This window comes from Aquarana catesbeiana, linkage group LG12 (genome assembly GCF_042186555.1).
Source record: "Aquarana catesbeiana isolate 2022-GZ linkage group LG12, ASM4218655v1, whole genome shotgun sequence".
Classification (NCBI taxonomy): Eukaryota; Metazoa; Chordata; class Amphibia; order Anura; family Ranidae; genus Aquarana; species Aquarana catesbeiana.
Window position 1 is genome coordinate 36,584,720 of NC_133335.1, and position 142,470 is coordinate 36,727,189.

At 43.8% G+C, this 142,470-nt stretch overlaps 2 protein-coding genes across 2 annotated transcripts in view; one reads left to right on the forward strand and one right to left on the reverse strand.

Moving 5' to 3' along the window:
* The first annotated feature begins 7,582 nt into the window (after positions 1–7,582).
* On the forward strand, positions 7,583–120,802 carry APCDD1L (APC down-regulated 1 like). Its single transcript, XM_073607574.1, has 4 exons — positions 7,583–8,400; positions 113,360–113,534; positions 115,047–115,578; positions 118,721–120,802. The coding sequence occupies exons 1-4, from the start codon at positions 8,361–8,363 to the stop codon at positions 119,477–119,479; spliced, it is 1,506 nt and encodes a 501-aa protein (XP_073463675.1). The 5' UTR covers positions 7,583–8,360; the 3' UTR covers positions 119,480–120,802.
* A 9,155-nt stretch (positions 120,803–129,957) lies between these two features.
* Positions 129,958–142,470, reverse strand: part of VAPB (VAMP associated protein B and C) — a 50,857-nt gene continuing 38,344 nt past the window's right edge. The window contains exons 3-6 of the mRNA XM_073607575.1: positions 139,916–140,019; positions 139,668–139,748; positions 137,548–137,724; positions 129,958–132,859 (exon numbers count right to left, since the gene is read on the reverse strand). Coding sequence (XP_073463676.1) covers positions 132,701–132,859; positions 137,548–137,724; positions 139,668–139,748; positions 139,916–140,019 — 521 coding nt within the window. The 3' untranslated portion in view covers positions 129,958–132,700. The remainder of the gene's footprint in view (positions 132,860–137,547; positions 137,725–139,667; positions 139,749–139,915; positions 140,020–142,470) is intronic.

A 142,470-nucleotide genomic window follows, 5' to 3' on the forward strand; every position in this document is an offset into this window, starting at 1 on the left:
TGGACGATCTTACTGCTTGATTATCGCAAGTGTGCACTGAGCTGTGGATACTGAGCTCTCCTATGGCCATTACAGAGCAAAGAAAAACCTTCATAAATGTCCACACAGCTCCAGTGACGGTAAGAAAAAAAATCATTAGGCTACAATATTAATTACTTTCACACACACATAATTCAGAGTTGCTAAATTTCTTTTAAAAAAAAAAAAGCAAAGATACTTTTCATAATTATTATATAATTACTCTGCCCAATTTTCCTGAAAATAACAAAAAGCAAGGGATGGAAGTGTGCCCGAGACACAAGACTGATGATATTTTAACAGGTTTCCTTCCTTTTTTTCTGTTACTCTAAAGCAGATTATAAATTGTGTGATCGATTTAAAATAGTATGTGTGCAATATGCTTTCTATTCAGGTAACGCTGATTTAAAGAAAATAAAAGCTCCATTTATACAAGCTAGGCATTCAATAAAGTATTCTAACTATAGTTAGAAATACCTAAATCTGTCACTATATTAGTATTATAATGTCATTCTCTGCTCAATGAGTATGTAATTAGTACGCACTGAGAGAGGGGAGGCCAGTACAACCGGAGATCGGCTCTCAAAGCACAGACTATTGAGTAGACTGACAGGCAGGGAGGGAGGGAGAGACTGACCACACAGCGGGATGACGGAGACACGTGAACTGACCACGGTATCAGGGATCAGCAGCCAAGATTACTGTGGTCAGCATATCTAGGGGGACACAGGAACAGGCAGGATCAACCAGGGTTTTTACAGCATCGACACCGCAGAAGGACTATGCAGTTTATGGATTTTATTATTATTATTATTAGTGCTACTACAGATGCAACTTTTATCAGCATATCCTTGCTTCCTTGTAGTGTACTGACTATACCAGACTTTCTCAACATGGGGACCCCTTAAAATACCAGGATATTTTTTATGTTTTAGGGTTACAACCGTTCTAACGTAAAGTATGCCTAAATCTAGGACAGACAGCAGGAGAGTTGTAAGTATAGTCTAGCTTTTCCCAACCAGGGTGCCGTGGAACCCTAGGGTTCCTTTAGATGTTGCTAAAGGTTCCTAAAGCAAAAAGCAATTTCTGCCTTTCAGATAAGTAACCAATGACACCAATGATCTTTTTAGCTATCTGTAAGGGGGGCATTATTCCCAATGACACAAATATAAGGAGCATTTTTCCCTTTGACCATCATGCTAATATACTGGGAGATCTAGATATAGTTGTAATTAGCAGGGGTTCTCCGAGACTGGAAAGTGAATTTAGGGGGTCCCCATGTTTAAGAGGTTGAGAAAGTCTGGTATATTTAGTACACTACAAGGGAGCAAGGCTATGCTGATAAAAGTTACAGCTGTAGTAGCAATAATAATAATATTAATAATAATAATAATAATAACAACTATAATTGTGTCTGCTGTCTTATAAGGTTTTAGTAGAGCAGAAACTCTGGGATCTTTAATTGCACTGGACATGCACTCTTTAAGTGATAGTAAAGGTTCTTTTTTTTAAATTAACAAACATGGTATACTTACCTGCTCTGTGCAATTGTTTTGCACAGAACAGCCCTGATCCTCCCCTTCTGGGGTCCCCGGCCGGCACTCTCTGCTCCTCCTCTTCTCCGTGTGTCACTATAGGAACCTGGTACCTATGATGGCACTCATACAGGCTCCATCCCAACCCGGGCTGTGTGTATCTATTGACACACACACACACAGTGCATCTTGGCCCTGCCCCCTGCTACCTCCTCAAGCTTTGACTGACAGCATCAGGAAACAATGGCTCCCATTGCTGCCTCAGTCCCTGTGAGGAGAGAGAGAGCAGAGCTGGTGCTCTCTGGCATAGCTCTGGATCGAGATCTGGCTCAGGTAAGTCTTTAGGGGGGGGGGGCTGAACATAACAGGTTTTTCACCTTAATGCAGAGAATGCATTAAGGTAAACCTTTAGCCTTTACAACCACTTTAATTTCAATCTGTAGCAGAAGTTCAGAGGCAATAGATCTGCACTGATAGGACAGCTAAGCAAATGCTTCTTAAACCTCATACACACGATCGGACTTTATACAAACGTTCCCGTGGATTTCTATACAAAGGGCGTTGGCCGTGAACTTGTTAAGCCTACACACGGCAGGACTTTTTAGGCAACAAACACGAACGTAATGACATTTCAACGTACTGACGACACTTCAAAAAGAGGACGTTCAATTCTCCGGCGCCACCCTTTGGTCAACTTCTGTATTCTTGTCTGATCTTTTGCATTGGTTCTGAGCATGCGTGTTTGTACTTTGTACTAAAGTCCGATGGTTTTGTGTACACGCAATTGGACTAGCCGACGTCGGACTTTTGGTGCCGCCAAGTTTGTCTGTTCGCACAGCCAACATTTGTCCGATGAAAACCGTAAAAAGTTTGTCCGATGGAGCGTACACATGGTCGGATGTTGCCTTAAAACAGCTCATTTGCATGTTTGTTGTCAAAAAGTCCGATAGCGTGTACGGGCCTTTACAATGACTAGTAATGATCCTGAGGTCCAGCTTCAGGCCTTCTATACTGGAAGCTTCACAGTTTAGTTTTCCGTAACAGCCGTCTAACTGGAGCCCCCCTCCTACTCCAGGCCACACAGCACCCAAGTGGATACCATAGCAGTTATGTTACTGAATCATGGGAATAGCTACACATAAAATTCACATATTTGAACTGCACTTTTTGCTGCTTCCCTGAAGTTTCAGGCTGGGTTCACAATATGGCGAATTGGATGTGGTTTTCCCCGCATCCAATTGGCATAGCAGGAGATTGTGACCAGCTCTCTGTGGAGCCGGTTCACACATCTCCGCAGCGGCTCCGGTGCGAATTGCACTGGAGCCCTGTGCGTCTTTTGGTCCCTTTCAGGTCCGAACCCAGCTCAAAATTCGGGCTGAAATCTGACCTGAACCGGTGAATGGAGACGCACCGGACTCCTGCTGTGAGCCGCTGCGCTCTCCAGCGTGAACCCAGCCTAAAGGAAATATAAAATAATAAATGAACATCTTTTTGCAGGTAAAGGAATATGCATCAACATCCACCAGCTTGTTTTTAAATTTACCCAAAATATCCTTATTCCTGTAAGAGTCATTAAAGATGCCCATTATGTCATCTGATGTCTATGTACACCTTTATTCTGCAGTTACTGTGTGGAATATTTACTCTGCATTGACCAAAATCTGTTACCATTGGCACCAAGCAGTCCTAAAACAAGCATGGGAAAAGTGTGTGTGGCTTGTCAAATCTTATATTAAAGGAGAAGTGTGGGAATAGAATAAACATTTCCTCCCACCTCTATGCTGCAGCATCGTTCTGATGCAGCAGCTGTCCCCCGTCGGCCCCAAGCCCAAGATCACATGACCACAGATTCTCAGTTCTCATTCTTCCCAGGGCAGAGAGGGGTGACTGTCAGTCGCCATTATTCTCTGCTCTGCTCAATGGAGCACCAGGCTGTGGAGGGGGTGGGAGCGGCTGGCTCAGGTTCTCAGCTGCATACTGAGAGGCTGAGCCAGCTGCTGATCAGGCATCTGGGTGGATCCTGACATTATTGTCAGGATCCTTCCAGAGCCTTGGGCAGCTCTGTGACCTCAGCTGACAGTGGGTTTTCAGAGAGTGGGTGAGACAGCCCAGAACCACTGTCGGCTGATTCTGGGTCACAGGAGAGCACAAGTAAATGCACCCCTGTTACCCAGAAGAGAAGTATGCCAGAAAAAAAGCTTTGGCCATACTTCTCTTTTAAGCCAATCAGAGAGAAACTTATCCTATCCCAATTTTAAATATCGAAAGGCTCTGTCTCCTCACTGTGGGAACTTTTTTTTTTGTGATACGTACTTATCTATGTGGATGCAGCATCAGACCGATGCTGCATCTGTCCCCCGCCGTCTCTGCACTGAGAACCAATCAACCGAACATCACTGATGGCTCCTTTTTTACAGATCCCGACAGGAGAGCTGCTGACTGTCAGTCAGCGTCTCTCCTCTCTGCTTCCCCACACTCACTGGAGCGCTGAGCTGTGGAGGGGCGGGGAAGAGGCCGTCTCACCAACTCGCTGAGACTTCCATCAATCAAGGCAGCTGGCGGATCCAGACTTGGGAAGTCCGGGATGACGCGGTGCCTCGACTGACGGCAGTGACGTCAGCGGAGAGCGGACTTCAGAGTGCAAAACGAATTGCACTCCTGTGACCCCTTAGGAGAAGCCCAGCCTAAAAAGCTCAGGCTGGACTTCTCCTTTAAAGCAAAAATGTAATATATTGCAGTTTACCATTTCTTACACTTGGTGGATCCATTCGTTTTCTTTTTTTTTTCTTTTTTAATTTATTTTCACCTGTTAATCTGGCCAGTAAATCTTTTATTTTTGAACTTTCTTTACCAGACAAAGCTGTCCAGCAAAATTGGAGGTTAAAGAGTTGAGAAAAACCATTTAACACTAAGAGGGGTGCTTGCAATGGTCAGCTTTTATTCATTTATGTAAACTTTTCATCCCAAAAGGAAAAAACTGTTGCTGTAGCGGCTTAAAAACTGTAAACTGGAGTTCCACTTTAATCTATTAATCAAGTCTATTTCAATTTGCTAGTGCATCTAAGGCAGGCAATAGAGTGTGCACATTTTGAAAGAAATTTGCACATTTCCCCCAGTGCAAAGTGTGTTTCAGGGCATCGCACGGCTTGTTTTTTTATTCAGTTATATTTGGAGAGTCATAGTGACACTTCATTGATTTCACTGCACAGCAGCGCAGTGTGTTACATTGTTGTGCAGTGACACCTGGAGCCATACAAGGCAGAGTGGAAAAATGCAAATGTGTTACATTACTGTACTGCACCACACATCACACCAGTACTGCAGTGTGAACAGGGCACATAGAGAACAGTTATTTTCTATGGGCCCTAGCAGTGACCTGCATTTATCCAGTGCATAATAATGCAAGTCACTGCAAATTGTGTGAATAAGATGTAAAGGGACCAACAGTACTTAGTACTTAAAGCTGGTACTGCCTATTCCTCGTCCATCAGCTAAAGGATGATAGTACATCATTGAATCAATAGCTGTCAGCTGTTTGCCCTCTAAAAGACAGAGAAAGCACCATAAAAAGTACTGAACTAAAAATCACCACAAAACACACATTAAATGGGAAGTGTGGACTTTAAAAAAAAAACCAACACACATAGTATACTCACCTCCGTGCTGCATCATTGGTGGGATGCTGCAGCTGTCCCATGTTGACATAAGCACTGATTGCTCAGCTCTTGGTCTGTTCAGAGCGGTAAGCAGTGACTGTCAGTGAGCTCTCTCTGCTCTGCCCCTCCAGTGCTCATTGAAGCACCGAACAGGGGAGGGGTTGAGAGCAACTGGCTCTCGGTGGTGCAGTGGGGCGTGGAAAAAGCTGCCGATCAGACAGGTGGATTCCGTCAATATTGTCAGGATCCTTCCAGAGCCTGGAATGGCTCTGCCACGTCAGCTGATTGCTGGCCATAACCCGCTATTAGCTGAATAAGTACACTCCTTTGACCCACAAGAGAAGCACGACAAAAAGCTTTGGCAATACTTCCCTTTTAAAGTATAGTTTATTTGCCATAATTGTGTATTTATTATTATTCATTATTATATTATATGTCTGCTCCTTGCACCTTGATGAGACTATGCACCTCTCTGGACTATGCTTTATACTTCATACCAAGGAAGGCCCCTATTCAGCACTTTTATTACAACCACAGTCATTTATTGGGGACGACATCCCTATTGATGCTTACTTCTTGTTTTCCGTTCACCGCAGCCGCAATCACTGCCACCTCAGTTTCCGGGGATGATGTTTCCCATAGTGCCTCCAGCTACTAACACTACCCATGTTTTTGAATACTGTAGCCTACTTATAGACATCCCTAGATTGCATTTGCTCCTGAAGAGTGGAATTTATCCACGAAACCTGCGTAGAGCTATATACTGATGTATTGTCACAGCTGCCATGCGTTTACTATGCGACTACCTTGAAGAACGGTGAATCAATTTTATATTATCATATGTGCAATCAATCATATTTATATGCAAGTTTGGGCTACATTTAAAAATATTTACTATCTTTTACTATTTAGGAACATTTATGTATCTGTATACATTTCTAACACTTATATGTGTGTGTACATTTCTATGTATTTATTATATTACTATATTATTATGTTATTTGCTACATGCTATTTACTGTCCCACATGCATCCATGTGCACCATTAAATAATAAATAGTATCTAGCAATTGATTCTGGTTTTGGTGTTGTGCTTCATATAAAGTCCCGCCATTCCCCTTTCTCCTCCTTTTTTCTATGATTCAGGGATAGACATGTGCTTTTAGTTTTGTATGAATCGTAAATTTGTACGAATTTCCGAAAATTCGTACATTCGTGAGGATCCAAAATACGAATTTTTGTGCATACGAATTTTGTACGAAATACGAAATTTCGTTTACGAACTTCGGATCCAAATTCTGTTACATCATAACGAACATTCGTTATTGTTAACGAAAAGTTAACAAACCTAAAAGTTAAAAACCCAGGAAGTCAGCACAGCACAGGGATGGTGGGAGCCCCTCGTAATGAGCACAGCACAGGGATGGTGGGAGCCCCTCATAAAGAGCACAGCACAGGGATGGTGGGAGCCCCTCATAAAGAGCACAGCACAGGGATGGTGGGAGCCCCTCATAAAGAGCACAGCACAGGGATGGTGGGAGCCCCTCATAATGAGCACAGCACAGGGATGGTGGGAGCCCCTCATAATGATAAATTCATCATAACGAACATTTGTAATTGTTACAAAAAGTTAACAAACCTAAAAGTTAAAAATCCAGGCCGTCAGCACAGGGATGGTGGGAGCCCCTCATAATGAGCACAGCACAGGGAGGGTGGGAGCCCCTCATAATGAGCACAGCACAGGGATGGTGGGAGCCCCTAATAATGAGCACAGCACAGGGATGGTGGGAGCCCCTCATAATGATAAATTCATCATAACGAACATTTGTAATTGTTACAAAAAGTTAACAAACCTAAAAGTTAAAAATCCAGGCAGTCAGCACAGGGATGGTGGGAGCCCCTCATAATGAGCACAGCACAGGGAGGGTGGGAGCCCCTCATAATGAGCACAGCACAGGGAGGGTGGGAGCTCCTCATAATGATAAATTCATCATAACGAACATTTGTAATTATTACAAAAATGTTAACGAACCTAATGAAAATTCGTATTTTGTACGAATCCAAATTGAATTTAGGATACGAAATACGAATTAATTCTAATATGAAACGGAACGAAACAAAACCAATTTATTGACGGCGCACATGTCTATTCAGGGATGGAGACATACAAACTCTGTAGCGGTCGTTGTCTCATACAAAGTCCCAACAATTTTATTCATGAAAAAATATATTCATTATTATGTGTTTATCTTAAAGCAGAACTATACTCCGGTGATGCGGTGTCCCCGAGTTCCCCGCCCGGCCGCTCACATCTTCAGGCGACCAGCTACCAGGTCTCAAACGCTGGCCTCTTTGATTGGCCGGGTGGGGATGACGTCACTCCCGTGCACGCTCAGGAGTTCATTCGGATTCAGCATTGCATTAAAATTCCTGCCTGTTCGCCCTTTTTTTAAAAAATTGGCCTCTTTAATGTAACTTTACACATTTTTTCCATGCTGAGTCACTGACCTACGACAAGCATACAGGTTAAAGAAAGAAAAAAAAAAAAAAAGTGAAGTTAAAGCTTCTGGTTTGCATATTTGTTGCAGGTCAGCGAAACGAATGAAGCCCTCGGATCAGCATGACAATCAGACAAGGAGAAGGAGAGGACAAGTACAACAGTTTTCATACTTCTTGAGTACAGCTTTCCCTTTACAAACATCTGTGCTTCACATCTACAAGGGGACAGCTGTGGAGGAAAAGGAGACAGAGGTACCTGGGACCCAAGGAGGGACTGTCTCTGAGAATGAGGGACATGTGGGTGTGAGTGCACATGGGTGAGTGCAGTATTTATGTAGTGAGTGGGTGAAAGAGTAGGATGAGGTGTACACTTTGGAAGTATGAATGAACAGCCAGCGTGCATTGTAATAGTCTGCAGGATCCTACAAGTCTCCACCTCTCCCTAAGTTTAACCTATAACTGCCAAGCTCCATTAAATCTAACAACACACTGTGGACAGGCTGCCTTCAGGAACACATTAGTATGTGATCAGACAGAGCACAGCGTTCCCCAGCAACAGCAGCCCCTGTGTTACACCAGCCAGGGAACAGACCCTTCTCATCACAGCTACAGGATCCAAAACTTGTCCTGATCCCCGACTTCTCCTGGAGGGATGGCTCATCCATGGTACTGCGCTCTGGGATGCTTTCTGGGTAAGCCATTTCTTTTATACTTTGTGCTTTGCATCACAATGTCAGCAACTCTGGTGATCTGTGCACCAAAATAATTGCAGCTGGTGATTACCATCTGTCTGTTGGTGCCACTGAAAGCTCTTTACATTGGCCACCTATCTGCCACATAGGGCTGACTGGCTCCTGGATGCTGCAGCTTGTCACCAGTCTCTGAATGGAATAACCTACACATTGGAAAAATCGTTTTCCAGGAACATCTTGCTCCTCAAGCTTCGTACCAAACCTACGAACCTTGTCCCATCCAGTCCACAACTTTTTATGTTCTAAAAAGCAATTTAAAAAAATGAATGAACTGAAGAAAGTTGAGATAACTGAACCCATATGCAAATGTGATGACTTGACTTTGTCATTGTACTTCTTCAGTTCACCTAAATGTCCTCATGCAGATTCGCTCCTCAAGCTTCGTACCAAACCTACGAACCTTGTCCCATCCAATCCACAACTTTTTATGTTCTAAAAAGAAATTAAAAAAATAAATGAATTAAAGAAAGTTGAGATAACTGAACCCATATGCAAATGTGATGACTTGACTTTGTCATTGTACTTCTTCAGTTCACCTAAATGTCCTCATGCAGATTCGCTCCTCAAGCTTCGTAACAAACCTACGAACCTTGTCCCATCCAATCCACAACTTTTTATGTTCTAAAAAGAAATTAAAAAAATGAATGAATTAAAGAAAGTTGAGATAACTGAACCCATATGCAAATGTGATGACTTGACTTTGTCATTGCACTTCTTCAGTTCACCTAAATGTCCTCATGCAGATTCGCTCCGTCCTTGCAATTTCTGCAGGTCATAAATCCACGCAATCGTAACTCACAAACTGCACGCAAATATTTAAAGTGGAATTAAACTCTTAAATGTGGCGGCTGCGTTTGCTTTCTTTTTTTTTAGGCTTATTTTACTCTTTCTTTTCACCTGGTGATCTGACCAGTAATGCCCCGTACACACGATCGGAAATTCGGCCAGCAAAAGACCGATGAGAGCTTTCGGTCGGAAAATGCGACTGTGTGTATGCTCCATCGGACTTTTGCTGGCGGAATTCGAGCCAGCAAAAGATTGAGAGCATGTTCTCAATTTTTCGGTTGGAAAAAGTTCAGAAATTCCGATAGTCTGTACCAATTCTGACACGCAAAATTCGGAATTTCGGAATTCTGATAGCATGCTCGGAAACAATTTGACTCATGCTCGGAAGCATTGAACTTAATTTTCTCGGCTCGTTGTAGTGTTGTACGTCACCGCGTTCTTGACGGTCAAAAGTTCAGCAAACTTTTGTGTGACCGTGTATATGCAAGGCAAGCTTGAGCGGAATTCCGTCAGAAAAAACATCCAAGATTTTTCCGACGGAAATTCCGCTCGTGTGTACGGGGCATAACACACTTCCTGTCGTATGGTGTTGTAGGGTGTCACCACTTTAGGACAGCAGCATTGTCACTCTGGGGAAAGGGTATTGTCAGATGCAATAGGAGATTTAGCCGCGGTTCACGTGACAAGTCGCACCCTATTAACGCAATGGACGCATTGTAATCGGTGCAACTCAAGTCACTCCGACTTAGAAAAAGGTTCCTGCACTACTTTGGGATAACTTCATCACAACTTGCATTGACTTCTGTTAAGGAAGTCGTATGCAAACCGCGATGAAGTCGCGCAGGGATGTCGGCTTTAAGGTCACGTGACTTTGAAGGTGCACTGATGCGAACCAGCACTTGGGGGTTCTTTTATGAGGTGCTGCTCCACTCCGTTCAAGGAGGGGATCTGCAAGCAGAACCCCCGGGGAATCGGAGATGAATGGGAAGGATGTCAGATTTGTGCCCATTCAATTTGTGTCCTCAAATTGACAGCCCACTATGGTGGACCTGTGATGGCTCTATAGGCAGGTGAATGTAAACGGACATCCGGCTACATCTGATCCATCACATGTAGGTCTGGAAAAACAGAAAAGCCACAGTCTATTACATCTACTAATTGGGAAATAGTGATGAGCTCAGGCATATTCCGATTCTACTCCTATTCACCAAAATCACCAGGATTCACAGGTAGCTGGTTTTGTCGCCATTCAGTAGACAGAGGGGTTGATTTACTAAAGGCAAATCCACTTTGCACTGGAAGTGCAGTCGCTGTTTGATCTGAAGGGAAGATCTGAAATGAGGGGAAGCTCTGCTGATTTTATCATCCAATCATGTACAAACTAAAATGCTGTTTTTTATTTTCCTTGCATGTCCCCCTCAGATCTACAGCCACTGCACTTCCAAGTGCACTTGCAGTGCAATTGTAGTGCAAAGTGGATTTGCCTTTAGTAAATAAACCCCAGAGTATAGATAATAGTACCTTATTTATCATTCCTCTTGTGATGATATAGAGCGTACCTTACCAATCTGATCTAGTATCAATGACTATAACACCTAATGTCCCATGAGTGCACGCAGGCTCTACTCACACTTCTGTACAAGCAGTAATACATGGTAGTGTGCTTTGTGCATGCATTTGTGTACAGTACTTGTATATACAGTAAAACCTTGCATTGCGAGCATAATTTGTTCTGGGAACATGCTTGCAATTGCAAAGTCCTTCAGTTTATAGTCCATATAAAAAGATTATAGCAATGTGACCAGGTTGTGTAACCATAAAATGTCCATCCACAAATGGAAGCCTCCACAAGGGGATTAGAAGCAAAATCCAGCAGGAGCTCCAGAGTATAAAAGAGAAGAGAGGCGCCTCTAAGTGTAGCAATATGGTTACATTTAATGAAGGTACAACATTTAGCAACTAACATGATTGATGATTAAGAGGCACATCTAAGTATATTGCCCTATGCTGCCTTAGTAGCCGCTTTATTTCTCAGGGTTCTCTCATCTGAGGTCTCCCCCATTTTTTCTTTTGGTCCAGTTTGCTTGGCTACGGCAGCAACACCTTATCTGGGTGAGTGGCATTGGGTCTGTATTAACTAACATATATGGTAGAGGTGCCATCAGTGGACCTGTCATCCTTTTGTATTTGTGCACATCTAAGTATGCCAGCATCTGGGGTAAAGATGTCCACATAGACCATTCCCCACACCACAGGCTCTCACCGCTGTCAGTCTGCAATCGTGACCGGGAAGACTACCCTGCAGTAGAGCGATTAAACCACCCGTGGAGCACAGAGTGGCACATAGAGGATGGTCTATGTGGACAGCTTTAATCATCAACCATATGAGCTGACAAATGTTGTACCTTCATTAAATGTAACCATATGGCTACACTTAGAGGCGCCTCTCTTCTCTTTTATACTCAGTTGTGACATGACACTACTCTTATATCAAGACATCGCTTGTATATCAAGTCAAAATGTATTTTAAAAGTTTGCTTGTCTTGCAAAACGCTCTCAAACCAAGGTTTTACTGTATTTTTATGTATGTACATACATAAAATTCCTAACAGAGTGGTAGGCATTAAAACCGCACAAAATGGACGGACAATTTGGTTGGTTACCATTCTTTTCTACGCCAAGAATCAACACCACCACACAAAACTAATGCCGCGTACACACGGTCGGACTTTTCGTCTACAAAAGTCCGACAGCCTGTCCGACATACTTCCGACGTACCTTCGGCGGACTTGCGGCAGACTTTCTTACGAACGGACTTGCCTACACACGACCACACAAAAGTCCGACGGATTCGTACGTGATGACGTACACCGGACTAAAATAAGGAAGTTCATAGCCAGTAGCCAATAGCTGCCCTAGCATGGGTTTTTGTCCGTCGGACTAGCACACAGACGAGCGGATTTCGGGGTCCGTCGTACTTACGACGTAAAGATTTGAAGCATGTTTCAAATCTAAAGTCCGTCGGATTTGAGGCTAAAAAAGTCAGTTGAAAGTCCGGAGAAGCCCACACATGATCGGATTACCAGCCAGCTTTAGTCCGTCAGCGTCCGTTGGACTTTTGTAGACGAAAAGTCCGACCGTGTGTACGCGGCATTACTGTGAGCCTGTGTTGGTGCAATGCAATGAACTAGACTGGCTCCATTTAAGATAATGTTTTGGAATACCGGCAGGTTTCCAGAATGAAAATGCTTTATACCATGAATCACCACGGAGATATGGTGCCCTTCACCAGTTTAAAAGAGCTGCAGTAGTATAAGAAATCCGTATTTTTTTTCAGTGTTGAAAAATCAGCAGTGTATTGGATAATATATATGGCTGAAAACCAGTTGGGACTCAAATTTTGTTTGTAAATTGCCTAACACTGCAAAGGCAGGCCATACATTAGGCAATTCACTTTCCTTAAACCACGCGTGGAAGGAAAGACAAATTCTTGATTCCCCCATCAACACAGTCAGGGCGGATGGGAGAATCCCTCCCGCTCACTATTGTGTTCTGCTGGCGGAGAGCCTTCCCCACCGTCAGAATAAAATGATCACTGCTATCGGTTATAGCTGCCGGCCACAAGACCCTGACAAGCTCATTGTACTGATAATCAATAGAACATCTTCAGTACAACCAGCCTGCCAATAGATGGATCAAAATTCAACTGATTGCTGCTGGACATGACAAATTTCGATCCATCTATGGCCAGTTTTACATACTAATGTTGCGTACACGCGATCGGAATTTCGGCCGGCAAAAGACTGATGAGAGTTTTTCATCGGAAAATGCGACCGTGTCTATGCTCCATCGGTCTTTTGCTGGCGGAATTCCAGCCAGCAAAAGATTGAAAGCATTCTCTCAATTTTTCAGTCGGGAAAAGTTCCTATTCGAAAATGCGATCGTCTGTGGCAATTCCGACGCGCAAAATTCCTACGCATGCTCAGAAACAATTTGGCGCATGCTCGGAAGCATTGAACTTCATTTTCTCGGCTCGTCGTAGTGTTGTACATCACCGCGTTCTTGACGGTCGTACGTTCAGCGAACTTTTGCGTGACCGTGTGTATGCAAGGCAAACTTGAGCGGAATCCCGTCGGAAAAGCCGTCATATCTTTTTCCGACGAGAAATCCGATCGCGTGTACGCGGGATTACAGTGTGCTTCCCCTTCGCTGTCTAGTCAGTAGGTGAGGAGTGGGTTCCTTCACAAACTATATTGCTTAAAGTAGTTCTAAAGACATTCTCTGCATTTACATACCTCCCAACATTTTGAGATGGGAATGAGGGACACCTACTGGCAAACGTATGTAGGCATAGGACACGCCCCCTGTCACACCCCCTTAAAGGAGAATTAACCAAAAAAAAAGTTAATGAAATCCACAAGGGCTTTTTTTTACCGCTACTATTCCTTTATATTGGCTTTTAAAATATACAAATGCAGCAATTTAGAAATTAGATGAAAGCTTTAGCACTGGGAAACACTTTTTGAAAGATAAAAAGTGAATTTTATATACAACTATATAGATCAGAGCAAAATGAGGCACAATTGAGGAGGAATGAGGGACAGAGGGACATTGCTCCAAATCAGGGACAGTCCCTCGAAATCAGGGACAGTTGGGAGCTATGCATTAGGGTAAAAAACCTTCCAATGTATGAGCCCCCCACCAGCCACCCCTAAACACTTACCTGAGTCCTCTCTCAGAGAAGAAGAGGAGCCGAGAGCGCTAGCGCGGACACCAGAAGAGAAGGTAAGTATAACGTGTTTATTTTATAAGTAAAAACAAACTGAAGGTTTAGAATCACCTTAACTTAAAGTGGAACTAAATGCAACTAAATGAGACATGCAATGTCTCCTCTGCCATAAAATAAACCAGCCTGCCTGCTCGCAGTCTTCTGTGGCATGTACACTGAGCTGTAAATGTGCAACCCAGTTTAAATCGTTGGCATGGTCCCTGTGTGCCAGTATGACCGATTCCTGCACCTGGGTTACGTCATCTTGTCCCAGCCAATCAAGATGGCCAAAGACCAGCACCCCAAAAAAAAAGCCAGGGAGAAGATGCCGGTGCTGGTGAGGGACCATTGGAGAGAAGGTACGTATCATGACTTTCATTCTGCTTTAACTGGAGGTCAAGAAAGGGACTGTGTATCTGGAAGTGGTGCCTAAATCACAAGACTATCAAAACAGAATTACATATCTTTTGGCAGGTAAGACAGTTCAAACACATGCAGTTTAACTCTGCATTCAGCTGTTTGCCTGCAGACTATATTTAAAGCTGAACTCCAAGATCAAATATGCCTTGCAATGGGGCTCCCCCCCCCCCCCCCCCCCCCTCACAGTGCAAGGGAAAAATGCTTGTTTATGCCTAGGATACCAGGGCTTTTTTTCAGCTGGAACTTGGTGGAACTCAGTTCCACCACCTCTGGCTCAGGCCCTCTAACCCCTCCTCACCACTATCACTTGTAAACACAAAAGTCCAACTTCTGCGTTTACAAGTGACAGCTTGTCTCCCAACAGGTCTCACAGATCTGATCTCCAATGCAGATGCCATCACCCCTACTGGATGATCTCCCCGCAAGTCAGAGAGGAAGAGCCAACTACAGTGTGCAGAGAGGTACTAGAGCCGACTGGGTGCTTCAGCCTAATACACCAACCAAAAGGTTACAATATATATAAAAAAAGTCTCAGTTTTCAGTAACAGCATACTGTTCTTCAGGATAAAGGTCTCAATGAGAAGGCTAATAGTGTTACTTTAATAATATTCAGGGATTGGAAGCCTGGTCCCCAGCCAGGTCTTACCAAAAAGAATAAGGAGCAAATGGACCATCTTGGTACAGTACAATAAGGATAAATTCAAAATTATGAACAATTGTATAAAATAGTACAAAAGTTTATTGATACATAACACGACAGAAAATATCAATAGTGAATTAAAAACATAGGTGACAGTCCAACTAGTTTCGTGGACTAGGCCGCTTCATCAGGGAGGTATCTGCAATTTGATTAGCACATGATCTATAACAATGTGATTAATCACGTGCAACAAAACAATATTTAAAGCAATATATCAATTAAGCTTTACTGGTGACGCCCTGTGTCTGGTGTGTACCGGGATTCGGGTAAGCAGTCTTGCATCTGCCCCTATGTAACATTTGAATATTGCTTAATTGCTCTTAATTTTGTTTTATTGTATGTGATTAATTACCGTATATACTCAAGTATAAGTCGTTCCGAGTATAAGTCGAGGCCCTAATTTACCACAAAAAAAAATGGGAAAAACTTATTGACCCGAGTATAAGACGAGGGTGAGAAATGCACAGCTACTGTAAGTGGAAAAGAGGGTCAACAATGCCCATTTGCAGCCTCACTGTGCCCATTTGCAGCCATAGGTCCCCCGAACTTCAAACTCGGTAGTTAAGTGTTCCTAGATGCCCCCTAGCTGCAGCCAAAATTTGGGGTCTCTGAACCCAAAGTGTCCCGAAATGACATTGCTGCAGATGGACACAGTTGACCGACTTTGGGTCCCCATATCTCGGGGCCACTTAGTGCTAGGAACCCCACATTTGGTGTGCAAACCCAGTGGAACTAGCAACATAAAATATCCAAAGCTGGGATTTCTAGCTCCAAGTGGCCCCGAGATACAGGGCCCCAAAAATCGGTTCAGAAAATGTCAAGCACTTTTCTGCAGCAGAGAATGACATTTTCCGAACCTATTTTGGGGCCCTGTATCTCGGGGCCACTTGGTGCTAGGAACCCCAGCTTTGGATATGTTATGGTACCAGGTCCACTGGGTTTGCACACCAAATTTGGGGTTCCTAGCACCAAGCGGCCTTGAGATACGGGGCCCCAAATTCGGTTCAGAAAATGTCACGCACTTTTCTGCAGCAGAGAATGACATTTTCCGAACCGATTTTGGGGCCCCGTATCTCAGGGCCACTTGGTGATAGGACCTCCAGCTTAGAGATACGGGGCCCCAAAGTCGGTTCGGAAAATGAAATTTTTTGCTGCAGAAAAGTGCTTGACTCGAGTATAAGTCGAGGGGGGCACTTTCAGCACAAAAAAATGTGCTGAAAATTTCGACTTATACTCGAGTATATACGGTACATTGTTATTGATCATGTGCTAATCAAATTGCAGATACTTGGACTGTCACCTATGTTTTTCATTTACTATTGATATTTTCTGTCGTGTTATGTATCAATAAACTTTTGTACTATTTTATACGATTGTTCATATATTTGAATTTATCCTTATTGTACTGTGCCGAGATAGTCCATTTGCCCCTTATTCTTTTTGGTGAGACCTGGCTGGGGACCAGGCTTCCAATCCCTGAATATTATTGCAGTAACACTATTAGCCTTCTCATTGAGACCTTTATCCTGAAGAACAGTATGCTGTTACTGAAAACTGAGACTTTTTTTATATATATATTGTAACCTTTTGGTTAGGATGACTTAAACAATTTTGAAGTGAAAGAAAAAAAATAATAATACGAGGAAAATGAAATTTTATCCAAATAATAGAAATGTGCTCAATTCAATAAATGTAGACAAGTAAGCAACTTAGTCAGATTTTCTGCATGTACAGATCTGTAGACAACATTTCCTGAAGGCATCATGCATGTACAGTCACCCAACAACTGAAACATGTGGCTAGTGGAACTCCATCAAATTTTTGCTCGTTTTTATTCAATACAGGAAAGGCGGGGGGGGGGGGGGCACTGAATTATTTATTCAGTGTTGATAATATAAAACTAACTCATGCTTTAGGAAAAAACATAGAAATCCAAAGCCTCGCTGTGGTAAATATAGAAAAGAGCAGTTCTTGCTGCAGTACTCACCTTGTAGTTTAGTTCTAAGGTTAGAACAACTTTAGGATCGTTACCACTGGCTTGGTCTCAGTTAGGGAGATTTCATCTTGCTTCCTATCACAGTGTCACTAGGAAACTAGGAAAGGAATCTCCCTAAGGGGGACGCAGACAACTTAAAAACCTGACAGGGGTTCTAATCTGTATTCAATATATTTTCAAAAAATCATAAAAAAGTGTGCCCCCCCCCTTCCTTTTTTTTTTTTTCTCTCTCTCTCTTCTACCCCTTTTCTCTGTTTATTATTATTATTATACAGGATTTATATAGCGCCAACAGTTTGCACAGTGCTTTACAACATGGGGGCAGACAGGACACTTACAATACAAATCAATACAGGAAGGATCAGAGGGCCCTGCTCATTAGAGCTTACAATCTCTCCTCTTGCCTTCCATTCCTCTGCTCATTACCATCTCTGGGCTTACGTTTGCCCATGTCACTTCCTATCCACAGCATGCCCCTAAGTCCTCGGACTTAGGTCGCTTCTGCTACCATGCAGCTAGTGCCGCAAGATCACAATCTTTACTGTTATCTTTTTATTACCATCCCTCCCTGACCCCCCACCACGTGGGTTGCAAGTTGATTTGCCCTCCCCTTTAGGCCCCCAGGCTTAGGCGACCTACATGGACCTTTGGCTCATTTTGTTAGGTTGCACAGTGGACATTTTGCACACTGGTTGAACATGCCTTAGCCCATGTCTTTATGCTATGCACTGTGCAATGTACCTCCTGCGTGGGTGATCGGTTGTCATGTTACCTTATTTTCTACAATTAAAAATATTGTACCAGAAAAAAGTGCGTTACCATTGGAGAGATCTCAAATTTCAATGATCATCATTTCTGGGACAGAAGGTGACCCAAATTGTCTCCAGTGGGGACACAGACAAAAATACTGGAGATCCAACCCTACTCCACTCTGTCCAAAATAAAAAAAGGTTTCAGCTGCTGGAGGTGCCAGGAGGGAACAGGAACACTTCTACATATTTTTTGGTGCTGCCCTAAAATTGAAAAATTCTGGAAGGAGGTGAGGAGGACCACTCAGGAGTTCACTGACTTTGAGATCCCAGACGACCCGGCCTTCTTTCTGTTGCATGTGTCGTCCATCCCAGAGAAAATATACAAAAAGTCCATAATACGTCACCGGTTAAATGCCGCCAAATCCTGCATACCTTTGAATTGGAAAAACCCTCATCCCCCTACTATAGGCTGTTGGATTCAAAAGGTAGAAGAAATTAACAAAATGGAAGATTTGATATTAACAGCACAACACAAACAGGAAAAATATTCCAAAACTTGGAGACTTTGGAATATGTTCATTTTCTCTGATGAAGGGAAAGCCCTGCTGGGCCCATAACCGGCCCAAAACCAGTTACCACTGGCATACTGTCTTTATGGGGAGCCACGGAACTCCTCGGGCTCCCCAATATCCCCTCTCCTGACCCCATCATACCCCCCTTCTTTTTTTTCTCTCTCTCTCCCCTCCTCTCTTTCTTTCTTAACTGTTCTATTTCCCAACTCTATCCCAATCTTGTGTATCATTAAAAAATAGGGAAAAGGTAGTTCTATGCCCCATTCATAGGACTGTTTTCATGTACATACCCACCTGTAGATACAAGAGTGAATTGCGGAATTAATATCAGTGATGTTTTAATGACGTGTCTGACTCTCAGTCTGCCTTACATATGTACCTTTCATGTTTATGTAAACACAAGACTTTTTTTCAGGGGGAACTTGGTGGAACTCAGTTCTACCACCTCTGGCTCAGTCCCTTGGGGGGGCCTGTTCACCACAATCACTTGTAAACAAAGAAGTCTGGTTTCTGTGTTTACAAGTGACAGCTCTGCACTCTGTGTGTAACCCCCCTGAACTCTACACTCTGTATGTAATGCAATCCTGGTATTTAATGCCCCTTTAAGACCCTCATACTGTTTGTGAAATTTGACTGACCACACCCACTATTTGATGTCATTTGGAGGGTGTGTGTGGGTGGAGGGGTTTTGGGGGGCCGTGGTTGAGTTCCAGCACCTATTGTTTGAGAAAAAAAGCCCTGTGTAAACAATTGTACAAAATAGTAATGAAATGATGGACCTGCCTTTTCCTGATTCCTATAAATTAAAAAAAAAAAGGTTTCAGATGGAGTTTACTCCACCAAACATAACCGCAGTTTGTTTTCTTACAAAGTACACAGATCAGTCACATCAATCCTATCCCCGGCCCATACAACCTTAACACAATACATTACAACACAGTAAAGCCAGTTTTGGAGGAAGCCCATTGGCCTACTGGTATCTTTTTGGGTTTGGTGTGGGAAACCATGCCTGTGCAGGGAGACAATATAAAACTCCATTTTTGATTTGCTAGTAGAAAGTAAACCCAGGACCCCAGCGTTTCGAGGATTCAGTGCTACCCAATGTAGCATTTTTCTGCTCTCATTTAGCAGATTTTCTTAGCATCATTTTTGCTGGAAATGCACCAATACTTCAGCTTTTTGTACTGCGTTTTAGATGTCCGAATCCCCTATACAGTATACAGAGTGTTTATATAGGAGTTATAAAAAACACTCTCTGCAAACTGACAATCGCAACCAGGAAAGGAAAGCCAACATCTTTCATGACCCTTCTCGCAGCGTGCGATGTGCTGTCAATCAGCATCAAATGCTAGAAAGGCACCGGAACATTCTATCAAAATGATAGGCGGCTGAGAATCTGCCAATTAGCTGCTGTCTTTTTCTCCTTGTCAAAAAGGTTTATTGATTGCACAATAAAATGAAAGTCCATTGGTTACATGTACAAGGATGTATAAACATAAGCTCTTTGTTAAACAATAAAACAAATTATACATATATAGGTAACATTGTATGGTATTGTTTGCATTAAACTTCATCACATACATTTAATTAATTAATTAATTAATTAATTAACTGCTCTATGTTACTTTATCTGATAAGTTTGAAAGTTGTAACTATAAATATCTAACAAAAGATATCTTAAAAAAACTTAGTACATATATCGGTCTAGTATGTATTAATATAGAGCAGATATGGATGAACAAATATGGTACCATAACATAAAATGAGATAAAAAAAAAAAAGAGGAGTAAGAGAAAAGGAAGGAGAAGAAAGAATAGATAAAGAGTAAGTTCACAAGGTCGGTCCAGGTACCAGAGCATGGTTCTGCGGCTGCTGTCTTTTTCTAAGGCAAGGAAGGAACCATGATAAATAGTTACATTCAGTCATGTAAATTGATCATTTTACGTAAAATATCTGTCTGTTCCATTGTCCTTTGTGTAAAATGTACGGAATGTTCGGTGTGTTGGAGGGCCATCACATATCTCCCAACTTTCCGAGGTGGGCTGGATTACAAAAATTATGGTATAAAATCCACTGATCCTTTTTTTTTTTTTGTTATGCCGCGTACATGCGGTCGGATTTTCCGAGGGGAAATGTTCGATGTGAGCTTGTTGTTGGAAATTCCGACCGTGTGTAGGCTCCATCGGACATTTTCCGTCGGAATTTCCGACAAACAAAATTTGAGATCTGGTTCTCAAATTTTCCGACAACAAAATCTGTTGTCAGAAATTCCGATCGTGTGTACACAATTTCGACGCACAAAGTTCCACGCATGCTCAGAATCAAGCAGAAGAGCCGCACTGGCTATTGAACTTCATTTTTCTCGGCTCGTCGTACGTCACCGCGTTCTTGGCGTTCGGAATTTCCGACAACATTTGTGCGACCGTGTGTATGCAAGACAAGTTTCAGCCAACATTCGTCGGAAATAAATCCACAGTTTTGTTGTCGGAAAATCCTATCGTGTGTACATAGCATTATGCCCTGTACACACGATCGGACTTTCAGACGGAAAATGTGCGATCGGAGCTTGTTGTCGGAAATTCCGACCGTGTGTGGGCTCCATCGGATTTTTTCCATCGGAATTTCCGACACACAAAGTTTGAGAGCTGGATCTAAAATCTTCCGACAACAAAATCCTTTCGCGTAAATTCCGATCGTGTGTAGACAATTCCGACTCACAAAGCGCCAGGCATGCTCAGAATCAAGCAGAAGAGCCACACTGGCTATTGATCTTCATTTTTCACGGCTCTTTGTACGTGTTGTACATCACCGCGTTGGCGTTCGGAATTTCCGACCAACTTTGTGTGACCGTGTGTATGCAAGACAAGTTTGAGCCAACATCCGTCTGAAAAAATCAGATGGATTTTGTTGTCAGAATGTGCGATTGTGTGTACGCGGTAATAGGATTCCTTACTAGAGGGTGGGGGAGAAATTTGGTGTAAAATAACCAGTTGGTAGTTAAACAACACAGTTCTGTATAGAGGTCCATACATCAGATCAAGAGGGACAATGGAGAAGGAGAGACAGACACAAGGATCTGCTTCCAAAAAAGAGACAGGAGCGTAGGGTTTCTGCAGGCCGATAATTCAAATCATATGAAACAGGCCATTACAATACCTGAAAGAATCTGCAATCACACTGACCATTGCGCATGCATTTTATCAGGAATGATTTTAAAGTAGAACTCCAGCCAAATCCATTCCCCTCATTGCTTTTCCAGTGACAAGACAGGTAGTGAGGGGAAATCCTCCCAATGGGGTCATAGAAAGCAATAAAAGTCTAAACCGGAAAACAAAAAACTAAACTAGAAAAGAAAACTAAAGAGAAAAATAAAGTTTTGAGTGGAGTTGCACTTTCAGAGCCACAGAAAAGGAATTATTAGTGACAAGAAGTAATATGTATTTAAAGAAAGGTACTAGGAGAATGTATATCGATCGGTGAGCTTTATTCCGTCTAGTACTTTGTACTTTAGTAACACACACCTAGGTATTTGCACAATATCACAATGTATGTTTTATTCTAAAGCTTTAAATTGATTTTTTTTTTTGTTTGTTCCAGATAGAATAGGGAAAGGTTAGATTCGGTCAAGTTTTTATTGCTGTAACCATATCAGGGAAAATAGTCCTCATTTCCAGTGCGATTACAAGAACAGGAGGTTTAACCACTTCAATACAGGGCAGTTATACCCCCTTCCTGCCCAGACTTCAGCGCTCTCACACTTTGAATGCCAATTACTCAGTCATGCGACGCTGTACCCAAACAAAATTTTTATCATTTTTTTTCACACAAATGGAGCTTTCTTTTGGTGGTATTTAATCACCACTGGGTTTTTTATTTTTTGCGACATAAGTGAAAAAAGAGTGAAAATTTTGAAAAAAAAAACAACTGTTTTTTTTTTTTAGTTTCTATGATAATATTTTGCAAAAAAGTCATTTTTGTTGGCCCAAATCTATACTGCTACATATCTTTGGTAAAAATAACCCAAATAAGTGTATATTATTTGGTCTGTGTGAAAGTAAAGGCCCATACGCACGATACGAAAATCGGATGGAAAAATTCATATGAAGAGCTGTCTGCCGATTTTCGGATCGTTAGTACGGTGCTTTTGACAGCCGATGTCGCTTTTTTGTCAGATAAAAGCTGGATGTGCAGACTATAACATTTTTGTCGGATGTGAACTCAACGTCCCATTTTAATTTCATCAGTACGGTTTTGGTACAAAAAAAATCGTAAGCGCAAGACTATTGCATGCTCAGAAACGAAAGAATACATCCAAAACTATTCAACACGATACGTCACTTCTGACATTGTATTCTGTCGTACGAACATTTTCGCATTGTGAGTAACCTCTTCACTTTCGACATGAGACTAGCATGCCACAAAAAACGGACGTTCGACCGTCTTAAAATCTAATCATGTGTACGAGGCTTTAGAGTCTACAAGCTATGGTGCCAATCATTGAAAAGCGCCGTGCACGAAGACAGTGCACGAAGACAGTGCATGTGACCGGCTGTGATTGGACACAGCCGGTCACGTGGTAAAGAGTTATTTTTATTGGCTCTTTCCACTGATCTGGGATGGGCTGTGTCCCAAGAGGCACACCCCACCCCCGATCGCTGTCCCCGGGGGCCCGCAGGAGCGGCGAGAACGGTAGGACGTCATATGACATCCACCCGGGATGGGAGAGTGTTCCTGCCGGCGTCATTTTACTATGGCCCGGTATGGAGCTGGTTAAGATGTTCCCTTTTTTATCCAAAGCTAAAGTATACAATTTTTTTAGGTTTAAAGAATATGTAAACCAAACATTATTATAGTCCTGATATGCGACTGCTGTCCCATGTACTTGTATGAGAAAGTATCCTGTTCTCTTTGTATTGCTTCCTTTATGTGAAATCACTGGTAATTCTGCCAGTCCCTCCGCTTTCATATTAAAAACTGTCCACACTAGGCATGAGAGCACCGCATAGGCAGTTCTCTAGCTATGTTGGTAACTCAGCCTGCTCTCCTCCAAAGAGTTGTGCTGGCAGGTTGTCCCCTCTGCCCAGCCATTCATTGGGAAGATCAGTGTGTTGCTGCTTCTCCCCCAGCTCTCTGGGCTCCCTATGCAGCTGAGAACAGAGGGAATGTGATCCCTTATAAAAAAGGGAGAAAATATATTTATAATGTTTTAAATATACACAAATGTTTTCATTTCTATTTTAAACTAAATAGTTTTTTGTTTTGTTTTTACAAGGTGAGGGTTTAAGTTTAGATAAATAAATAAATAAAAAAGTGATATTTTATTTTTATGGTGAAATTTGGTTGGCTTGGTTACTGACTGGTTTCTAATATCTTGGGGTGAGATCTCTCTGCTCCTCCTTAGTCTTATTACTTCTGCTACAGAAAGATGCATGGAGATCCTTGCACCTCTTGTTGTATTCCTTATAATGTAAAACAAATGACACAATGTCATCACCAATCTTGGAAGTACAGGAATGTAACCAACAGGGTTCCTAAAAAGGCAAATAAACTGTCATTTACTATAATGCCGCGTACACACGAGCGGGCTTTTCAACCGAACTGGTCCGACGGTCTATCTGACGGACTTTCGGCAGACTTCCGATGGACTTTCCCAACGAACGGACTTGGCTACACATGATCACACCAAAGTCTGACAGATTCGTACGTGATGACATACGACCGGACTAAAAAAAGGAAGTTGATAGCCAGTAGCCAATAGCTGCCCTAGCGTGGGTTTTCGTCCGCCGGACTAGCATACAGACGAGCGGACTTTTCGACCGGACTCGAGTCCGTTGGAAAGATTTGAAACATGTTCCAAATCTAATGTCCGTCAGATTTTCGACTGAAAAAGTCTGCTGCAGGTCCGATGAAGCCCACACACGGTCGAATTGCCCGCCAGACTCGGCCCGTCGGACCAGTCCGGTCGAAAAGTCCGCCCGTGTGTACAGGGCATTACTCTCCAGAACCTACCAAAAGCTGAAATATCAGTTTATGTGGTTCATCACTTTAAACAGTAATTGTCATATTTTGCCATTATTCTCTGCATGCCCAATGATGTTTACAACCCAGGTGATAATGATTTATCTTGTAATGAATTGGAGACAAGGAAGAGAGTATGAGTGACTTCCACCTTTAATTGTAAAAAACTGTTGTAGAGTCTAAGCTGGTAAACCTAGGTTATAAAACCCACCACATTTAGAAAAGAGGTCAAGTTTGGTCCCCCCCCTGCCCCAAGCCTAATGGTCATTGAGGCTGTCCATTGCATTCATGGTCCAACAGTGAGGTGCCAGAGATGGGAGAGGGTGGAGAAAGACTTTCAGAGATTTGGGGCTATCAGCTCTCCCCAGCAGATGTAGAAAGCAACGTACACTCATAATTGTAGTTGAATTTTGATATCACAACAGGTTTACTTTAAAGTGTAATATTTCTCTAAGTTTTTTTCAGGACGGGGTGAAGGTAGTAGATGAGTTTAGGCAGAACATGGAATTTAAGCAGGAGAAACTATTTTAGGATAAGAGAATATGGTTTGGCTCTTTACACTAAAGAAGCCAGGTTGACTGCTAGATGAAATAGATGCTAATCAAGGAATGGCTGAAGAAACAAAGCATTCCACTCAGACCTATCACAGGTAATAAATGTGCACAATCAGTTAAAATTCAGATAATGTGGCCTTCATCTGAATAACCCCTTCACGGCAATATTCATTCGTGGCTTGAAGGGGTTATACCCGGGTGATGCCTGCAGCTGCAGGCATCATCCCCGGTACCGTTTTTAGAGCCAGCCAGGGTGGATAAAAATCAATGATTTTTTTTTTTTAAAAATCAGATTTTTTAAAATTTAAATCAGATTTTTTTTTTATCTAAATCTGATTTTTTTTTTTAATCAAATTTATTTTAATAAAATGCTTTTAGAGTAAAAATCTATCTAAAGATAGTTTTCTATTTAAGACGTTAATAATTTAGTTTATTCAGCATGAAATGGAGCTTATTTATGTAGCCTGAGGCTGGATATTCTGCAACATTTACATTTTTGGTAAACTCATTCAATGAATTCAAGCTTTGCAAGCAGAGATAACATGCACTGCATTGATGCATTCACACAATTGCACAGTAACCATGAGATAAAACAGAGTTCAGGAATATTCCTTTATCCTATTGTTTTGCAAATCTACATACACTGGAAACTGTATGATTGAATCGGTTCTGATATCGCTGTTTTACTAAGCTGACAGCTTCTTATTCTAAATCGGAAAAATTCATTTTGTTTGCAAATATTAGAGATTCTAACTACCAGCAAGAATAAGTCCTTACATTTAAAGAGTCATTTCAGATCCATCGTGGCAGTGCCTGTTAGCGGCATCCCCTCACCTGCTGCCTCCATGTCCCTCCCCTTATTGTGCCGCATCACCAGCCGTCCCATTAAAGTGAATGGAACTGTCGCTGAGTCAACAGCGGGTCAGAGGAGGAGCCAACAGCGGGTCAGAGGAGGAGCTGCTGCGGGACAGAGATGACAGTTGCTCTTTAAAAATTATGACTTCAATTAAATTGAGTTGATTTAAATCAAGCCTTTTTACTAGGGATTTAAATCATGATTTAAATCGACTTGATTTAAGTCAAATCCACCCTGGAACCAGCGGTTGGCTTTTTAGTGATAACAACCGATGCGGTTAAAAGCCACTCAAGTGTTATCCTAAAGTAACAGGAGGGGACGCCCCCCCTTCCCGCCACCTTCCGCTGCTCTTCCCGGGCCTCCCGTTCCACCGGAAGACCTGAGCCACCATTCAGCGCGTCTGCCGCCTAGACTGAGACGCGTATGAAGCTGAATTCGGCTCTCCGATGTAAAATCCCGGAAGCGACGTCACAATGTCACTTCCAGTTTACTCGGCTGCCAATGGCGCCATTTTAAAAATAAAATTACAGTATTTAGAATTGCAGATTTTGGCAATCTGAATACTTTTAAGTGCAAAGGAGGGATTTGGGGTCTTTAAGACCCCCGATCCCTCCATAAAGAGTACCTGTCACCACCTATTACTCTCACAAGGGATGTTTATATTCCCTGTGACAGCAATAAAAGTGATCAGATTTTTTTTTAAAAAGGGACAATGTTAAAAAAATAAAATAAAATAAAATAAAATAAATAAGAAAAAATATTACAATTTTTTTTAAAGCACCCCCGTCCCCACCAGCTCGCGCAGCAAAGAAAACACATACGCAAGTCGCACCCACAAATGTAAACGATGTTCAAATCACACATGTGAGGTATCGCCGCGATCGTCAGAGTGGGAGCAATAATTCTGAGGGGAAATCCCTTCAAACTGAGGGAATCCAGGTGTGTCAACAGGGCCACCAGAACTAGTGTCCACATTGGAAGATTTCCCCTCTATTAGCGTTCTAATGTCAACCCAAAATTTGGCATTTTCTTTTACTTTCACGTTTGATGATAAGGGTAAACAGGACAAATAGAGAGGGTGAATCTCCCTAAAGGGGACACAGACAGCAATAAAAGCCTAACAGGGGTTCTAATCCCTCTCCACTCCATCCAAAACTAATGTAAAAGTTACACTTTAATTACTAAGATACCATAGATACTAAGATACTATAGGTACTTTTCTAAAGGGTTAAATGCCAAACGGTTTTTCCCAAGTCTGATAAAATTTGGAATAAGTGCAGACATGTACTGGCCATCGGGACTACCGGGAGTTTCCCTGTGGGCCGATGGCTCAGTGGACCGGTTTCAGTGACAGCCTCAGCCTGTCAAAGTAATGGCTCCGCGGCTTCTGCCGCACCGAACATCCTCAGCTGTTCCCTGTGACCTCCTTTTCCGTGTCCTCCTCCTCTGCCCCCAGTGTGCTCCGGCCGCTCCTCCGGTCCCCTGTCCTCCTACGCCCATGTGCTCCGGCCACTCCTCCAGCCTCCTGTCCTTCTCCTCCACCCCCGTGTGCTCTGGTACCTCCTCCGGTGCCCTGTCCTTCTCCTCTGCCCTGTGTGCACGGGCCACTCCTCCGGTCCCCTGTCCTTCTCCTCCGCCCTGTGTGCTCCAGATGCTCCTCCGGTCCCCTGTCCTTCTCCTCCGCCCCTGTGCGCTCCAGTCAATCTTCCAGTCCCCAGTCCCCTATCCTGTCCCTGTCCTTATCCTCCGCCACTGTGTGCTCCGGCCGCTCCTCCGGTCCCCTGTCCTTCTCCTCCGCCCCTGTGTGCTCCAGTCGCTCCTCCAGTCTCCTGTCCTTCTTCTTTGCCCCCGCGTGCTCTGGCCGCTCCTCCGGTCCCCTGTCCTTCTCCTCCGCCCCCCTCGTCCCCCGCATCCGGCTTCCCTCTTCTCCTCTCCCGCCGGCTGCTGGGGAGAAGTGTCAGGATGCAGAGAGGAGAAAGGGGCCAGTAAATATATAATTTACCTGCCCCTTCCTTTTCTCAATTGGACACAGTGAGCAATCACTTCTGTGTCTTTTGATAACTGAGCAGAGTAAACTCTGTATCAGTTTATGAATAAACGGGAGCCTCTGTCTCCCGTCCATTCTCCTCCGCTCCCATGTGCTCCAGGCGCTCCTCTGGTCCCGTGTCCTTCTCCTCTGCCCCTGTGTGCTCCACCACTCCTCCGGGCCCCCTGTCCTTCTCCTCCACCCCCGTGTGCTCCGGTACCTCCTCCGGTCCCCTGTCCTTCTCCTCCGCCCTGTGTGCTCGGGCCACTCCTCTGGTCCCCTGTCCTTCTCCTCCACCCCGTGTGCTCCAGATGCTCCTCCGGTCCCCTGTCCTTCTCCTCTGCCCCGTGTGCTCCAGCCGCTCCTCCGGTCCCCTGTCCTTCTCCTCTGCCCCGTGTGCTCCGGTCACTCCTCCGGTCCCCTGTCCTTCTCCTCCGCCCCGTGTGCTTACGGCCGCTCCTCCGGTCCCCTGTCCTTCTCCTCCACCCCTGTGTGCTCCGGCTGCTCCTCCGGTCCCCTGTCCTTCTCCTCCGCCCCGTGTGCTCCGGCCGCTCCTCTGGTCCCCTGTCCTTCTCCTCCACCCCTGTGTGCTCCGGCCGCTCCTCCGGTCCCCTGTCCTTCTCCTCCTCCCCCCTCATCCCCCACATCCGGCTTCCCTCCTCTCCTCTCCTGCCGGATGCTGAGGAGAAGTGTCAGGATGCAGAGTGGAGGAAGGGGCCGGTAAATATATGATTTACCGGCCCCTTCCTTTTCTCAAATGGACACAGTGAGCGATCACTCCTGTGTCTTTTGATAACTGAGCAGAGTAAACTCTGTATCAGTTTATGAATGAATGGGAGCCGTTGTCTCCTGTCCATTCATCTTCAATGCTTAGACAGCAGACTGGGGAATCTGTGTCCTCAGTCCCTTTCTCTGTCTCAAAGGGTAGATGTCAGGGGTCTGTTTAGACCCCCGATATCTCACCAAAGCCCACCAACAGGGCTGATAGAAAAAAAAATAATTGCAATTAATATTAAAAAATTTTAAAAAATATATATAAAAAAAAAAAAATTGGAAAAAATATACAAAATAATAAACTACTGACACCACTACCCCTCCCCCCCCCCCCCCTACCGACACTGTCCACTGCCTCAACCCCCCCCCCCCCCCAAAAAAAAAGCATTGTAATTTTTTTTAAAACAAATAAAAAATTGTAAAAAAAAATAAATAAAAATAAAAAACTACTGACACTATTCACTGCCCTATACCCTACCCCCTTCCCCAGAAGCACTGTGGGAAAAAAATATTTAAATTTATTTTAAAAAGTAATAAATAACAAAATTGTCAAGAATAAAATATAAAATAATAAAAACAAAAAACTACTGACACCGTCCACTGCCCTACTGACATTGACAATTGTAAAAAATTATTTAAAAAATAATGATGTTAGTCCTCCCACTTTACGCAGTGATGTGAGAAGGAGCGGAGGAGAAAAATACAGAGGAGAATAAGTGAAATAATAAAAGAGGTGAGTTGTGCGTGTTTGCAAAATTAAAGTGGACCGGTCTGGATGAAGTCCAGGGCAAAATTTTTGTCCCAGTCCAGCCCTGAATAAGTGTATTCATGCTGTATTGATCTGCTCTTAACTCTAATGCCTTGTACACACGGTCGGATTGTCTGACGGAAAATGAGCGATCGGAGCTTGTTGTCGGAAATTCTAATCGTGTGTGGGCTCCATCTGAATTTCCGACACACAAAGTTTGAGAGCAGGCTATAAAATTTTCCGACAACAAAATCTGATCGGTTAAATTCCGATCGTGTGTACACAAATCCGACGCACAAAGTGCCACGCATGCTCAGAATAAATTAAGAGACGAAAGCTATTGGCTACTGCCCCATTTAAAGTCCCAATGTACGTGTTTTACGTCACCGCGTTCAGAACGATCGGATTTTCTGACAACTTTGTGTGACCGTGTGTATGCAAGACAAGTTTGAGCCAACATCCGTCAGAAAAAATACATGGATTTTGTTGTCGGAATGTCCGATCAATGTCCGACCGTGTGTACGGGGCATAACTGTCAGCACAGATGACAGTCTCTAATATACAGGAATTAGACTTTTAACTGCATTTAGGGAAAATGGGATTGGAGACTTTGATAGCTACTAATAGACTCCGTGTGAAGTGGAATAGCAGGGTCCATGGATTTCGATCCAGAATACAGCCTGCTATGTCATTAATCATTTCTAATATATGGCTCCAATAAGAAAATCACACTTCTTTAGGGCTACAAAGGATACAAATGTTGGGGTACCAAACATAAATAAAAAGTGAAAATAAAACAACCATTAAAAGTGTTGGGGACTGTATATGATAAAGATAAATAAAAGAGGTGCACCTGAAGGTCAGTTGATAAAATGAAAGTGGTTGAGCTCTTAAAGTGGCTGTAAAGCCTGAAGCATTTTCACCTTAATGCATTCTGTTTTCATCCGATTCCATCCGATCCGCTGAACGGATGGCGAACGTATCGCCTGTTTTCAGCAGATCTTGACGGATCGGCTGGCTGGCGGGTGTCAGCGGACGCATCTCCGCTGACATCCGCCTGCCCATACAAGTCAATGGGTTGCCCGCTCAGATCCGCCTGAAAAACAAACAGGCGGATCTTTGCAGGCCGATCGTGTGAAAGGGACCTTAATGTTTCTTTTGATAGTTAGAGCTTCCAAGACTATGGCTATGGTGATAGGAGATTAAATTTGGCAAGATATAACACATTTGTAACTTCATAAAAGGATCAGTCATTTTATTCATGTGCCTGTAATTTTCAACTGTCATCGATAAAAATATTGTTATGGTAAAGAACATTGCCTGGTTGGTCATAGGCTGAACATACAACAAAGCAATTTGGACCAGAAGGAATGGAGCAGATGAGTCAGTGAACAGTAGGGACCCAAGCAGGGGCAGACTGACAACTCATGAGGCCCCCGGGCAATAGGAGATTATGCAGCCAACGGGCAATAAGAGAAGATTTTGGGGCCCCTGGGCAATAGGAGATTATGGGGCCCCTGGGCAATAGGAGATTATGGGGCCCCCAGGCAATAGAAAATGGGGCCACACAGTATACACACACAGACACACAATATACACACACAGTATACACACAGAGAATACACATACACACACTGAAAAGGTATGGCGGGGCAGCTATAATCTTGGGATTTTTAAAAAAACACAGATTTTTACATGCTGTCCCTGGTTTTATTGAGGCTGGCAACCCTGATTGGGCCCCTTAGTGGCATGGGGCCCTCAGGCAGTGCCTGAGTGCCCGAATGGTCAGTCTGCCCCTGGACCCAAGTTCCTCTCGAATGCACAAACCTCATTTATGAAAATATTGGTTTGGTCACAAAATAGCTAATGCAAGTGAAATGCAAAAGCAAATCAGCTAAAGACCAAGCAACAGTGCTGAACGATCCCAATATATGGTATAAGTCATTATTACGGCCTTTATAAAAAGTTTTTACGTTGTCAGTGAATGAATAGGCCTCATTTGTGTGACTGGTGATGCAGTTAAAAAAAAAATGGCCGCCCCCACAGCGAAGAGGCGAATACATCCATGGTCATGTAACAAAGCTGTTTGTTATTGTGTATTGTGGATAATTAATTGCTCGGAAGAGATGGAAGATTCATTAAGGGAGATTAGAGGTCTCTCAGTGAAAAGTAGCAGCTGTTCAGAACATTTGCTCATATTTTGGCACCGTGGTGTGTTTTTGTGGTTTATAGCAGAAATAAACACAAATTGATGAATCCGCCGATAGGATTTACGGGGCATATTTCTTACTTGATTAATCTTGCATTGTTTTTGCAATTTCAGTCTGTCATTCCAGAAGCTTGACTCGGTGTTACGTGTAACGTAAATAACTACAAATAGTCTGTGATCTAAATAAAGTGTTACTATTCTGGCACTTAAGAATGGGATTAAAAAGTTAAATATACAAAGGCAGAAACACAAATTACCATAGAAATCCCACACTATAATGTATACTGTGCTATTGGCACGAGTAATACAACAGTCATTTATAAGGGACCTTTCACTTTTTAGCTGACATAAGGCACCAAAAGAGGGGGAATAGCGGGAGAGCTATGGGAGGGGCTCTGCAAATTAGGTCTTTAACTACTTTATTTGTACAAGCTTTGCTAGGAGGTCATCAGCTCTCTTCATGGTATATTAGTATCTTCTTGAGGTTTGTTATCTTCACTCTACTTATTACACAGATGTAAGATTAAACAGCATGTAAATGCTACCTACGAATACAAAACCCCCTGAAGAAGACATCATTGGTCGAAACACGTCAGGGTATTCATGTGGATGTCAATTAAATTTTTGTTGTATTAAATGTATTGTATTGCCATATATTGATGAAATATTCTTTGAGACATGCCCGTAACCAGAGTATATATTCTTTTGTACAATTGATGAATAATCTGGATGTTGCCGTTTGTATCAATAAATGATTTTAATATACCTTCACTATATGATCCATATATTATTATGCCGCTAAAAAAAAAAATCCGGGGGAATTTTCCAATTCTTTTTTCACAAAGACCTACTTTAACCACTTAGGGACCGGAAAGATTTACCCCCTTAATGACCAGGCCATTTTTTGTGATATGGCACTTTGTCGCTTTAACTGACAATTGTGCGGACGTGCGACGCTGTACCCAAACAAAATTTATGGTTTTTTTCCTCCACAAATAGAGCTTTCTTTTGGTGGTATTTGATCACTTCTGTGGTTTTCATTTTTTGCACTATAAACAAAAAAACAGCGACACTTTTGAAAAAAAAAAAAACAATTATAAGTATCCAAAAAAGTAAAAATTCTCAAAATTCTACAAGCAATACCCCATAATGACAACGTGAAAGAAGCTGGTTTGAAATCTTTGCAAATTTATTAAAAATACAATGAAAAAAATCCCATTTACATAAGTATTCACAGCCTTTGCTCCATACTTTGTTGAAGCAACTTTGGCACCAATTACAGCCTCAAGTCTTTTTGAGTATGATGCTACAAGCTTCTCACACCCATTTTTGGGCAGTTTCTCCCATTATTCTTTGCAGGACCTCTCAAGCTCCATCAGGTTGGATGGGGAGCGTCGGTGCACAGCCATTTTCCGATCTCTCCAGAGATGTTCTTTTTTTTAAAAGGTATTCTCCAGAGATGTTCAATTGAGTTGAAGTCTGGGTTCTGGCTGGGCCACTCAAGGACATTCACAGAGTTGTCCTGTAGCCACTCCTTTGTTATCTTGGCTGTGTGCTTAGGGTCGTTGTCCTATTGGAAGATGAACCTTCGCCCCAGTCTGAGGTCCAGAGCGCTCTGAAGCAGGTTTTCATCAAGAACGTCTCTGTACATTGCTGCATTCATCTTTTCCTCGATTCTTACTAGTCTCCCAGTTTCTGCCACTGAAAAACGTCCCCACAGAATGATGCTGCCACCACCATGCTTCACTGTAGCGATGGTATTGGCCAGATGATAAGCGGTTTCCTCCAGACATGACGCTTGCCATTCAGGCCAAATAAGTCAATCTTTTTTTCATCAGACCAGAGAATTTTGTTTCTCATGGTCTGAGAGTGCTTCAGTTGCCTTTTGGCAAACTTCAGGCAGGCTGTCATGGGCCTTTTACTGAGCAGTGGCTTCCGTCTGGCCACTCTACCATACAGGCCTGATTGAGATGGTTGTTCTCCTGGAAGGTTCTCCTCTCTTCACAGAGAAACGCTGGAGCTCTGTCAGAGTGACCATCAGGTTCTTGGTCACCTCCCCGACTAAGACCCTTCTCCCCTGATCGCTCAGTTTGGCCGGGTGGCCCGCTCTAAGAAGAGTTCTGGTGGTTCCAAACTTCTTCCATTTACCGATGAAGGAGGCCACTGTGCTCATTGGGACCTTCAATGCTGTAGAATTTTTCTGTACCCTTCCCCAGATCTGTGCCTCAATACACTCATGTCTCGGAGGTCTACAGACAATTCCTTGGAATTCATGGCTTGGTTTGTGCTCTGACATGCACTGTTAACTGTGGGACCTTATATAGACAGGTGTGTGCCTTTCCAAATCATGTCCAATCAACTGAATTTACCACAGGTGGACTCCAGTCAAGTTGTAGAAACATCTCAAGGATGATCAGTGGACACAGGATGCACCTGAGCTCAATTTTGAGTCTCATGGCAAAGGCTGTGTACTTATGTACATGGGATTTTTTCGTTTTTTTTTTTTTAATGTGCAAAGATTTCAAACAAACTTCTTTCACATTATCATTATGGGGTATTGTTTGTAGAATTTTGAGGAAAATAATGAATTTAATCCATTTTGGATTAAGGCTGTAACATAACAAAATGTGGAAAAAGTGAAGCGCTGTGAATACTTTCCGGATGCACTGTATGTAAAAACTGATCAGTTCTGAGCAGTTCACTTCTGATTTTTGCTTTCTATTCACTTACTGTTTATTTACTTACTATTACTGCTTACCTGTGTGAACCTTGTTGACAGAAATGGGCAAATGGGCCTTTTTTTGCTGTCCGTATCTTATATGCATGTAATGATTGTATAACATTTACATTTACAGGTATTTAGCAGTACAGTGTACATGGACCATGTTGACTACCAACATCAATTTGTTTTGTTGCATACTATCCACAGTCCTCTGCTGCCTTGCTTCCTAGATTGCTAAAATGCAGGCAAAAACCCCCTGTCAGTTGACTGGCTGTAGGCTGCACTGGATTACTGCACAGATCTGGAAGAAGTACACAAAACACACTAAGAATCAAATAAGAATACACATGACTCTTAGAGCCCTTGCACACTGGGGCGGTTTGCAGGCGCTATTGCGCTAATAATAGCGCCTGCAAACCGCCCCGAAAGTGCTGCTGCTGTCATCCCAGTGTGCAAGCCCCGAGGGCTTGCACACTGGAGCGATGCGCTGGCAGGACGGTAAAAAAAGTCCTGCCAGCAGCATCTTCGGAGCGGTGAAGGAGCGGTGTGTATACCGCTCCTTTACCGCTCCTGCCCATTGAAATCAATGGGACGGCGCGGCTATACCGCCAGCAATGCGCCTCTGCAGAGGCGCTTTGCGGTGGTATTTAACCCTTTCTCGGCCGCTAGCGGGGGGTAAAACCGCCCCGCTATCGGCCGCATACCGACGGTAAAACGCCGCTAATAATAGCGGCGTTTTACCGCCGACGCCGCCCCCGCCCCAGTGTGCAAGGGCTCTTATGTTTAGACAATATTAGCTTAGTTCAGTTTAGTTTTGAAGCATAGGATTTTGGAGCTCTGAGCTTCAGGGACCTTTCACACTGATGCAGCGCAATGTAACTGCACCTCGAGTGTAGCAAAGTGTACTCGCAACTTTGGTGTGGGTTAGCTCAACTTTACTATAGAGTTCTATTATGTTTCACATTTTTTGCGCACCAAAATTCCTGCATGCAATTTGTTTGACCCAAACGAGTTTTAAAGCTGGCCCCACAGTTTACAATATCTTTTGCTTATAAGTTTTTGTTTTTTTTTGTTGTGTTATGCAAACCAAATTTGGATGGTTGTACAAATTGGAGTGTGTTTTCAGCTTAAGGCTCGATTCACACCTATGCATTTTTGGTGCTTTTTGCATATTGCAGATTTGCACTACAGTTGATTTAATATAGTTTCCTATGGAACACGTTCTGTAGTGTAAATCTGTAAAATGCAAAAAGCACTCAAAATGCATAGGTGTGAATCCAGCCTAAGGCTCTATTCGCACTAATGCGTTTTTTGATGCATTTTACATTTTGCAGAAATGCATGGGAATTTTTTAACATGGGTTCCTATGGAACATGTTCACATCAATGCATTTTTGTGCCTCTGCGTTTTTGGAAAGGACCTGGGACTTTTTTTCATGCAAAATGCAGTGTTTTGCATGTAATAGAATTCAATGGACCCGCATCCAAAACGCAAGTACCGCGTTTTTACCGCATTTTTGCCGCGTTTTGCGTTTTTTTTTCTTTCTTTTTTTTTACACTGTATACAGTATAAAAAAAAACACTGTAAAAAAAAACGCAAAAACGCGGCAAAAACACATGTTCAAAAACGTGGCAAGCACCGCAAAAAGCACTGCAGAGACGCTCAAAAGCAACATGCATAGATATGAATCCAGCAGCTGGATCTATGCATGTTGCTTTTGAGCGTCTCTGCAGTGCTTTTTGCGGTGCTTGCCACGTTTTTGAACATGCGTTTTTGCCGCGTTTTGCGTTTTTTTTTTTTTACAGTGTTTTTTTTTTAACACTGTGGTTGATTAGCAACCAGCTATATACAGTGTAAAAAAAAAAAGAAATAAAAAAAAACGCAAAACGCAAATCACGGCAAAAACGTGCAAAAAACGTGGTACTTGCATTTTGGATGTGGGTCCATTGAATTCTATTACATGCAAAACGCTGCATTTTGCATGAAAAAAAGTCCCTCACCCTTTCCAAAAACGCAGAGGCACAAAAATGCATTGATGTGAACATGTTCCATAGGAACCCATGTTAAAAAATTCCCATGCATTTCTGCAAAATGCAAAATGCATCAAAAAATGCATAGATGTGAATCGAGCCTAAGGCTCGATTCACATCTATGCATGTTGCTTTTGAGCGTTTCTGCAGTGCTTTTTGCGATGCTTGCCACGTTTTTGAACATGCGTTTTTGTGGCGTTTTTTCCGCGTTTTGCGCTTTTTTTTTACAGTGTTTTTTTTATACTGTATACAGCGTAAAAAAAAAAAAGAAAGAAAAAAACGCAAAATGCGGCAAAAACGCGGTAAAAATGCGGTACTTGCGTTTTGGATGCGGGTCCATTGAATTCTATTACATGCAAAACGCTGCATTTTGCATGAAAAAAAGTCCCCGACCCTTTCCAAAAACGCAGAGGCACAAAAATGCATTGATGTGAACATGTTCCATAGGAACCCATGTTAAAAAATTCCCATGCATTTCTGCAAAATGCAAAATGCAACCAAAAACGCATTAGTGCGAATAGAGCCTTATGGTTAGTGATGCAGCGAAATTTCGGCCGGCAAAAATTATCGGTCCAAAATAGGGTTTTCAGCATCGTGCCAAAAGAAAAAAAAAAGTGCCAATAATGGCTGCCAAAATTACCCACGATTTTGCTGTGATTTTACCGTGCTTATGGTGTTTTTTCCGTTGGACATGTGATTTAAAAAATGCATCAAAAACGCATTTTTGATGTGTTCTTGCTGCATTTTTAATGCATTTCAATGGGGAGGTGTATTTTTGGTGCGTTTTTTTTTTAACTGACCATATATGCACCAAAATTGCAGCAAGCGGGATTTTTAACAATGCTTCAAAAAGGTGCTGATAATGTCCGACAATAAATTCATATTTATTTAAAGTCATGATATTAATTAAAAAGTCAATATAATATAATATAATCATTCATAAAAATATATATAATTTTCTTTAAACCGTCAATTTCAGTTTCGACCAAATGTATCCTGAGTTTTCGGTTTCGGCACAAGAATTTTCATTTCAGTGCACCACTAATTATGGTGCGCTATGAAAAAATGCATCGAAACTATCCAATGTAATAGAAGTCTATGGCAAAGTGCATGTAACCAACACCAAATCCGCAGGTACACTGCGCTGCACTCGCGCTGTGGGAAAACCACACTGTATCAGTGTGAAAGCACCTTTAAGGTGGGCGTTCCTGTGTGTTTGTGCCGTGTTCCCGTGCAGTTCTGTTTTGCCGCCCATTCATTTGAATGGAATTTGGTGTAAACCAGCCCTTAATGGGCGAACATCTATCAGCATTACAGAATTCCCAGAACATGCAAAAGGTATTCTGGTAAACAGGCAATGTCCCTCACATTTTTATCAGAGATCTGCACATCCCTGCTCATTACTATCACTAAGGAGAATTCATTGATCACATTTTATTAGGAGGGGGAGAAAACTTCAGGCTGTACAGTCATGGCCAAAAATATTGGCACCCCTGCATTTCTGTCAGATAATGCACCACATAGGAACAGTAAGATCTCTGGAGATGGACTTGTAACCTTGAGATTGTCCATGCTTTTCCACAATTTTTGTTCTCAAATTAGACAATTCTTTGCTGCTCTTTCTCTTCTCCATGCACACAGAGACACACAACAGAAAGGTTGAGTCAATTTTTCCAGCATTTTAACTGGTTGCCGATGTGATTTCTATATTGTCAGAACCTGTTAATTGATAGAGGTGAGCTTAATTACAAATTACAGGAGCATCGCAAACTTGGAATGCAATTTTGAGAAGGTGCCAATAATTGTGTCAAATCAATTTTTGGAGTTTTGCGTGGAATATATCAGATTTGAATTTTTGGTTCTTCACTTTTTTTGTGTCATACCAATACAAACAAAAGAAATACACATGGGAATGCCTAAATATTTGTAATTGCAACAGTTTTCTGGGCGAAGTGGTGCATTATCTGACAGAAATGCAGGGGTGCCAATATTTTTCATCTTTTATCTGAACTGTATGCAGGAGGCAACACGGCTCTCAGCAATATAGAGGGAGCTAGTAAAAATTCATGGTTTTATTCTATGTCACATTGCAAAACATTTGGCAAGAACATTTTTTTTTAATCCAAAAACCCTAATTATATATCTGATGTTATTATGCAACCTGAAGCAGAAACATCAGATGTAATCTGACTGGGTACTGAGGACAATACAGATGTGTTCTTTTCACTATAATTAAACTTTCAGTGACTTGTGCCAAAATCCTGGAGATAAAGGGCCCTCTGATTCCTCTTGTATTGAATTGTATTGCAACTGTACTATTTGCCCTAACGTTGCAAAGCGCTGCACAAATTGTTGGCGCTATACAAATCCTGTATAATAATAATAATTATTCAAAATGGCAACATTCACAGATAATCTAGCAGCACTGATTGTGTTAAAGTACATAGAACTTTTTTTAGCTTTTAGATGTGTTATAGTGTTCTCATTACGCCCCGGTTCACATACAGTCAGGTTCATAAATATTGGGACATCGACACAATTCTAATCTTTTTGGCTCTATACACCACCACAATGGATTTGAAATGAAACGAACAAGATATGCTTTAACTGCAGACTTTCAGCTTTAATTTGAGGGTATTTACATCCAAATCAGGTGAACGGTGTAGGATTTACAACAGTTTGTATATGTGCCTCCCACTTTTTAAGGGATCAAAAGTAATGGGACAGATTAACAATCATCCATGAAACTTTCACTTTTTAATAATTGGTTGCAAATCCTTTGCAGTCAATTACAGCCTGAAGTCTGGAACGCATAGACATCACCAGACTCTGGGTTTCATCCCTGGTGATGCTCTGCCAGGCCTCTACTGCAACTGTCTTCAGTTCCTGCTTGTTCTTGGGGCATTTTCCCTTCAGTTTTGTCTTCAGCAAGTGAAATGCATGCTCAATCGGATTCAGGTCAGGTGATTGACTTGGCCATTGCATAACATTCCACTTCTTTCCCTTAAAAAACTCTTTGGTTGCTTTTGCAGTATGCTTCGGGTCATTGTCCATCTGCACTGTGAAGCGCCGTCCAATGAGTTCTGAAGCATTTTGCTGAATATGAGCAGATAATATTGCCCGAAACACTTCAGAATTCATCCTGCTGCTTTTGTCAGCAGTCACATCATCAATAAATACAAGAGAACCAGTTCCATTGGCAGCCATACATGCCCACGCCATGACACTACCACCACCATGCTTTACTGATGAGGTGGTATGCTTTGGATCATGAGCAGTTCCTTTCCTTCTCCATACTCTTCTCTTCCCATCATTCTGGTACAAGTTGATCTTGGTCTCATCTGTCCATAGGATGTTGTTCTAGAACTGTGAAGGCTTTTTTAGATGTTGTTTGGCAAACTCTAATCTGGCCTTCCTGTTTTTGAGGCTCACCAATGGTTTAGGTCTTGTGGTGAACCCTCTGTATTCACTCTGGTGAAGTCTTCTCTTGATTGTTGACTTTGACACACATACACCTACCTCCTGGAGAGTGTTCTTGATCTGGCCAACTGTTGTGAAGGGTGTTTTCTTCACCAGGGAAAGAATTCTTCAGTCATCCACCACAGTTGTTCTCCATGGTCTTCCGGGTCTTTTGGTGTTGCTGAGCTCACCGGTGCGTTCTTTCTTTTTGAGGATGTTCCAAACAGTTGATTTGGCCACACCTAATGTTTTTGCTATCTCTCTGATGGGTTTGTTTTGTTTTTTCAGCCTAATGATGGCTTGCTTCACTGATAGTGACAGCTCTTTGGATCTCATATTGAGAGTTGACAGCAACAGATTCTAAGTGCGAATAGCAAACTTGAAATGAACTCTGGACCTTTTATCTGCTCCTTGTAAATGTGATAATGAGGGAATAACACACACCTGGCCATGGAACAGCTGAGCAGCCAATTGTCCCATTACTTTTGGTCCCTTAAAAAGTGGGAGGCACATATACAAACTGTTGTAATTCCTACACCGTTCACCTGATTTGGATGTAAAACCCTCAAATTAAAGCTGAAAGTCTGCAGTTAAAGCACATCTTTCATTTCAAATCCATTGTGGTGGTGTATAGAGCCAAAAAGATTAGAATTGTGTCGATGTCCCAATATTTATGGACCTGACTATAGATGTGGTGCAGGAAACGCAGAGAATCCTGAACGTTTTCCACACCGCACTGAAATCACACTCTGTTCATGCGATCTGTCACCATTATCAGTATTAAATTAATGACACTCCCCAAAACAGGTTGCAAAATGTAGTGCGATTGCAAGAATCGGATTGCATGGGTATTCACATCCATGCGATCCGATTCCGGTGTGCACCTTTTTTTGTGCAGTGTGGTGCAAATTGAGCCCATACAAAATGAATGGAAAATTAATAGAAATGCAGTGTGATTCCTGTCTGAATCACATGCAGTGTCCAGCACTGCACAAGTGTGATCCCAGGCTGAAAGGTCTCTCTTCACCACTTGTTCTGGTGACTTTGATGAATACATTCTCAGATCCCACCACTGTCTGTGACCTGAATGTGACATATTACACACTCAGATTAAGATTTTTTTGGTATTACACAATCTGAGCACCAGCAGGCAGAGTCACTGGGGCACATTAACTGAGCAGTTAATCTCTTCATATACAAACACAGAAGCTAGCAGCACATGTTTTAACAGAAACACAGGTTATGGCATCTATGGTTGCAATTCTGACCTTAAAGTAGAACTATAGGCAAAACATTTATTTTTATTTTTTTGGCTATAGTAAGGGAGGGTTATAAACCTTGTCAGTTTTTTCCGCCATCTGTGTTCCTTTGCAGAGATTTCCCTTCACTTCCTGTCCCATAGCCAATCAAGAAGTGAGGGGAAATCCCTGCAAATTATAGGGATTCCTTGGGAACCCCCAAGTCCTCATTGGAAGATTTCCCCTCTGTTACTTTTCTGAGGACAACCCAAAATTTGGGATTTTCTTTTACTTTCCCTTTTAATGATAATGGCAAACAGGACAAAAAGAGAGGGGGAATCTCCTTAACAGGAGCACAGACAGCAATAAAAACTGGCAGGGGCTCTAATCCCTCTACACTCTATTCAAAACTGAAAAAAAGTTTTGCCTTTACTTATACTTTAAAAGAAAACACCTTTATTATTGACACTCCCAGACAGCAATGTAACAGAGTTTACAATAATGTAGCTTCCTATAGAAGTAAAGACTTGCATTTCTTATTAGAGCATTCGGAGATTCAGCTTATCAATTTTTAAATATCATTTTAATAAAAAGAAGAGAAAAAAGGGTGCAAGAATTTTTTACAGAAATTTTTTTTTCTTCTACAAAACAGACAATAAGCAATAGTAAAATAAATGTGATAGAAAGTGGAAGATACTTAAAGTAGTACTAAAGCCTAGCATATTTAATCAGAAACACATCAAAGGTGCACACTGGGGCCGCGTTCCGTAACTTGCTTCCTCAAGACACTGGCTCCTGCTGCCATGGAGTCCATCAGGAAAAGAAAATTATGGTAAGTATTTGATAGAAAATTTTCCATTTTCCTGACCGACTCCATGGCAGCATACGTATGGGAACTAACTTACCATACAACCAATGAGCGGGCAATGCTGACCCAAGAGGCTTTAATTTGTACCATCAACAGACAGGATCTGCAAGAAAAAATAAACAGAGGATAAGGAAGCAGACTCTACACAATAATGAGCCATAAACGTATTGATTGAGGACCACCAGGCCACCCTACAGACTACTTTGGGAACTGCGAAGCTGCCCAAGATGTAGACCCACTCTTGGTCGAATGAGCAGACATTACCTCAAAAGGAGCAAAGCCCTTGGATCTGTGAGCCTGTGGGATGGCCTAGGCAATCCATGCCACAATCATCCAAGCTGAGGCATGTTCCTCTGCCATGGAATATGTAATATAACACGGCATGAACACAGATCTGCAATTCAATCCTGCTTTGACGATCAAACTGGACCAGGTAGGCTGATCACAGCGTACTTGGGGCAGATAGGGCCACACGCTAATAGCTGGGCTATCTAGCCATTGCTCCGCCTGCTCGCAAATGGCCAGGCTTCAGCTATTCTAACACCTCTTCCGTTTGCCCATTCCATACCCTGTTAATAGCCAAGGCTTATCAGAGTATCGACACCTGTCTTCTCAGTGTTCGCCGTTGGCCGATCTTGATCACGGAGAGGAAAAACTTCAGGTAGTTGCACACCAAACCGGTCCTTAGGAGGAAGACAAAAAAAGGAACGCGGCTTCTGGCTCAGAGCAAAGATTTTTGGGAGTGGGGTCCTATAGCGGAGGAGTGGAGGCGGGGTTAACCCATAGGTATGCTGCCATGGAGTCGGACAGGAAATATTATTTTCAGCACAGCGCAGATTAGTTTATTTTTATGATTTTGCATCCCCTACTTCAAAGTTCAACAGCCTATTACCTTTATTAAATCGATTCCTAAGCATCTAATATAAATGTAGACCTCCTCTGCTGACATGTTGGAAAAAAGGGGCTCTTAGTGTATATCCCTTTAGCCGATTGCGCCCATTTCCGGGTGCATACAGCTGCCCGCCTGCTCCCCTGTGACTCCCAATCCCAGTGAGAGTTCGTCAACAGATCCCAGCCAATGATCCATGGCCGGGACCTGCTGATCAGCTGTGTCCAATCACAGCATAGAGCACTGTGTTGATTAACAACACAGGGCTTTATACACAGGGAACGACCTCTTTGGTTCCTTTCTCTGAAGAGCAAAGAAAATAAACAAATCGATGTGTAGTAAAAAGCAGCACGCAGTACACACATTAATACATTGTTAGACACACCATTAACTCCTTGATTGCTCCTGGATGTTAACCTCTTCCCAGCCAGTGTCATTAGTACAGTGACAGTGTATATTATTAGCACTGATCACTGTATTAGTGTCACTGGAGTGGCAGTTAGTCAGTTCCCACAAAGTGTCAGTTAGTGTTATATTGGCCGCCGCACTGTCCCACTATAAGTCGATGATTGCCGCCATTACTAGTATAAAAATAAATAAATAACTAAATAAATAAAAATTACAGAATATATCCTACAGTTTGTAACTGCTATAACTTTCACGCAGACCAATTAATATACACTTATTGGGATTTTTTTTACCAAGGATATGTAGAAGAATACATATTGGCCTAAATTTATGAAGAAATTTGTTTTTTACAATTTTATTTTAAATTTACATTTTTTTATTGGATGTGTTTTAGAGCAGAAAGTAAAGAATATTGTTGTTTTTTTTTTTTTTTGTTTATATAATAAAAAAGAAAAAACCCAGCGGTGATCAAATACCACCAAAAGAAAGTTCTATTTGTGTGAAAAAAAAAAATGATACAAACTTTGGGTACAGCGTTGCATGACCGCACAACTGTCATTTAAAGTAGCGCAGTGCTGAACAGCAAAATATGGCCTGGGCAAGGGGGTAAAAGTGGTTAAAGCAGGACTGAAGTCAAAAATACTTAGCTCTGTTTCAACAGTTTGATGCCCACCATGTCCCTTGCCAGTTCCGGCATCTTCTCCTTGGTTTCTTCCAGATGCTGGTCTTCATCCGTCCAGATTCGCTGGCACGAGATGTCGTCACTCCTATACACAGGAGTCACTCACCTGGGCACACTGGCACTGTGCCACAAATTTAACCCGAGGGCACATGTGCAAATGCTCAGATTTTCCAGGAAAGGTTTCCCTAAACACAAAAGTAATATTTCCTATATGGGATAGATAGACTGATGTTACTTGGTTGACCTTTCACATCTTTACACATAATGATGAATAGTGGATGATCTGTCTGTTGCACAGTGGAATAATACCCTGTAAAGGTTAGTGATACGACATTCTACCCAGCAGATTCCTCAAGAATCAGGCCTTTTTTCTATGTTAGCAACAAATGTTTCTTTATCAAACACAAAATAATAAGCTTTAAACTGTTTAATGAAAATCTATCTCCATGTGTTTTAATGGAGGAAAAAAGAAACACTTTTTTTTTTATATAATTACATTTTTTTTTGTATATTTTATTCCAGAAAAAAACAGTGACCTGTTTTTGTACCCGAACTGATGCCAATGTGGTCTGGACCGCAAAGTCTTTTAAACTGCTGGGACATGTAATAGAAGCTTTTTGTGAAAATCTATCATCAACATTTTGGATAATCATATTTATGTTTAAACAAAGTCTTGAAGCCGTAACATTCTATACATTTCACTGTATCATCATCTTTGAAATAATGATCTCCACATGGTCATTTCACAAGTCCTATTTTCTGTCAGTAAACACACATACACGTATATATATATATATATATATATATATATATATATATATATATATATATATATATATATATATACAGTGGGGAAAGCAATTATTTGATCCCGTGCAGATTTTGTAAGTTTGCCCACTTACAAAGAAATGAAGGGTCTATATTTTTTTAACATAGGTGCATTTTAAATGACAGAATATCAACCAAAAATCCAGAAAAAACACATAAAACAAATGCTATAAATTGAGTTGCAGGTCAGTGACTAAAATAATTACCGTATTTATCGGCGCACTTAAAATCAGGGGAAAATCGCGGGTGCGTGTTATATGCCGATCCCCTGCGATCCCCCGCTGACTGTGAGCGGAGAGATCGCCGGCCGCCGATATACAGATAGCCGAGTTTGAAAATGGTGCCGCTGGCGCCGAAATACATAGCCGTGACTTGCTACGGCTCTCGGCCACTTTCAGCTCCACTCGTAGTCCTGCCGGGGATGGGCGTGACTGTGAGCGGAGCGAGCGCCGCCCATATACAGATAGCCGAGTGTACTCGGCTAGGTTCGGCTAGCTCCACTCACAGTCACGCCCAGTCCCGCCCTATGATGGACACAGGGACTGGGCGTGACTGTGAGCGGAGCTAGCCGAACCTAGCCGAGTACACTCGGCTATCTGTATATGGGCGGCGCTCGCTCCACTCACAGTCACACCAATCCCGGGCGGGACTACGAGTGGAGCCGAAAGTGGCCGAGAGCCTCCGCAAGTCACGGCTATGTATTTCAGCGCCGGCGGCGCCATTTTCAAACTGCAGTGACACTGACAAGTCACTGCAGTTTAACTGCAGCCTGGGCAAGGCTGCAAATGGACACAGACAAAGCTGCAGATGGGCACTGACAAAGCTGCAAGGCTGCAAATGGATACTGATAAGGCTGCAAATGACACCAAGGCTGCAAATGACACTGGACAAGCATGCAGATGGACGCTGTGCAAGGCTGCATTGATGGGCATTTAAATGTAAGTTTTTTACTTAAAATTCCCTCCTAAACTTGGGGTGCGTGTTATACGCCGATAAATACGGTATTTGATCCCCAAGCAAAACATGACTTAGTACTTGGTGGAAAAACCCTTGTTGGCAATCACAGAGGTAAGACGTTTCTTGTAGTTGGTGACCAGGTTTGCACACATTTTGGTCCACTCTTCTTTACAGATCCTCTCTAAATCCTTAAGGTTTTTTGGCTGTCTCTTGGCCACTCAAAGTTTCAGCTCCCTCCATAAATTTTCTATAGGATTAAGGTCTGGAGACTGGCTAGGTCACTCCATGGCCTTAATGTGTTTTTTCTTGAGCCACTCCTTTGTTGCCTTGGCGGTATGTTTGGGTCATTGTCATGCTGGAAGACCCATCCATGACCCATCTTCAGTGTTCTGGCTAAGGGAGGAAGGTTATCATGCAAGATTTTACAATACATGGCCTCGCCCATTGGCCCCTTAATGCAGCAAAGTCAGCCTGTACCTTTAGCAGAGAAATCATCATGTTTCCACCTCCGTGCTTGACTGTAAGGATGGTGTTCTTAGGGTCATAGTTAGTATTCTTCTTCCTCCGAACACGGCGAGTCGATTTAATGCCAAAGAGCTACATTTTGGTCTCATCTGACCACAGCATTTTCTCCCAATCCTTCTCTGAATAATTTAGTTGTTCATTTTCATGACTGTACATGTGCCTTTTTGAGGAGGGGGACTCGCCATGTTTGGAGGAAGAAAAATGCTGACTATGACCCTAAAAACACCATATCTACAGTCAAGCATGGAGATGGAAACATGATGCTTTGGGGCTGTTTCTCTGCTAAAGGTACAGACAGACTTTGCCGCATTGAGGGGCCAATCTTGGATGAGAACGTTCCTCCCTTAGCCAGAACACTGAAGATGGGTCGTGGATGGGTCTTTCAGCATGACAATGACCCAAAACATACCGCCAAGGCAACAAAGGAGTGGCTCAAGAAGAAGCACATTAAGGTCATGGAGTGGCCTAGCCAGTCTCCAGACCTTAAACCTATAGAAAATGTATGGAGGGAGCTGAAACTTCGAGTTGCCAAGCCAAGGTGACAGCCAAGAAACCTTAAAGCGGAGTTGAACTTTCTCTATATTCCATCTCCTTAGCTCATCCTTTTCAATTTGGCATTTTTAATACATTTTTACTGCTTAGAAATACCTTTTTTATTTAATTTCTTCTTGACTTCCGCCCCTATTCGCCTAGGCGATTATGTCAGTAGGCGATTTGCAAGGGTTCCTGGGGTAGTGGCGTCAGGTATCCCAGGAGTCCTTGCGAATCGCCTACTGTTGAAATCTTGCGTTATTTGCAGATGACGCGAATGGGTGAGAGAACCGCTCTCTCTTCTTTGATGACAGGAGAAAGGGAGGAGGGGAGCGAGCGGAGGAAACATTCTGACAGCCCGCAGCTCGCCCCCCCCCCCCCCTCACACCGCCGCTGCCTGAGTTGTGCTGAGCGGCAGCCCGCTGGCCCTGTCACCACTTCACTGATGGGGGGGCGGAGGGAGCTTGACAGCACCCACTACAACAGGCCGACGCCGACATTGCTATAGCAACCGGTCAGTAAGAAGGACGGTCTCGCTGAGGCATTACTGCGCATGCACAGAAGTCCAGGAAATGAACACAGGTGGACTTCAGATGCCCACAGCCAAAATGGAACCTGCCTGCTTCCGAGATCTGTGAGTAACAAACTATTTTTCAAGAAATTAAAAGTGCAATAAATATGACATGTTAGAAATGTTCATTTACAAGTTTTGACAATTACAGAGCAGTCTTTAAAAAAAAAAAAAAAGTTTGGGGGACTGGAACTCCGCTTTAAGGATTTAGAGAAGATTTGTAAAGAAGAGTGGACCAAAATCCCTCCTCAGATGTGTGCAAACCTGGTTACCAACTACAAGAAACGTCTTACCTCTGTGCTTGCCAAGAAGGGTTTCTCCACCAAGTACTAAGTCATGTTTTGCTTGGGGATCAAATACTTATTTTACTCACTTAACTTCAACTCAATTTATAACATTTGTATCATGTGTTTTTTTCTGGATTTTTGGTTGATATTCTGTCTCTGTCATTTAAAATACACATATTATTATTATGATTTAAGGCTTTATGATTTATATAGCACTGTCAATTTACGCAGCGCTTTACATATACATTGTAAATTCACATCAGTCCCTACCCTCAAGAAGCTTACAATCTAATGTCCCTAACACACATTCATATACTAGGGCCAATTTAGACAGAATTCAATTAACCTACCAGCATGTCTTTGGAGTGTGGGAGGAAACCGGAGTAACCGGAGGAAACCCACGCAGACACAGGGAGAACATGCAAACTCCAGGCAGGTAGTTGGGATTCGAACCAGCGACCCTTTTTACTGCTAGGTGAGAGTGCTACCCACTACACCACTGTGCCACCCATGATAAAAAATATAGACCCTTCATTTCTTTGTAAGTGGGCAAACCTACAAAATCTGAAGGGGGTCAAATAATTATTTTTCCCCACTGTCTATATATATTTTTTATTTTTGTCTCGCCTGTATATATTTTTTTACTAGCCCATGCAGTACTTAATCTATGTTTGCATTCCAAACTGACATTTTATACATATCCTAAACATTTTTTTTCTTTTTGGATAGAGCTTGGAGAGCTTAGAACCTCTATCGAGTTTATATTGCAGTCTGTGTCTGTGAAATTCACACTCTATTTGTTTTACACTGGCCATACACTAATAATCACTTTTTTAATTAGCCCGTCAGCTGAATCAAAAAAATCTTACAGGTTTTTCCATCAACGCTATACTCTGAGGCTCGGTTCACACAGGGGCAACACGACTCTGGCCGCGACTTTGCGAGGCGACCTGGACACGACCTGAGGGCGACACCACAGCGCGACTTGGAGCGACTTGGGGCGACTTACAAGGCGACTTCAAGTCGCCTCCAGGACAGGCGACTTTCCAGTGGCCAATCAAACTACAATCCGCTCTGGGGGAGGGAGGGGTTTGCTTGAAAAAAACATCTTCTCTTCCTGTGAAGTCGCTTCAGTATAGATCACGATCCGACTTGTAGGCGACTTACATTGAAATCAATGGGTACAAGTCGCCTACAAGTCGCCTTGAAGTAGTACAGGGACCTTTTCTGAAGTCGGAGCGACTTCAGTAGCGTACATATAGACGGCTCTCATTCACTTACATGGACTTTCAGATGTCAAGCGACTTGGGGCGACTTGAGGTCTGACAAGTCGGATCCCAAGTCGCGGTAGTGTGAACCGGCACTCAGGATGAATGCATCTCCCGCTAACATTATTGTATACAGACAGCCAGCGATGGCGGCTGTCAGAATGCAATGGGGGCTGCCAAACAGTGACTGCATTTTATTGGCTGAAATCACTGTTCTGCTTGGAGTTATCTTAGATTTTCCGGCTGGGTTCACACTAATGCGATCCCAGACATTGCATTGCTGTGCAAATCACATGCGATGTCTATGCAATGCGAATACAGCCATACTTTGTATGGCTGAGATCGCATCGCATCGCATTCGCACCAAACTGGTGCAGGACCCTTTTTTTGGTCCGCACTGGAATGGGATCACATGGGTGTTCAGACCAATGCAATCTGATTTCACAGTTCGCACTGCGTTCTGCGAACCGATTTGGGGTTGCCATTAACTTTACATTGACACCCGCAGTGTGAACTGCCTGCGAGTCACATGCGATGTGGGAACCCGCACAGGAATCGCGCTGGTTCCCGCATCGTACTAGTGTGACTCATATCAAGGAATGACAGGCTGTAGTGAGCCAACAGGGCCACCTGCTGCTTAAATTTTAGCCGGTTCATCAGAAACTGTCTGAAATTCAATCAGTGGATGTCCAGCTTGACCTCTGGAAGGTTTTACCCCCTTAATGACCGGGGCATTTTTTGCTATTCAACACTGCGCTACTTTAACTGGCAAATTGCACGGTCATGCAACACTGTACCCATAATTTTTGTCACACAAAATAGAGCTTTCTATTAGAGGTATTTGATGACCACTGTTTTTTTTTTTATTATATACAGTAAACGAAAAAATACCAAAAGATTTGAAAAAAAAACACTGTATTTTCTCGTGGTGCATCAAATGGAGATTTTGGTGCCGAAACCAAAAATTCAGGATGCACTTGGCCGAAACCGAGAATGACAGCTTTGAAAAAAAAAAAATTTTTTATATATAATTTTATTATATTCAACTTTTTAATTAATATCATGAATTTAAATAAATATGAATTTATTGGCGGCCATTATCAGCACCTTTAGTGCGAGAAAAGCTAAAAAAAAAAAATGCATCCCTTTAAATTCTATGTATGTCTTCACACTGGTCCGTTGCACTTCCGTTGTGGTGTTAAAAATCTTGCTTGCTGCATGTTTGGTCAGCTAAAAAAAATCACACCATTAAAAACGTTTTATTGAAAATGCAGCAAGAACGCATTATTAGGGCACCCGTGTTAAATTTTGACCTATGACCTATGAAAAACACCCCATAATCACAGTAAAATCACAGCAAAATCGTGTGCGTTTTCGGCGCCATTATCTGCACCTTTTTCTCAATCGCCACCATTTTCGTTATGTTTTCTAACGTATCTCTAGTATTTTCTACTTTCTATTAAAAAACATATCTAAGAAAAAAAATCAAAAGATCTAATTTCTTCATACATTTAGGCCAAAATGTATTCTGCTACATGCCTTTGGTAAAAACAGATCCCAATAAGTGTATATTGATTGGTTTGTGTGAAAGTTATAGCGTCTACAAACTATGGTATATATACTGGAATTTACGCTATAGTGTGACTGTGATAGTGTGGCGAGCAATCTGGAGCTAACAGACACTATCTGGCAGGGACACTAACTGACTGACACTGATGCCGGGGCGTAACTGACTAACTGCTACTGACATCACTAGTGACACTAATACAGTGATCAGTGATAATACTGTACACTGTCACTGTACTAATGACACTGGTTGGGAAGGGGTTAACATCTAGGGGTAATCATGGGGTTAAAGTGTTTGTTAACCCCCCAAAAAAATGACAGATCCTGGTCCTTTAACGCAGATTACACAGCACAGTGCTTGTGCTGTGTAATCTACCCCCCTCTAAACTGTAAAAAAAACCTGGCTGAACCTGTCACTTCCTGTATGCCCCTCTCTAAACTGACCACGATAAGCAGGGCTGCTCCGCCCTGATCACCGTGGTCAAAGTGTGTCCCTCCGTCATAGGCTGCCCTGCTCTGCTCTCCTCTCTCTCCCCTCACCCCCCTCCTTCCTCCCTGTCTCCGCCCCGCCCCTCCTCCGAGCAGTGTAAATAGCTATTTAGAGCTGTCTTCAGGCCGGTCACGTGACTTGCGGCTGCTTTACAGCTACTGCAGGAGGAGCCGAGCAGCCACGTGATCTCCCCGGCTGACATCAGAGGGAGATCACGGTCCCTCCTGCAGTAGCCGTGTATCGGAGTTAAAAAGCGACCGCGAGTCACGTGACCGGCCTGAAGACAGCTCTAAATAGCTATTTACACTGCTCGTTTTCAGTGCTGTATGCCAGCCTCTAATAGAGCGGCTGGAGGTTTTAAAAAAAAAAAAGCTTAACAAACGCTTTAACTATGTGCCTAACAATGTATAATGTGTGCTGCTTTTACTTCACTGTCTGGATGTTTTTTTCTCCCTGCTTTTCAGGGAGAAAAAACAGCCAGATCGCTGTTCACAATACACGGAGTTTGTGTGTTTGTAAACACAGAACTCTGTGTGTGATTGGACACAGCTGATTTGTATGCCAATCACAGCAAGGGTCAGCAAGGGGCGCGCGCATGCCTGGAAGAAGGCCGATGGGCACATGTATTTACTGTGAGCGGATCGGCAGGTGGTTAAGTAAGCATTGTAACCAAAACAAAACACGAGAAAAAAAAAAAAATCGAAATTTTGAGTTGTTACCAGAACTGAAATAGAGGATGTGATCCAAAGGGAACAATTTTTCCAGTCACACTTATCTAAGAGAGGATATTCCTCACTTTGCAATGATTTCCTCTTGCTTCCTGTTGTTTCAATGGGATACAAACTGAGGGCAAATCTCCCTAATACCCCTTTCACACCTGAGCGTAGCATTTTTAGGCAGAAATTTGCGGGATTTTACCGCAATTTTGCGACGGTTTTTACCGCGATTTTGCAGCGTTTTTTTTACCGCGATTTCCCACGATTTTGTGCAGGGCAAAAGGTCACCAATGTAAAAAGCAGAAAAACGCCCCTAATTTGCCTTAAAAAAAAGGTTCCAGAACTTGTTTGAGCTTCAGGCGTTTTTTAGCTTCTGGCTTCAGGCGTTTTGTAGTGGAGATGTGAACCATCTCCATAGAGAATAAATGATTTTTTTTCCCCTCCAGTGTTTTGTAGCTTCAGGCTTCAAGTTACAAAACGCTCAGATGTGAATAGGGCCTTAAGGGACACAGCTGACAAAAACACAGGGTTTTAACCATTTCCTAATCTACCCAAATATTACAAGAATAAAGTTTGGGTATTCCTGGATTAGTTTACAGAAGCAGGAAACATTGTGTGTGCTTTCAGTTCATTTCACAGGAAGTGACAAGGACACTGCATTTCTGGCAGGATCAAGAGGGAATTTCTGTACTTGCTAAAAATGTTTTTGAAAAATGAAAACTAATGCAGTCACTGCATGTGAGGACTAGTAGACTGCAATACACTATATTTCTGTAAATGGGTGCTTAACCTCTGGCCCTCCAGCTGTTGCGGAACTACAAGTCCCATCATGCTTCTGCCTTTGAGAGTCATGCTTGTAACAGTCAGCCTTGCAATGCCTCATGGGAGTTGTAGTTCTGCAACAGCTGAAGGTCCACAGGTGGAGCACCCATGGGTTTAGGTATCTTCCAAAGCTTCTAATGTGGAGGTAGTTAGTCTAATTTCTTGTTGTGAAAATACACTTTTCCTATTGTGCTGATCCAGCACAGATCCATCTGCAATACCCTAAAGCAACTCCCTTTTCAAATGTCTACAGAAACTGCAGGCAAAAAGGAACAATTGAACAATCTTACATCTCCGTCACCATACAAAAGATGAAATCGGGCTGTAAATCACAAGCCTTACATCAATGACACTTCTGTTCTTCCTGTGACAGTCATGTGTCACGCTCTATATATGTTAGCAGTAGGGGTGCCACCTGTCCGGGATTCACCCAGACAGTCCGGATTTTAAATCCTGTGTCTGGGTTTCAGTCCACCTGAAACCCAGACACATTAGTGGCAGCCCTGCAGCACCAGTCCTCCTATCCTGCTCTCCTCTCCCTTCGTCTTCCAGTGCTTTTAATTACATTGGTAGGGAGGACACTTTAACTGGGCTACAGACTAACATGGGGGGATGATACTGGGGGACAGACTGATGTAGGTGGATGATACTGGGGGACAGACTGACCTGGGGGGGATTATACTGGGGGACAGACTGACCTGGGGGGGATTATACTGAGGGACAGACTGACCTGGGGGGGATTATACTGGGGGACAGACTGACCTGGGGGTGATTATACTGGGGGACAGACTGACCTGGGGGTGATTATACTGGGGGACAGACTGACCTGGGGGGGATTATACTGGGGGACAGACTGACCTAGGGGTGATTATACTGGGGGACAGACTGACCTGGGGGTGATTATACTGGGGGACAGACTGACCTGGGGGGGGATTATACTGGGGGACAGACTGACCTGGGGGGGATTATACTGGGGGACAGTCTGAACTGGGGGGATGTCCTGGGGAACAGACTGACCAGGAAGGGATTATACTGGAGGACAGACTGACCTGGGGGGGATTATACTGGGGGACAGACTGACCTGGGGGTTATTATACTGGGGGACAGACTGACCTGGGGGGGATTATACTGGGGGACAGACTGACCTGGGGGGATTATACTGGGGGACAGACTGACCTGGGGGTGATTATACTGGGGGACAGACTGACCTGGGGGGGATTATACTGGGGGACAGACTGACCTGGGGAGGATTATACTGGGGGACAGACTGACCTGGGGGTGATTATACTGGGGGACAGACTGACCTGGGGGTGATTATACTGGAGGACAGACTGACCTGGGGGGTGATTATACTGGGGGACAGACTGACCTGGGGGTGATTATACTGGGGGACAGACTGACCTGGGGGGGATTATACTGGGGGACAGTCTGAACTGGGGGGATGTCCTGGGGAACAGACTGACCAGGAAGGGATTATACTGGAGGACAGACTGACCTGGGGGGGATTATACTGGAGTACAGACTGACCTGGAGGGGGGTTCACTGGGGGTCAAACTAATCTTGCTTGATTTAACTACGCTCCTTAAGCTTCTCCCATTATTAACACAATTTGGCCACACCCACTGTCCGTCACGGGACGCTACATGCGCCACAATCCAACTCAACGTTGTCCCAGGTCTTTTGCAATCCTAAAGAGTATACTGCAAAAAAAAAATTAAATTGTCCTGCGCTGGTAAAGTGTTCGGGTTTGGCTTGATGAAAAGGTGGCAACCCTAGTTAGCAGCCAAACAGGCATGATTAGAAATCAGGGCTGAGCTCTTGACTAAGACCCCATACACACTATTAGATTTTCTGCAGATTTTTGTCTTTAGATTTACCAAAACCATGTAATATGAGGTCAAACCTTAAGAGTTTCAATTTGTATGCAATCAGGCAAGGCCCTCGCACTACATGGTTTTGGTAAATCTGAAGACAAAAATCTTCAGAAAATCTAATAGCGTGTATGGGGCTTTAGGCTGGCCATTGAAGTGCAGTTTTTTTTTAACAGATTCCTCTATCCACACAAGCAAGGTGGATGGAGGAATCCCTTTCGCTGGGACATCACCGGGACCCTGAGCTGTCAGAATATACTGAGGCGGCTGTTACTGAACAGGATAAAATATGATCCGTCTATGGCCAATTTTAGGATGCACATTTTAGAAAGTGAAATAGTATTTGAAACAGCTAATGGAGAGGTTATATAAAGGTATCATTATGTTCGAGAAATGGAAAGGTTCACTTTACAGTGACTGACGGGGTTCAACTATGCAGATTAGGCACTACTCTGACCTGTAAAATCTGCATGCTTGTTCTGGGTCGGTGACAACCTAACATTTACAGAGAGGAATCAGCAATAGCATATTTTTTTTTTTTTTTTAGTCCTTAATAAAGAAAACCCAAAGTGAAATCATTCAGTTTAGTGCTAATGCTGTGAAGGAGACATTAGATCTGTGCAAAACGTCCAGCCAATTTACTGTTTATCTGAGTTTTATTTGGTGCATTGCTTCCAGACTTAGCAATCTTTCCACAGTATGCCAGGCAGGAATGGACCTAAAGTCTTAAATAAACATCACCCTTTCACAGCACCCTCGCTGTTCTCTAACCTAAATGAATAAAAAAAACATTTTGCAGCTTCAGGTCCCTGTAAGTATTGGTGTCAGATCCACGAACAGGTAGATTTCTGAGTACTAAGGCCTCCCTATGAGCCTATATGACTTTGCTGTAGGTGCGGTCCACCCTCACTATTTACAGATGGAAGCAGGATAAGAACAGGCCAGGGCATGCTTCTATCCTGACAGTTTCTCTTTAACCATCTCTGTCCCTCCGTATTGTAAGAAAACAGTGGGGAGATAGACGGGAATTTCTGGAGTGCCATTTATAAATGACGCTTGAGAAAAAATTCGGACGGCCAGTGCACCTGTGATCTTATCTGTCATTGGACATTACTGATGTACATCAGAGTGGCTCTGTACCTTGTGATCACTGTGAACCAATCACAGGGCAATAACTTCTCCGCAGAAACCTTGCAAAAAGATCTGAACAAATGAATGGGGTGGGCAACTACATGGCAACTGAGGTTCAATGTAGAAAAATGTAAAATAATGCATTTGGGTGGCAAAAATATGAATGCAATCTATACACAGGGGGGAGAACCTCTGGGGGAATCTAGGATGGAAAAGGACCTGGGGGTCCTAGTAGATGATAGGCTTAGCAATGCATGCAATGCCAAGCTGCTGCTAACAAAGCAAACAAAATATTGGCATGCATTAAAAAGGGGATCAACTCCAGAGATAAAATGATAATTCTCCCGCTCTACGAGACTCTGGTCCGGCCGCACCTGGAATATGCTGTCAAGCTCTGGGCACCAGTCCTCAGGAAGGATGCACTGAAAATGGAGCGAGTACAAAAGAAAGGCAACAAACCTAATAAAGGGTTCTTAGTTATGAGGAAAGGTTGCGAGCACTGAACTTATTCTCTCTGGAGAAGAGACGCTTGAGAGGGGATATGATTTCAATATACAAATACCATACTGGTGACTCCACAATAGAAATAAAACTTTTTAGCAGAAGAGAGTGGCCACACATTAAAATTAGAAGAAAAGAGGTTTAACCTTAAACTACATAGAGGGTTCTTTACTGTAAGAGCAGCAAGGATGTGGAATTCCCTTCCACTGGCGGTGGTCTCAGCGGGGAGCATCGATAGCTTCAAGAAACTATTAGATAAGCACCTGAATGACCGCAACATACAGGGATATATAATGCAAAACTGACATATAATCACACACATAGGTTGGACTTGATGGACTTGTGTCTTTTTTCGACCTCACCTACTATGTAACTATGTAAATGTAAACACAATAATTCAGCCAATTCACAACAGAAGGCGCTACCCTTCCTCCATTGTTGATATACTGAATGTTTGTATACAGCGCACAGGAGGATCATCAGATCAGAACCAATCACAGCTATCACAAGTGTAAACACTACTGGTGTTTACAAACATTCAGTCCATACACAACAGAAGCAGCTACCCTTCCTCCACTAGTATTTTAGTCGACTACAATATGACTAAAAAAATTCAGATGACCAAAATACAACTAAAACTAAAATGGCATTTTAATCAAAAGACTATGACTAAAAAAAATCGAAATCAGTACATTTTAGTCGACTAAAATTAAATGAGTTTAATTAAATTGTAACTATTTAGGCATTTCTCTAGAATTTCCAAACTCATTATATTCTCCTGAAGTAAAAAATCTAATAACATGTTATTATTTAAAGCCGAGTTCCAGGCAAAAATTGAACTCTGTTTGAAACAAAAGAACACTACCCCCACCCCCACCCAGCGTTTTTAGATTTTTTTTTTTTTTTTCATACCTTTTTGGTATGTTTTCTTCAGGACTTCCGTCCCATGTCAGCTCAGTGAAGTACGTCACTTCCCTGGTTTTATTGCGCCCTCTTCCTTTCCCCCGTTGCCTTCCGTGTGTGTGTCCCAGAAGACAACGGGACCAGTCAGAAAGCTCAGCGCGACTCGCACATGCACAGTAGGAAACCGGCTTAGAAGGCTGAAGGCTTCACTACCAGTTTCCCTTACTTGCAATGCCAGTGTTTGCACCTGAAGCCGATGGACAGATCGGCTTGGGGTGCCAACAATGATGGCCCCCTGGACAGGTGAGTGTCCTTATATTAAAAGTCAGCAGCTGCAGTATTTGTAGCTGCTGACCTAATTTTTTTTTTTTCCCCACTGGAACTCCACTTTTAACTTATAGGGGTTTTAACTTATATATCACAACGGCTAAATCTGTGTCTGTAGTGCATGTTCAAACCTTAATACCAGAAATAATAACGTTATTAGATTTCTACTCCAGGAGTAAATAATGAGTTTGGAAATTCTAGAGAAATGCTTAAATAATTTGTTGCCTCACAACCTGGAATTAACATGGATTGTTTGAGGATTTCCATCATTTAATTTACAGAACATGCCCACAACTTTGGAGATGTTTTTTTTTTTTTATTGTGAAGCAAACAACAAATAGGACAAAATAACAGAAAAAGTCAATGTGCATAACTATTCACCCCCCTAAAGTCAATACTTTGTAGAGCCACCTTTTGCAGCTATCACAGCTCCAAGTCGCTTTGGACAAGTCTCTATGAGCTTGCCACATCTTACCACTGGGATTTTTGCCCATTCTACCTTCCAAAACTGCTCCAGCTCCTTCAGGTTGGATGGTTTGCGCTTGTGAACAGCAATCTTTAAGTCTGACCACAGATTTTCTATTGGATTGAGGTCTGTCCCCCAGCATAACCCCCTCACATCAGTCTGTCCCCCAGCATAACCCCCTCACATCAGTCTGTCCCCCAATATAACCCCCCAGATCAGTCTGTCCCCCAGTATAATCCCCCCATGTTAGTCTGTAGCCCAGTTAAAGTGTCCTCCCTACCAATATAATTAAAAGGACTGGAAGCCGAAGGGAGGGGAGAAAGGGATAGGAGGACTGGTGCTGCAAGGCTGCCACTAATGTGTCCAGGTTTCAGGTGGACTGAAACCCAGACACAGGATTTAAAACCTGGACTGTCCGGGTGAATCCCGGACAGGTGGCAACCCTAAGTGACCACCAATGATGATGGGACACATTTTTTTTAAATAAAGATGGGTGGTTTAAAGTACCTCTGACCACCAATTATTGTGACTTGTTTTTTATGGGTGTGTGTGTTTGGGGGGTTTAAAGTAACACTGACCACCAATGATTGTGGGTTAATTTAAACATATTAAAGGTAACTGTAAGGTAACCCAAATTGTTGGTCTTTAGAAAGCATCGTCTGTCTCAAAAATTAAATCTTTTTTGGCTACACTGTAGCATGTCTAAGTAATTGTCAGTCAAACTATCACAACACTAAATACTGAAAAAATGGCTTGGTAATGAAGGGGTATATACAGCCTATTACTCAAATGGTTAAAGGATGACTTTCAAACAAAGCACACTTATCCTTTGTGCCCTCCACTCCCCAGACGCCTCAGGAGGTAGCCCCACGGATTGCTGTGGGAAGCTACTTTGTAATCCCCAGAGGCACAACTGAAATCGAAATATTCATCTGGGAGAGGGTAGGGGGAAATGTTAGCACAGTGTTGGTGCTGGGAAGCAAAAAAATTATATGAATATTTTAAAAGTGTACTTATCCTTTTTAACTCAATTTCCCTGGAAGCAAGGTATAGGTATACCCCCTGCAAGATATAGTTTTGTAATATGATCGCACAGGATTTTGGTAGGGTTATAAACCCATTTTCCACAATATATCCCCTGGTGACCCACAGACACTTGTAAATATGTAACCCCATATAGCAACACAAAGGCTAGATACAGCTCGTTGGACATTAATAAACTATGTGGGATGGGAGACATAGCTTTCATTTTTGCTGGGAGACTTAATACAGCTGCCGATCCGTATCTCTGGGCCGAGTCTCAGATCTTCCATGTCAAAATAAATGATGTGCTCATCTGGGATTGCTCTTCACACATTTACTCCAAGCAAAATACTGTAGAAGCAAAACATAGGGTGGAGAATCCATGCATGTGCACTTTTTATGGAGCGTGAACCCAATAATTCCACTGTGTCCAGCGACAGCTGGAATGGAGCCCCCCTCCTGTCACATGACCCGGATACATCAATACTGAGGCCCAGGAGCATATAGTGGCTGGTGATTGGTCTGTTGATTGTTCGCTGCTGATCTGACTCCAAATGCCCATCACATCTTTCACTGTAGTACCCTGTGCATGCGGGTGTGATTGGCATTGGGAGTTTCCTATGTCTCAATGTGAAATCCAGCTCTCATTAACAACCACACCCTTTACAATATGCCAATTTCTTTCTCGAACATCACGGGACACAGAGCCACAGTAATTACTGATGGGTTATATAGGTATCACTGGTGATTGGACACTGGCACACCCTATCAGGAAGTTCAACCCCCTATATAATCCCTCCCCCTTGCAGGGATACCTCAGTTTTTACGCCAGTGTCTTAGGTGTTGGACGTGTAAAGATGTCCTGTGCTGAGCTCCAAAGGGAATATCCTAAGATCCTATACTGGGGCAAGCCAGGCGAACCGGATCCATTCAAAGTGTCTTTTCATGGCCGAATTGAATGGTACCCGGGCCTCGTGTCCGAAGAAACGAGGTTTTACCCGTAATGCTTCTCTTTTTAGAGAGCTGGACCCCGCAGATCAGAAAATGGCTTTAAACTTCCTAATTTCTGGCGAGGTGCTTTACGGTCCCAGAACTGTTGGATCCCCCTACTGATGGGGGCCCCAGTCTCTGACGGTTTTTTCAAACGGAGCCCACCGTGAGAGGTGAAGATTGGGTCTGTGTAAATGGCACCCTGCGGCTGGATAAGGTAAGAGGAGATTCCACAGAATTTTTGAGTTCTAGTGGCTTTTCTCCTTTAAGGTAAATGCATGCTATGCCTATTGTGACCACCGGGGGCTGCCAAGAGCACAAACCTACACATGCTGAATGTCTGTCTCAGGTGTTGTAATCGCTGTGTATGTCCCAGCGTATCAAGCAGGCTGCAAGCAGGTAAGGTGGATGGGGGGATTTCTCATGTTTGAATGTTCCCCCCCAGGCTAGAGAGGGGCCACAGGGGTCTAGAAAGTGGTTCTACCACCCGGGCTCTGTGGCCTAATGGCCACCATCTCTGAAGATAGCCGTTCAGGCAAATCTTGTTACCAGTCTCCCTCCTTCCCCCCCCCCCATCCCCAGCCTTTTCTCCAGAGCATGACAGGAGAGTCGGCAGTGTGGGAAGCGCTCGTTTTTTTCAAAACTCGAGGGGGGGGCGGTAGAGGAGGGGGCGGGATGTCAGCACAGAGTGTTTAGACTCCCACTCAGGCCAGCTGCAGGCTATTAAAGGCACTCTGTACAGGTGCACTCAGCCTTCTGAGAGACACAGAGCTGACGGTCGCATGTAAGGTGGGACACAGGCATCCTCCTAGGCAGCATTTACTGAAGTAACACCAGACTGAGCATTGGGTAGCAAGGCTTTTAGCCAGACTACATCGCTCAGCGGACAGTGTTCATTTGTATACCTCACACCTTGTTGCTTTGCACTATGGGTAGAAGAGGTTCAAGCACCCCAGGAACCAGAGACACTAGGGGATCTCGTTCAGGTTCTGAGGGCCCCCTGTCGGCAGCATCCTTCCCCCCTAAAGATGGGCCAGGGACGGCTAGCCAGGGAGAGCCATCGGGGTCAGGGGCTACACCTGCTTCTGGCACTTCAGCCCCTGTATATATTACACAAGAGGTTTTTTCCTCAACCATTAATGGTCTAGAGGAAAGATTAATGGCCGTGATTACGTCTTCACTCAGTGGAAGAAAACGCACTAGGCTTTCCTCTGTTCCCCAAGACCCTCAGACAGAGGAGCTCTGGGATAAAGGAGATGAATCCCTTTCAGAGGATCGGGATGGGATGGATGATTCCTCTTCGGAGGATTCAGGTGGAGAGGGACCCTCTGCGACTTCCCAAGAGGAGAAAGTCTTAGTGCAGATCCTCACTGGATTGGTCCGCTCCACATTTAAGTTGCCCATACCTGAAACTGCTAAAGAATCCTCTTCTGCTTTGGGGTCACTGAAATCTTTCCAAGCAGCACATGCTTTTCCTGTTCATACTTTACTTGAAAAGCTTATTTATTCTGAGTGGGATCACCCAGACAAACGTTTTTTTCCGCCGAGAAAGTTTTCAACACTTTATCCGATGGAAGAAAAGTTTATTAAAATGTGGGGAATTCCGGCTATTGATGCCGCCATTTCCTCAATAAATAATAGCCTGACTTGTCCTGTAGACAATGCTCAGATGCTCAGGGATCCTGTAGATAAAAGGATGGAATCCCTATTGAAGGATGTTTTCTCCTTAGCAGGATCAGTGGCCCAACCTGCAATAGCAGCGACTGGAGTCTGTCAATACTTAAGAGACCATGTTAAGCAGGTCATCAAAGTATTACCTGAACAGCAGGCCCAGGGGTTTGCTAACCTTCCAGCGGCCTTATGCTTTGTGGTTGACGCCATTAGAGATTCTATCGTGCAAACCTCCCGTCTTTCACTGGGGTTGGTGCATATACGTAGAATCCTATGGTTGAAAAATTGGTCAGCCGAAGCACCATGTAAGAAGCTACTGGCTGGGTTTCCATTTTGTGGTGCAAGGTTGTTTGGAGAGGACTTGGATAACTATATCAAGAGAATCTCTTGTGGGAAAAGCACTCTCTTACCTGTCAAGAAGAAGAGTAAGCGTCCCTCTTTCAAACGGACTCTTTCCCCAGCGCCGGGGGCTTCAGCCTCCAGGCAGTCTCGACGGCCGCCTCCATCGGGGTCCAGAGACAAGAGTCAACCCCAGGGACAAAAGAAGTCCTGGGGAAAGAAGCCTACTAGGCAAAACACTAAGACCTCTGCATGAGGGGGCGCCCCCGCTCACTCGAGTGGGGGGAAGACTGCGACAATTCTCAGAGCTCTGGCAGGAGGACTTCCAGGACAGATGGGTAGTCTCCACGGTAACCTTAGGGTACAAGCTGGAGTTTCAGGAATTCCCTTCTCCTCGGTTCCTCAGATCAAATGTTCCCAGAGACCCAGAGAAGAAGCAGTCGCTCCTTCTAGCGTTAGAGCGACTTTTGTCGCAGGAGGTCATTATGATAGTTCCTGCAAAGGACCAGGGATTGGGCTTCTATTCCAACCTTTTTACGGTCCAAAAGCCAAATGGGGATGTCAGGCCCATTTTGGACTTAAGGGATCTGAACCGATTCCTAAGGATTCAATCCTTCCGCATGGAATCAATTCGAACAGTAGTTCCCACCCTGCAGGGAGGAGAATTTCTGGCATCAATAGACATCAGAGATGCATATCTGCATGTGCCCATTTTTCCTGCTCATCAGAAGTTTCTGCGCTTCGAGGTAGGAGGGCGCCATTTCCAGTTTATGGCTCTGCCCTTTGGGATAGCCACTGCACCTCGAGTGTTCACAAAGATCTTGGCTCCTCCTCTGGCCAGATTAAGGGCTCAGGGTATAGCTGTCATAGCATACCTAGACGACCTGCTCTTGATAGACCGGTCGGTAGCCTCTTTGAATGGAAACTTGAGGACCACGGTCAGGTATCTAGAACACCTGGGTTGGATCCTCAACTTAGAAAAGTCTTTCCTAAAACCAGTAAGAAGACTGGAATATTTAGGTCTGATTATACATACAAGCCAGGAGAAAATATTTCTACCCCAGGCAAAGATCACTGCTTTGAGAGAGCTGATTCTGACAGTAAGGACCAAGAAGGGTCCCTCAGTCCGCCTTTGTATGAGGCTACTAGGGAAGATGGTGTCTTCATTCGAAGCAGTTCCCTATGCTCAGTTTCACTCAAGAATGCTGCAACACAGTATTCTGTCGACCTGGAACAAGAAGGTTCAGGCATTAGACTTTCCGATGCACCTGTCGCATGCGGTGCGTCAGAGCCTCAATTGGTGGCTCATACCCGAAAACCTGCAGAAGGGGAAATCCTTTCTACCGGTTACCTGGACGGTGGTAACAACAGATGCCAGTCTGTCAGGTTGGGGAGCAGTTCTGGAACAGGCTGTGGTCCAAGGAGTATGGTCCAAGACAGAGAGGACCTTACCCATCAACATTCTGGAGATCCGGGCGATACATCTAGCTCTAAAAGCCTGGACTATCAGGCTACAGGGTTGTCCGGTCAGGATCCAGTCCGACAATGCCACAGCAGTGGCTTATGTCAATCATCAGGGAGGCACCCGGAGCCGAGCTGCTCAAAAAGAGGTGAACCAGATCTTAGTCTGGGCAGAGATGCATGTGCCATGCATATCGGCAGTTTTCATCCCGGGAATAGAGAATTGGCAGGCGGACTATCTAAGTCGCCAGCAGTTACTTCCAGGGGAATGGTCTCTGCATCCCGACGTCTTTTGGGCCATATGCCAAAGATGGGGGGTTCCAGATGTAGATCTCTTTGCATCCCGATTCAACAAAAAGATAGACAGATTTGTGGCAAGGACAAAAGATCCTCTTGCATGCGGGACGGATGCGTTGGTGATTCCGTGGCATCGGTTCTCACTGATTTACGCATTCCCGCCTATTCTGCTACTACCACGACTCCTTCGCAGGATCAGGCAGGAAAGGAAGTCGGTACTTCTGGTGGCCCCCGCTTGGCCCAGAAGGACTTGGTATGCAGAAATAGTAAGGATGACGGTAGGTTCCCCGTGGACACTACCGGAACGCCCAGACCTGTTATCTCAAGGTCCAGTGTTCCATCCTGCCTTACAAACGATAAATTTGACGGTTTGGCTATTGAGACCCACGTTCTGAAGAGTCGTGGGCTCTCAGGTCCTGTCATATCTACCTTGATTAATGCAAGGAAGCCAGCTTCCAGGATGATTTATCATAGAGTCTGGAAAGCTTATATAACCTGGTGTGAATCCAGAGGTTGGCATCCCAGGAAATATGTCATAGGTAGAATCCTTGATTTTCTACAGATGGGATTAGAGATGAAGCTGGCCTTGAGTACCATCAAGGGCCAGGTCTCTGCTTTATCAGTATTATTTCAGCGGCCACTTGCTTCGCATTCTTTGGTCCGAAACTTTATGCAGGGGGTGATGCGTCTTAATCCTCCGGTTAAAGCGCCCCTAAACCCCTGGGACTTGAATTTGGTCCTGGCTGTGTTACAGAAACGGCCTTTTGAACCAATAAGTCAGATTCCTTTGGTCTTGTTGACAAGGAAATTAATTTTTCTGGTGGCCATCTCTTCTGCTAGAAGAGTATCAGAATTAGCAGCTCTTTCCTGTAAGGAGCCTTATTTGATTATACACAAGGATAGAGTGGTACTACGCCCTCATCCTAGTTTTTTACCGAAGGTGGTTTCTGATTTTCATTTAAACCAAGACATTGTTCTACCTTCCTTTTTTCCAGATCCCTGTTCTCCGGAAGAGAGATCTCTACATTCGTTGGATGTAGTAAGAGCAGTTAAGGCCTATCTAGGGGCAACTACTCAGATCCGCAAGACGGATGTTTTGTTTGTGCTGCCAGAGGGTCCCAATAGAGGACAGGCAGCGTCAAAAGCTACCATTTCTAAATGGATTCGACAGTTGATCATTCAAGCTTACGGTTTGAAACAGAAGATTCCTCTGTTTCAGATCAGGGCACATTCCACAAGGGCTATTGGTGCTTCTTGGGCAGTGCATCACCGGGCCTCTATGGCTCAAATCTGCAAGGCCGCAACCTGGTCTTCAGTTCATACATTCACCAGATTCTATCAGGTGGATGTGAGAAGGCATGAGGATATCGCCTTTGGGCGTAGTGTGCTGCAGGCAGCAGTACAGGGTCCTCAGGTCTGATTGCACCCTACTTGGTCGTGGTTCCCCCCCCCTCAGGTAGCATTGCTCTGGGACATCCCATCAGTAATTACTGTGGCTCTGTGTCCCGTGATGTTCGAGAAAGAAAATAGGATTTTTTAAAACAGCTTACCTGTAAAATCCTTTTCTTTCGAAGGACATCACGGGACACAGAGGTCCCACCCCTCTTCTAATACACTATATTGCTTGGCTACAAAACTGAGGTATCCCTGCAAGGGGGAGGGATTATATAGGGGGTTGAACTTCCTGATAGGGTGTGCCAGTGTCCAATCACCAGTGATACCTATATAACCCATCAGTAATTACTGTGGCTCTGTGTCCCGTGATGTCCTTCGAAAGAAAAGGATTTTACAGGTAAGCTGTTTTAAAAAATCCTATTGTTACAGGCACGCCTTACCAACGGTTCTGAAAATGTCAAAGTATTGATTTTATAGATAATTAGTAGGGCTGTGGAAATTAAAGATTAATTCCTCGATTAATCGTTAATTTTTTTGATTGATCAACATTTTTTTGATCGGTAGGCTGCCTGCCCTGGGGCCGCTTTGGGCAAAGCTGTAGCTGCAGCGCAGCGCTCCGCTCCCTCCTCCTCCTCCACTATATGTCATACACAGTCTGCGGGCATCTCCCGCTGTGTGTCTCCGAGCTGAGTGTGAAAACTTTGGCCGCGCTGTGAGAAAAGTCCCGCCCTCCTCCTAGATCAGCTCATGTGATAGACGCAGTGTTCTGTCTATAGACGCAGTGTTCTGTCTATCACACGAGCTGATCTAGGAGGAGGGCGGGACTTTTCTCACAGCGCGGCCAAAGTTTTCACACTCAGCTCCAAGACACACAGCGGGAGATGCCCGCAGACTGTGTAATCCAGGCACAGGCCCTTACTACAGTGAGGCTGCGATTATGGGCACGGTGAGACTGCATTATGGGCACGATGAGGCTGTGATTATAGGCACGGCGAGGCTGCAATTATGGGCACGGTGAGACAGCATTATGGGCACGGTGAGGCTGCGATTATGGGCACGGTGAGACTGCATTATGGGCACGGTGAGGCTGCAATTATGGGCACGGTGAGACAGCATTATGGGCACGGTGAGGCTGCGATTATGGGCACGGTGAGACTGCATTATGGGCAAGGTGAGGCTGCCATTATAGGCACGGCGAGGCTGTGATTATGGGCACGGTGAGACAGCATTATGGGCACGGTGAGGCTGCGATTATAGGCACTGCGAGGCTGCGATTATGGGCACGGTGAGACAGCATTATGGGCACGGTGAGACTGCATTATGAGCATGTTAAGACTGCGATTATGGGCACGGTGAGGCTGTGATTATGGCCACGGTGAGGCTGAGTTTATGACGTGTGACATCCCAGCCATGCCCCGCTATGTCCGGCTTCGGCCGTTGCCATAACAACGGTGCTAAATCAGCTAAAAGTAGTTGGATCTGTATGTGCATTATAATTAATCGAAATTAGTCGATTAAAAAAAAATTGATTAATCAAACACGAAAATTTTAATCAGTAACAGCCCTAATAATTAGCCAGTGATTCCTTAAGAGGATCAGTTATATACACACAATGCATGCTTAGTTTGTGCAAATTACATTTTTAAACTAAAAATCCTCAATTTGCTCTTTTAGTGTCCACAATATATCCCTGTTTTTTAACTATTTTTTAGAGCTGGCGATCGGCTTTCCAGGGATAACAACTGATGCGGCTAAAAGCCGCTCGGCTTTTATACCGGAGGAGCGGGAGGGGACATCCCACCGCCTCCCGCCGCTCTTACCGGAGGCCCGATCAACAATTCGCCGCCTCCGGCGGCTTGGGTCAGACTCCTAATAGTAAACACGGAAGCGACGTCATGACGTCACTTCCCGTTTACTCGGCTGCCAATGGCGCCGGTCCAAAAAAATATATACAGTATTCAGAATCGCGGAAAATGGCGATCTGAATACTTTGAAGTCCCTCCATAAAGAGTACCTGTCACAACCTATTACTGTCACAAGGGATGTTTACATTCCTTGTGACAGCAATAAAAGTGATCAAAAATTATTTTTTTTTTAAAACACAATTTATTAATATAAAAATAAATAAAATAAATAAGAAAAAAAATTTTAATTTTTAAAGCGTCCCCGTGAGCTTGCGCAGCAAAGAAAACACATAAGGAAGTCGCGCCCACATATGTAAACGGTGTTCAAATCACACATGTGAGGTATCGCCGTGATCATCAGAGTGAGAGCAATAATTCTAGCACTAGACCTCCTCTGTAACTCTAACCTGGTAACCATAAAAAAAATGTAAAGTGTCGCCTATGGAGATTTTTAGGTAACGTAGTTTGTCGCCATTCCACGAGTGCGTGCAATTATAAAACGTGACATGTTTGGTATCTATTTACTCGGCGTAACATCATCTTTCACATTATACAAAAAAAATTGGGCTAACTTTACTGTTTGGTTTATTTAAAATTCATGAAAGTGTCCCTTTTCCCAAAAAGTTGCGTTTAAAACACCGCTGCACAAATACCGTGTGACATAAAATATTGCAACAATCGCCATTTTATTCTCTAGGGTCTCTGCTAAAAAATATATATATATAATGTTTGGGGGCTCTAAGTAATTTTCTAGCAAAAAATACAGATTTTAACTTGTAAACACCAAATGTCAAAAATAGGCTTAATCATGAAAGGGATAATCACTAAATACTTTTGGTTATTTATAAACAATGAATTATTTGGAAACATTTGTGCACAGCTCAGGTATGAGGGGTCCTAGAGCCTGGATAACAAGGGGTGGCTTTCATGAAGCAAAAAATGCAATCCTTTGCAGCCAACTGAGAAATATTTGTAGAAGATGAGACAAATTTTCACTGCAAGCAAATGCCAAATGAATGCCTCGTACACACGATCAGATAATCGTATGACTTATCGTTCGCATTTTGTTGCATAATACTAATATCGAAATCAACAGTGCATTTTGCGCTCTACGAAATGTACGATTTTTTTTCATCCGATTCTGGAAAACCTTCCTGTTTGCATAGCTACGTATCGGAAATGATGTCACATCCGTGTGACCCCCGTGTCTGCCACGCCTTTTGGCTATTTACGTTCGTATTGTAGAGGCATATTCGTGGACATTGTGAAAGGCTGCAAACTATTTTCTGTTCCTATGTTGGGGCATTTTTGCGGTACGAACATGGTTTACGTTCTCCCATCTCCGTCCGGGTTATTTTCGTGTTTCCGATCATATGTGGTGTTTGTCTATCGATTTTTAGCGGGCGCATACAGTACTGATTAAAACGATTGTCGTTCGCTGGGCAATCGTCCGAGCAAAGTTTATGTGTTTGTCCCTTTGAATATTGTTGGGGCGAACTGTCGTGATCGGCTGTCGAAAACTAACGATCAGACTATCGTGTGATCAATCCGAAAGCAATTTTTTTTCATCCGATTATCTGGTCGTCTGTACGACGCATTAGAAGTAGTCAGTGGCAGGTTTATTTCTGTTGCAGTTCTACTTTAAAGCAGCAGAGGGAGTAATTTATTAATCAAACAGCTCTTATAGTAATATATTATTTATTATGATTAGTAACATATCTATGTCATTGCTCTTGTTAGCATTGCCTTTTTGTGCAGTAGATCTGATAGATACCCTCCACTGTGTCACAGATGTGCATTGTTTTCTGTTCTCTGTGTTGGAATATTGCCTGTCTCCTGAACATCATGTTACATGTATGACTTCCATTGGCACTTACATGGATCAGCCATAACTTTATGACCACTGACAGGTTAAGTGAATATCATTGATCATCTTGTTACAATGTCACCTGAAAGTCACTGGGTTATATTAGGAAGTTAGTAAACATGGTGTCCCTGAAGTTGATTTGTTGAAAGCAGAAAAAATGGGCATCACAGTTTGTTGTGTATGCGGTTGTGTAGCCGTAGACTGGTCAGGGTCCGTCCACAGCCAAAAGCGCCTACAATGGGCACGTGAGCATCAGAACTGGACCACGGAGCAATGGAAGAAGGTGGCCTGGTCTGATGAATCACATTTTCTTTTACATCATGTGGATGGCCGGATGTGTGTGAGCGTCACTTACCTGGGGAAGAGATGGCACCAGGGTGCAGTATGGGAAGAAGGCAAGCTGGCGGAGGCAGTGTTCTGCCAGGAAACCTTGGGTCCTGTGCCATTCATGTGGATGTTGCTTGACATGTACCACCTACCTAACATTGTTGCTGACCAATATCATCTCTTCATGAAAACCGTATTCCCAGATGGCAGTGGCCTCTTTCAGCAAGAAAATGCGTCCTGCCACATTGCAAACATGGTCTGAGGAACACAACAGCGAGTTCGAAGTGTTGACTTAGCCACCAAATTCTCCAGGTCTCAATCCAATCAAGCATGGATGGGATGTGCTGTAAATGGAGGACCCACCTCGCTACCTACAGAACTTAAAGGGGTTGTAGACCTTCGTGTCAGTGTCACCTGTCAGTGATCGCCCCCCCCCCCGTTTTACTTACCTGAACCCTCGAACTTGACCCGGCGGGGACGCGCTGTCTCTCTGCCAGGGGTTCTCGGCTCTTGATTGGATAGATTTATAGCAGCGCAGCCATTGGCTCTTGCTGCTGTCAATCCAATCCAATGACGCGAGCGCCAGGGACGCCGAATGCTGGACTCAGGAGCGTGCCTGCAAGGTAACCCTCTCGGGGAAGCGCTTCTCCGAGTGGGTTATCTGATGTGGGGAGGAGCCGCGAGAGCCACCGGGGGACCCCAGAAGACCAGGTTCGGGGCCACTCTGTGCCAAATGAGCTGCACAGTGGAGGTAAGTATGATATGTTTGTTATTTAAAAAAAAAAAAAAAATACCTTTACAATCACTTTAAAGGATCTGCTACTGACGGCTTGGTGCCAGATACCACTGTGTACCTTTAGAGGTCTAGTGGAGTCCATGCCTCAATGGCTCTGGGTTGTTTTAGTTGCAAAAGGGGAACCTACTCAGTATTAGGTGGGTGGTCATAAAGCTATGGCTGATTGGTGTATACAATACACATCTTCCTTCTGTGACGCAGACACACCTTCCGCTTTGCACTTAGTATCACAAACACTCTTTCCTCCTGCATATGCTTTTTCACAGACACTCTCACCATCTTCATAACTCATATCTTCCGCCTGTAGTTTATGGCACCTTTTTCCTGCACTCTTTGCCACACACTATTCTTCCTACTGCCCTTTGTCACAGACACTCTGCCCCCCTGCCCTGTGTCACAGACACTCTGCCCCCCTGCCCTGTGTCACAGACAATCTGCCCCCCTGTCCTGTGTCACAGACAATTTGTCCCCCTGCCCTATGTCACAGACACTCTGCCCCCCTGCCCTGTGTCACAGACACTCTTCCCCCCTGCCCTGTGTCACAGACACTCTGCCCCCCTGCCCTGTGTCACAGACAATCTGCCCCCCTGTCCTGTGTCACAGAGAATTTGTCCCCCTGCCCTGTGTCACAGACACTCTGCCCCCCTGCCCTGTGTCACAGACACTCTGCCCCCCTGCCCTGTGTCACAGACACTCTGCCCCCCTGCCCTGTGTCACAGACAATCTGCCCCCCTGCCCTGTGTCACAGACAATTTGTCCCCCTGCCCTGTGTCACAGACACTCTGCCCCCCTGCCTTGTGTCACAGACACTCTGCCCCCCTGCCCTGTGTCACAGACACTCTGCCCCCCTGCCCTGTGTCACAGACAATTTGTCCCCCTGCCCTGTGTCACAGAAACTCTGCCCCCCTGCCCTGTGTCACAGACAATCTGCCCCCCTGCCCTGTGTCACAGACAATCTGACCCCCTGCCCTGTGTCACAGACAATTTGCCCCCTGCCCTGTGTCACAGACAATTTGCCCTCCTGCCCTGTGTCACAGACCCTCTGCCCCCCTGCCCTGTGTCACAGACAATCTGCCCCCCTGCCCTGTGTCACAGACAATCTGTCCCCCTGCCCTGTGTCACAGAACCTCTGCCCCCCTGCCCTGTGTCACAGACACTCTGCCCCCCTGCCCTGTGTCACAGACACTCTGCCCCCCTGCCCTGTGTCACAGACACTCTGCCCCCCTGCCCTGTGTCACAGACAATCTGCCCCCCTGCCCTGTGTCACAGACAATTTGTCCCCCTGCCCTGTGTCACAGACACTCTGCCCCCCTGCCCTGTGTCACAGACACTCTGCCCCCCTGCCTTGTGTCACAGACAATTTGTCCCCCTGCCCTGTGTCACAGAAACTCTGCCCCCCTGCCCTGTGTCACAGACAATCTGCCCCCCTGCCCTGTGTCACAGACAATCTGACCCCCTGCCCTGTGTCACAGACAATTTGCCCCCTGCCCTGTGTCACAGACAATTTGCCCTCCTGCCCTGTGTCACAGACCCTCTGCCCCCCTGCCCTGTGTCACAGACAATCTGCCCCCCTGCCCTGTGTCACAGACAATCTGTCCCCCTGCCCTGTGTCACAGAACCTCTGCCCCCCTGCCCTGTGTCACAGACACTCTGCCCCCCTGCCCTGTGTCACAGACACTCTGTCCCCCTGCCCTGTGTCACAGACAATCTGCCCCCCTGCCTTGTGTCACAGACACTCTGCCCCTCTGCCCTGTGTCACAGAGAATTTGCCCCCCTGCCCTGTGTCACAGACACTCTGCCCCCTGCACTGTCATAGATGACCCTTCCCCCTACCCTGTGTCACAGTCAGCTCCTTCTCTTGCATAGACCACCCTTGGGTTCCTGCCTCCTGAACCTTCCCTTTGCAGTGTTCACTTCATAGAATAAGACCGCATTGCAGGGTCCCCGATTCACTACCAGCGGTCTGCTTGGGCCCCATTTAGCTACATGACTCCGAGACAGTAAGCACCCCCTAAATACGCGGTCACATCACCACAGCCCGGCACATCCAGTAACATACGTCGTATTCTCTTCCTTCCGCAACTGAGCAAGACTGGAAATATGTGATCTGAAATATGAATTTTACACAATCCTAAACCCACAGAACTTGCCTGAATGAAAAAGAAAACAAAAACAGGCAGAACTTAGAAGGGGCCCCGTGGGGCCAGACCGGACTGTTTTGCTAAGCTCAGCTCTGTTATGTTTTCGATTAATTCCCTGGGAAGGAAGGCATTAGGTTCTGTCTGGCGATGATCTCCTAACCTCATTCCGGGGATGATAGTGTTTGACTTCGGGATATGATCTCATGTTTTGCCAGTTCGCTGCAAATGAGATTTATATTCATGTTCATATATTAGAATTGCACTCTACGATTAGGGATCTTTTTTTTTTTTTTTTTTTTTTTTCTTTCCATGTTCGTGACATGAGCCAGAAGGTTTCAGAACTACAAATAAGTCGGGGCCCCTGGTTTCCAAACCGGTAACATAGATAAACATTCTGAGTTATAACATAGTATCTGTAGCATGGATTGATAATGTTATCTCTGCATCAGAGGGCTTTATGAAAAGGTTTAGGTGAAGTTTCTCTCTGGACTATATTAAATGTTTGATAACAGTACAGCATTTAAAGGGGGTTTCCACTTTTTTTGGTGAAAACTGGGCCTGGATGTTAGATTTCTCAGTGTAAAAACACCCCTTTTTCCACGTCAAAGCAACTGAAGGGTGCTTTTCAATCCGTTGTGTACATTGAAACACGTGAATAAATAAGTGCGTTAGATAATGCGTAAAATGACTCACCGGACACAAGTCCTAACCCACAATTCTCTAGGCCCCAGCCATCACCAGAAGTGAACCCGCTCATCTCACACTGGACTAAGGAGTGTTCTGGGACATACTGTACATGCCAATGTTTCCAAACTCGCTGGAAGAATTTCCATCATTTCTAGGGAGTCTCCAGTACTTGGAAATCTGCTCATTAGCGGTGAAGGGAAATGACATTACCTCTGCTTCATAATATAATGCCATCCAAAGGTTGTGCAGGAGCGTCCTCCCACCCGCTGGCACTAAATACAGTGCCACTTTTACATCTGAAAATGATGTGAAAAAGATAGTAAACAACAGCGAGATAGCATCTGCAAACTTAAAGTGATTGTAAAGTCTTGTTTTTTTTCCTATAAAAATAACTTACCTGCTTTGTTGTAGTGGTTTTGCACAGAGCAGCTCGGATCCTCCTCTTCTTGGGTCCCTCTTCTGTGATCCTGGCCCCTCCCTCCTGTTGAGTGCCCCCACAGCAAGCAGCTTGCTATGGGGGGGCTCCCAAGCCAAATCACAGCCCTGTGTGTCCATTCAGACACGGAGCACCGACCCGGCCCCGCCCCCTCTCTCCCCTGATTGGCTAGCTGACTTTGATTGCTCCTGTGTCTCAGCCAATCAGGAGGAAGAATCTCAGATGGCTGAGACACTCGTGGACAGAGAGGGACCTCAGGTAAGTGTGAGGGGGGTTGCTGCACACAGAAGGCTTTCTATCTTAATGCATAGAATGCATCAAGTTAAAAAACCTTCTGACTTTACAACCACTTTAATTCCTACTACTTGAGTAGCTTACACCATACGTAGCCTTTGTTCCAACTGTATAGCAATCATGCTACTTAACGTGATTCTAAAGGTTGTAATTAAAAAAAAAAAACATGTTACACTTGCCTGCTCTGTGCAATAGTTTTGCACAGAGCATCCCCAATCTTCTGCTTTTTTGGTCCCCGTTGGCAGTCCGGGCTCCTTCCCCCAGCCGAGTGCCCCCAATAGCAAGGCTCCCGTGCCGCGTTCCTGTGAATGGACACACACACAGGGATCGATCGGCCCCACCCTCCGCTCTCTCCTTGTTGGCTCACTGGCTGTGATTGCTCCTGCTGCTGTGTGAGCCAATGAGGAGAGACAAAAAGAAGAACCCGCTCCAGGTGTCTGCTTCCTAATGATCTCACCCCTCTCCAGGCCTGGGTGCGGCTCAGTATGCAACCATATGCAAAAATTTAACAAAAAAGTCTATACAGCAAGGATAAAATACTGACGCGTTTCACACCGTTACAGCAGGTGCTTATTCATAGCTATGAATAAGCACCTGCTGTGACGATGTGAAACACGTCCTTGCTGTATGGATTTATTATAACAATAAAGAAATTGTTTTTAATTGGAGTGCGGCCAATTGGACCTTTTTGTTTAATGAGGAGAGAGACCCGGGAGAGCTGCTACTCTCATGCACATCGCTGGATCAAGATGGGGCTCAGGTAAGTATACAGTATATAGCTATGAATAAGCACCTGCTGTAACGGTGTGAAACACGTCAGTGGTTTTATCCTTGCTGTATGGATTTATTATAACAATAAAGAAATCGTTTTTCATTGGAGTGCGGCCAATCGGACCTTTTTGTTTAATGAGGAGAGAGACCCGGAAGAGCTGCTACTCTCATGCACATTGCAGGATCAAGATGGGGCTCAGGTAAGTATACGGGGGGGCTACACCCAGAAAGTTGTTTACCTTAATTCATAGAACGCATTAAGGTAAAAAAAACCTTCTTTACAATCACCTGTGTAGCTCTCACCCTTTTTGACAAGCCAGACTGATGTTGCAATCATAGGCAAGCCATGTCCCCTTTATCACAGCTTGCTGAACTGGTAATCAGCTTTGCTTGTTCGGTCAAATGCAACCTTTCCTGCCATCATCAACTTTTCAACCCTTATTATCGTAACTTTTTTGATGACTAAAATTTGGTGAAGAGCTGGCACCCCTGCTCACTGATATCTGTAGGTGAGGACTGTGGTATAAAAGATTCCATTAAACAATTATATAGATTAGCCTTAACCTTTTCAATACAGAGGAACCCTTGAAATAGTTCCCTGGTCTCGGGGAACCGCTGCTAAAAATTTGAAATCTACAACTCATCATGATACATTAGTGTGATGGTCAGTGGGAAGAATGGTCCCTACACATGTGGTCATTGGGAAGAATGGTCCCTACACATGTGGTCATTGGGAAGAATGGTCCCTACACTTGTGGTCATTGGGAAGAATTACCTCCTTACAGATAGCTAAAAAGATCAATGGTGTGAGTGGGAACTTATCTGAGAGGTAGAAATTGCCCAATGCTGAAGGAACCCCTAGCAACTTCTGGAGGAACCCTGGGGTTCCACGGAACCGTGGTTGAGAATCACTGATATAGATATTTGTGAGGCTAACTTTACAGCACCTTCACAAATTTTCCCTCAGATAAACACAGCTTGCTTTTTTCCCTCCTGTCAGTATATACAGCTCAGTAACGCCATGCCATGAGAACAGATGTTTTACTTTGTAGTGTCCCTTCTGGTTCTGTTTACTGACGTCAAAAAAGCTTTACATCAATATTAAAAAAAAAAAACAGCTGGAGTGCAGGCAGTGGAAAATCAGAGACATTCTGTCATTTACAGCAAAGGGTGGTCTCAGCATTGTAAAGCATATTCTGTGTAACCTGGTGAAGTTCAATAAATAAATATAAATGCTATTTTTAATAATAAAGCAGCTAAGATGGTTGCTGGGCCACTTCACGTTACTAAGCGTGCCTCCAAAACAGTCAAATTTAACGGGTCGCCCCACCCAGTGCCGGTGTTCTGCATTTGGTCTAAATCACCAGCTGACCTCTCTTCTTTTGCTGGAACACCCTAGTTATTCCTTTACCTCAGCTCTAGCCATGAAGTATCATTCCTCTCGCAGCACTAAGCAAGAGTATGATCAGTGCTGCAATCCTCCTGCGATCTCCATTCTGTGATGGAACACAACAAGGACAAGTATTCACACACCAACTTGAAATGGCCAGGTCAGGCTGTTGATGCTGGCACCTCAGATCTCAACAGCAAAAAGTCAAGAATAAACATATCAATTGGAAGGATGACTCCACCTGCCATGAGCTATGCACTTTATGGTAAAGGGATTATTTACTGTAAAATAAGATCAAATACCACTATCCGCTCTCTATTGAAAATTGAAAAGTTACTCCACACTGTGGCCTGCATTTTATGTTTCTTTTCTTCATGAATTGCAGCCCATGGTAACTAGCCTGTGGTGCTTTTCAAACTTTACTTTGCTTATGTCATGTTCAGGGGTCTGGCTCGGAGACCAGTAGCTATAGCAGTCAAGAGACTCCTACCAATCAGCTGGATAAGTACAGAAGCAGGTCACCCTGGTGGATGACGTGGGCTCACCTGAGGTGCGGGGTCCAAGTACTAACTGGTATTCACCAGAGCTCATTATGGTGGAGATGGATATTGCTGCATGTTAGTATCAGGTCGCGGTGCTCAGGATGGCCCCACCAGGAGCTGAGCAAGTTGGGGTCCAGTAGCAGATCTAGCAGGTAGGCATAGCTCCCAACTGCCCCTGATTTTGAGGGACTGTCCCTGATTTGGAACAAAGTCCCTCTGTCCCTCTTTCCTCCTCATTTGTCCCTCATTTTGGTCTGATCTGTATTGTTGTATATAAAATGCACTTTTTATCTTTCAAATACTGTTTCCCATTGCTAAACCTTTCTGCCAATTTCTAAATTGCTGCATTTGTAAATTTCAAAAGCCAATATAAAGGAGTAGTGGTAAAAAAAAGCACTTGTGGGTTTAACCAATCATATTTTGTTTTTGTTTAATTCACCTTTAAGGTGGCATGGCAGGGGGTGTGTCCTATGCCTACATACTTTTGTTATTAGGTGTCCCTCATTCCCATCTCAAAAAGTTTGGAGGTATGGGTAGGGATCAAGCAGAAGCGTAGTCAGTAAACAAGCCAAAGGTCGGTAACAAGTGGTTGCAGGTTGGGATCAAACAGAAGCGTAGTCAGTGAACAAGCCAAAGGTAGGTAACAAGTGGTTCCAGGTTGGGATCAAGCAGAAGCATAGTCATGTAAACAAGCCAAAGGTCGGTAACAAGTGGTTGCAGGTTGGGATCAAGCAGAAACGTAGTCAAGGAATAAGCCAAAGGTTGGTAAGATACTGCCTGGAGAAAACACAATAATCTGGCAAACAGTAAGCGTAAAGGTGTGGCTTAAATAGGAAGTTCATGGGAGGAGCAAAGAGTTCATGGTTCAAGTCAAAATCATTCAAAGAATTGTCCAAGGAGTTGTCCAGCATCCCAGGTGTCTCAGCAAGAAGAGCCATCCCCTAACACAGCAGAGGTTGTAGGTGCTGACACCTTAATTTTGCACACAGAATTTCATGATTGGAGGAGTTGCCTGTCACATGTCTTTAACAGATCACATGACACTCTTCCCAGCTTTTTTAATCCATTACATTTTTCAACATTCCCTTTGCTTTGGAGTCCTGAAGCAACACTACACTACAAGTATAATTGTAAAGCACATCACTTTTAGCAATGGTCTACAACCTGTGACCCATGGCCCGAATTTGGCCCTTTGCTTGCCTTTACCTGGCCCTTAGGGCACTATTTCTTCCACTGACACCAACAATGAGACAGCACCCCTTCCACTGACCCCAACAATAGGTCATTTTTGCTTGCTCTGACACCAATGATGGAGCACTATTCCTCCCACTAATACCACCGATGGGGGCTATTCCTCCCACTAATACCACTTATGGGGGCTATTGCTCCCACTAATACCACTGATTGGGGGCCATTCCTCCCACTAATACCACTGATGTGGGCTATTTCTCCAACTAATACTACTGATGGGGGCTATTCCTCCCACTAATACGACACTATTCCTCCTACTGACACCAACGATAGGGCACTCTTCCCCCCACTCACACAATCAATGTGGCATTAGTCCTCCCACTAATACCAAACAACAATGGGGCACTATTTCTCCTACTGACCACAGGTACAGTGTTTTTTTTTCTTTACTCCCATTGACCATTAAGTCTGGGCATTAACTACTCCTTTAACATTGGGGCGATTGCTAACCCCATTGGCCACAGTCTGGCCCTCCTGAAGTCCAAACAAAAGTAAACTGGCCCTTTGTTTAGAAAGTCTGGTAACCTCCTGGCTTATAGCCCCAGTAAAACCATACCACTGCATTATAATCAGGGCCCTTAGTGTTGATACACAGTAAGGCAGTGCAAAACAGGATCAGTAATACGGGTTCCTAGAGTTACCTCAACTGGACTGTAATCACCAGTCATACACATTGCAGCCCAGAGGAAAGAATATGTTTCTTCCGCACATCAAATTTAAAAGAGAAAATACAAATACTGAGTATATATTGTGCTTTTTTAGCATCACAGCCATGTGTCTAAGATAAGCAGTGTGGTTGCTCAGTGATTGCGAAGAGAATAACAAATTATTAGGTTATGGCTTATGACAATAAAGGTGCCAACCAGAACCATCAGAGACATTAAGTTGAATTGCTGTACTCCATGCCATCATGAAGAATAGCAGAACAATACAGGACTCTTAATGCTGTATTGACTGAGCTGAATTATAAAAGATTTTTTTTTTATGACTTTAAAATAAGAACAGATGGTAACTGTATATAACAGCCCCAGATACTGACATTTTTTTGTGTGTATTCTCAACATTGCAAGCTTTTTTTATGGACCCGTCATTTATGCTGTTTAATGATTTGAAGACCAGGCAGCAGATTGCTAATGTTTTATTTCACTGAATTTATGCATGATAATTTCTCCTATCCACATAAAATTATGACTGACTGCATTCCTAAAATACATAATTGTTTGCATATCCAGGAGACCGACATTTAAATGTTTAAAAGAATTAAAAAAAAAAAACTCTTAATCAGCAACTCTCTCAAAGCAAGGTTCCACCCAAAAGTGGAACTTCTGCTTTAAGCACTGCTCACCCCCTTACATGCCACATTTGGGATGTCATTGTTTTTGGAGGGGGGGGAGCAGGTACCTAGTTTTGACAGGTACCCAGCTCACACTTTCGCTTGGAGCGCCGCGGAACCACGTGCGGAAGTTCTCTACCCTCCCTCCCTGCAATCTTCTGGGACATGTCACAGGTCCCAGAAGATTGCCCGGCCACTGAGAAGGCGCGGCGTGACTCGCGCATGCGCAGTACGCACCCGACTGTGAAGCCGCAAGCTGTCGCAGATGAGTGCCCACACTAGTGATGCCAGCACTGTGCAGAGAAGGGGGAGAGGAGCGAGGCATTGGGCGGCCGCATCGCTGGACCGTGGGACAGGTGAGTGTCTGTTTAATAAAAGTCAGCAGCTACACTTTTTGTAGCTGCTGACTTTTAATAAACACAGAAACAGCTGGAACTCCGCTTTAACCTCTTAAGCTCTGGAAGCTTTTACCCTCTTTTACCAGGCCATTTTTTTCTATTCAGCCCTGCGCTACTTTAACTGGTAATTGGACGGTTATGCAACACTGTACACAAATTAATTTTTTTTTTCTCATACAAATAGAGATGTCTTTTGGTGGTATTTGATCACCACTGGGTTTTTTTTTATAATTTTGTGATATAAACAAAGACCAAAAACTTTAAATAAAAAATATTTCTACTTTCTGCTATAAAACATATCCAGTAAAAAAGATCAAAAGAATCAAATTTCTTCATAAATTTAGGCAAAAAATGTATTCTGCTACGTCCTTGGTAAATAAAATTCCAATAAGTGTATATTAATTGATTTGCGTGAAAGTTATAGCATCGACAAACTATGATATTTATATATTCTGAAATTTAAGCAGCCTTATGCCCCGTAAACACGATCAGACTTTCCACCAACAAAACCATGGATTTTTGTTCGAGGATGTTGGCTCCAACTTGTCTTGCATACACACAATCACACAAATGTTGGCCAACAATTACGAACGTGGGAATGCGGTGACGTACAAGACGTACGACGAGCCGAGAAAAGAGAAGATCAATAGCCAGTGCGGCTCCTTCTGCTTGATTCCGGGCATATAGAACAATTCGTGGAAACCACAAAGACACTCTTCCATGAGGACAAGTCGGTGATGAAGGTATACATTTTTATTAACAACTATCCAAAAGATTGAAAATACTACATTTTTAATATATAGATATCACTAAACAACCCTATTTCCCAATTAACATTAAAAAGACCTAATGTCTGGAGAAGGTATAGGTGGCCACCAATTTCTAAATAAAGCTCATGCAAACACTCATTCTCACATACACACACACTGGGAGTGTGTGTGTATGTGAGAATGAGTGTTTGCATGAGCTTTACTTAGAAATTGTTTAGTGATATCTATATATTAAAAATGTAGTATTTTCAATCCTTTGGATAGTTGTTAATAAAAATTTATACCTTCATCACCGACTTGTCCTCATGGAAGAGTGTCTTTGTGGTTTCCTCGAATTGTTCTATATGATTACATATAACTCAGAGGACAACTAAGTCCTGGTGTCTCTGATTTTTATTCATAATCTGAGATACCGAACTTTGACGGTGTGACTGTCTGTTTTAAAAAATCCCCATTGAAAGGTTCAGGCCAAGGTACGGCCATTACATTTCCTGGAGGGACTACAGGCATTGGTATTTAGGAGTAGTTGAGATTTCCTTTTGGCATTTTGCCTTTTCTTTTTTTGCTTTGTTGATTCCGGGCATGCGTGAACTTTTGTGAGACGGACTTGTGTAAACACAATCGGACTTTCCGACAACAAAGTTTTGTTGGCGGAAAATTTGAGAACCTGCTGTCAAACATTTGTTGGCGGAAAGTCCGACAGCAAATGTTCGATGGAGCACACACACGGTCGGACCTTCCGACAACAAGCTCACATCCAACATTTCCCATTGGAAAATCCAACCGTGTGTACACAGCATTAGACTCTATACTGTAATGGCAGTGATCAGCGACTTATAGTGAGACTGTGATAGGGTGGTGGTCAATCAGGAACTAACTGACACTGGCTGGGAGATACACTAACTGGCTAACTGACCTCAATAGCGAAACTAATACAGTGATCGGTGCTAATACTGTAGCATGGCACTGTACTAATGACACTGGCTGGGAAGGGGTTAACATCTAGGGGCAATCAAAGGGTTAACAGTTTGCTTTTACTTTTCTATCTGGTTGTTTTTTCTCCCCAATTTTCAGGGAGGAGAAACAGCCAGATCGCTGTTCACAGTACATGGAGTTAGGTGTTTTTGGGTGATTGGCCACAGCCAATCAGCTGACTTTAGTCAAAATCATTGGCTAAAATCAGCTGCCAAACTTGTGCTCTGTCCAATCAGGAAGAAAGGCTGTGATGTACCAGTACATTGCCTGGCCTGCAGCTGCTGCACGTTCGCAGTACAACTACTATGGGCGGGCAACAAGTGATTCATTTGAACATCCCTAATGCAAAATTGCATCCCATTAACTTCAATGCAAAATTGCATTCCATTGACTTCAATGCAAAATCGCATTCCTATGACATCCCCATGACTAAGCTCGGGGGGTGGAGTTGGGGGCGTGGCCTTGTCGGGTTACAGGCTGAGGTTGCCACTCATTGCCATTCATCGTAGTAGGACATCATAGATGTGCGACTTCCAGGGGTTACCTTTCTTTCCTTGAACTCTTGCAGGAGCCAGGCTTCATCCCCTGTCAGCACTGTAGCAGCAGCTGCGGATGCACTACTCCCCCCCCCCCCCCCCTATCGAGCCTGAGCGGCACACACACTTTTCCCAGGTCACAGTACTGTGGGCGGGCGCAAGTGATTCATTTGAACATTCCTAATGCAAAATTGCATCCCATTGACTTCAATGCAAAATTGCCTCCTATTGACTTTAATACAAAAAGCCATCCCATTGACTTTAATGCAAAAATGCCAGCCACATTAATTTTTTTTTTTTTTTTAAACTGTCCATTTTGGTTTCGGGCCAAATGCATCCTTAATTTTAATTTTCAGTTCAAAGTTGTCATTTCGGTGCACAACTATTTATAGGGGGGGGGGGGGGTCACATCAAACCAACATTACGTTTATATTCCATCTTAGAACGGCTACTTTATGCTAGCTATACACATGTAGTTATCAATCAATTCCCTCATCATCTCCACTGCCAGTTATTGTATTCAGACAGCCAGCACCCGCAGCTGTCTGAGGACCCAACAGGGACTGCAGGATTGCAATCAATGCTCAGCTGATCATTCTCCACCCGGCCCAGTACATTTTTATAGTTAAATATACGTTTGTTGTTTCAAAATGTACAATGTACTGTACTTTCCGCAAACTTTTTCTTCAGTAATATATGAAACAAAGAAAGAAGCCATAACCATATCATAGTATGTTACATGATATTAATCTCAACAATTGTAGGATAATATAATTATGATGTCCCAGTGGTTCTGCGGGTGCTGACTGTAACAAAGACGATAGCTCTCGTAATCATAGGGTGTCAGCAAGAGAACGAATATGGAAAAGAGGAGAAGGGAAGAATGAGAGTGGATTCTGGAGACAAAGAGAAGCCTTGATCTGTCCGGTATAATTGTGAAAAGAGAAATGTCTCATTGGGGATTAGCTAAGTTGTGTGAGTTAGCAGTTTTAATTATTGGTTATGGGGAGGTTATATATAAAGAGAAGCTACAGCCTGTTTTTTAGGGATTCAGAAGAAGAGGAACTGACCCATATTGGCCAATGGGCAGTGAATTTGTCCTGGGTCCAGATCATTTTTCAATCAACTTTTTTTTAAGTCAGGTGGTGCTGGGAGGTCAGAGGGAATTGGCTACCATTCTTTAGGCCGGGTTCACACTGGTATGACACGACTGTCGATCTGACTTCGCCCTGCAACGTCAGTCCTACATCGGTCCTACTTCCATCCGACTTGAATGAACAGGATACGATTTTGCTCCGACTTTGAGATAGTCCGACTTGTCCTTTGACCAATCAAAACAATCCCAACGTGACATAAATTCCTTTTCCTGCTTCTGTAATCACCATGTCGGATGTCACAAGTCGGATGGTTAGGACAAGGATGCGACTTCAATGATATTCAATGGGCTGAAAACGGACAAAAGTCAGACCAAAGTAGTGCAGGAACCTCTTTCAGGCCTGATTCACACTGGTGCGACACGACACTCGTCTTACTTTGGATCCGACTTTGCCCTGCGACTTGAAGCAGACGTCCAACTTTCAATGAACGGGGATCCGACTTGGATCCCCGCCAATACCAGGCACTGTGTTTGGTATGAATCTTGAGGGGGAACTCCACGCCAAATTTTAAATAAAAAACTGGCATGGGTTCCACCTCCAGGGGCATACCAGGCCCTTCAGTCTGGTATGGATTTTGGGGGGACCCCCACGCCGTTTTTTAGGCATAGGGGGTTCCCCTTAAAATCCATACCAGACCGAAGGGCCTGGTATGCTCTTGGAGGGGGAACCCATTCCGTTTTATTTTATTTAAAACTGTGACTTGGTGTACCCCGTGGCGCACCTCCATCCCTATTGAACATACAAATACAGAATTTTTTGCCCTTGGAACTTTAAATGAGGTGTGAAATAAAAAACAAAAGGTTTATTGGTTCACACAAGATCTACAGTAGCCACAAACAGATGTCAAGTATATGAACAGATAGGTAATGCTGTACACATAATATTGCAGTAAAATACGATTTTCCATGATAAAGGTCCAAGATAAGTACAAGAATGCATCCTAGTGATCCGACGCGTTTCGTGAACACCTGTTCACTTCCTCAGGGCTTGATGTAAACTTGATACATATAAGAGAAAAACTGTATAAGTATAACAGAGAAGGTAAAAGAATTGTATAGGGTCAAAGCGTTAAAGGACCGCCTATCGCAGAGGCAACGCAGAGCGGCTGGAGCAGTGAGTTGCTTCAGCTGCTCTGCGATTTCACAGAGGGGCAGTGTGAATTGGCCCTTACTAAAGTTTGTTCTCGGTTGTTCTGAATCACAGCATGCAGGTTACAAAAAGCTTCAAGTAAAATGTATTCATTCATTGAAATGTTATTTATTAATTTATAAATCAATCTTCTGCTCTGTGAATATTTGTAAAATATGCATTATGGTCCTTGTACTGCAAAGTTTGGATTAGCATTTCATCCTCCCATTTCATTAATTCCTCATCTAAGATGTACATTCATATAAAAGAAGATGTGGCCTTTCTTCATTTGCTGCTGGCAGAGAAAAGTCTGTTGTGGTGAAGCGTCTGATTTTGTGATGAAGTCTGCTGAAAACCCAGCCCTTCCAGGAGTGTCAGATGACCGGTCCCTCTCGCTGTGCTCAGTGGTTCCTCCTGCCAAACCCACGTCAGTACAGGACACAGACGGGAGAAACCACGGAGCGCAGCAAGGGACCCGAAGGTTGACATTGCCAGAAGTGAGTGTTTCTGAAAAGACTAACCCAGTGATTATTCAGGAAGGAGGGGGCACATTTTCATAGATCAGCTCAATATAAACCCCCTCTTACCCGTTCTAATTTTTTTTAACTTACCTCGTTAAGCAAGATATACTAAATCCGCCCCCCGGGTTCCATCACCAGTCCTGTTCCTGGGTGCAGGGAACACTGATTGTGGTCTAAAGGGGTCCTGGAGGAGGGGAGATCGTCACATTCATCCGCTCTGTGAAAAGAATACAAAACGTTTTGTGAATGAACGAGGTGGAAAGCGAGCAACCCCAGCGCCATCACTTTATGAGAGCCGGGAATGTAAGCTTCAGCCCTGGAAGTTCTGCACTTACACAAGTGATGGGATGAATGAAACTGATGCCTGCTACACACAATGAGATTGATCAGACGAATGATCGTTTTTTTGTTTTTTTTGGCATGCTAGTCTCCATATCATAAATGAAGAGGTTACTAAAGTTACTAAAATTCTCGTACAACAGAATAAAAATTCGGAAGTGATGTTATATATTGCATTGTATTTGTATTGTATTTTCGGACGAAAACTTTACTGATTAAACGAAAATCGTACAATCTAGTATCATTTGAGAAAGTTTTTGTGTTTGTCCCTTTGGATAATTTCGAATGAAAGCTGTGTCTGTGTACTAATGATCAGATTATTGTACAATCACGTTTGAAAATCTTCATTTTAAAAACATTCATTTGATTTTCGAACCATTAATGGGGTCAAAACGATGTTCGTGTTCAACCACAATGACGGGAAAATTCCAAGGAGCAAAACAGAAAAATTTTCTCGAATTTTCGGACAGTGTATTTGGTTTTCATTCAAAAACTACATTTGTTTTGACCACTTGCCAATCGCCTAACAGTAAATGGTAGTCATTATTTTGACGTTAAATACCGGGGTTATGGCAGCAGCTAGTTGCCAAAGCCCCGGTATCTTTTTTTTTTTTTTTAGGCTTTCAGATAAAAGTGGTCCTAGCGGTGGACTCGCCGCAAGATCACTTTTATAGGCAGCGGGTGAACCCCTCCCCGGTCGTCTCCAAGCTTACCAGAGCCGATCCGATCCTTCTGATGCCTGGGCAGGAAGCCGAGTGAGGGCAAGATGGCCCCCCACTCGGCTCTATGCCCTTTTTTCCACTTTTAAAGGTAAATGAGAGATCTGGGGTCTTTTTGACCCCAGATCGCTCAATAAAGAGGACCTGTTACGCTTATTTCTGGTACAAGGGGCGTTTACATTCCTTGTAATAGTAATAAAAGTGATAAAAAAGTAAAATGAATTAAAGGGACACTGTAAAAATAAAAAGTAAAATAAATAAGAGAAAATAAAAAATTTCATGCGCTCCATCCCTCGGAGATCGGGCTCAGAAGCGACCGCACATGTAAGTCTCGCCCGCCTATGTACACAGTGTTCAAACCACACATGTGAGGTATTTTATTTATATTTTAAAGCATGACATGTTAGGTATCTTTTTACTCTGCATAACATCATCTTTCACATTGTACAAAAAAAATGGGCCAACTTTACTATTTTTTTTTTTTTATTCATTAAAGTGTATTTTTCCAAAATAATTGCATTTAAAAGACCGCTGCACAAATACCATGTGACATAAAATATTGCAACGACCGCCATTTTATTCTCTAGGGTCTCTGCTAAATATATATATATATATATATATATATATATATATTGTTTGGGGGCTCTAAGTAATTTTCTATCAAATACAAATTAACCACTTCACCCCCGGAAGGTTTTACCCCCTTCCTGACTAGGCCGTTTTTTACTTTAACTGAAAATTGCGTGGTCGTGCGATGCTGTACCCAAATAAAATTGATGTCCTTTTTTTCCCATAAATAGAGCTTTCTTTTGGCGGTATTTGACCACCTCTGCGGTTTTTATTCTTTGCGCTATAAACAAAGAAGTGCGACAATTTAAAAAAAAAAAACTATATTTTTTACTTTCTGCTATAAAACATATCCAAAACAAAACCCCCCCTGTGGCCAATCAGCGCGCGATCGCGGCTCCAGCGACGTGCGCATACCCCCCCAGTGGCTATTGAACAAAATCATGTACGTGATTTTGCGCAATAGAGACGACCTGCCACAGTATATATGCGATAGACGGTCGGCAACTGGTTAAGGCTCAGTTCACACTGATGCGATTTGACAGTGCAAAATGTGTTTTGACAGTTGCAAATTTAATGCGATTTTTGAGGGGACTGGGCATAGCTGGACATTAAATTTACACCGCACCCACACTAAACTCACACAGGACCTTTTTTTTAACCGGATCACAATCGCACCTCATTGATGTGAACGGCCTTCATAGAAAACAATGTTGTGACGGGAGTCACTTTGGGCAGAGGGCCCATGGAACCCAGAATTCTTCAGAGAGGTTGGGAAACCCTTGTTTCAGCTCCCCATGTACCTCCTATGTCTAAGTCACCCTGTGTCTATTAGGGGCACAGGGTGACTGAGAAAAATGATGGACAGCTGTTTAATGGACAATGAGAAGGTGGTAACTTAAAGCGGGGTTCCCATTTAAAAAAAAAAAAAATTAAAAGTCAGCAGCTACAAATACTGCAGCTGCTGACTTTTAATTGGTCACTTACCTGTCCCAGGGTCCAGCGATGCGGGGGATCAAAGCCCCGCTTGGCCCTCCCTCCGCTCGGCTGCGCCGGCATTCTAACTGTGGGCGCCCGGCTGTGGCTTCACAGCCGGGCACCCACTGCGCATGCGCGAGCTGGGCCGCACGCTGTCACTGGCCCCGTAATCATCTGGGACCTGTCACGTGTCCCAGATGATTGGCAAGAGGGAGGGGGGAGAGGCGATCTCCCTTCCTGCGCCGAGGGAAGTGACGTCAGGAGCCCAGGCACCGAAGGAGGCAGATTACGAGGGACCCCCTAGCAACAGGCATTTAGAGGTGAGTACAAAAAAAAAATTCTCCAAATGTTTTTTTTATTTTTTTTTAAACACATTATTAATTTTTTTTTTTTTGGTTGGAACTCCACTTTAAAATGTAACAGTAATATTTAGCCACAATATCTCCCAGGATACATATAAAGACTATTCCTGGTTTGTTTGATTCTGAACTCGACATGTTAATTGAAAGAGCTGATCACAGGCCTCTAAAACTGTGTAGGAGGCAGACAGTCTACTCCCACTATAGTCTGTCGCCTACTAGGCTGAGGATGGGGGGGGGGTGATCACTGTTCGTATTGTTAATTGTAATTAGCTCCTGCTATTGTGTAAAGGTGTCCTGTGTTTATATTCATGATAATGTATGTTGTGTCTTCTGAGCTAAAAGACAGCAAGTCTGTCTTGAAATGTAATGCCCCCGAGTCACCTAGGCTATTTAAATGATTAGTTAATTAGCTATGTTAATTCTGTTTCTGGTTATAGTTTGCTAGGGTAATATGAAGGGTAAGAAGGGGGGATGGGGGAAATGTCCTCCTGGTGTATATATTTGTGTGAGTTTGTCCAATAAATGATTCCATGTTTAAGCTGTGTAACTGAGCTAGTCTCGTCTGGTTCTTAGTTACAATATATGGGCTGTAATATCTGATATCTGAAGGTCCAGATTGGAGGAAGCAGTGTACTGAGGGAAGCACTAAAGCGGAGTGTGGGACCTTCTATTACAAATGTATTTTTCAGATGACATGCGAATCTAATAAATTCAGATTGCATCAAAGTCGCATCAGTGTGAACCGGTGTTCTGCTGAAAACGTCAACTCGCCAAAATCACAACCACGTCACTTCCGGTGACTCTGCAGCACCAATAATTGGAGATTTGGACGACAAGGCGGCAACAACTTTTTTCCTCTCGACTCGCCGTGTACCATACTGTATACGCCGCCGCTGTTCTGTGAAAACAGAAAGCCAAAACTCCAATTAATGCTGCTGGAGAGTCACCGGAATTGATGTGGTTGGAGATTTTGGCGAGTTGGAGTTTTTCGGCAGAACACCGGCACTTAAACTTGTAAACAAAAAGTTCCAGAAAAGGTCTGGTCAGTAAGTGAATATATCCTATATTTTGTAGGCGCTATAACTTTTGCGCAAACCAATCAATATACGCTTATTGGGATTTTTTTTGCCAAAGACGTAGCAGAATACATATTTTCCTAAATTAATGAAGAAATTCGATTTTTTACATGTTTTATTGGATATGTTTTAAAGCAGAAGGTTAAAAATATTGTTGACCAGGCCATTTTTTGTGATACGGCACTGCGTTACTTTATCTGACATCTGCACGGTCCTGCGACGCTGTATCCAAATAAAATGTATGTCCTTTTTTCCCACAAATAGAGCTTTATTTTCGTGGTATTTGACTACCCCTGTGGTTTTTATTTTTTGCGCTATAAACAAACAAAAAAAAAAGTACATTTTGAAAAAAAAAAACAATATTTTTTATTTTCTGCTATAAAACATATAATAATATGTAAATAAATTATAAAAAAAACTAATTTCTTCATCAATTTAGGCCAATATTTATTCTGCTACATATTTTTGATAAAAAAAACCCCCAATAAGCATATATTGATTGCGCAAAAGTTATCGTGTTTACAAAATAGGGGATAGATTTATAGCATTTTTATTTTTTTTACTAGTAATGGCGGTGATCTGCGATTTTTAGGGGGATTGCGACAGATCGGACACTTAACTGCCATTTTTGACACTTTTTTGGAAACCAGTGATATTATTACAGTAATCGGTGCTAAAAATATGAAATGTTATTGTACCAATGACACTGGCAAGGAAGGGGTTAACATCAGGGGCGATCAATGGGTTAACTGTGTTCCCTGGGTGTGTTTACTAACTGTACGGGGGATGGGCTGCCAGGGAAAACACAGAAATCCATCTTCCCGCATAGCAGAAAGACAAGATCTCAGTATAATCCCTTGACAGAACGGAGATCTGCCTTGTTTACTTCAGCAGATCCCCGCTCTGTCTCTGCGGGGAACGATCGTGGGCGTCTGTCGGACATCGAGTCCGCCGGACCCGCTTATTGGCTCCCCCTGCTGGCCAATCGACGCACGCGCGCCCACAGAAGCTAGTGCACGAACCGCCTTGCCGCAGTGTAACTGCAGCGGCTGGTCGGTAAGTGGTTAAAAAAAATTCTCAGCCTTTTTTCGTTTATATCTCAAAAAATAAAAACCGTAGAGATGATCAAAAACCACCAAAAGAAAGCTCTATTTGTGGGACATACATTTCAGTTGGGTACAGCGTTGCACGACCGCGCAATTGTCGTATTGCAAAAAATGGCCTGGTGATGAAGGGGGGATAAATCCTCCGGAGGTCAAGTGGTTAAAATTGAATGTTAACCACTTCAGCCCCGGAAAGATTTACCCCCTTCCTGACCAGAACATTTTTTTGCGATTTGGCACTGCGTCTCTTTAACTGACTGTTGCGCGGTCGTGTGACATTGTACCCAAACAAAATTGACGTCCTTTTTTTCCTCACAAATAGAGCTTTCTTTTTGTGTTATTTGATCACCTCTGTGGTTTTTATTTTTGTTGCGCTATGAACAAAAAAAGAGCGACAATTTTGATTAACAAAAACAATATTTTTCACTTTTTGCTATAATAAATATCCCCAAGAAATATACAAAAAAATATTTTTTTCCTCAGTTTAGGCTGATATGTATTCTTCTACATATTTTTGGTAAAAAAAACGCAATAAGCGTATATTGATTGGCTCGGCCCCGCCCCCCTGTTTCCTCATCACAGGATTTGATTGGCAGTAGCAGAAGCAGCTCTTTCCGCCCCTATAAAACGTGATGTCATCTCCACATGCCTATTTTACCTATTAACTATATTAAAATGCCAACCCACTGAGCTGCAACTGCAAACACTATGGGGGTGGGGGTAATTTTTGTTGTGGCATTTGTTCAGCCCTGAACAGCTGCAGGTCTTTGTTAAGGTGGGCAAGAATGTATAGTGTGAAACTTCTGGGGGCATTCCTGCCTCTGCCTTCCCGGGGAAATACATATACTAATACATATACTACAAGATGGCTTATTGGCTGGTGAAAGGTTGGGAAATGCAGCTATATAGCCTCTGTCTTCCCTGAGGATCATGCAATATCTATTGTAGGGCAAAAAAAGAGGTTTTATAGAATGGTATCCTTTTTTTTACATTGAAAGGATACTCACTGACATCCCTCCAAGTGTTTGACAGAACTAGAGGAAGTGGGATATTTGGAACCCATGAAACACATTATGTCATAATGTTAAGATCTCCTGCTACTATCAACTAGGATCTTGAAGTCATCATGTGACTACAACAAAGGATGCATATAGTCTCAGAGTAAACATACCTCCCAACCATCCTGGATTCACCGGGACCGTCCCGGGATTTCAAGTAAATCCCAGTGTCCCGCGAATCCAGGCTGAATCCCGCAGCGGAGCCCAGTGGCGGAACAAGTTCCGGCACTTGACTCCGCCTGTCAGTGTGCGTTGCGCAGTGCCCAGCCAGCACAGCCCCCCCGCCAGGTCGCCCGCCCGCTCCACCTCTTTCCCATGTGACCCTGTGTCTGCCCACAAACCCCGGCGTGCAGCCAATCCTGTGGCTGTGAAGGGGTTTTGAAGCAGTGCACACAATGTAACTACCTGAGCCTCTGGAGACCAGTGAAAGTATGTGACTAAACTCACCCCTCTCTCTCTTCCTTCCTTCGATGTTCCATAGTTATTCTTCCTAATGTGCCATAATGATCCTTCCTTCCTGCCTTCCATGTGCCTTAGTGATCCTTTCTGCCTTCCATGTGCCATAGTGGTCCTTCCTTCCTGCCTTTCATGTGCCTTAGTGATCCTTTCTGCCTTCCTGTCTTCTGTGTTCCATAGGGATCCTTCCTTCCTGCCTACCATGTGCCATAGTGATCCTTCCTGCCTTCCATGTGCCATAGTGATCCTTCCTGCCTTTCATGTGCCATAGTGATAGTTTCTTTCTGCCTTCCATGTGCCATAGTGATCCTTCCTGTCTTCCATGTACCATAGTGATCCTTCCTTCCTGCTTTCCATGTGCCATAGTGATCCTTCCTTCCTGCCTTCCATGTGCCATAGTGAGCCTTCTTGCCTTTCATGTGCCATAGTAATTATTCCTGCCTTTCATATGACATAGTGATCCTTCCTGCCTTTCATATGACATAGTGATCTTTCCTTCCTACCTTGCATAGCATGCTGCAGGTCACTATCTCACTGAAATGTCCCTCATTTTCAAGTTCTTAAGTTGGGAGGTATGGAGTAGGGTTGTGAAACGTTTTAATGTCAATACAATGTGGATCTGTAAATAGGACATGCATGGCACTAATGCGTTTAAGTACTTTTAATACTTTGTGAATCAAAAAACTCTGGTTTGGTCACACCTGGAGTATTCCATCCAGTTCTGGCCAACAATTTTCAAGAATGTGCTGGAGCTGGAGAGAGTCCAGAGAAGGGGCGACTAAATGAATATGGGGACTGGAGGACCTCAATTATGAGGAACAACTACAAGCGCTAAATTTATTATCCCTGGAGAAGAGACGCTTGAGAGGAGAATGATAGCCATAGAAGTAAATGGGAATCTGCTGACCTGTGTGATTCAAACCCCCATAAAATTCAGGAAACAACAGCCATCTGCCAGAACCCTATAGCTCAAACTACACCTGCCATTTTAATGAGATTTTGAGTCCTATGAGCCAAAATTGACAAGTGATTGCTGAGCACTTGATGCTTTCCTTCACATTTTTATGTTTTTGCTCTGTAGATAGCTTATTGATGGCAATTACTTCTTTATGAGAACATTTGATTGCAATTATTTCCAGAGTTCAGCTGAATTGTAACATCTAGAAGATGCATACATCCTTCGATCTTTGTAGACGCGATTCATCAAAGCCAGATGTATAGGTGAAGTGATAATTGTGACAGTGTCACATCTAGTTCAGCGGATGCCCACGTCAGGTGACTCACGTACGGGTACACGTTTCATCTCTTATGCAGAATCCCCTGGATTATACACATCTGTATTTATTAAACCTGTGAGGTAAGTGATGGAGCCTAGGCCCTGGTACTCATAGCGACAGTAAATTAGACTAGGCTGTCCTTCCTGCTGACTTCGCGCCTTCCCGTCTGCTGCAGAAACAAACCACGCGCACAATCTGCTTTCTATCCAGCCTGGACAAGGAAACGCCGTGTGTGGATTATCAACTCTGCAATGAATGGAGTCAGATGATAGCGGCAGGAATAAAAGTAAAGGGAAGGTCCAGATTAGCTGCAGAGCCATGGTCTTATCTGCAAAATGGTTCCATGTGCTTCAGCTATTAAAGGGCCATTGGACACTTTTTATGAGAACAATCATGTTTTTTGTAAAGGTCCGTGCAAACAAGTATAAGTCAAATGCAGAATGATTTTTTTGTTGCCTTAAAGTGATTTTGACTTCCATCTGAGTTGCTTATGATTAGCTTTTGAGTTACAGAGATGCTTTTTCATTTACCTTGACCTTATGGGGAAGAATAGCAGTGTAGATGCAAATAATTGCTCGTGCAAGCAAACCCTAAGCGGGATGCATGTATAATCTGAAGGCCTGAGTTATTAACCTCAATCCGGATGGGGACAATCAGTTTCAAGACCATTGCCAGTTACTGACTGTCCATTGGCCTAAAGAAAGGGTCTCCAAATGTTTTAAATAAAAGGCCACTTTACTGTCCTTCAGACTTTAGGGGAGCCAGATTGTTGCCAGTTGGGGAGAAAATGCATCGGGCCCAGCATCATTGAGAATAAACATGGCCTCAGGGTTGGTGGTCAGTAGGAAGAGGAATAGTACCCCATCATTAGTTTCAGTGGGAGGAATAGTGTCCCATCATTGATATTAGTGGGAGGAATAGTACCTCATAATTGATATCATTGGGGGGAATAGTGCCCCATCTTTAGTGTCAGTGGCAGGAATAATGGTGTCAGTGGGAGGATTAATGCCTCACATCACTGGGAGGAATAGTGCCCCAAGGGTACGGAAAAAGGCTTGCAAAGGGCCGCATCTGGCCCTCAGGTTGCAGTTTGGAGACTGGCCTAAAGCATTAAACACTTCAGAACTAGAAAGTATCTTAAAGTGGAACAAAAAATTGGACTTCCTACGGCAATACATTCCAGAGATGGTAAATAGGGGATTAGCTCACAGGAATGCCCATGGTGTGAGTGGGCGATGAGGAACTGTGAACCAGTAATGCTTTATTACAGTGCCCAGTACTACTAACACGCTCTAACATGCTTCAGGCTCTGGGAGCTGGGAGAGTGGGGTATTTAGGAGGGATCATAAAGATAAAGAAAAGCAATTTCTTAATGACACCAATGTCAAGCAGGTGACCTCCTCTGTTTACAATACAGCAGGGCAGCATCTTGACATGGGACCTGGAAGCTGGTGGAGATCAAAAGAAGAAATGGCCGCACTCTGTACTCGATCAAAATTCCTTTATTCAGAACATCCCAAAGTGTTGATAGAAAGCTGATAGATGCATTTCACACGCTCCAAGTGTGCTTAATCATTACCTGATGGAGATCATTGTAGTAATGGTGCCTACTATAGTGATTTCCAGCTTCCAGAGAGTTCCACCAGGTATAGTATATGCATAATTACATTGATCTAAGCTGGATCAAGTAACTACCTAGTAGTTACTACCTAGTTCCATACCTGGAATTCATCCTTGAGGAGTTTCTCAGCAGTGTTGTGATGCTTTTTAGTAATCTAATGCATCCATTCTCAACCAGGATTCTATGGAACCCTAGGGTTGCTCCAGTGGTTGCTGGGGATTCCTTCAGCTGCAGCTGCTTGAGGTCACATTTGATGGTGTCTGCTTAGTTCTGGGTCCAATGCCACTCATCAAAGCCATCAGCATGTCACTTTTAAGCTGCTATTCTAAAAAAACCACTGTAAGGGGGGACATGACTAGTGTAGTCCAGATGTACCCCATTTTTACCCATACTGTTAGCCACCCATACTCCACCCTCTTACCAACTTAAATAACGAGACCACACCTTTCATCTGGAGTATAAATGGCCATAACAGCCTTTTATTAAACAACTGTATAAAATTACCTCCAATATTAACTTCAATATGAATAACATATAAACTCAGATAAAACAACATGTTTTAAACAATCTGTTGGTCAATGACGGAGCTACCCCAGTTTACCACATATCCACAAGAGGGCACTGCAGGAACATGTTTCAAAACTGATAAGGCCTCCAGCTGTACCGCTCGGAGACAACCCCCTCCCGCAGTGCAACATACCGGTATTCCTTTCAGGAATACACAGGAGGGGCCATACTATTGCTGACCCCCCACCCCTTTTAACCTTTTATTTACCGCCACCGTCACCGACCAACAACAACAAACCAGCCAACCATCCAGCTGTCATGACGACCAAATGCTTCCAAACCTGAAAAATAAACACACACATTAACAACACCAACAACACATTACACAGGGAGGGAGGGTGGGAAATTCTGCCTCCTCGTGTCTCCTTCCCAGCACACTGTTCCGTTTTTGCTCCTCCCCTCTTTTATAAGGCCACTCCTCCTTACTTTCCTGTTATCTCCTCCCACACTTTTCCTTGAAACATTAACCCTATGTGTGTCACTAGACACACTGTCATGCCCGGCCCTGCACTATTCCTCTTCTTTCCATCATTCCGGGCCTCACTTGACTAGTGTAGTCCAGATGTACCCCATTTTTACCCATACTGTTAGCCACCCATACTCCACCCTCTTACCAACTTAAATAACGAGACCACACCTTTCATCTGGAGTATAAATGGCCATAACAGCCTTTTATTAAACAACTGTATAAAATTACCTCCAATATTAACTTCAATATGAATAACATATAAACTCAGATAAAACAACATGTTTTAAACAATCTGTTGGTCAATGACGGAGCTACCCCAGTTTACCACATATCCACAAGAGGGCACTGCAGGAAAATGTTTCAAAACTGATAAGGCCTCCAGCTGTACCGCTCGGAGACAACCCCCTCCCGCAGTGCAACATACCGGTATTCCTTTCAGGAATACACAGGAGGGGCCATACTATTGCTGACCCCCCACCCCTTTTAACCTTTTATTTACCGCTACCGTCACCGACCAACAACAACAAACCAGCCACAGCCGAAAGGATGAAACCTTATCCTTAAGGGCCCCTCCACACCCTCAAGGCCCGTTGTATTCCTTCCTGCAAACCCATGGTCCAAAGATCCGTCCCCACATCTGTGAGGTGGACCCCATCCCTCCTCAAATAGAGGCCTACATTTATCTCAAGCTCTCTGTGCCGAATCACCATGCCCCCTTGTTGAACCAAAAACCTCCCCACCACCTTGTTGACACGTATACGAGCCTTGTTAATCCTTACCACAGACCTAGCATTGCGCCACGAAGTTCGTGCCACAATATCAGACCATAGTAGCAAAGTGTTCGGATAAGTAGTGTGCAAGTGCAACAAATCTGCTTTTACATCCTCTATCAGGTCCCTGACCGTCCTCACCCCCAAATCGTTACCTCCAGCGTGTATGACCAACACATCCGGAGGTCTATCTAGCCAGGCAAATCGTTCCACCTCTGAAACCACTCTGCCCCACATCATTCCTGGTCTCCCCAGCCACTTGATAAAAGCCTCCCTTCTCGATATGCCTAACTGGCGCCCATCTGGTCTCGCATCACCTCTCCTTGCCCCCCAACAAACGTAGGAGTGTCCCAGTATCCAGACGAGGCGTGGAGACACTCCATCTGAAACGAAAAGACAACAAGGCAGGGTGATATCACCAACGCAACAGACCAAAAAACACCCACTACCTATATGTGAAAACCAAACTTATGCAACATACGGGTTTCATTTATTTTTCATTTATTTATTTATATATATATATATATATATATATATATATATATATATATATAATTTTTTTTTTTTTTTTTAATTATTATTCCACTACTAATTGAGGGCGAATGTATGAACGGAATCTCTTTGATTCCCATCTACCGATCCTCCGCACCGCTGCTTCATCCAACCCGCATCTGGCAGCTTCTGTGGCCGCCCCAATGCGGAAGGAGTGTGAGGCGTATGCCTTCTCATCCAAATCTATCATTGATAAGCATTTTCGAAACACCCCCACAAATTGAAACTTTGAAAGGTAAGCACCATTCTCATGACATAAAAATGGACCCTCACCTACCGGTCTAATCTTCCCAAATTCACCAACCGTCCTCACCGGACATACTGGCGATCCCGGTAATGCATGCAGCCACACATCTATGCCCTTTCCAAATTGGTCTGTTTTCGACCTCCTCAGCCGTAAACACACACTCCCCGTGCATGCCCGCACGTCTTGCACCAAAATACCCCCCGCTTCCTTTTTGGATGGGCTGACCAACTCCCCTACCCGAAACGCCCCAAAAAACGCCAGCGAAAAAGCCGCTGTAAACAGTAAACATTCATAACTTGAGCTGCACACCAACCCTAGCTGATCACAAATTGCCAACAGGTTGGCAAAAGTGACCGGTCTACGGTTATCTTTTTTCTTGTGCCCCTTCCGGTACCCTTTTAATGCCTGCCGTACCCAAAATTCCTTCGTCCAATCCTCCATCCCCTGTAACTTAAACAGAAACGACAGCGCCGCCAATTTCTTACCAATAGACGATACCCCCACCCCATTTTCCATATTCCTGGACACAAAATAAAGGACCAATAATCTCAACTCTCCCCCGTCATCCTCTGCTCCGGATTCCCGTACAAGTCTCAACCATTCACCCCATACCTGCACATAGGCCGACCATGTGGACTCACTCACAGACTGTTGTATCCATCCTGCGATGACTCCAATGCCAGCTCCCAGATCCAACCCGGGCAAGGAATCCCTTCCTTCTCTGCAGCCGGAGCTAATTCCCTGAACTTGTCCCACTGAAAGCGAGACAGTGAATCAGCCAGCGTGTTTTCAATCCCAGGTATATGCACAGCATATATGAAAATATTCAATTGCAAGCACCGTAATACCAACTGTCGCAATAGTCTTATGACAGGTTGAGAAGACGCTGACAAGCGATTGACTACCTGCACCACTCCCATATTATCACAGTTCAGCCGCAACTTTAAATTCTGACAAGCCTTGCCCCATAATTCCATAGCCAGAACTACTGGAAACAATTCCAATAGTACCAAGTTACGAAGGAAACCTGCTTCAACCCAGGATTTTGGCCATGGTTCTGCACTCCATTGACCCTTAAAGAACGCCCCATATCCAGTAGATCCCGCCGCGTCAGTAACCAATTCTACATCGAAGTTGCTTACCGGACCAGACATCCACACTGACCTCCCGTTGTATTCCGACAAAAATTGATACCATACCTTTAGGTCCTCACGATGATCCTTAGTAAGCCTAATGAAATGGGCCGGTGCTTTTACCCCAGCCGTAGCTGCAGACAGCCGTCGGCAAAAGACCCTACCCATGGGTATGATTCTACAAGCAAAGTTCAACTTATCAAGCAAAGATTGGAGATCCCTCAGCTGTATTTTCTTCATCCCATGGACCAGCCTTATTTCCGTCTGCAGATCCAGTAACTTTCCTTGCGGTAACCTACATTCCATTGCCATTGAATCAATAACAATGCCCAAAAAGCTAATCTCCGTGGTGGGGCCCTCAGTTTTGTCAGCAGCCAGGGGAACACCAAACCGTTCTGCAGTGTGTTGCAACGTTGACAATAAAATCGCACACACACTGGAAGACGGTGGGCCTATGCATAGGAAATCATCTAAATAGTGTATCATAGATTCAAGGCCGGACACCTCTCTTACCACCCACTCCAAAAAGGAACTGAAAACTTCAAACATGGCGCAGGAAATGGAGCAACCCATAGGCAAGCATTTGTCCACATAAAATTGTTCCTGCCACTGGCAACCCAGCAGCCAAAAACTGTCCGGGTGTACTGGCAGCAGCCTAAACGCTGCCTCAATATCAGCTTTTGCCATCAGTGCCCCTTTTCCACAGCGCCTGACCCATCGAACCGCCGCATCAAACGAAGTGTATGACACGGTGCAGACGTCCGGGTCAATGAAATCGTTAACCGAACCCCCTTTTGGAAATGATAAGTGGTGAATGAGCCGAAACTTATTCGGCTCTTTCTTGGGCACCACCCCCAGAGGGGACACCACCAAGTCATTCAATGGTTTTGCCTCAAATGGCCCCCCCATCCGTCCTAAAGCCACTTCCTTTTCCAATTTCTCCCCCACCACCCCCGGGTGTTGCAACGCAGATTTTAAATTCCGTGCTACTGGAGGAACCACCGCCAATGAACATGGAATTTTGAACCCCTCTCTAAAACCCTCAGTGATCAGTAACGCTGCTTTCCTATCCGGATACTTACTTAGGAAAGGTTGCATCCTTTCCACCTTCACCGGCGTCATCCCTCTTGTGAGCAAACTCCCCGGTACGTTTACCTTTTTTGAAACACCGAGACAGGGTGTGGGCTCCCCCACAGCCTGAACACTCGTGCTTGAATTTGCAGGACCCCCCAAATTTACAGGATCCTTCATTATACTGCCAGCATACCCCCCATTTTCTGCCGGCCGGTAGTCCTGAGGAGTTAGTACCCCCGGCCCCCCCTTGAAATAACTGAGGCGGGGTCCTAGCCGACGACATCAGCTTCATCCATAGGCTAATATCCTTATGGTCCCAACGCAGAGCCGGACGCACCGCTCTGCGTTGACGAAACTGCTCATCGTAACGTAACCACGCAGTTCCCCCGTACACTCTATGTGCCTCACCTATAGCATCCATATAACAAAACAACCCCGAACAATGTTCAGGGTTCTTTTCGCCAATGACACTAGCCATGATAGCGAACGCTTGCAACCAATTCACAAACGTCCGCGGTATCAATCTATATCTCCTCTTCTCCTCATCCTCCTTCTTGGAATCGTCGGGCTTAACCCTATCCAGGTTAAACTTTTCCAATGGCAACAAGGAGAAAATTTCCACGTACTCACTTTTATGAATTTTTTCTCTCACTTCAGGTTTCAAGTGTGCCCCTAACGGGCCTTCAAAACAAACATATATCTCACATTTTGCAGCATCTGCCAGCCTAACCACATCAGTCCTGCCTTTTGTTTCTGCAGCCCCCTTCTCACCTGCTGTTTCCTTGTCTGCCACCTTCTCTGGCGTTGTGGTAGCTGGCACCTCTGTAACCGCAGCCCCCCCTGTCGCCCTTTGTGCATCCCCTTGCGGAGCCTGCCCTGGTCCCTCTCCAAAGCGACCAACCAGGGCCCTTAAACCCTCCAATAGCTCCTGGAGCTGTCCCCCTGACCCCGAACTGGCGGGTGCAGTACTCGCCAGTTGTTGGTCAGTAACCTGACCCACCCCGCTCTGCGAAGGTGTCACCATCCCTCCTGCAGTTGTTGCTATCCCCCCCAGCAAGCCCTGCAAAGCATTGGTAAAGGAAAAGTTATCACTAGACTTACCGGGCTGACCAGGATTCCTCCCAACAGCCGCTGTGCTGCTCTCTCCTGTTGGTTCCGGCTGCTGTAGCCCATCTTCCTCATCGGACACCTCGTCTTCGGACTGTTCCCCTTGCACTGGGACTGGCGTCAGAGGTAGCCCCCCAGGAGAAGCCCTCCTGGAGGCCGGAAGCCCACGCTGGTGTGAGGCCTGCACTGTGCGACGAGTCACTGCTGATCCCTGCTGCCCTGAACTTCCAGCTACCGGGCCAGCCTGGGCGCTGTTTCCATCGCCATCTTGGGACACGTCCCCCCCGCCCGGTAAGCTCCGCCCACCCGCGGTGCCGCTCGATCCACGCGACCCGGACGCTGCTGCTCTCGGCGCCGTTCTCCCCCTTCTGTCCACCCACTCACATTCGTGCAGGGGTACTGAGGGGCTGTTCGAAATCCTCCGTGCAGTGCCAGCGTGCGGGGAAGTGGCGCCATGTTGGCCCGTGGCCCCGCCCACCGCTCCGTGACCGCGGCGTGTAACCCGCCCGGGCCCCACCGAATCACCCGCGTGGCTCCTCTTGGCCGGCGGTGCCGATTGCTCCCCCCTTGGGCTCCGTGTCAGACGACCCTGTCCATGTCCTGGCCCAGGTGAATAGCGCGCCGGAGGCCGCGATCTCCGCGCACGCGCAGACGGCTCACCTTCACCCCCTGCATGGCTTGCTTCTCCCCCGAGCATCGCTGTGACCTGGCTGCGAAGCCAGTCGGATCCATTCGCCGCCTGCCGCAACCGCGCCAAAATCGCCTCAACGTCCGCCATTGTGTCTGAGGAGCAGAGAAATTCTGCCTCCTCGTGTCTCCTTCCCAGCACACTGTTCCGTTTTTGCTCCTCCCCTCTTTTATAAGGCCACTCCTCCTTACTTTCCTGTTATCTCCTCCCACACTTTTCCTTGAAACATTAACCCTATGTGTGTCACTAGACACACTGTCATGCCCGGCCCTGCACTATTCCTCTTCTTTCCATCATTCCGGGCCTCACTTACCTTCAATTGACCACCAGTGTAAGAGACATTCTTCCCACTGATCTTCAAAGAATTTTGCATTTTAGCAGGGGTTCCTTGAGACCTGACATTTATTTCCAGGGTTCCTCTAAGGTAAAAAATTTGACAAAAGTCTGGTCTAATGAGTAGGCAGGTGACCAGAAGAGACCACGGTATGGACTACAGGGGTAACAGAACATAACAACACATAATATGGCAGGCAATACCCATATATGAATTTTAAACATATATTTAGCATACCTCCCAACTTTCTGAGATGGGAATGAGTGATACCCAGGGCTTTTTTTCAGCAGGAACTAGGGGGAACTCCACCACCTCTGGCTCAGGTCTTCTGCTCCCTACTCACCACTATCACTTGGTAACACTGAAGTCCAGCTTTCGCATTTAGAAGTTATAGCTTATCCACCAGTAGCTCCCACAGGTCGGATCCCCTGCGCAGATCCCACTGAGTGCCGGACAGGGACAAGGGAAATACAGAACAGGCACCCAGGGTTCAATGCAGTCATGGGCAGGAGAGGGTGCGTGGTAGGCTGCACCCTCTGTGGTCTCCATTTTTACCCTGGTGACCAGTTGTTGATGCTCCTACTGCATGATCTCCCTTGCAAGTGACTGTAGTATAGTATAGTATAGTATAGTATGCTGGGAGGTACTACAGCTGGATAGGTGTTTCAGCTTAATATTGCAACAAAGGTAAGACATATGACAGATGGTGGAGCTTTTAAGGAGGGGGGGAGATGAGGGCAGTGGAGGGAGGGGGTTGTATGCAGAGGGAAGAGCTACTATTTGATGCCATTTGGCAGGTATGTGTGTGTGGCGGGCATGGTTGAGTTCCTGCACCTATTCTCTGAGAAAAAAAGCCCTGGTGATACCTATTAGCAAAAGTATGTAGGCAAAAGACACACCCCCTGCCACACCCTCCTTAAAGGAGAATTGTACAAAAAAATTAATGGTTAAACTCACAAGTTCATTTTTACCACTACTATTCCTTTATATTGACCTTTGAAATTTACAAATGCAGCAATTTAGAAATTGGATGAAAGGTTTAGCACTGGCAAACACTTTTTGATAGATAAATAGTGCATTTTATATACAACTATATAGATCACACCAAAATGAGGGACAAATGAGGAGGAAAGATGGACAGAGGGACTTTGGTCCAAATGAGGGACAGTCCCTCAGAATCAGGGGACAGTTGGGAGCTATGATTTAGTTATTGGCCTCGAATTCGGCTTTAACTTCAGAATAACAAGGAGACGAGTTTGAGAAGCCTCATTTCTGCAACCCTTATAACACGTGGCCAAGAAAGCTGACCGCAGCTGAGAATGCTGTGACCTAATACAATAATAACAAATTTAAGTGATTTTAATTTTTGGATTAGCTGCTAGAAAGACAAGGGTATCAAAATAACAGAAAACCACAGGACTGTTCCAGCCAAGCAGTTGTCTCCCAGCATGTCGAGCTCTGATCCGAGATTCTGGAGAACCTTTACAGCCAAATCTGAACTCGAAAAACCAATAACTCAGATGAAGACAGAATGTGCGACCGGTCAGGGTCTCCTATCATGTACTGTGCAGAACAAGGAGTCAAAAAACCTTTCCACATTCATTGAAGGTCTAATGCCAATTTGTCTTTTTTGTGTGCAGACAGTTCTTGGTTCTATTAGTGTTCTTTCATACTAAATAACTCCCTTAAAGCAACTGGAATTCATATTTTCTGGGTCTGTAAATCATCTCTTTATAGAGTCTCAGCTTTGTAGCAAGGCACAAGATGAAAGGCGGCAGCAGGGGCTGATCTGTGTCAGCCAAAAAATGCACAAGTGCCAGGGTTTATATGGCTGTCTCACATCTCTGAGCCGGCATCTCAGTCCAGAAAGTATATGCTGACCCTAGATGATGCCTGATTAAAGATGGTGCTGCGCTACTGGAGAGAAAAACAGAAGGTATTGTCTAGGGGGGGAGCACTATGATCTCTCTACGAGGTAATAAATGCAATGTTACACTAACACATTGCTTACAATGCATACACTTAGCATGAAACATAAAAGTGAGCTTTGGTCCTGTACGACACTTGTAACTGTTCTAGTTATATTGTTAGAGGGCTACAGAGAGTTGTCAGAGATGTAGGGACAATCTCATCGGCCTCCAATCATTTTTGCATCGGTTGCACTTGTAAACATACAACTCAGATCACTTGAGCATGCATGTTTACCACTTGAAGACCAGGCCCTTTTTCTAACACTTCTTACATACAAGTAATAATCAGTATTTTTGCAAGAAAATTGATTAGAACCCCCAAACATTATTATTTTTTTTTTAAAGCAGAGGCCCTAGAGAATAAAATGGTGGGTGTTGCCATTTTTATTTATGTCACACGGTATTTGTGCAGCAGTTTTTCAAATAATTTTTTTTTTTTTAATAAATACACTTTAAAGTGGTTGTAAACCCATTTTGAAAGAAAAAAAAAAACACCTGCAAGACAAAGGCATAATGAGCTAGTATGCATAGCATACTAGCTCATTATGTAATACTCACCTGAGATTGAAGCCCCCACTGCGGTGCCCATACACAGCACCGGCCGTCGACATCTCTCCCGGGGGTTACTTCCGGGTATTGCGGCTCTGGCCAATCACGGCGCCGGAGCCGCGATACTCGGAAGTAACCCCCCGGGAGATGACGTCACTCCTGAGCATGCGCGCGGGAGCCACCGGTAAGGCTTCATTGCTTCAGTGCGCATGTGCTGATGACGTCGGCACATGCAAATACAGGAGATACCATGCAGGTTTAGGAGATATCCTGGGTAGCTACAGGTAAGCCTTATTATAGGCTTACCTGTAGCAAAAAGTGGTCTGTAAGGGTTTACAATCACTTTAATGAAATTTAATGCACAAAAACACAATATAATACGAATATGTTTGGTAAAATATAAAAGATGATGTTAGCCCAAGTAAATAGATACCAAACATGTTACACTTTAAAATGACGTATGCCAGTGGAATGGCAACAAACTACGTAAGTTATATAGACGACGCTTTAACCACTTGCCGACCAGCTACCGCAGTTGTACTACGGCAGAATGCCACGGCTGGGCGAAACGATGTTATGCAACGTCGCTTCGCCCTGTGGCCACTAGGCCGCGCGCACGCCCCCCGCTCGCCCCCCAAGCCGATGTGAGTGCCCGGCGGTCATGATCACCGCCGGACTCCCGCGATCGCCGCTGACATGCGGAGAACCGGGATCTCTGTGTGTAAACACACAGTTTACGGTTCTTAGAGGGGAGAACAGACAGATCGTCTGTTCATACAGAGTATGAACAGCGATCTGTCATCTCCCCTACACAGTCCCCTCCCCCTACAGTTAAAACACACACTAGGGAACACAATTAACCCCTTGATCGCTCCCTAGTGTTAACCCCTTCCCTGCCAGTGACATTTTTACAGTAATCAATGCATTTTTATAGCACTGATCGCTGATGCCAGTGGTCCCGAAAATGTGTCAAAATTGTCCGATGTGTTTGCCATAATGTCGCAGTCCTGATAAAAATCGCAGATCGCCGCCATTACTAGTAAAAAAAAAAAAAAAACTAAAAATGCCATAAAACTATCCCCTATTTTGTAGACGCTATAACTTTTGCGCAAACCAATCAATATACGCTTATTGCGATTTTTTTTAACGAAAAATATGGAGAAGAATACATATCGGCCTAAACTGAGGAAAAAAATAGCTTTTTTATATATTTTTGGGGGATATTTATTATAGCAAAAAGTAAAAAATAATATGTTTTTTTTCAAAATTGTCACTCTTTTTTTGTTTATAGTGCAAAAAATAAAAACCCCAGAGGTGATCAAATTCCACCAAAAGAAAGCTCTATTTGTGGGGAACAAATAGGATGTCAATTTTGTTTGGGTGCAACGCCGCACGACCGAGCAATTGTCAGTTAAAGTGACGCAGTGCCGGATCGCAAAAAGTGCTCTGGTCAGGAAGGGGGTAAAATCTTCCGGGGCTGAAGCGATTAAAAGCCTTTACAGGTTACCACTTTAGATTAACACAGGAGGTCTAGCACTAGAATCATTGCTCTCGAGCTGACGCTCACAGTGATTCCTCACGTGTGGTGTAATCACTGTTGAATGCAGTCTAATGCCCTGTACACATGAGCGGACTTTTCGAGCGGACTGGTCCGACTGACCGAATCCGGCGGACAATCCGACCGTGTGTGGGCTTCATCGGACCTTCAGCGGACTGTTTCTGTCGAAACTTTAGATTTGGAACATGTTTCAAATCTTTACGGCGGAACTCCGCCGGACCCAGTTCATATTGAAAAATCCGCTTGTCTGTATGCTAGTCCGATGGACGAAAACCGACTCTAGGGCAGCTATTGGCTACTGGCTATCAACTTCCTTGTTGTAGTCTGGTCGTACGTCATCACGTACGAATCCGTCGGACTTTGGTGTGATCGTGTGTAGGCAAGTCGATTTGTTCGAAAGTCCGTCGGAGGTCCGTCGAAAGTCCGTCAGAAAGACTGTCGGACCTTTGTTGCCGAAAAGTCCGCCCGTGTGTACAGGGCATAATAGGTTTTCTATCCTGTCCAATCACTGTTACCCATAATGCCGCGTACACACGAGTGGACTTTATGGCAGACTCCGTCGGACAATTCGATCGTGTGTGGGCTCCAGCGGGCTTTTTTTTCCCAAAAGTTGGACGGACCTAGAAATGAAACATGTTTCAAATCTTTCCGATGGACTCGAGTCCGGTCGAACAATCCGCTTGTCTGTATGCTAGTCCGACGGACTAAAGCCGACGCTAGGGCAGCTATTGGCTACTGGCTATCAACTTCCTTATTTTAGTCCGGTCGTACGTCATCACGTACGAATCAGTCGGACTTTGATCGTGTGTAGGCAAGTCTGTTCAGTCGAAAAGTCCGCCGGACCAAGTCTGCCGTAAAGTCTGCTCGTGTGTACGCGGCATTAGATCGATGTGAAGCTGGCGGGGATATGTCTACCCATCATCAGTGGTATCAGTGCCTACCGCTGTTTTCACGCACTTTTCCGCAGACCAAAGAGGTGACCATGCAGTTAACATTTTCCTTCTATTGAAGAAGGAAGAAGGATCAGTCAAGGTGCCATGGCAATAACCAGAGGCTCCCACAGTTCAAAGAGCTCATTATCGCCCCCCCTGGTTAGGTCTAAACTGCCCCATCTTTGCCCAAAAGTTGTATTGATTGTCGGAGAATCAGTGGCATTGGGACATTAATGGTCACCCAATGTGTTCAGCTTATGACCAACTTCGGTTTGAGATGAAGACAATAGGATTCACTCACTTATCAAATGGTGAAATCATTTGAAGTAACTCAGTGTCTATTAGTGCATGGGAACATGTATGTCTGCGTGTTCTTATTGATGGCTTTTTATGGAAGTGAACTTGTGTTTTCAGTTTAATGGCCCTTTAAGTGGAGCTGTAAACCACTACATGACATGTCTTTATGGTTGCAGAGATCTGCCATTTGACAGCTCCTGTGATGTCATGTTCTGTACAATATAAGCCTGTTACCCTTGTCTGGAGGCTTGGAGACAGGATGGCACCCTGTTAAACCACGCGGAGACACCCTAATCCTTTCTGAATCTCCAGGAGCAAAATGCTGCCTTATCACACGGGAGCAAGACTGTTCCAGAAAGACACGAATCGTGAATCATTCAACCCGCAGTGACCTTCTGCGTACTGTTTTATGAATATCATTTATCAGATGTGCACAGGGTCCCTGATTTACAGGGACGGTCCTTGAATGTAAAGGTTTGTCCCTAAAAATATCATATTCAATGTTGTAACAAATGCATACAGTGCCTTGAAAAAGTATTCATACCCCTTGACGTTTTCCACATTTTCTCATGTTACAACCAAAAACGTAAATGTATTTTATTGGGATTTTATGTGATAGACCAACACAAAGTGGCACATAATTGTGAAGTGGAAGGAAAATGATAAATGTTTTTTAGAATTTTTTTACAAATCAATATCTGAAAAGTGTGGTGTGCATTTGTATTCAGCCCCCTTTACTCTGATACCCCTAACTAAAATCTAGTGCAGGGATCTCCAAACTACGGCCCTCCAGCTGTTGCGGAACTACACATCCCATGAGGAATTGTAAAACTCTGACATTTACAGACATGACTAGGCATGATGGGAATTGTGGTTCCTGAACAACTGGAGGGCCATAGTTTGAAGACCCCTGATCTAGTGGAACCAATTGCCTTCAGAAGTCACCTAATTAGTAAATAGAGTCCTCCTGTGTGTAATTTAATCTCAGTATAAATACAGATGTTCTGTGAAGCCCTCAGAGGTTTGTTGGAGAACCTTAGTGAACAAAAAGCATCATAAATGCCAAGGAACACACCAGACAGGTCAGGGATAAAGTTGTGGAGAAGTTTAAAGCAGGGTTAGGTTATAAAAAAATATCCCAGGCTTTGAACATCTCACGGAGCACTGTTCACTCCATCATCCGAAAATAAAGAGTATGGCACAACTGCAAACCAACCAAGACATGGCCGTCCACCTAAACTGACAGGTCGGGCAAGGAGATCATTAACCTCCCTGGCAGTAATCCCGAGTGTGGCTCGTGGTGAATTTTCATTACCAAAATCAGTAACCCCCGAGCCACACTTGGGGTCGCAGTAGCCTGGAAAAGTTACTTACCTTACTTACAGGATCCTTCAATGTCCTGTGTCAGCGGCCTGTGTACTCCGCTCGATTCATCACTGTGCTGGGTTCAGTTCCCTGCGAGCGTCGCGGCGCACGGGGCGGAGCCGGCGGCAAATTCAAATTAATGAAAAATACAGAACACATACAGTGCACTATGATCTGTAAGATTACATTACTGTATCGAATCATTTCACATCCCTTTTGTCCCTAGTGCTTTGTCCAGTGCCTGCATGCACTTTTATATTATATATACTGTTCTTTCTGTCTGGAAACTTGAGATTGCCAATGGCAACCAAAAAGCGTCCCTCTACGTCAAAAGTGGTTTTAAACCTGCTTGGACCCACTTCATACCGCTACTGTTCTTGTTACGCTTTTGATGACCTTTACCATGTGAGTTTATTTTTTAATCCTTTTTAATAAATCTTTGTTATACGGTATCACGCTATGCGAGTTGTTCATTTATTTTCGCATGGGATGTTAATACCAGTTTGGAGGCCCCTACTGGAGTGTCACCCTTATGCTGTTTGAGATCGTTGGTGCTGAGCTGCTGTCCTGATTTAGTGGCCTAAAGAGATGTACCTCTCCAGTTAGCTGGTGTAAAAGCCTTTGCGACTTGGGTGGTATATGCCTCTCCATGTCACCAACATCTGGTAAGCCTCCTTGAGATCTTCGGTGGTGGCTCTCTCACTATTCCAGTTTCTATTGTTGATGTCCAAAGGTTATTGGTCTCGGCGATGAGAATACCCTTCATATTTTTGGACTTTTCCATACATTTTTTCTAACGTATGTCTGGACTGCTGCCCTTAATTTTTGGTTGCACATTGGTGCTTTAATTCACTCTGGCTATTTTTCTTACAGTTTTATTTCTCTTTTCACTTCTATTTACGTCACTTTGTTTAGTTAAACACATATGTACTGCAATATAATTTTACCGATTATCACATTTATTTATTTTACTTGATTTCATTATTATCTATGTATTGCATTATAAGTATGATTTATATTCATTGATCATATCACATTGCATATATTTATTTGTTTGGCACTTCGTCTTATTACTTTATATCCCCTGGTATTGGGATTCTAACACTGGTTTTATCAACGTATCAACCTAAAGGTTGTATTTAGGGTTTACAGCGCTACACTTTTTTAATTCGCAGTTCAGTGAGTAAAATAAGTATTTGATCCCCTACCAACCAGCAATAATTCCGGCTCCCACAGACTGGCTACAGTATGTGCTCATGTGGTACACAGATTTGTCCTGTCAATGTAAGAAGTTGCTCCAAACAACCCGTTATCTGTATAAAAGACACCTTTCCACAGAATCTCTTTCTTCCATTCAAACCTCACCATCGTGGGCAAGACCAAAGAGCTGTCAAAGGATGTCAGGTACAAGATTGTAGACCTGCACAAAGCTGGAATGGGCTACAAGACCATCAGCAAAAAACTTGGTGAGAAGGAGACAACTGTTGGAGTCATTATTCATAAATAGAAGAAATACAAAATAACCATCAATCGCCCTCAGTCTGGAGCTCCATGCAAGATTTCACATCGTGGGGTAAGGATGATCATGACAAAAGTGAGGGATCAGCTAGAGCTGCACAATTAATCGTTAAAAAATCGTGATCTCGATTCACCTCCCCCGACGATCTCTCCTGCTGAGTTTGTCGATTCTTTCATATAAACAAGTTGAGAGATTATCTGCTCACTCAGCTGTCAAAAGAAAACATCTGGGCAGTCTGCCAAGTTTAGAACTTGAAACATTGTATCTAACTTCCTTCTTAGATCAAAGGGATAGAACTTCTCTGTGTAAACAAATAACCTGGGCAATCTGCCAAGCTTTAAACAACCCGTAATGCAGGAAGTTTAACCACTTAAAATCTAAATCTTTTTCTGACACTTCTTAAGTTAAAATCAATATTTTTTGCTAAAAAAAATTACTTGGCACCCCAAACATTATATATATATATATATATATATATATTATAATTTTTTTTTTTTTTTTTTTAGCAGAGACTCTAGGGAATAAAATGGCAATTGCTGCAATATTTTATGTCACACTTTATTTGCCCAGCGGTCTTTCAAATGCAATTTTTTGGTAAAAAATACACTTCAATAAATAAAAAAAAAACGAAACAGTAAAGTTAGCACAATTTTTTTTGTTTTAATGTAAAAGATGATGTTACGCCGCGAGAATCGTGAGAGAATCGTGATCTATCCTCTAAGCAAAAAAATCGTGATTCTCATTTTAGCCAGAATCGTGCAGCTCTAGGATCAGCCCAGAACTACACAGGAGGAGCTTGTGAATGATCTCAAGGCAGTTGGGGCCGCAGTCACCAAACAAACCATTGGTAAAACAATACACCGTCATGGATTGAATTTCTGCAGCGCCCTCAAGGTCCCCCTCCTCAAGAAGGCACATGTACGGGCCCGTCTGAAGTTTGTCAATCATCTAAATGATTCAAAGAAGGATTGGGAGAAAGTCCTGTGGTCAGATGAGACCAAAATTGAGCTCTTTGGCATTAACTTGACTAACCGTGTTTGGAGGAAGAAAGATGCTGACTTTGACCCTAAGAACACTATCCCTACAGTCAAGCACAGAGGTGGAAACATTATGCTTTGAGGCTATTTCTCTGCTAAAGGTACAGGCTGACTTTGCCACATTGAGGGGCCATGTATTGTAAAATCTTGGATGAGAACCTTCTTCCCTCAGTCAGAACACTGAAGATGGGTCATGGATGCGTTTTCCAGCATGACAATGACCCAAAATATACCGCTGAGGTAACAAAGGAGCACATTAGGGTCATGGAGTGGCCTAGCCAGTCTCCAGACCTTAATCCTATAGAAAATGTATGGAGGGAGCTGAAACTTCGAGTTGCCAAGTGACAGCCAGTAAACCTTAAGGATTTTGAGAAGATCTGTAAACAAGAGTGGACCAAAATCCCTCCTGAGATGTGTGCAAACCTGGTAACCAATTACAAGAAACGTCTTAACTCTGTGCTTGCCAACAAGGGTTTCTCCACCAAGTACTAAGTCATGTTTTGCCTGGAAATCAAATACTTAATTTTGCTCACTGAACTACAACTCAATTTATAACATTTATATCATGTGCTTTTTTTCTGGATATTTGGTTGATGTTCTGTCTTTATCATTTAAAATACACTTATGATAAAAAAAATTATAGACCCTTTATTTCTTTGTAAGTGGGCAAACATACAAAATCTGCAGGGGATCAAATGATTATTTCCTCCACTGTATATATATATATATATATATATATATATATATACAGTGGGGCAAAAAAGTATTTAGTCAGCCACCAATTGTGCAAGTTCTCCCACTTAAAAAGATGAGAGAGGCCTGTAATTGTCATCATAGGTATACCTCAACTATGAGAGACAAAATGTGGAAACAAATCCAGACAATGACACTGTCTGGTTTTTGAAATAATTTATTTGCAAATTATGGTGGAAAATAAGTATTTTGTCAATATCAAAAGTTCATCTCAATACTTTGCTATATATGCTTTATTGGCAATGACAGAGGTCAAACATTTTCTGTAAGTCTTCACAAGGTTGTCACACACTGTTGCTGGTATGTTGGCCCATTCCTCCATGAAGATCTCCTCTAGAGCAGTGATGTTTTGGGGCTGTCGCTGGGCAACACGGACTTTCAACTCCCTCCAAAGGTTTTCTATGGGGTTAAGATCTGGAGACTGGCTAGGCCACTCTGGGACCTTGAAATGCTTCTTACGAAGCCACTCCTTCGTTGCCCGGGCGGTGTGTTTGGGATCATTGTTATGCTGAAAGACCCAGCCACGTTTCATCTTCAATGCCCTTGCTGATGGGAGGAGGTTTGCACTCAAAATCTCACGATACATGGCCCTATTCATTCTTTCATGTACACGGATCAGTTGTCCTGTTCCCTTTGCTGAGAAACAGCCCCAAAGCATGATGTTGCCACCCCCATGCTTCACAGTAGGTATGGTGTTCTTTGGTTGCAACTCAGCATTCTCTCTCCTCCAAACACGACGAGTTGTGTTTCTACCAAACAGTTCTACTTTGGTTTCATCTGACCATATGATATTCTCCCAATCCTCTTCTGGATCATCCAAATGCTCTCTAGCAAACCTCAGATCGGCCCGGACATGTACTGGCTTAAGCAGGGGGACACGTCTGGCACTGCAGGATCTGAGTCCCTGGCGGCGTGGTGTGTTACTGATGGTAGCCTCTTGTTACGTTGGTCCCAGCTCTCACTTTTACTCACTGTTCTTGTGATCATTTGACCACATGGGGTGAGATCTTGCGTGGAGCCCCAGATCGAGGGAGATTATCAGTGGTCTTGTATGTCTTCCATTTTCTAATTATTGCTCCCACAGTTGATTTCTTCACACCAAGATGCTTGCCTATTGCAGATTCAGTCTTCCCAGCCTGGTGCAGGTCTACAATTTTGTTTCTGGTGTCTTTCGACAGCTCTTTGGTCTTCACCATAGTGGATTTTGGAGTGTGACTGTTTGAGGTTGTGGACAGGTGTCTTTTATACTGATAACAAGTTCAAACAGGTGCCATTAATACAGGTAATGAGTGGAGGACAGAGGAGCCTCTTAAAGAAGAAGATACAGGTCTGTGAGAGCCAGAAATCTTGCTTGTTTGTAGGTGACCAAATACTTATTTTCCACCATAATTTGCAAATAAATTCTTTCAAAAATCAGACAATGTGATTGTTTGGATTTGTTTCCACATTTTGTCTCTCATAGTTGAGGTATACCTATGATGACAATTACAGGCCTCTCTCATCTTTTTAAGTGGGAGAACTTGCACAATTGGTGGCTGACTAAATACTTTTTTGCCCCACTGTATATATGTACTTATATACTGTGTATACATGTTATCAATCATGATAATAGGGTATCCTGTGTGTGAGATGGTATGATGTGAGTAATGGGCAGAGATATGGTGGATTAATGGCAAGATGTCCTTTGGAAGAAGTTAGCAAGTATGCATTTATATATTGTAAAGAAGTATCAGTGATAGAAGCCATAGCGCAGTACAATTAGGATGAAGCTTTAGGCTGGCCATATACCATTCAGCAGGAAGCGGCCGAGACTCAAACCGTTAATGAACAGGCTAAATGTACCAAGTTGATTGATCTATCAACTTGGGTACAATCAGCCTGCTGGATTCTTTTGCGATTATCACTAGCGGCTGCTATAGCTGCTAGCAATTATCACTGTCTTCCCCCCGGCAGGGACAGCTTCCCCCTCCAACCGTGTTTGCAGGAAAGAAATTTGCACCGTATATGGTCAGCCTTAGACAGAGACTAGGGGGACAGGTTTTATATTAGGCAGTTGTAGGCACAGAACTAAGTGCCTATAAAAATTTTGCGAGTCAAAGAAGGGAGAAATGTAAAGCATATCTAAAGCCCAATTTTTTGTTTTTGTTTTGGACAGAACAGGGAAGAGTAAGCACCCGTGTTAGGTTTTTATTGCCAACTGTCCCCCCCCCCCCCCCTGCTGGGGAGATTCACCCACTCTCTTTCTCTCAATGACCCTTGTCACTGGGACTGAAAATTAGGGAGGGTCCAAAAAGTTGTCAAACGGAAACAGGAGTGGAGTTAAAATCTTCCAGTGGGTCACTTGCTCTGGTGACAACTGTCCAAGGAGGAGTTTACTTCACTATGGAGAGCTCTCCTCTTTCTTTTTATTGTATTGATGGGTCAGGAAGTAAAGGAGAATCTCTCTAATGGGACACAAAAATAATAAGGGTTTTTCTTACTCCATCGATTAACTAAAAAAGTTTGCGTTTAAGGTATACTTTGCTATTATATTTCCCTTATACGATAAAGGTAATGTATAGTTGGTTTGGTTATATTTCCATTAATTGTTGCCAATCATCTATCTAGCCAATGGATTCCCACTTGCCAGGGCCATGATTCTGCTTTTCATGTTTCTTGTGCAGCATGATGGGAGAATTCATTTATTAATCTGGTTGCCCTGGGCAAGAACAGGTGATGCTGTTTATCACAAGGTCCTCAGTGGGTATTACATTGAATTGACAAATGCTCTTTCCGTCCCTTTCACAGCTCTGGTCTATGGAGATAAGCTATGGGATGTTCCAGTTCCTCCTGAGCAGTTTCTTACCTCTGTAAAGCTGAACCGAGAGCCTCAATGTCAATACCAACTGCGCCACCTACAGGATGGAGCCCGTATATCCGCTGTCTTGCCTCCTAACATAGAAGGTCATTGGATCTCCACAGGGTGAGAAAATTAATAGCTCCTTTTACCGTGTGCTAACCAACAAGGATGTTTCCCTCATACATCACAGCAGGAATAATTCAACAAATCAGTAAAGAGATTGCCACATAATCTACCGAGTGATCAAGGATAATCTGACACTTGATTTGCAGTGAATTAAGATTCACAGACTGCTTTAGATCTTTCTAGACCAATGGACTGCAAACTGTGGCCCGTGGGCCAGGTGTGGCTCTTTGCTTGCTTTTATCCAACCCTTGGGACATTATTCCCCCCACTGTCAGCAACAGTTGGGTTAAGTTCCTGCCACTGACACCAACAATGGGGCACTAGTCCGCTCACTGACACCAACTATGGCACACTATTCCTCCCATTGATATCAAAAATGGGGCACTATTTCTCCTATTGATACCAACAATGGGGTACTATTCCTCTCACTGACACTAACAATGAGGCACTATTCCTCCCACTGACACCAATACTGGGGTACTATTCCTCCCACTAATACTAAGGACGGGGCACTATTCCTACCACTAAAAGCAATAATGGAACATTATTCCTCCCACTGACACCAACAATGGGGCACTATTCCTCCCACTGACGCCAATGATGGGACACTATTCCTCCCACTGACACCAATACTAGGGCACTACTATTCCTCCCACTAATACTAAGGATGGGACACTATTTCTCCCACTAAAACCAATAATGGGACACTATTCCTCCTGCTGACATCAATGATGGGACACTATTCCTTCCACTGACACTAATGATGGGACACTATTCCTCCCACTTTTACCAACAACGGGACACTATTCCTCCCATTGATATCAAGGATGGGGCACTATTACTCCCCCTAATACCAATCATGGGGCATTGTTTAATCCAACAGACTCCAGGACATTTTTCTACCATTGGCCACAGTCCACTCCCCTAATCTCTGAAGGACAGTAAACTGGCTTTTTCTTTGTTTAGAAATCTTTCTAACTTTTTGGGAAAGATTTGGTGAAGGTCCTTTTCTGTTCCCTGTGCTAAAAGCCATCTCTATTAAGACATGGTTTGATGAGTGTGGTGTGCAGGAACTTGAGTAGTCTGCACTTAGCCCTGACTTCAACCCAACTAAATATGTGTGATGAATTAGAACACTAATTGTGAGCCGGGTCTTTTCAGCCATGATTAGTGTTTGACCTCATAAATGATCTTTCGGTTGCATGGGTACAAATTCCCACAGATACACTCCAAAATCTTGTAAAAAGCATTCCCAGAAGAATGGAGGTTGTTTGAGCCACAAAGAAGAGTGGGTAGGGGGAAGGGCAATTCTATACAAATGTCCATGGTTTTGGAATGGGATGCCCAAAAAAGCTTATATAGGTGTGATGGTCAAGTGTACCCAATCCCTTGGCAATATAGTATATGTATAATGCAAGTTCCTAGAAAAAAGAAACTAAATAAAACAAGACAGTGTAAGTTATACATAAAGTTATTGTTGTTTTTTTTTTTATTATTTACTGATTACAGATGCGAAGTGCGACCAGGCCCAGAATTCCTTACAAGATCCTACACCTTCTATCCTAGTCGTTTGTTCAAGGCTCTTCAGTTCTACTACACAGACCCCCATTGTCATCACCCTTCCTACTCTCTGGTGATCAAGGGAAAACTGCGTCTACGCCAAGCATCCTGGATTACAAGGGGGGCTACCGAGGCAGAATACCATTTGCAGAAAGTGGGGATCGTATTTTACAGCCAGGAAGCCATGAGTGACATCAGGGCCCAGATGAACAGGACTTGCTCTGGGTTTTTATCCACTGGGCGATCATGGGCACCAGGAAGGGTATATGAGCTTCTCAGCGCTAAGGCGGGCAGAGATTGCACTGCTGCCATCACCTTCTCTATGCACGAGTTAAGTCTAGTAAGATTGGAGAAGCAATACAATGGACAACAGGGGGGAGGACTGGTAGAGAAGCTGTTTCTGGGAGACATTCATACAGATCGATCAGAAAGGGCACACTACCGGCCAAATGGATACCAGCAGGCACTACAGAGCGCTTTGGTAAGTAGACAACAGTGGGCTTCTTTATTTGTAAATGTATTTTAAGAAATTTTATAGCCAGAACCATTGATAAGGGGGTACCACCAGTCCTCCTGTATGGGAGGCCCAGGCCAGCAGGCGGTCCAGACAGCTGAGTGATTAGGATGTGGGCAGGAAGGGTGACCGGTGAGGCAAGGGGGGGGGGGGGGCAAATACTGGAACTGATCCCCTGTATGGCTCTCTGTCAGAAACTATTAATCAGACCAAGACAGAAGTACAGGTAATCACACTTGTTTAATAATAATAAAAAGGTAAACAGAGTAAGCGTAGTCAATACATAGCCAGAGTTCAGTAACCAGATCGGGTAGTCAGCCAATGCCAATGTCAGAGATTGGAGATCAACATAGTAGTACAACAAGCAGGATCAGGAGCCAGAAGGGACATCAGCCAAGCAAGTCTTCAACAGGAATGCAGGAGAAAGACTCTGAGATGTGACCAAAGGCGAAGGCAGAGATGAAGTGAGTTGAATGGCTTTAAGGAGGCAGGACTGACAAGCAGAATCATCAACAGCTGAGTAACTGTGGAGAGATAGGAGCTGGCAATTAGCCGACAGCTGAGCAGCCAGCTCAGAGACGGAAGGGCTGAGCCCAGCCCTGACACTCTCTTTGCAGCAGCTAATAGCCGGCATCTTCTCCTCTTCCTGCTGCTTGCTTTCAACTGCTGCAGAGAAAGCCATACAAGGGATCGGTTCCAGTAATTGCCCCCCCCCCACCCCCGGCCACACCCATCACCATCATTGCTGTCTGTGTCCCGTAAAGAAATTTAACACCACTTCCTGTTTTGGCTTCAGAAATACATTAATGTCTGCTATAGGGGCTGCACATTAATATGACCTTGCTTAACCGGTTCCCGACCGGCTCCTGTAGATATATACGTCGGCAGAATGGCACGGCTGGGCAAAATAACGTACCCGTACGTTACTTTGAATTTGCCACCGTGTGCGCGCGCGCGCGCCTGCCGCGATCTCCCTGAGTCGGGTCGCAGGTCCCGCGGACTCGATCGCCACGGGCATACCCGCGAACACCTCACGGAGAGGACGAACGGGGAGATGCCGTTGTAAACAGCATCTCCCCGTTCTGGCTAGTGACAGTGTCACTCGATCTCTGCTCCCTGTCATCGGGAGCAGAGATCAGTGATGTCACACACAGCCCATCCCCCCTACAGTTAGAATCACTCCCCTAGGACACACTTAACCCCTCCCCGCCCCCTAGTGGTTAACCCCTTCACTGCCAGTGTCATTTACACAGGAATCAGTGCATTTTTATAGCACTGATTGCTGTATAAATGACAATGGTCCCAAAAATGTGTCAAAAATGTCCGATGTGTCTGCCATAATGTCGCAGTCACAATAAAAATCGCTGATCGCCGCCAAAACTAGTAAAAAAAAAAATTAATAATAAAAATGCCATAAAACTATCCCCTATTTTGTAAACGCTATAACTTTTGCGCAAACCAATCAATAAATGCTTACTGCGATTTTTTTTTACCAAAAATATGTAGAATAATACGTATCGGCCTAAACTGAGGGAAAAAAATGTTTTTTAATATATTTTTTGGGGATGTTTATTATAGCAAAAAAGTAAAAAATAATGCGTTTTTTTCAAAATTGTCGCTCTTATTTTGCTTATAGCGCAAAAAAATAAAAAACGCAGAGGTGATCAAATACCACCAAAAGAAAAATCTATTTGTGGGAAAAAAAGGACGTCAATTTTGTTTCGGAGCCACGTCGCACAACCGTGCAATTGTCAGTTAAAGCGACACAGTGCCGAATCGCATAAAGTGCTCTGGTCAGGAAGGGGGTAAATCCTTCCGGGGCTGAAGTGGTTAAGACCAGATCAGCACAACTTGCCCAACATTTCTGAATAATGCCTGTTTCACATGGGCTTCTGCTTGTATAAGAGCAGTGTGAACAGCATGCTGTTTACAAAGATTTGAATTTGCAGAGCATTTCATGAAGCTTTTAAAGTACCATTCAGCCCCAGTTTCTAAATTTTAATCATACATATCCTAATGGGAGTGCTGATTGCCACTTTAAACATGCTGCTTGTTTAAAGCTTGCCGAAGCCTGCTAGCAGCTTGTTTAAAGTGGCAATCAGTTTCCAAACAAGAGCTGAAGACTTATGCCGCGTACACACGGTCGGACTTTTCGTCTACAAAAGTCCGACAGCCTGTCCGACAGACTTCCGGCGGACTTTCGGCGGACTTGCAGCAGACTTTCTAACGAACGGACTTGCCTACACACGACCACACAAAAGTCCGACGGATTCCTACGTGATGACGTACACCGGACTAAAATAAGGAAGTTCATAGCCAGTAGCCAATAGCTGCCCTAGCATGGGTTTTTGTCCGTCGGACTAGCACACAGACGAGCGGATTTCGGGGTCCGTCGTAGTTACGACGTAAAGATTTGAAGCATGTTTCAAATCTAAAGTCCGTCGGATTTGAGGCTGAAAAAGTCTGCTGAAAGTCCGGAGAAGCCCACACACGATCGGATTACCAGCCAGCTTTAGTCCGTCGGCGTCCGTTGGACTTTTGTAGACGAAAAGTCCGACCGTGTGTACGCGGCATTAGAGAAAACTTTGCAAAAGCTTGCTTACAACTTTATAAAAGGATAAATCCAGAAATGCAAGCTAAGCAGAGAGGGGTCCCACCGCTCAGGTAGGCGAAGACCAGGGGTGATGAAAGCCAGTATAGTGTTGTCCTTCAAGAGGGAAGAGTCCCAGATGCTGGCTGATGCAAGATGAGGCAGACAAATCGAGGAAAGCTGGAAGCCGCACACCGGTATAATGATGAATGCTTTATTTGAAAAGCTGAATCATGAAGAAACACAAAACATAACAGCAGAAGCGTACAAAAACAGCTGACGCGTTTCGCACTCACGATGAGTGCTTATTCATAGCTCATGATTTCTTCATAATTCAGCTTTTCAAATAAAGCATTCATCATTATACCGGTGTGCGGCTTCCAGCTTTCCTCGATTTGCCTGCCTCAACTTTATAAAAGGCTGCTGTTCACACTGCTCTTATATAAGCCGAAGCTCATGTGAAACAGGCCTAAGGCTTTAAGTGATTTCTGTTTACTTACACTTGTGTTCTATTTGCAGCACCACGTTCACCCATGCCACGTCTGTGGAATAATATACAACGCCAATGAGCACCAACCACCTGTCTTGCCTCGCACTCCACAGCCTCCGGCCCACCTTCGAGGTGAATGGGTTAGCAGCCAATGTGAAGTGCGTCCAAACGTACTCTTCCTCACTCGTTACCTGATGTTCCACGCAGATAACCGCTCTTGGGAAGGATTATACTACCATTACGCCGACCCTCTCTGCAAGCAGCCGACTTTCACTCTCCGCGCCGCTGGATACTACACCAAAGGCGTCAGCTCTGAGCATGTGAAGGGTGGCACCGAGTTGGTGTTTACAGTGAACCAAGTATGGGTTAAACCACTAAACCAGGTCATCTTACAGATGCTGAACATGTCTCGGCCCAGGAGCTGTGGTGTGGCCGGTTCGTGGGCCATAGGGGAGGAGCAAGATATTTCAGTCACCAGAGGTTGTACCACCCTGGGCATCAGCCTCCCCCACACTGAATACGAGTTATTTAAAATCGAGCAGGACAGTCATAGCCGTCTCCTTCTTTACATGGGGGAAAGGCCTACAGACGGGTCCAGTCCATCGACTCCCCAAAAAAGACCAACGTCATACCAGCCTTCACTCATCCAGTGTTCTGGTGAGCTCACAGAGCCCTTGAAGCAAAGGTTATTTACAGACAATGCATCAAGCCTTGCAGCTTTGCCTAGGCCTCATCCTTGGGCCTTGCTCTCAATGTTTATTGTATTACATATTTTAAGACAGAACTGATTCATTGCGTCTGTTTTGTCAGGTGCGGTTCTCTGACATACCGGGACACTCTCATCTTCCTCTAAGAAAGATAAAAATATGTTGAGGTTTTAGCTTTCCTTTGTATTGTTTCAAGATAATGTACATAGTATTTTATCTAGCTTAATGCACTTGCTGAAAAAGAAATATATTTTTTTGTAAAAAGTCCAGGTGCTGAGGAGGTTTTCCTATGCCAAAGCCGGATGGTGCTTCAGAGACTGAACAGAAATATGGCTTTCAACACACTCTTGAAGAGGACCCGTATTCTTCATGGGGAAGCCTTCATTTGTATGGACTGAACCCATGTGGACCCGCTGTCTGATTGACATTATAGCCAAAAAATTGGCTGCATTCTTATGTATAAAGCCTTGGCGCCAAATGGCTGCTGTCACCCTATGACTATACAGGTGCCCTTTAGACCAGTACTGTGCTGCTTCTGGATGGAATGACTGGTCTGGCTCATTGGGATTTCGCCAATACATGGACAGTGCACAGCACACAAAAAAATGGACCCATGTTTGGTTTATAAAGGAGATTGTTTTCCTTTCCATAAAACAAAGTTTTTTTTACTTATGATGTAAAATATTTATTCTTGTGAAAGCTTCTTATAAAACTTATCTCACCTTCCCTCTTGCTTATGTAGGTACTTCATACACCAATGCCCCTTGCCTTACGTAAAACGAAATAGGAATGTTTAGTCTTTGCAAAGATTTATTTTAATAGGTTACTCAACCTTTACATAAATGTGCCCTCCCCATATATATATCATCTTTTCCTTACCTCAGACCAGCCAGAGACCTCCTCCAGCACCTGCGGCCAAATGTTGGCTGTAGTCCTAGTCACTTGAGGACACCAGCTGATCCAAGGTAAGTAGAAGAGAGAAGCTGGGATGTAGAGGGTAAAGGATGCCACTGGGGCAAATTTTTGTAAAGGTGGAATTTTCAACATCAATCCTGTCCCTCCATATGTACACTTTACTGTGCACAGCACTCATTTCTAAACATGTGCACCAGTCCCCAGGGCACGTGCCACTCAGCACTGGTCTTTACAACTTTTATGGGGACCTGCAGTATGCAGGCCTGGCAATATGACAGAAGAACAACATCCTGCACTCTAGTGTGGTGTGCAAAAGCCAATGGACCCATTTACTTCCACAGCAGAGATGCATTAGACCACCATGCTTTCCTGACCTCCTAGCCCTGATGCAAATGTACTAAACAACAAAGAGAGGGTGCACCAGCCTAGTGCATTAAGGTTATAAACCATTTATTAATAAAAGAAGACAAATGTTATACTCAAACACATGTATGTAAGCTCATCAATAAATCCCAAAACCAGAGACATCAGATCTGCTGCACATACTCTCTTTCATGGGAAGACGCAACTCAGATCTGTTCTAGCTGCTGCATTTCAAGGGCAGTCCCCAATTCATCAGAGCCCTCTGATAAAGAGGGGACTCCCCTTGAAACACGTCAGCCAGAATAGATCTGAGTAGCGTCTTCCCATGAAAGAGAGTATGTGCAGCAGATCTGATGTCTCTGGTTTTGGGATTTATTGATGAGCTTACACAGGGCTTTTTTTCAGGGGGAACTTGGTGGAACTCAGTTCCACCACCTCTGGCTCAGTCCCTCTGCTCCCTGCCCACCACTATCACTTGTAAACACAAAAGTTCGGTTTCTGTGTTTACAAGTGACAGCTCTGCACTTGTCTGCACTGTGTGTAATGCAATCCTGGTATTGAATGACTTTAAAGACCCTCCTACTGTTCGTGAAATTTGATTGACCACACCCACTATTTGATGTGATTTCGAGGGTGTGTGTAGGGGAGCGGTTTTGGGGGGGGGGGGGGGTCGTGGTTGAGTTCCAGCACCTATTGTTTGAGGAAAAAAAAGCCCTGTGCTTACATACATGTGTTTGCGTATAACATTTGTCTTCATTTTTTTTAACCACTTGACCTCTGGAAGATTTTATGACCAGGGCATTTTTTGCTATTGGGCACTGCACTATTTTAACTGGTAATTGTGCAGTCATGCATCACTGTACACAAATGAAATTTGTATTTTTTTTTTTCACACAAATACAGCTTTCATTTGGTGGTATTTGATTACCACTGGGTTAACTATAAAAATAAATAATAAAAATAAAGACTGAAAATTTTGAAAAAAAATATTTTATACTTTCTGATATAAAACAAATCAAATTAAAAAAAAAAATCTAATTTCATACATTTAGGCCAAAATGTATTCTGCTACAGGTCTTTGGTAAAAAAAAAAAAAAAAAAAAAAAAAAAAAATCCCAAAAAGGCCTGGCTCACACCCATGCATTTTTTTAGTGCGTTTTCAGTTTTGCTGAAACACACTACAGCCCTTTTAACATGGTTTCCTATAGGACACGTCCACATCTAGGCATTTTTTTTGTAAAGGGCCAGTTACTTTTTTTTTCTGTTTTTTGGTTCCATAGACTTCTATGAATCAAAAACGTGTGTTGAAAAATGCTGAATACACCTGGAAAATGCAAACATAGGTGTGAACCAGGCCTAAGTGTATATTGAGTGGTTTGCGTCAAGGTTATAGTATCTAAAAATGATGGTATATACAGTATACTGGAATTTTTATTTATACTAGTAATGGCGGTGATCAGCGACTTATAGAGGGTATAGTGCAGCAGGCAATCTGACACTGGAACTGACATCACCGGTGACACCAATACAGTGATCAGTGCGAATACTATACACTGTCACTGTACTAATGACACTGGCTGGGAAGGGATTACATTTGAGGGGGTAATCAAGGGGTTAACCGTGTGCCTAACAATGTGTAATGTGTGTATTATGTGCTGTTTTTACTAATCAACGTGGCTGTTTTTTTTCTCCTTGCAAAGCAGGGAGAAAAATCGGCTTGTGTACAGAGCTCTGTGTTGTTCATAAGCACAGGGCTCTGTACCATGATTCGTTAAGCCACTCAGCAGGCTCTGGCCATAAATCATTGGCTGGGACCTGCTGACCTACTTGTGCTGTACTGAATCACAGCACTGATTGGGCAGCGGGCGGGCGCGCCCCCTACCCAGGAATGCACAGTGTCCGCCTCATCACCATGTGCATGGGGCGGTCCACAAGTGGTTAATAAATGGTTTACAATGGTAATCCTCTAGGCTGGTACGTCCTCTCTTTATTTTCTGGCAGTCTGACAGCTAAGTCCAGCTTTGTGTATCAGAAGCCACTGTCAATGCTCTTGATGCATAGAAAGTGACCAGACCTCTGCAGGTCTCCTGATTCACAAGCAAGCCTCAGCTCACAAATGGACAGCTCAGGCCTGTAGATTACAGGTATCAGTACAAGTTGTGAAGCTCAGTAAAGCCAGACATTAATTTCCTGGAGACTGGTGTACAGTTTTATAAACCAGTGCCCTACTGGGGGAAAAAGGTATACTGGGAGGGACAACCATTGCCAATACACAGAACTGGACCAACTGTCAAAACGGACACCTGGGCACCACAGATCACACCAGGTGAGCCGCTCTCTTCTTATAATCGACAAAACAGGGCTGACAATTCTAGATCTAGCTCACCGTCTGTAGCAGCTGTAGATTTGGGCTCAGTTCACACTGCGGCGACATGGGATCCGACTTGTGAGACCCCAAGTTGCGTGACGTGTAAAATCCCAGGTCAGTCAAGGAGAGCTGTCCTAATTAGCACTACTAAAGTCATTCCGACTTTAGAAAAGGTTCCTGTACTACTTCAAGGCGACTTCTACCCATAGACTTTAATGGAAGTTGCCTTCAAGTCGGATCTTCATCTTAAATTGATGCGAGTTGGATACGATTTTACAGGAAGATTACTCAGGCATTGCCTGAAGTTGCATCAAAGTCGCACTACAAGTTGCGGCAGTGTGAACCGAGCCCAACTGGTGCAAGGGTCTCCTACTGATACACAGAACTAGACAATTTGACAGCCATGTCGCACTCCATGTACTCAAAGCACCGACTGCAGCTGCTGTATGAAGACGCCCTTCCATTGAGGGAACTGCAAACATGGAGGTCTCAAATGCACATTAAACTGATGCAAATGCTTTGCTAATTGAGAGGACATTGGATCTGCAATAAAAATGCACCGGATTCTGTTCCTAATTTGGTTGATAGAGCTTCCTCTGTGTTTTCATATACATATAGTTCTATTTTTATTGTATATTTAGTTTAGGCAAAATTTACAATGAAAACCCTTTAGTCCGTTTTCTGTTAATGTGGTACAACATGCCAGGTATGCCCATTTTCTATGGAAGCCCAATGCCCATACACTGTGATGAGAAACGTGTTGCCCTAAGGTGCACTGGGGGAAACGCACATATCTTCCATTTGCTATCCCACTGCCGACACTTTTTCTCTCGCCTGACCACACTGGCGACTGATAAATCGCTGCTCAGGTATCCGGCGTTGCCACCAGCAAGGTAAAGAGTTCTCAGCCTCCTTTAAAGGGTTATTTTACCTTTTTCGGAAAATATGTAAAAGGTGAAATAACACCAGACACCCTCCCCACCCCCCTGGTGCCCGAGTACCACCACAGCCGCTGCAGCAGACCAGGAATGTCAAATCTCTGCTTTCCTCCCTCTTTTCCGCGCAGAGCTTCCGGGATGGACCAGATCAATTCCGATTGGCCAGCAGAGTCACAGTGAATCACAGTGATGGGAGAACATCATGGTCGCCATGAAAGGATTCCAACCTGAGTATATGATAATGTCTAGAGGAGCTGCACTCTGCACCAAAATGCTCTTATTCCCTGGACTTGTCCACCCCTCCCCCAGCACTTTTACTATAATTTGCATACCTAAGGCCCTCCCTATGCATAGAGGATGGTTATTTTTTTTCCCCCCTCCCTTGGATGCCTATACTCCAGGTGCGCAAAAAGCAGCATTAAAAAAAAAAAAAAAAAAAGTGCCTAAAGTCGTGTTTTGCAAATGCATTTCAGCGTGTCAAGTGTTTAGGCATTCATTCTTTCCATTGGCCAAAATACTATTTTTTTCCAGCCATTTAAATGAAGGAAGGCGCAAGCGCTTTTGGATGCATTTGCACGTGTTTAGGCATGTCAAGCTTTTTTTTTTTTTTTTTTTTTTTTTTAATGCTGAAGTGCTTCTCTGGTCACGTAGGGGGTTGCTTTAATAAAAGCAAATATGCAGTTGCACCCTGCAAGTGCAGATGGTCCAGAGCTTAGTAAAAGGTAAAATTTCACTTTGCAAAGAATACTCAATCACATGCAAAGAAAATACAATAAATGGCAATTTTTTGCTTGAAAAAAGGAGGGGTGTGGAGGCGCCAACTGTGGTAGCTTGTTTATGCAAAAATAAAAGTTAGTGTAACAATTACACTTACTGGTTCACAGGGTGGAGGTGTTTCTTTGAGATGGAAAAGTGTCCTGGGATGTGCTGTTATCTTGTTTCTGGCTCAGATTTCATTCCTTCAGGCGTCTGGGTGTGAAGTCTGTACACAGGCTGAACTGCTGCATCCAGTGCATGGAAAGCTCCACGCTGACCACTCTGGAGTGCAGAAGAGGAAATGACGTCACTGATGCACGGCAAACATCCAGGCTGGTGTTGAGGATAATGCAGGGATAGTACAGGCTACGCGCTCGGGGCTCACAGCTCCTTCTACTGGCCAGTAGAAGGCCAGTAGAAGGAGCTGTGAGCCCCGAGCGCGTAGCCTGTACTATCCCTGCATTATCCTCAACACCAGCCTGGATGTTTGCCGTGCATCAGTGACGTCATTTCCTCTTCTGCACTCCAGAGTGGTCAGCGTGGAGCTTTCCATGCACTGGATGCAGCAGTTCAGCCTGTTTACAGACTTCACACCCAGACGCCTGAAGGAATGAAATCTGAGCCGGAAACAAGATAACAGCACATCCCAGGACACTTTTCCATCTCAAAGAAACACCTCCACCCTGTGAACCAGTAAGTGTAATTGTTACACTAACTTTTATTTTTGCATAAACAAGCTACCACAGTTGGCGCCTCCACACCCCTCCTTTTTTCAACATTGATTATCAACAGAGGTAATGGACACCCTCTGAGGATGGCTGCCTCCTCATTCTAGAATTTACCTGCCTTATTTTAATGTGCTATTATAGCTACCATTGTACTATTTACCTTAGACATCACATATTGCGGAGCGCCGGAAAACCCCCCCTTTTGTTTCTCTGCAATTTTTTGCTTGCATATGATTGGATGATGGAAATCAGCAGAGCTTCTGCTCGTTTACTAAGCTCTGGAGCAAGAAAATCAACCCCAAAGACTGACATAGAGGGGCGTCTAGAGGCAGAAAAGAAGACGCAAAATGCCTCTGAAAGCAGCGTTTTTATCAACTTGCGTGCGTGGGGCCTAAAATGCCCTTTTCTGCTGCTCCATTGTGTGACCTGCCAAGCAACTCTTCAAAATGTTTATTATATTCACTTTAAAGAACACACCAGGAAAAGGATCCCTATTTTAAAATCCCCAGCCAATGAAGTTTGAAAACTATATTCATATGGAAAAAAAAAAGAGTTTTATGCAAATGCCATATGAATTGAGCCCATTATGAAAATCCTGGGGAATTTTGTATGTTATTTAGGTGCGCCCCCCCCCCAGAACCTAGAGCTGCACGATTAATCGTTATCACGATTTTTTTCCCCCTTGCGATCTTGACAAAGTATTTCCCGATTCTTTCTATGCAGAGAATTCTCTCTGCTCTGCGGACAGCTGTCAAAACAAAGGAAAAAAAAAAAAAAACAGGCAGTCTGCCAAGAATCACAGCATTCTTTAGCAGTGGATCATAAGTATAAACATTCTGTCCTTTAGATCAAAGGAATACACTTTGGTGTGTAAATGAGGGAAAGTTTAACCATTTAAACACTAAACCTTTTTCTGACATTTGTTGATTTCAAGTTAAAATCTTTTTTTTTTGCTAGAAAATTACTTAGAACCCCCAGACAAAATATATATTTTTTAGTAGAGACCCTAGAGAATAAAATGGTGGTTGTTGCAATATTTGATGTCACACTGTATTTGCGCAGTGGTCGTTCAAATGCAATTTTTTGTGAAAATATATACGCTTTAATGAATTTAAAAAAAAAAAAACACACAGTAAAGTTAGCCCAATTTTTTTTAGTATAATGTAAAAGATTTTATGCCGTGAGAATCAAGATCTTTTTATTCTAAAAATAAAAAAATTGTGATTCTCATTTTGGCCAGAATCATGCAGCTCTATTAGAACCCCCCAAAAGTTTTATACTAATGTGTCCACGCTCCTGCAAAATCCACAGTGTGCATAGCACTCCTCCCCCAGTTCTTTGTTTCTGCACACGTGTTGAGAACATTCAATTCATGTTGTAAAGCGCTGCGCAAACTGTTACCGCTATAGAAATTCTGTATAATAATAATTATTTCCCATGGAAAGGCAATCTATTATGCAACTCAAATCATAGACAGCCTTTCTTTAGAAATGAATGAGATTTTTCTGTGCATGCACAGAAGGGACAGGCTAGGGAGGTTACAGAGCCACTATGTGGCTTCCTGTGGCCTACATAGCAAGATCTTGCAGAAACGTGGACAAGTGAGTAGAAAACTATGGCATTGCAACCTAAAGGTATAACACATACTTTTTACCCCCTTAAAATAGGGGGAAAATACTGTATACGCCAATATAGGCTGCCACCGAGGGGAAGGAGGGGACGAGCGCTGCCGCAATAGAGCCGGATTCTCCTGTGTACTCGGCTCAGCTTGAAGTCATGCTCAGTCCCGCCCCCTGGACATCTCCTAGCATTGACTCCCAGCATTGGACCAGCGTTATGTCCATCATAAGATCCGGGCTAAGGGTCGGGACTGGGTGTGATGCCGAGCCGAGTACACAGGAGATCCGGTGTCTTGTCAAATACAGTCCCCTATCCAGAAGTGTCCGCCCTGTACTGCGCAGGCGCAGTACGGGGGACAAACGAGACGCCGAAAGTCTCCGAAGTTCAACAGCTGATCGTCAGCTGTACACGGCGCCTGCGCATTTATTCTTACCCTATGTCCAGGATCATTCCCTACTATCCAAGTGGACATAGAGTTAGAATAAATAGTTGCCGAGCGCAGCGAGGCCGTGCCCGAAGCGTGGCGAGCGAAGCGAGCCCGCGAGGGGCCCTCTTACACTGCCATCGCTAACAGGTGCCCGAGCGCCGTGTACAGCTGATCAACTTCGGACATTTTCGGCATCTCCTGCTCCTCCGTACTGCGCAGGCGGGGCGGACACTATCTGATAGGAGGTCACTATATGTCAGAACACCGGCTCCATTTCAGCAGCGCTCGTCCCCTCCTTCCCCTCTGTGAGTCTACATTCTGGCAAGGCTGCAGATGGGCACAGATCAGGCTGCAGATGGGCACTGATCAGGCTGCAGATGGACACAGATCAGGCTGCAGATGGACACAGATCAGGCTGCAGATGGACACAGATCAGGCTGCAGATGGACACAGATCAGGCTGCAGATGGACACAGATCAGGCTGCAGATGGACACAGATCAGGCTGCAGCTGGACACAGATCAGGCTGCAGATGGACACAGATCAGGCTGCAGATGGACACAGATCAGGCTGCACTGAAGCTGCAGATGGGCACTAATCAGGCTGCAGATGGACACAGATCAGGCTGCAGATGGACACAGATCAGGCTGCAGATGGACACAGATCAGGCTGCAGATGGACACAGATCAGGCTGCAGATGGACACAGATCAGGCTGCAGATGGACACAGATCAGGCTGCAGATGGACACAGATCAGGCTGCACTGAAGCTGCAGATGGGCACTAATCAGGCTGCACTGATGCTCACTGACCATTATTTTGCTTCAAAGTGGTTTATTATTTTTTTTAAGTTTTTTTTCCTGAAACTTCCCTCTTAAATTGGGGTGCGTGTTATACGCCGATAAATACGGTATATAAATAAATATAAGCACCATACAGAAGATACAGCACCTCATCCTATGCTTTGCAACATCCATTGCACAGATTGCAAAAGTTGGTACACATGGAAGTTAGAAAAAGCAGGGACCATTCCAAAAGGTCATCCTCTGTACTTGCATTTGTATGGACATGAATTAAATACAAATGCTGCAATTCCACAGATGTCGTTTTGTATCTTATAGCTTGCGTTTGGTGCTTAATTGAACAGCAGAGGCAAGCCCACTGAGAAACAGCACACTGACTTACAATTGAGCTATTTTATGGGCTTGGCTGCCATTTTCAGGCCCTTATGAAAGTGGTAGTTTCCTGGCTGCTATACTGACCCCCCTAGCTTGAATACTCCGAGTCACAGACCTAGAACAAGTATACCAGACAGAACTTTCTTGTTCCAGGTCAGCAACTTAAAAAGTACTAAAGACAGTGGCTCAGCAGAACAGCCAGGCACTTACAATTTTCAGAAGGCACTCTGCAATAGCCTGTACTTGTCCCATGCCAGGATCACATTAAAGTAAACCTTACCTGGCCTAAAACATTTCTAAGATGCATTGCTGAAGTTGAGCACCTTGTAGTACCTGCAGTACTGGTCTTCAAATCTGTCTCTGCGGATCCTCAAACCAGGCTGTACCATAGGGTGTTGTAGTCACTCTCTACCAAATACTCAAACCTCAGAGCAGGGCGCAGCACAGGGGGAGGGGCTTAATTATGACACCGGGCAAAAGTCAAGCTTAGGCCTAAGATCCAAGAATCATCCTGCACCGACACAGGAATTGACCAGAAGACTAGCAGAGGTACTTATAGCCACTACACTTTATCACCGTTACCAGCTTTTAGAGCCGAGGTCACACCGTTACCAGCTTTTAGAGCCAGGTCAGGTTCAATTTCCATGCAGCTTCATGTTAAAAAATGTTACTAAACCCAGGAGCCTGCATTCACTATATCTGGTCTCCCACAGTACACAGAACATGGAAATGCAATTTTTTTAGTAAATATAAACGGCTAAATACCTTTTTTCATCAACAGTCATAGCAGTCTTGTGACTTGTATCAGTGTCTGTTTAAAGCTTTTAGGAGGAGTTTTCATTTTCCCCTGATTGTCCTATCAGGCTGCAGGACCCCTGAGCCTCTGTCTAGAAAGTGCTGATTGGCCCTGTGCTGATCACATGCACTCTCCCAAGAAAAAAAAAAAGCTCCAGCAATACACACCAAACTGAGCACGTGCAGAGTGCCCCCAAGGCTCCGTTCTATCAGGAGATGGATAGGAGTCATTGGAAGAAGGGGGGGGGATCAGAGAAGAGAGGATCACAAAGCCTTTATACACAATGCAGAGGATTAACCCCTTAGGTTCCACAGTTAGTATAACAAGAATGCTTTACTGCAATTACAGACTGATTTTACCGTTGTGGGTTTAGTAACACTTTAAGGCTTCATTTCTGTTTTGTTAGCTAAACTGTATTTCAGGATCAAAGACAAACCAAAGAGAAAACACAAAAAAAAAAAAAAAATCTGAGATATTTTTGAAAGATTTAATTTACAGCAGGGACTCCTAACGGGGGTTGGTTATATAACTGTTTTCCAATAATTTTTTTTTTTATTTTTTTTTTTAAACTGTAGATATAAAATGGTAAAGTCTGATGTTTAACAAGACCCAAGAGATCATTTCCAAGACAGCTGAATATTTTTTTTTTTTTTTTTTAGTTTTCACACACATATGGAACACACAAAGAAAAAAAAACCCCAACAGATCAAGACGATGAAATCCAAGGTGTATATTGAGGTGTGTGTGTCATACATCCACACACATACATATATGTGTTTATCCACATCAACACCTAAAGGTCACCTAAACAATAAAGTCCAAAGATATAGTTAGCGTGGGGTAAACGACTAACAATGGAGCCTTAGGTGGAATTAAAGGGGCTGTGAAATAACGCAGATTCCTTCCAACACTGAACGTTAGTAAACTGCCAAAGTGTAAATGGAGGGGGGAGGCAGAAACTGATTTTTTTTATTTATTTTTTTTGCTCAAGTGCTCTCATGTACAACCAAACACAAAATGAACAAGCAGCATGTAATCTGATCCTAAGAGCACTACAGTCTAGCATACATACTACTGGGCTGGCCTATGGGTCTTGCTGCTCTCCACAAACTGCAGATGCCCCTACTTTTACATTTCAATCTGGCACATTGTATACTTCCAGAATGCAAGTTGGGGGACCCAATGATCTACAAGTACCTGGTTTCCCCGAAAATAAGACCTAGCGTGACTGTCGGTGATGGCTGCAATATAAGCCCTACCCCCCAAATAACCCTTGAACTTCCAGCCTGTCCCCTATGGACTAAGTTGCTCAGCCCTTTATATCTCCTGTTATATATGGACTTGTGTGTTTGCGCTTACAGTTACCAATACACTGTTTATCTGTTCCCCAAATAAGCCCTAGTTAAAGTCCTTGTAGGGCTTATTTTCAGGGTAGGGCTTATTTTCAGGGTAGGGCTTATTTTCGGGGAAACAGAGTAGGGCTTATATGGGGGGTAGGGCTTATATTGCAGCCATCACTGACAATCACGCTAGGTCTTATTTTCGGGGAAACAGGATATGTAGAGTTGTAAAAACGGCAAAAAAAAAAAAAAAAAAAGAAAAACGACGAGCACTAAGGAGGAAAAAAAATAAATAAAAACACATCTGCTCGCCATAACGCTAAGTCTTAGCTTTAATAGTCACCTACAAAACTCCTTTAAGAGGTATTGTGAAGAACTGATGAAAGTTAAAGGATGACTATTTTGGGATTCAATCAAGAGTATACTGTTGGTGCTTTAAGAAATACTTATTGAAGCCTAAAAATTCTTCCACCTCCCATAACCGACCTGTTTCTGTGACTTTAAATGCACCGTGGCAGTCAAGCAACCCCCGAAAATGTGTGCATCCACCATCATCTGCCTATTTGCCAGCATTGGCGCCCAACAACCTAAAATTATGAGTTTATCTCGGTGAAACACTCTGAAAAAAAATACTCGCTAAGGGGCAATTCATTCATCGACCTTAAATCTCGGTAAACGTTTCGCTCCCAGCTGCGCCCACCAAGTGAGATACTCATAGGTTCGTCCTTCTGGACCCTCCCAGGGCATGACTGGTAAACCCAGCACTATATTTAGTAGTGAATATATTTAATGCACTTAATTGCTACTTCTACTTCACCTAGCCAGACAGTATTGATGGACGGGAGGAAAGGGAAGCAGAGCCGGGATTCTCAAGCACTGCGAGGAAAAAAAAAAAACGCCACGGGATAGTACAAACTAACATCGGCCCAATCTCAAGACTTTTTTTTTTGGATGGATGGACTAGCCTTTATATGTTCATCAGACAGCCTAGAAACAACTATTCTTGAGTCTACCACTTGGTCCCTTTTCAGATACAGTTCTGTAGCACCCCACGCTCAATATTAAGAGACAGTATCAGATACAAGAGGCGATCACTGTACAGCCTTCATCTATTAGTAGGTACTGCCAAGGAGGACTGCACGCAAACAAAGCTCTGTACTAACACAACCTTGGCAATTGCAATGCCCAAAAGGTTCCTGAACTGGATGACCTACCCTACCGGGAAGAAAAAAAAAAACAAAAAAAAACACGATGGGCTTTGTGCAAATCCAAGCAGGCGCAAGATGGGCTGGACAACTCAGGAACGCTGGCACATGGGTTTCATTAATCATGAGCAGCAAGAAAGATTAATTTTATTTATATATGTATATATGTATATATTTAAAGAAAGTGAATCACCCCCGACCCCCCCTCCCAAACCCCAACTACTGAACACTGGAGATGCAATGGCACCACCTAGAGAGATCATTCATAAGAGATTGACATTTTTTTCAGAACTTTTTTTTCTTAAAAGAGGTAAACCAGAAACACTTATCCGGAACTTTAAAAGTGTTTTTTTTTTTTTCTTTAAAATGACATTTTACAGTACGACTTTTTTTTTTTTTTTTTTCTGAAGAATTAGTCGTGACATTACAGAATTGATCATGGTCTTTCTAATGAATTGTTCTGTACAACTGATCGGACCCTAGAAGCGAAAAAAAAAAAAAAAGTTAGCGGGAACGAACGTAAAAAGGCAGGACCTGTGAAGTGTGGTACGGTTTTTGTTTTTTCTCTCGTTATGAATAAATTTAATTTTCTTGCTAAACCATCAACAGTATGATTTTTTTTTTTGTACATTTTTATGTTTTGTTTTCTCTCTTGTTAAAGCATGCTCCGTCTACAAGACCACTTTCCCTACAATGACACCGATGATAAAGAACACGACGATTATAGCGAGTATCCGGTTATTTAGGCCTTCCTCTTTTACAAGGCTAGAGGATGTAGACCCGAGGTTACTGGAGATCGGGCTCTTTCTCATCCTTGGACCTTCTTCCTCCTGCGAACAGAAAAGACCAGGGTTATTGTACCACCTAGTGGCCAAAGATGAGAATCGCAAGCTATAACAGTACACCAAAACTTTTCTGTTAGAAAGAATAGAGATTGGTTAAAACATTTCTTTTTTTTTTTTCTATCTGCGTCCCAGTGTCCCATTGTTGAGATTTTACTTAAAGTGGAAGTAAACCCTCCTGGTTTTTTCAGCCAAGGAAGCTGCCATCTTGGCCTCTGATCTTCACCTGCCATGATTCTGTGCACATGTGATCAGTTATGACATCAGCCATGGGATGGTTTGACAATTTGGTTGAGAACACAACCAATAAGACAATTTAAGAGGGAAGTTTCAGGAAAAAAACGTTGTCGTGTGCCCCACCTGCAGCCTGTTGTGCGCCCCACCCCCAGCCTGTTGTGCGCCCCAGCCGCAGCCTGTTGTGCGCCCATCTGCCCCCTCAATGCAGCTCACCATATCTCAGATGAAATCACAGAGCCGTCATCTGTTTCCTCGCTCTCAGTTGGCAGTCACACACACAGTCCCACCTCTGCCATCGGCATTGGACCAGCTCCTGTGATAGACAGAGCACTGGTCCAATGCCGGCGGCGGAGGCGGGACTGTGTGTCGGAGAGCCGAGTGGAGAGGAGATGGCGGCTCCGATTTCAGGCGGCACTGGCCCCCCTCTTTCCTTCCGAGGTACGCTGTCGGCGTATAACACTCACCTGCGATTTTCCCCTTATTATCAGGAGAAAAAAAAGTGCGTGTTATACGCCAATAAATACGGTACATTCCCGACACGTGCCAGAAATGAAAACTGTATTTTGAAACTGGTAAATCGATGGGTTTACTTCCGCTTTAACCCCTTGACCTCCAGAATATTTACCCCCCTTCATGACCGGCCATTTTTTTGTGATACGGGCACTGAGTTACTTTAATCACTTAAACTGTAAATCAACCTTCCTATTGTTTCCAGCCACGGAAGCTGCCATCTTTGCCTCTGTTTAAATCTACAACTGCCATTATGCTGCACATGTGATCGGTTATGACACCAGCCATTGGATGGTTTAACAGTTTGGCTGAGAGCACAACCAATAGGCGTGTTACATTTATGGCATGTGCTGGAAATGAAACTGTTTTATGGATGGGTTTACTTTCGCTTTAAGGACCAGAAGGATTTACCCCTTATTGACAGGCCATTTTTCGCAATTCCGCACTGCGTTACTTTAACTGACAATTGCGCAGTCGTGCAACATTGTACCCAAACAAAATTGACGTCCTTTTTTTCCCCACAAATAGAGTTTTTTTTTGTTGCTATTTAAACACCTCTGCTGTTTTTATTTTTTGCACTATAAACAAAAAAAAGACAGACAATTTTGGAAAAAATAACAATATTTTGTACTTTTTGCTGTAATAAATCACCCCAATTTTTTTTTAAAAAAAAGCAAATTTTTTCCTCAGTTTAGGCCGATGTGTATTCTTCTACATATTCTTCGTAATTAAAAAAAAAATTGCAAAAAGCGAATATTGATTGGTTTGCACAAAAGTTACAGTGTTTACAAAATAGGGGAAAGATTTATGGCATTTTTATTTTTACTTTACAAGCAATGGCGGCGATCTGCAATTTTTATCGGGACTGCGACATTATGGTGAACATATCGGACACTTGACACATTTTTGGGACCATTGGCATTTATACAGTGATCAGTGCTATAAAAATTCACTGATTACTGTGCATATGTCACTGGTAGGGAAGGGGTTAACACTAGGGGGCGATCAAGGGGTTAACTGTGTTCCCTAGATGTGTTCTAACTGTGGGGGAAGGGACTGACTATAGGAAATGAGAGATCGTGGTTCCCAGCTCGTAGGAACTCACGATCTCTCTCTCCTCTCCTCACGGAACTGGGATGTGTGCGTTTACACGCACGCACGTCCCTGTTCTGCCTCTCATACCCACGATCGCTCGTGGCCGGCGGTCATCGCGATCACAAGCAACGGCACCCCCGCTGCACGGGCGCACGCGCCTGCTATCCCACTTAAAGAGACCAACGTACAGCTACGACGGTTCGCAGGATCATGCCGACCTGCCACAGTATGACGTCGGCTGGTCGGCAAGTGGTTAAACAGATCCAATAATAAAAATAAAATTAAAAAAATAATCTAATGTGTTCATAAATTTAGGCCAATATGTATTCTACTACATATTTTTGGTAAAACAAAACCCGATTAGCGTATATTGATTGGTTTGCGCAAAGGTTATAGCGTCTACAAACTATGAACTATATACTAGAATATTTTTTTATTTCTTTTTTATATACTAGTAATGGCGGCGATCAGTGACTTATGGCAGGACATTAAGCAGCGGACAATCAGGCACTGACACTTTTGACACTTTGTGGGAACTAGTGACACTAATACAGTGATCAGTGCTAAAAATATACCCCGTCATTGTACTGATACTGGTTGGGAAGGGGTTAAACATCTAGGGCGATGAAAGGGTTAACTGTGTGCCTAGCCCAGTGTTTTTGTGTAAACTGTGTGCTTTACTAAGAAAAGTGATAGATTTTATTCCATCACTCCTTTGCGGGGACACAAAATTTATCACTTCCCCCTGTAAGAACGGAGCTCTGCCTTGCTTACATAGGCAGACCCCTGTTCTGTGTCTCTGTCCGACAATTGGCGGGTGCCGGCAGACATCCCAGTGCCCGGCACCTGCAGATTGGCTTCTGATGCGAGTAATCACAGCAGAAGCGGCGCACACGTGCGTGCCCCCCTAGGTGGAAAAGCTGAATCAGGTATATAAACGTGATTCTGCGCAGGAGGGCCGCCCTGTAGCAGCATATGCGCTATGGGGTGGTCCGGAAGTGGTTAATTTCTTGTTCCGGAACAGGAAATAGCTGAAAATCCCTATTGGAAAATAGAGAGGGCGAATCTCCCCAGTTGGGAAACAGTGAATAAAATCACTAAGTCCTGGTTGCTGATACACTGCAATTTCCAATTGAAGTATTATACTTTTTATATATATATATATATATATATATATATATATATATATATATATATATATATATATATATATATATATATATATATATATATATATATATTTTCGTTCTCTATAGTCCTCTTTTGGGGCCGCATTGTGGCAGCATAGAGCATTGGGGCCAATTATACCCCAATGCTCTATGCTGCCACTCATGAGCCAAGGCCAATTATACCCCAATGCTCTATGCTGCCACTCATGAGCCAAGGCCAATTTTTTTTTTTTTTTTTTTTTTTTTTTTTTCCCCTGTGTCTGGTCCGTTCCTTTATGTTATTTATTTATCCACTTGGCTCTGCACCTGTTCTTTCTTTTATCCTATCTAAATAAATATCCGAGACTTTGTAGTTTTTCCAACTTTCCCATCTACTATTATCCCCTTTCTCTCCTCCTTCCATTTTGTAGTGATAATCTATTTCCTTTAGCCAGTTTCTAATGTCTGGTTTTCCACTTTTTAGCCAATTCTTGGGAATTAAGGCCTTGGCCGCATTCAGGAGGTTAGGTATTATTGATTTTCTATATTGTTTCTTAGGTTTATTGTAGATATGGAAGAGGCATGTCCAAATATTTTGTTCTATTTCTTCTCCAGTTATTTCCTTTATGTTGTTTAACACTTCCTTCCAGTACTCCATTATTATTGGGCATTCCCACCATATGTGTATGATCGTTGCTATTTGGCCACATTTTCTCCAACACAAGGAGGTTCTATCTTGATGGAATCTGTGTATTCTTACTGGGGTCATATACCATCTTGATACTAGTTTATAATTCATTTCTATGGTCTTCATGTCCCAAGCCTTATTATATCCCATTTCTATCATTTTTTCCACTTTTTGGTTATCTATTTTTAAATTCATTTCTTTTTCCCATTGATTTATATATTCTGGTCTTTCTTGTGCTTCCAAATCTGTCGGCCAATTATATCCCAATACTCTATGCTGCCACTCACGAGCCAAGGCCAATTATACCCCAATGCTCTATGCTGCCACTCACGAGCCAAGGCCAATTATACCCCAATGCTCTATGCTGCCACTCACGAGCCAAAGCCAATTATACCCCAATGCTCTATGCTGCCACCCATGAGCCAAGGCCAATTATATCCCAATACTCTATGCTGCCACTCACGAGCCAAAGCCAATTATACCCCAATGCTCTATGCTGCCACTCATGAGCCAAGGCCAATTATACCCCAATGCTCTATGCTGCCACTCATGAGCCAAGGCCAATTATACCCCAATGCTCTATGCTACCACTCATGATCCAAGGCCAATTATACCCCAATGCTCTATGCTGCCACTCATGAGCCAAGGCCAATTATACTCCATCTCAACTGCGCTTTTTCTAAGAGTTATGGATGGCAAACTAACCGTGGCAGACAGGAGTTTATTTAATAAAATTGATGTGCAAAATCTGGTGCAGCTCTGCATAGAAACCAATCAGCTTCCAGGTTTTATTGCCAAAGCTTAACTGAAAAAGCTGAAGTCAGAATCTGATTGTCTACCATGCACAGCTGCACCAGATTTTTGCGCCCTCCAGTTTCAGTAAATCAACCCTAGCGTGACATTCACATATTCTGTCCTCTGTATAAATTAGAGGGGGTATTTCTATAATCACCCCTTAGCCACCCAGACCTCACACTGAGCGATGGGAAACATCTTACCTTAAACGGTTTGTTCTCCTCCCGTAGCCTCTGGACTTCAGCCTGCAGTCTTTTGTTATCGTCTAACACCTTCTTATACTCGGAGTCGTCCAAATTGGAGCTAAAGGATTTGAACATGGTAGTGGATTCTGTCTTTGTTACATTGCTAGATACAGCCTTGTTTACTTCCCCTTCATGCTGAAAAACAAAACAAAGACAAAATGAACAGGCTGCATGGACTGAAAAAGTGATAATTAAGTGGATCTCGAAGTATAACTTTTTTCTAGTTTGGAATAGAATGCTGAGGGTTTGAACAGCTGTCAGGATTTTTCTGCTGTCTGCGTCCCCGCTGGAGACCTGTGTGCACTGGTGACCACAAGTAACTAAAACAGAAAGTGAAGGGAAACTAACAATTTGCAGCTATCACTGGAACAAGAGAAGGGAAATCCTCTAATAGGGACAACTGTTCTACTCACAATGGTCTAAGAGGGAATTTCCACTCACTTTTTGTCTTCTCTTAAAGACAGCAAGTGAGGAGAAGGCTCTGTAATGTTAACAATAGGCAATAACCCTTCTCTGCTTAGTAAAAAAGTAGAAAGCAAATTGGCTGAGGTTTCACTTTATGGATCATAATTAATAGGCCTGAACCATGACCACGTAAAGTGATTATTTTCATTTTTTTTTAAAAGCGTTTACTAACATGTTATACTTACCCGCTCTGTGCAATGGTACTGCACAGAGCAGCCCCAATCCTCCTCCTCTTCTCAGGTCCCCAGCTGACTGTGCCCATAGCAAGCCGCTTGCTCTAGGGGCACTTGTGTGCTCGCTCCTGAGCCCCGCACTGTGTGTCTATTGACACAAAGAGCGTGGCTCAGCCCCACTACCTCGTCACTGGCCGTGATTGACAGCAGCAGGAGCCAATGGCTCCCACTGCTGTCTCTGAGTCAAGGAGGAGAGAAGGGGCCGAGACAGCCTCTGCTCTTGTGCACATTGCTGGATCGAGATTGGGCTCAGGTAAGTGGGGGGGGGGGGGCATGCATGCAAGTTTTTTTTTTTTCCCTTAACCACTTGACGGCCACCCATGATTGCTCCACAGAGAGGCAGAATAGGGATCTGCCAATGTGAACAAAGCAGATCCCTGTTCTGTCAGGGGAGTACAGTGTGATCGACTGTTCCTAGTGATCAGGAACAGTGATCAGGAACAGCGATCTCTCTCCTCCTTCAGTCAGTACCCCCCCCGTTACAAACACCTCCCAGGGAACATACTTAACCCCTTCATCGCCCCCTAGTGTTATTCCCTTTCCTTGTCAGTCTCATTTATACAGTAATCAGTACATTTTTCTAGCACTGATCGCTGTATAAATGTCACTGGTCCCAAAAAAGTGTCAAAAGTGTCCAATCTGTCCTTTGCAATGTCGCAGTCCCATTAAAAATCACTGATCACCGCCATTACTAGTAAAAAAATAAATAACACAAATGCCATAAATCCATCTATAACTTTTGCGCAAACCAATCAATATACGCTTATTGAGATTTTTGTTACCAAAAATATGTAGCAGAATACATATTGGCCTAAACTGATGAAGAATTTTTTTTTTTACATTTTTTGGGGGATATTTATTATAGCAAAAAGTAAAAAATATATATATATATTTTTTTTTTCAAAATTGTCGGTCTTTTTTTGTTTATAGCGCAAAAAAAAAAAAAAAAAAAACGCAGAGGTGATCAAATACCACCAAAAGAAAGCTCTATTTGTGGGAAAAAATAGATATCAATTTTGTTTCGGTACAGCATCACACGACCGCGCAAGTATCAGTTAAAGAGACGCAGTGCCGCATCGCAAAAAATGGCCTGGTCATTAAGGGGGTAAATCCTTCCAGGGCTAAAGTGGTTAATGAAGAGAATACATTAAGGTAAAAAAAAAACCTTCTGGCTTAAGAACCACATTAAAGTGGGTACCTTGAAGAGATCACAAGCTCCACCTTAATAGAAACTACTTTCAGTGACAGCAGTACAATCCATAAATAGCTGCCTCAGTCAGAGCAACAAACTATTATAATGCCTGGGACACAAGAAAATGACAGGTACACTTTGCAAAACAGCAGCAGAGAAATGAAGTACTGGAATACAAAGATACTCACAGGTTTTTCATTCTCAGTGGGCAGCTCGAAGAGACACCGGAGTTTGGAGTCCATGAGGTCGTCCGGCTTTGCGTCTTTCCACTAAAAAAAGATTAAAAATGACAATTTAGAAGCAACGAAACTTGTAAGGGGTTCAGTTTTCTAGTTTCAATATAATAAAGTTGTGAGATACAATTCAGGAATAAAGAAGAAGAAGGGGCCTCCACACCCCCAGGTGCTACTGTTCTGCACTATGCATGCATACTTACTACAGCTTCCATATCGGTAATGTCTGATGGAGCAAAGATGGACTGCACCATAAACTTATGCTTGCTCTTCTCATTGGGGTCGTAGTCAAAAGGTTGGAGCATAACTGAAAAAAAAAAAAATAAGAAAAGAAGAATGCATCACTGTTTAGAGAAGAATGGATCAGAACAGACAGGAGTTTTAAAATGGCAGCAGTGAGGTGAGATGGGTATTTTGTATGAAGGACACTGCCTGGGTCCACGAATCGAAATGCTGCCCCCCCCCCCCCCCAAAAAAAAATCACACACACCAAAAGGCCCCCCACATCCATTATTTTATATCATGATAATTAAAACAAAAAATGTAATTTATCAGGAAGTCAGATTTACATGCAACAGCAGCTTGTCTCTATGCAAAATTATATGGCATACCATTATGTTCAATTCCAAGGGCAGGCTAGGGTAGCATGTGGGCGGGCTAGGTTAGTATAGAGGCAGGCTAGGGTAGTATAGGGGCAGGCTAGGGTAGTACATAGTAAGGTTAGGCTAGGGTAGTATAGGGGCAGGCTAGGGTAGTATAGGGGCAGGCTAGGGTAGTACATAGTAAGGTTAGGGTAGGGTAGTATAGGGGCAGGCTAGGGTAGTATAGGGGCAGGCTAGGGCAGTATAGGGGCAGGCTAGGGCAGTATAGGGCAGGCTAGGGCAGTATAGGGGCAGGCTAGGGCAGTATAGGGGCAGGCTAGGGTAGTATAGGGGCAGGCTAGGGTAGGGTAGTATAGGGGCAGGCTAGGGTAGTACATAGTAAGGTTAGGGTAGGGTAGTATAGGGGCAGGCTAGGGTAGTATAGGGGCAGGCTAGGGCAGTATAGGGGCAGGCTAGGGCAGGGTAGTATAGGGGCAGGCTAGGGCAGGGTAGTATAGGGGCAGGCTAGGGCAGGGTAGTATAGGGGCAGGCTAGGGCAGTACATATGAAAAGAAGAAAAAGAGCGCACCAGCCTAGTGCATTATCCTTGACAGATTTATTAATTAAAAACAAGATAAAAAGGCTCTGATGAAGAAGGGTAACCTTCGAAACGCGTTAGCCAGCAGTAGTCCGTATGCCTCCTTCCTGGGACCTGGAAAACTGCTACCACTGGAATAATTGCCTCTGTGCCATATACCATGCGATTTTTTTCTTCGACCTTTGTGAGTAGTTTTTATCTTGTTTTTAATTAATAAATCTGTCAAGGATAATGCACTAGGCTGGTGCGCTCTTTTCTTCTTTTCATTTAACACTAGGACAATCCCATCCTTTGAGAGCAGCAAGGCCGAAATCCATAGTCCTTCTTGAACCCTCGGGACTTTTTAGCCAATACACCTGTGCGCAAGAGTATTTTTTGCTTCTTCTTTTTAGGGCAGTACATAGCAAGGCTATGGTAGGGTAGTATAGGGGCAGGCTAGGGTAGTACATAGCAAGGGTAGGGTAGTATAGAGGCAGGCTAGGGTAGTATAGGGGCAGGTAGGGTAGTATAGGGGCAGGCTAGGGTAGTACATAGCAAGGCTAGGGTAGGGTAGTATAGGAGCAGGCTACGGTAGTACATAGCAAGGCTAGGGTAGGGTAGTATAGAGGCAGGCTAGGGTAGTACATAGCAAGGCTAGGGCTAGGGTAGTATAGAGGCAGGCTAGGGTAGTATAGGGGCAGGCTAGGGTAGGGTAGGGGCAGGCAAGGGTAGTACAGGGGCAGGCGAAGCGGCCCGGTGGCCAGTTGTCATCATGACACACAAAACTGCTGGTTGTCAATTTGCTGGGTAAATATAAGAGGAGAGGCGGCCGTGGTTCAATTAGCTTCCCCTCTCAAAGTGCTGCCTGGGTCCAATGGACCCACTGATACCCATGGTAGGGCCGCCCTGCCTACAGGCATTGAAACAAGAAATGTCTGTGCGAAACAAATGCATGAAACCTATGAATACAAAATCATTTGGCTAAACAACCAATCCTCCATTAGTGTGTGCCCATATCAGTCGCTACAGATGAGCATGAATCGGAGGTTTCCCACCACACATCTAACACATTCCGTTGCTCGTGGGTTATGAAGGCAAGAGGTCATCTACAGCGAAGCAGTCAGTGACATTTTACACACAGTTACTTCTCTAACAGTATAATTATTAAGCATGTCTCAGGGTTGCAGGAAGCTGCTGACTTGTTAACGAGTTAGGCAAGGAGGTCACTAACGTTACTACCATAAAGAAACCTTTATGTTAAGCCTAGTACACACTATCAGTTTTTTTGCGATCAACCTAGCGGCTGAATGAGAAAAAACTGAAGAGCTCGGGAGGAGATCTGTACTAACTATGCAATTGTAGTGCAGATATCTCCCCCGCTGAGCTATTGTGTTCTGACAGGGGACACACCCTACCCCTGCAGACGGTCAGCGCTTTCAGCCATTGGTCAGCAGACCTTTTTCGGTCATGCTCCTTTGACAAAAGCTGACGTTCGGTCGGCTTTTGTTGGACCAGCTGCCGTGCACACAGGCCGAATGTTGGCCGATTTCTATTGAACCAGCCGATGCGGCCTGACATTCAGCCTATGTACGGTGCTTAA

Bases quoted from the DNA above. Each gene is read 5' to 3' on its own strand.
- APCDD1L (XM_073607574.1), top strand. From the start codon at position 8,361: ATGGCTCATCCATGGTACTGCGCTCTGGGATGCTTTCTGG. The intron at 8,401-113,359 runs GTAAGCCATTTC...TCCCTTTCACAG, and splicing joins CGCTCTGGGATGCTTTCTGG to CTCTGGTCTATGGAGATAAG. The intron at 115,579-118,720 runs GTAAGTAGACAA...TTCTATTTGCAG, and splicing joins AGGCACTACAGAGCGCTTTG to CACCACGTTCACCCATGCCA.